This window comes from Anarhichas minor, unplaced genomic scaffold, assembly GCF_050575085.1.
Source record: "Anarhichas minor isolate MPS153535 unplaced genomic scaffold, ASM5057508v1 ptg000017l, whole genome shotgun sequence".
Classification (NCBI taxonomy): domain Eukaryota; kingdom Metazoa; phylum Chordata; class Actinopteri; order Perciformes; family Anarhichadidae; genus Anarhichas; species Anarhichas minor.
Window position 1 is genome coordinate 3415142 of NW_027466463.1, and position 124859 is coordinate 3540000.

The window sequence follows — 124859 nt, forward strand, 5'->3', positions numbered from 1 at the left end:
GGATTGCTGCTATGCATCAATCTGTCAGGCCAATAAAATTACCAAATTGGGTAGGGCGTGTTTGTTTGATACCAATTCCAATTCCAGTCCCTGTAACCGTAGCTGAGCATGATGAACCTGTCCACACGCTTTGCTGTAATTTACCTCCGTGGTCTCTAAGACCGCGAGAACATGAACAGCTGAGTCTGAGTTGTGCAGATCTCTGGGATATTTAGTTCTTGCTTTGCTCACGTGTCATAGATCCTTCTCTTTTGTGGTTGTTTCATTCAGATTACACTGCATGATTTGCATCACAGGTCCTTTGGAAAAGAAGAGAGATCTGCATTTTCACTTCTCTCTGTTTCTCTCCCCCCCTTCCTGGCCTTTGTGTTCAGACAGTCTGTTACTTGATAAAATCACAAGAGGGCTTTCCGTCTCCGTTCTCCCGCCTACTTTTTAATCCTCTGCCGTTTGTCAGGGTTCCCACTGTGTCATGTTCCCCGGCACTGCAGCCTCCTCCTTCTGTTCTCCACCTGCTGGCTGCTCCCAGTGATGTGAGGAACACGCTATGTCTCCTCTGAAGTGCACTCTGGCTCACTCTCCTTTCCCATGTTGTGCACCATGACTTATATATGTGAATTACAGCATAGAGAGATATGCTCTTTCAACTACTGGGGATCTGTCTGTTGATCTCTTTCTATTGCCATGTATGTATGTATATGCGTTGCCTCTCTTGGTTTTCTCCATTTAGATTCTCTCTCATGTCATGTGCTGCACTTCTTCATATGAAACCTCTCGTGCTTTATTTGATGTATCAACGTACAGTAGCCTATACGGGCATGGTGAATGTTAACCAGTGTACCACAACAACACCCAGTGACAAAACTGTGGATTTTCACATTTCACTTGCAAACACATATCTCCTTTTTTAATTATGATGGCTGAGAGTTTTGAACCATAAAGATTTTATATTTTTCTTTTTATAGTAATATTTATATTGCACACATTAAAGATTTGTATAAACGACAAATGCCTTTTCCTGTGTGAACATATTTTAAGATAAAAAGCTGGTCCAACATGTAAAGCTGTAACTCTGATTGAAAGCCATATTGTAGATGTACAATCAGCCCCATCTGGCCAGATACTATAGCCTGGTAGTATACAGGCTGGTTATCCAAATACCACAATATTCAGTTTCAACTTTCTTGAAATGGCAGCCAAGCCACATGAAGGATGTTTTTCAATTGATGCACACAAGTTCTTTAAACCAAAAAGTCAACCTCAGTTGACAACAGGTACCACCTCCTCCTTCTAACACACAGGAAACGTCTTCTCTGACAGGGTTCGCAGTTACATAGCTGGGCACCAAGGAGTTACATCTCAAAGTTTTTATCAAAAGGCAGACTTTTAAATGTTTCAAGTAGAATATAATCCACATTTTTCATGGTCATTATTCAGCTTCTTCAAAACAAAAACTAACGTCTGACAACAATGAGCTAATGACAACACTACTTAGCCAATAGCCAATCAAATTGCAGAAGGACCCTACTTGGCATCAGATTTTTGCTGTGACGGCACTGCAACACCATTTCAAAACTTTCCAGCCGCTACCCTTAAATTGTAGAATATGATGAATAACAGCAGCAAACGAGGATATTTTTTAATGACTCATTACAACTTGCCTCAAATGACCCGTCGCTTCTAGGCTGGACCACAGAGTATCTGACATGTCAGTGACTCACCAATGGAAATAATTCTTTCAGGTCATGGCCGAAAACAAAGTAGTTCATGTTTCTTACTGTGTTAAAAAGGAAAAGTGTTGATACCTGATCCAACCGAACACACAAAAACCATATATATAATATAACCATCTGACAAGCTCTTCTGACACAGAGTTTACTGGCGCTGTAACACTAAATCCTCATCCCACCCCCTACTCCCGCTGCTATCACCGCTGTGCAGAGTGCGTCTGGATCAAATGTGTCCCCAGAGTGTTGCTAATGTTGATTTAATCTCGATTCATGACCTCCCAGCCCTCCCCACCTCACCAGGGTCATGGGAAGGGGTGGTGGTGGAGGCGGGGTCAAAAGTCACAGTGAGAGATCAACGAGGCCCTCACAGATTAAATCAAGCCTTGTCTTCGTAGGACATAGATCACATGGAGGTCAGATTGAGTGAGAGAATGACTCAGTGATTGAGGGAATGAAAATGAATCATCTTCACCCACATCTCTCCATTTCTACACCTGTCTCCTTTCCTCTCACACCTCCCCTTTGAATGAACCCCTCCATATCTCTCTCCCATTCTTTCCCGTCTCTCTCACCATAACGATCGAATAAACCAACACGGTAGCGTGCCACTATTGGAGTGTGCGTGAGAGTGTACATCCCCACATTGTGTCATAATCAGCGCAAACTTGATTTATGACTTCTTTTCCCAGCTGTCTAAATGGTGTCTGACTGATGGGAGCTGTCGCACGCTCATTTTCACACAGCTCTTCATTGTTCTGGCGTTAGCGTGTTCCGGATCATACGTGTCTTTCAGTTCTCGTCTTGACCTGTGAGGGATCTGTTTTGGAGAAACGTATTCATGCACAGATTCAGTCTTTTTTTACAGAATAATGGTATAAATATATTAGCACCCATAGCTTTTACTTCCAGTAAAAATAAGTGTACTAGCCGCTGTGGTAGTGGTTGTGTTAATGGGAATACTAAAAAGTGCTTACTTTACACAGAAGGAAAGACAAATGAATATGTTAGTCTTTATTATTTATTCATTTATTCTTAAAATACTGGCTAAGAACAGTTTAGCTTAAAAGACCCCTTCCATTTTCTAAACTCTTCTTTGTCTCTCCTTTCCTTTCCCCTCCTCTCACGTTTTCCCTCCGTTAGCGAGAAACAAGTGCGACAGGCCCTGCTGAAGGAGCTGTCAGCTATGGCCTCCAACATGACCATCATCCATAGCCTCTGAATGTGTGTGTGCATGTGTGTGAGTGTCCAGCCATGGGTCCAGCCCATCCATTACCAGAGCCAGCAGCAGCGTGTGTGTCTCATTCATAATAGATTCCCTGACCAGTACCTGAGATGTATATCAGCCCCACTATGAAGGGGTCAGGGATTACACCCTGATGGAGACGGAGAGTTGGGGAGAGAGGGAGGGGAAGGACGGACGAGGTGTCGTAAAAGGTTACACTTTTTAACGAACAATATCTGGTGTCTGAGATCTAAAGTCTAACCCGTTTCATATGAAACCAGATTCACTGTTAATACTCCGACGGCCCAGTCGAATTAAAAACATTGTTGAAACAGAAGTTATGTTTAAGGTGTTGGACTATATAGTAACTTGTTACAGTGAATTACAACCATGCAAAATACTGTCTGATTGGCCAACTCCTTCTCACTCAAAATTCATCAAATACCGTCACTTGGCTAGTGGCCCTCAGTGTTTCATACTGTTGCACCGGGCTGTCAGCTGACTCCAATGTAAACCCATCCACCTCATTATTAGACATCATCCGAGGGGAGGTCGGATGGGTCAAACTAACTCAGGACTTTCTTCTAAATCCTGTCCTTAATGACATACATACGTTACAAAACGCGTGACTTGCCCAAGGCCCAACATTGACATGGACTGAAGGAGCCAGGGATTGAACCCGACCACCCGCCCTTCCTCTGAGCCACAGCCGCTAATATCTTTATATAAATAATAGTTGTTAGCTTCTATATTTATGTTTTGAATCCAAAATACAGCTCCTTTATTAAATAACACCAGTTATTGTAAGAAAATGCTATTATTTCACATGACAGACATAGTGGGTTTTATCCAAACAATGACCTTTTCCTAAGCCCAACCAAGTAGTTTTGGTACGTATGTAAACCTGAAAACGAATTAAACCTAGATTAAAAGGTATTGGACGAGTTGGGAGGGAGAATGTGTTGGACTGGGAGGAATGCATCTCAAACACTTGAGACGTGACAGGATGCATTGAGAGCTGGAATGTACCTCCCAAAACACACCTGCCAGTTGGTGGGTTTAGGGTTCAGGGTTAGGAAAATGGAGGAAAAACTGATGGCAATGGTCAACAATTACCTGATCCTCTACAACAGACTTTAACAAGCTTCTGGGACTTGAAATAGTTAATGGATGCATTAAATGGCGATTAAGTGGCGATTGTGGCTAAGTGGAGAGCAGGGCCGTCCTTCAATCAGAGGATCGGCGGTTCGATCTCCGGCTCCACTAGTTGCATGTCGATGTGTCCTTGAGCAAGACACTTAACCCCAAAATGTCTCCTGTAGCTGTGCCTACGGTGTATGAATGTGATAGAATCTGAATTGTAAGTTGCTCTGGATAAAAGCGTCTGCTAAATGACTGTAATGTAATGTAGTGTAAATCACAGCACTCAAAAGAAATGAGCGCTTTGTCTTGCACTGTTTTTGGTGGTAAAGTACTTGGAGCAAACCTGAAGCTTGCAACTGAAGTATTGTCGGATCATGACTCCAGTTCTAGGACTGGCGCTACCTCTAGCTGAGGAAGACGTAGAGCTAAACCTCCAGTGTGAACAGAGGTTGGGCTGAGTTGGACTTGGTCATGAAATGGGAGGAGGGGTTGTCTGTAATTGTGCAGTTAAGAGATGAACAGATGCCTCCCCTGCATTCCATTTTTAACACCTCTATTTACTTTAATGGTCTCTTCTCAACATGTCCAAATCAATTACATAGACTGGCCTGGAACCACGGCCGCTGCATGTGACGCTATGGAAGCACATACACATAAACACACACCTACACACAGTGTTGGAAGTCATTTGTTCTTTCAATGAAATGAGCAAAGTATGCAATTGCAGGGTGAACCGGGGTGCAAAAGCACATGAGTTATGACCGTAGCAACGTGTGCACATGTACATTTACTGCTTCTGTGTGTGTGTGTGTGTGTGTGTGTGTGTGTGTCCGTGTGTGTGTCCACATCTACACATAGTCAGAGAGCAGTGGGAGGAAGCCGGCAGCATCCATAGAATATTTTATTCAGCTAGTTTTTATTTACCTCATCTAGCACTTGGGTGCTGCCAGGCTGCCCAGCTCTGATTGCAACTGTTCTGCCTTTACCCCCGAACACACACACATTTGCACACACTTGCATACACCCGTAAATGTGTTAAAATCACATCAGAGCTGTTGGTCCGCAGCGTCTAAAAGGCAGAGGAAGTAGCAGGACTTGATTTTGGGTCTTAGTGATGCTTTGGATTGGTCAAAGCATCTTGTTCAAAAAGGTCACATCGGTTTACTTCACCTGAGAATAATTTTTCCTTAATACCTTCAAAGTTCAAACACTTAATAGAAGCTTAGAGGCTCACACAGCATGAAGTAGTAGTAGTATGGCCTCAGTCTTGCTTAGAATTCAATATAAATTTGTGTGGATGAGAACGATGCTCGTCCACACAACATGCATTTGTAATCATTTGGCCCATTAAAGCATTCGGCAGTGATGACCCATAGTTCGATGAAACTAACGACCAGCAAGTAAACGCTTATTTTCTTGTTAAATCTGATAATAATTTTGTCCAGAATTGGCAAATAAAAGTGACATTGCCTGTCACAGTTCCCCAGTGTCCAAGGTGACATGTTGCATATTTTGTCCCTAACCCACAAATATTCAGTTTATGACATAAGACAAAAGAAAATGCTCCAATTTGAGAAGCTGGGACTTGATCATGTTCAACGTTTTAGCTTGAAAAATGACTTGAAGGACTAATGGAATATAAAATAGTAGCGAATTAATTTTCTGTCAGTTGACTTATCGAGTTCTTGTTTCCGCTCAATCATCGTCTGTAAAAACGTGTAATGTAGCCATACTTTTCTAGAGGTTACTCAAAGTTAAAGCTTTGGGTTTTGTGTGTACCACTTCATGTCAGTTGGTGCAGCCAAACATCTCAAATTGGTCGAAACAGATAAAGCTTCCGCTCTAATTCTACCTGCTCTGTTTTTGTTTCTTTTAACCTTCTGCTCTGTCTCGTTGGAGAGCAATCCAAAACATGAATGAGAAAGCAAGTCCTTTTCTTGTCTATCACAAAACTGACATGCATACAGCACACACACACACACACACACACACACACATACACACACATACACACACTCACAAAGCTGCGAGTTACACTGGTTTCCTGGCAGGATTTCCTTGACGGACTTGTTGAGTATAAAAATTTCATGAGCTGCTGCTGTAACTTTCATTTTCCTTGATTCACTGTAGACCAACAAGTACACTTAGGCTCAAACACACTACCTCACACACACAGGAACAGCACTGTTGGGATCATTTGGACCACTGCACATCCAAACCGTTCTCTTACAAATGACATCCATGTGCAATAATGATTTACCTTCATGTACCTTCATGTGTTGTGTTCAACATCTTCTTCCCGTGCCAGAAGTAGTGTAGTGAAAAAAAGGTCTGCTGAAAGTTACTCAACTCTATAACCCCTGATTGTGCATTGTATTGGTTTGCTTTAAATACAAATATCCATGCTTTTAATTTGTCGAACATACACTTGTTGCTGACATGGTGTGTGTGTGTGTGTTGCGGTTTGTATAATAGTCTAATTTGTGCAGTGGCGGGCCGTACATTTTATACCTGGGCCTTCAGTGCTGTCCTGCAGCTGAAACACCACCTAATAACCTCATTATGATGCGCGAGCTACGCTTATTTGTTTCTAGGAGTGTAACAATACACGTATTCGTATTAAACCGTTCGGTACGAGGCTTACGAACCGAACAACACATTTGAATTATACTAGTGCATTTGGAAAATGCAGAAGCTTAAATTGTGTGAAATATAATGTTTTCGGTGGACTGCGCTCACGAAGGAGACAACGGGCTTTGTGACCTCTGAACCCGGAACAATAACAAACAAAACAAAAGACAGCTGAGGCCCCGCACTTCTGGAGGCTACGCTAAACTAGCTTAACAAACAATAACTCTGCGCATGACGGTATGCTTCGTAATTAACGGACAATGCATATAGTCCAAATCTATATAATTAAAACAATGACAACAACAAACTCACAAGAACCAGTCACATATATTCATATGACAACAAAGCAACAAATCAATCCAGCAGACCTGCAGCAACACTCATTCTGCTACACACTCAAGGGCCATTCAGATATTAGATGTAAAAAAACAAACGCAGTTAACTTACCAAATGCTGTTTGTTGACAAAGAGTTTAATCCCAACTCACAAATCCGTTTCTCCTCCTTCAGCCATTGAGTGTTAAAAAAACAAAGCTAGGTAAAATGCAAAAAATGTCATAATTTCTTCCATATCTTTCAATTTTAAACTCTTACTACTCTGACTAAGCCTCTGCTTAAGTTTCATTTTCCAATAGTCATGTGCTCGCCTACTGACCAATCACAGCGCACGCTGCACCTCACTGCAGAGCTACACCTGGAAACTGAGCTGCACGTTAATGCTGACGTACTTGTAGGCCAGCTAGCAGGCTCTGACACGTCAAAGAATACGCCCAACATGTCAAACTAAAGATCTGATTGGTTGAAGACTATGACAATCAACAATATCGTCTCCATTCACTTAAACTGCACATGGATGCACTTGAGACTCTGCAGGCCTCAGGCCTCTCTTCTTACCTAGAGACACAGAGGTGAGATCTGATTGGATAAAAGCTCTACTTAAAACAAGCTGCACTGGAAGCAGAGCAACTGAGGAAGACAGTAGCTGTGCAATGAGAAATATTTTTATAAATTATAATACATGTAGTGTATTTAAGAACAATTATTAAATTATAGAATAGCTTTAACTTTGTGATTGTGTTTAGGCCAGCAGAGAAGGCCCTGCAGGCCCTGACGGCCCACCACTGAGTTTGTTTATTGCTCATACTGTGTGTATGCTTTAAATGTGGCCTGCCAGGAGATACAGTACAATAAATCAACAGTCAGCATTTATGTTTTATTTCCTCCGTATATGCACGGTCAATGGTCCCTTCAAATGAAAATGAATAAGTAAGGAGGATTGACTTTACAAATGACTTCAGAAGAGCAGGATATATACTTCATGAAATCATGGGGAAATACATGTGCATATATGTGAACGAGTTCATCATGTCTCTGTCAATGTTTTTTTTTTTGCTACCTTCCATCTTTCTCTGCATCCATTCTCTTTGTCTCTAGATCTCTCTCTTCTCCATCCTCCTCACATTCAGCTGTGAGCTTTCCTCACGCCCCCTTTCGCAATCTCCATTACGACCAACTCCTCCCTCCCTCCATCTCCTCTCCAAGTAACCTCCATTTTCTCAGGCGTCACCTTTGGCATGTCTTGCAGAAAATTAATTTGATTGGGCAGAGTGCTTGCCAGTCAATATTTCCAGCCAGAGAGGGAGAGAGAGAGGGATTGTGGGTAAGCCTCCAGACAGGTGCTGGGCATCTGTCCAGATATTCCTCATTGCCTCCCACTCGTGCATTACTAAACATAAACCATGGAGTATTAGGTCTACAGGATAACATATAGCTCTGGATAATGTTATCTGCACCATTTTCAATGGGTGCCTCTGGACTGTTGTGTGCGAGGAAAAGAAGAGGAGCAAGGGAGACAGAAGGAGAGGAGATGAATGAGCTGAGATGTGAGTGCTGATGTTAGAGGAATGGCTCGTACTGACATCGGACTTTACTACATACCCCCTCCTCCCTCCTTCCCAGTGTTAGTGTGTTACTCCCCATGGCCCAGTGGTGACATGGCATTTAATAGACTCCCCGCTGTGAAACAAACTACCTCAATTAATTCCTCCGACTCGGCCCTGGCCTTTCTCTCACTCTCACACCCTCGGGTGTGTGTGAGTGTGTGATTTAAGCCATCTTTGGTCCAGTCTTTTTGTCTCCCCACTGGCTGTATAAGCTGCATTAAAGGACAGAAGCAGCGCTGCCTCCTCCAACATGATCTACTTTTATTCATTATCTCATTGGCTCCCATTTTAATCGATAAATTCACCCCCCATGGTCTTTTTTATGAAACCATTTCTCCACACTCTTTCTCTCTGCCACCTGAAGTATCCGCTCCATGTTACGTGTCTGTGTGTGTGTGTGTGTGTGTGTGTGTGTGTCAGGTCAGTGTTTTTACTGGGACTACCACTGTGGTGGTGTTTCATTACAGAGAATTATGAGAGCAATCGCCTCCTGGTTTCCATATCAGAAAACAGAGCAGCAGACCAGGCCAGATGTGGACAGAGGCCAGGCCACACTTTAGCACGCACTGATAGCACAATGCTATCACACCCACAGTGATGTGAAGACTCGGGAAGTAAACAGCTGTTTTTTGCTGAGTGAGTTAAGAGGTTGTAGTTGTGTTACAATTAAATATAAAATGTATGAAAATTCAGCAAAAAAATCAATTATTGCCCATGAGAATATGTTACGTTGAGAGAAAATAAGTGCACTTCTCCTGAAGCCATGTGACTCCAATCTCTGAATGTAAGAGACCAGAGGATCAGGCCGGGATGTTGAGGGATGCAGTGACTATAGTGACTGGCTCTGTGCTGTCATAGATTCTTAACAGTTGGTTCATTATTCACTGGCAGCTCCAGCATTTGTCCCTCAGAGGCATCAGAGCAGAATACTCTGCTGTTCAGCGTCTTCGTATTCACACATGAGAACCCAGCTATGGAATGAATATATGTGAAAGCAATATCTGTGAATTAAAAGGACCATTTAAGAGCAAAGACATTCTCACTTCAAACTCGTCAAAAAACATCGCTTGGTCATTGGCCCTAGGCTTAAACAATGAAGTTCCTCTCTAGTGTCTTTTCAAAATAAACTTCCGATGTGGGTTTACTAAGTTTTTAGGTTTATTTACACAATAAAACTACTTGGTAAGGTAAAGGTTGTGGTTTGGATTAAAATAAATACACATATTACGTACCTTACATATGTGGCTTTAGCTAAGTCTGTACGTTACATCACAAAAGTAAATTGAAATAAGCCACACGGGACTTGAACTGTCGTCTCCTGGTGAACGTCTTTGTCTCTGTTTGACCCTTACATCCACCTCAATCTCCTGTCTACTTTCTCGCTCTTTGTACTTCGTCAGTTACTCTGAGCATCTGAGTACATTTTTAATAATACTGAGGTTGAATGCTCAATGTCCCTCTATGCAACACCAATACACTAAGAATGTTTTTAACAGGCTGCATAAGTCTGTGGTTTTTGAGGGCATGTGATTTACCCAATTTATTAGATCGCTATATTATACTTTTAGTTTATTTTCCTTCATGATATGATGGACTAAATGCAGTTTTTTTTACATGTAATAAATATTTGTGTCTGAAACAACTCCTCAAAATAACTTTAGATATTTATTCTTAAATATTTAGCTTTCAAAAAATACCATGAGCTATTTGTGTAAAACTTGAACGCCCTCTCATGATGTAAAAAAAAGAATGAAAAGAAAGACATTCCTAGAATTAGCCGAACCATGACTTTAAAAGTAGCTATGGCCCAGAAGAAGACCCGAGACAACTTTACGTCTTTAAATCTCCTGTTTCATTTTCCTCATGGAGGAAATGAACAAAAACAAAGAAAAGAAAATCGACATGAGTATTCATTTTGAACCTGTAAGCTTTATAAGAGTGTAATGATATGAATATTCTGTTATGTCATGAAATGAAGCTAACTGACTGCTGATGTCAACACGTTTGCTTTGCTTCAGCCAACAACACGTTTCCATGTGACTACTAGGGATCTGCTTCCTGCTCTTGTCTGCTCCACACTGATGATACAGGTTTGCCCATCTCTCCCTCCACCCCTCAGCCTCCTCCTGCTCTGCTTTATCTATTATGCTGCATTAAATCATATCTGCCTTGCGCATTAGGTATATTCCATATCACAATGATTTGGGCCTGCTGCGCACTGTTGCAGTGGTTGGCTTGAGGGAAGTGTACATAAGGTGATGGTGGGGATATCTAATGGTGCAGAATACAAAGAATTATAGTTACTGAATACAATATCATTTTAGATTCCTTTTACTTTTGGCACCCAGACTATTTGACTGCCAGTTTGAAGTGTTTACCTCACGGTTATTGTGCACAATTCACATTCAGAGAAAAATCAATAAGTATGAGTATAAGGAGAAAGTGTCAAACAATGAACTAGAAGCTGGTAAAGAACTCGCTGACAGTTTAACTATTCTTCTAGCCACGTCTCCATATATTCCCTCAGCATGGCGGATGTGTAGACTGCTGCAGCTGTAAATCAGGCAGGTCCAGTTGGGCTGACTGGCAGTATTTCTCCTGCTCTCTCCATGCAGTGATGGCTTCATTAAGGGAAAACTGCCTGCCAGTGCTAGCCTCCGGCGCAAAGCGCTAATCACACAGCTGACATTGGCTTGATCCCGGACAGTGGACCACTCGCCACTGAGATGATGTTTGTGTGTGTGTGTGTGTGTGTGTGTGTGTGTGTGTGTCGTGGGGTGTGCTGTAGGAGAGGCTTGGCTGGCATGTGTGTTGGCACCGAGATGAATATATGTGGGATGAGAAGGCTGTTGGAGTCAGGGAGCTTTCATGTGTTAGTGTGAGACCGATAGATGGACAACATACCGTAATACCTCTGTATACTGATATCAGGAGGAAATGTTCTTTTCTAATGTGTTTGTCCATGAATTCCTCTACATATACTGTATATTAAACATGTTCTGTACATTATGACATTTTCTTAACAGGTATCCTCTTTCACTCTCTTTATCCCAGTCTCTAATTGTAATATGGCACATATGCACACGATTATTAATGAATAATTAGTGTGCTGAAAACATTTGTTCATCACAATATCACATCTTCTGTTGGTGTGTTTTGAATTTTCCCTGAGGCTGTATAGTATGATGCAGTGAAATGCTTAAACCAATATGTTTTTTCTATGGCGAACAGCAATAATCTGTAGGATTTTATTGGTCATAATATGCACATTTCTTCATATTTAACAGCCTGTGAACACCTTTGTATGAAGTCTTCTGTGGCTGTGGAGCAGAGCATGTGAGCGGAGAGCTAGCAAGCTGAGAGCACGAGCGGGAGGATGTTGGATGGAGGGCAGAGAGGATCGCCTTATCTCCAGCTCCATCCCGCTCTAATTGCACCTCGTTACCTACAGCTCACACGAGTTTGAAGCATGTCCCTGCCCATCCCAGAATGCATCCGTGGATTGTTTCCAACTCGTGTGATCCAAACATTCCCAATAACGCCAAAGCGTTGTAAAGTCCAAAAGACAAAATTGATTGAGGAAAATAGGTGGAATCATTAACAAAATACCAGTCCTGTCTCCTAAAAATGACGTTCCCCCAAAACTAAAATGCATTCTCAATTACGTTTGACCATAAACGTATTTTCTCCCTGATTATGTTTGTGTTTGACGTATTACAAATACGTTTCTCATCAACATATCTTTGCCATACTCTAGTCTTTATTATTTTTCTGTGATCTGCCTCGCCTCTACCCCCGCCACCCACAAGTTGTTGACCCGCGGCCTGTTCCGAGGGCTGACAGACCTGACGATTGGGGTGCCTCACGGCGGGGGCGGCTGGAGACCTCGCGTCCGGCGCCAACGGGTGAGCGCCCGCCACTCGGAACCATAAAACCAAGTCCCGGATTTCACCCGGGGGACATTCTGGAGGTATTGTGGCCGGGTGATGTGCCTCGTTGCTGGGGAGGTATGAGCCGAGAGTGGCGGGGTGTTATGGAGGTATATTTTATTTATTTATATCCATCTAACCCTAACCATAACTTCCACTAGGAAGCCACGTCCCCACCCAAACCTAACCCTTAAGAGAGTCACGGTTACTCCCGGATTTTACACGCGGGCCTTTGTGGAGGTATTGTAGCCGCGTAATGTTCCTCGTTGCTCAGCCTGGATGAGCACGTTTCTGCTGGAGACAGGCGGGGTGTTGTGGTAGTATTCTGACCGCGTAATAGGGAGAAGGAGAGGCGGTGGTGGAGAGGGAAAACAATGTTAGTGTTAAAATGTTGATTAGAAACGTATTTGTAATAAGTCAATGTAATAAGTCAAACACAAACGTAATCAGCGAGAAAATACGTTTTTGGTCAAACGTAATTGAGAATGCATTTTAGTTTTGGGGGAACGTAATTTTTAGGAGACAGGGTTGCAAAATACACATGTTTTTATCCAATGAAATATTGTGCTTCAATTCAACTGATTTTGAGATATAAATTAAATCAAATCTGCTAATAGCCAGTTGTAGTTGACATGAGTGCATGTTTGCACTGTTAGCACTGCTAGCCCTATTAGCTGCTAGCCCCCAGCTCAGCCGTCTCCATGTTGACAGCCATGCGGAGGCAATAGATATGTTCTGAAGTTCACTGTGAGCACCTTTAAACTGATGATAGGAACTGGGACAGCCTAAAGCACTAGTGAAGGAATTGGAATTTGTGCAAAAATGTCCCTTGCACCAAAGGTATACAACTGGAATTTATTTTCAAAAGATATCTTGTAGTAGGAGCAAGCAAACACACACACACACACACATCCACAACATGGCTGCTGGTGCCTCATCAGGCTCAGTTCAAAGAGGAGTACGTGTAATCACCGAGAGAGAGATACCTTAACACACAGCAGCCTCAAATGAATAGCTTCAATCCTCGCTCCTCCACTTGAAGTCGAGTAGCATTTCCATTTTAAAATTGCTTCCCGGCCTTTTGTGAATGAATCGAATTACACTGGAAAGCGCTGATTGATTCTTTCTGAACACAATGGTTCTCGTGGTGTAAACCTGGCTTCCTCTTTCTCCAGCGCCTATTGAAGCCAGTCAATGTACCCATTAGAGTAGTTTCACACAGGTTGAATGGGAGGAGGAGAGTGTAAATAAGTGAAGGTATGTGTGTCTGTGTGTGTTTGTATGTGTTTTTGTCTGCTGTTGTTTGCTCACTAAAGCACCTCGACTTTTACTTTTAGGAAAGGAAACGTACACTTACACCTACCCAGTAGAAGTTTCTGTGTTCTGTTCTTCTTCTGTGACGTGAGTCTCTTGTATCATTGCAAGAGAAGCATTTTCTTTTCTAAAAAGAAAAAGAAAAAACGTATTCCATTTGGCTTTAATGGATTTTACAGCCTTTAATACGAAATAAGCTGACATTGAGTGAAGAGCTAGGCATGGTCATGACACACTGGAGGTTAAATAGTCACCCAGCCAAGAGGCTGTTTGAGAATGGCATATTGAACACACAGCCAAGTTCACTCTGGCCAAATCACAGCTGACCACACTCTCAAACACCCGGTCGACCTCTCATGAACACCTCCCATCACACTGAGAGAATCAGAATGTCATTTGTCAGCACACCCTTATTGATAAAAATGACTGAGGAAAAACAACTACAGTGATCTCTCTCTTCTTATGTAGACAAACACTCTTACACACTCTTACACACACACACACACACACACATACGGGTCAAAGGTACAGTTGTATTGCTTTATTGAATGTGTTAATCGATTTTACTGCAGATGTATGTGAAATAAATAATCATACCTCCATCTAGTCATAAAATGACTTTCACACGCACACAGTGTCTTATAGGCAGGTGGGAGTAGAAACAAAAAGGACTAATGGTTTGGATCATAAACATTTAATGGAAGCCAGTGTGTAATCTGGAATGGGTGGAGCTCATGCAGGTGTGTGTCAGAGAGAGATTGTGCCTGTGGCTGACTCAGGTGTGAGCTGGCTTGTTGGGCTGTGCTTCTCTACATGTGTGTGCTTCATTGGGAATGGATAGAAAGAGATGTCCAGAGTGAAACTGAGGTGATTCAAATGTAATATTTGGTATGAGAAACCAGTTGTCATCACGGGATTCACTGGAGGGGAGGGGTGGACGTGTGTAAAAGCCGGCAGTAACAGGAATGAAAAGGTGGAGCGAAATAAAACTAATGAGCTGTGTAGCAGCAGCTAATGATGCCGTCAACCTCGTCACAATCTAACAGAAGTTCATCTGCAACATTTCAGTGCACCACAGACATCCATCAGCCTCCAGACCAACTCATACTGACCTCCAGCTGCTGACAGAAAGCAGCTCAAACTTAAATGCTTATATAGAGCAGCAAATGAAATGAGGTGCTATATGCCAGCGGGATTCAACTCAAATTCACCATTTTCTCATTAAAGGTCCGGATCATCACAACAATGTCTAACTTGCACTATGATTTAGTCCCATAAATATTGAAGTATTAACGTCTGTATGTAGTCAACAACTGACAAATCAACACTTCAAGTAAAATAAGGGATGCATTAAAGATTACATAACAGAAAGCTTTTGAAAAATGTGCATCTTAAAATGAACTACATCATTTTAGAGAAATGAATTTCACTGAATTGTCCTGCAGCTTTAGATTCAGTTCACTCAGGTGTGAAGTGATGTCACCCAAAAACACCACAATATTATATTATTCTCATCTTCTAACAAGATAAATGAGTGAGCAGGGACTTTCTCTGTGGTTATTAAAGCACCTGTTGCTCTACTCCTCTCTGTTAACATCACTGTGGTCAGTGAATCCATGTGTTCTGATTCTGATCATATTGGGCTCATATGTTGTTTATTATCTGTGACTTCATTTCAGATGTGAGAGGGTACGTTGTGCTTTGTCTCTTCCCATTAACGCTTTTAATCATCGCCACGGTCTCTGAACATGTGAGACATACTAGTTTTAAACTGTCTGTGGGAAGAATTAACATGTAAGAGTCTGTCCAGTCGTGGTTAAAGACTCCGGTCTCTCTGAACACTTTTCTTTGTTTGGAGAACTTCATGTGAAATAACTTCTGACTCACGTAATTCTCCTGCTCTTCCTTCACTTTCCTCGTCTCTCCCTCGTGTGAGTACGTCTCACTTGAGTCGGGAAACTTGGTCGGAATACACATATTTGATTGGCTGAGCTGCATCACGTGTTGTGATTTAATACGCATGTAATTGGTCGGTGTGTTTCCTGCACCGCTGAACAAGTGCCGTAAAGGCTGGAAAAGCTGCACCGCTTAAAATAGAAGTGCTCCGTCAGAATTTGAAAATTCTCAATTATCTCTCAGTTTTAGGTCCAGGGTCCGGATACAATTAGTGACCCCTGCTTAAACATGACATTCTTAATTAAACATACTTTTTTATTTGAAATTTTTTTTTTTAAACATTCCTATAATATCCTGTGATTTTTAATATATATCAAGGTCTAATGTCACTATAATGAAATAAAATATCCGCATAGTAACTAATGATATTAGTGTGTTACGATTGTATTTATGCCACGTGACTTTATCCAACTTGATCTCAGTTTACAGTAGCTGTTCTGTAGCAGCTCAATACTCGCCCAATTACATTTTGATCTTGTAATATCAGAACAATATTATGGGGACTGTCTGTGCATCAGTGGTGAATTCACATATCAGCATATGTGAAAACATGAATTTCACACATGCTAGTTTGTAAGAGATACGTGTCGATTAAAAATAGTTTAATAGACACTCATGATTCAAAGATAAAGAGAAAAAATAGAATCCGACATCAGTTCTGCATTGTTACTTTTCATGTACTCTTTTATCTTTTCAGATTGCTAAGTGACATTTTCAATAATAATCCTATTGAAAAGAAAGAACAGTAAATACTTTCAATTTAACAAAGCATGAAAAGTGTCAAAACACGTTTTACACTTGATTATTGCCAACTGCACGAGGATGACTTACACAAGGTTATATATTACACTGTATAAGTGCAATGCACAATACATGTATTATAATATTATGCTATAGTTTGTCATTCAAACCACTTAAGCTAGAAAACTGCTGCTTAAGAGCATTTGTAGTAATGTGTGTGTGTGTGTGTGTGTGTGTGTCAGTGGTGGGCCGTCAGGGCCTTCAAGGCCTTCTTTACTGGCCTAAACAGAATCACAAAGTTGTAGCTATTTTATAATTTAACTGTGAGATTAAACTCTTTGTCAACAAAGAAAGGAGGATGGAGTTAGTCTTAAAGTGAACAGTCAACTGTTTTTACATCTGCAGTAGCTTTAATATGCTTGTTTATATATTATAATTTGTACAACTTGTATTTATGAAGATGGATTTATATGTGGAAGGAACTATTGTTACGTCCAATGTTGCTCTGGGGACATATTTAGCCGGTGCCAGTGTTGCCAACTTGGCGACTTTCTCGCTAAATCTGGCGACTTTCCAAACCCTCATGGAGACTTTTTTTGTCAAACACTACTAGTGACAAATCTAGCGAATTTTTCTGGTGCTGTTGGAGACTTTTCTGGTGTTTTGACTCTGCCCTGAAAGCACGTACTATACGTTCTGCACTGTCGTGAACAAGCAGCGGGTGCTGCCGTGAGCCGCCCCAAAGCACTCACAGGCGGCTAGTCTCCTAGCAGCCTCGCACAGCAGTCCCAGCTGCTGCAGTCAGAGCAGAGAGGAGACGCAGTCTCGGCATATTCATATATCTGCACTCTGCAGTTAATGTATTTATAGGTGTTGAGCTTCATTTTTACACGAAACAGGACAGCAGTGAAGGCCCAGGTATATAACGCACGGCCCGCCACTGGTGTGTGTGTGTGTGTGTGTGTGTGTGTGTGTGTGTGCAACCATGTCATATCTCCTACAAAACTACATTCCCATCCAACTAAACTGCATCCTAAATTACATTTCAAGGGAAGCATCATTTTGTTTAAAATTGAAACAAACCTCGCAACAAAACTACTTGGATATTTCAATGGAGAAAAACAATTTAGATATGTTTAGTAACACGTCATTGGTTGGCTTACAATAAGTATGTTAGTCACGTTATTTCAGTAAAAATAAATGAATGTTAGTTCTGTGTTTGTTTGACTCCTCCCTACGCAGACTTCCACACTCTCATAGAAACAGATTTGTGATACGTCACAAACAAAAGTTATCCGGGAGAAAGTATGTTTCCTTTGTAACACAACTGACAATGCAGCTTTGTTGTCTGAGAGCGTCATTGTTAGGAGACCAGGCCGGTGTGTGTGTGTGTGTGTGTGTGTGTGTATCGAGTGCCACAGTAAGGGAACAGAGAGAGATGCGTGGTACTGGTGTTTCGGACGCGTCTCTCTCTCTCACCCTTCCTCTTACCATTCATTGTCTGCGTGTATAGCACAGTTAGCGTACTCTATATAGTTATGTACTAGTTACTAGCAGATGTTTGCAGTACCGGTGCCTGACTTTTGATCTGAGAGGAGCAGATCATAAAACTCAACCATTCCTCTGAAGCTGCAGAGAGTTGAACAGAGTAATATTTCTACCAAACCCAATGACTCCAAGCTCCTGTCTGTCCTAACAGCTGACAGTGCTCAGTGACAGTTGGAACATAGATTGATTGGTACAGTGAGGACAGTGGGAGCATGTGTTTGCCAATAGAGAGAACGAGCCCGTCTGTATATCCCACATATGTGTGATAAACAATCACCACAGATACATTAGTACATTTAAAGGTGGCCGAATGTCTACTTGAAGGAAATACCATTTCATTTACACGTACTCAACAGGCAAACCCGTCAGGGTTTCACTTTCTTTTCTATTTTGTTAAAATAGTCAGTCGCAATTAATAACTGAATCATATACCTATTCTACATAAACGTTGAAAACAACTATTCAATAATTGACTAACTTTTGTTTTGTTTTTGTTTTTTGTTGTATACAAATATGCAATGATGATTGCTGGGAAATGTATGTTGTCCAATGTCAAGTCTCTATTTTGTCGTGTGACAAGACATGTTACAATGGTGTGTGTGTGTGTGTGTGTGTGTGTGTGTGTGTGTGTGTGCTTCACTTGTGTTCACTGGGGCTTGTCATAATAGCGTGCGCTGTGACCCCTCGTGAATACCGTGTTCTTTTTTTTTCTTTTAGCAATGCATACGTAACTGTATAAACTGTGTTTATTTATTTTATACAAGGCCATCGTATCATGTGGTGCACCGGGTCAGGGGGACAGAGATACCCCCACTAATCAAGCTCAGCATGACCCTCTGAATCACGTCCCGTTTATACTGCAGTATACACAAAGCACCAGAAGGTTTGCTTTCAAAAACATTTCTCATGCAGTGAAAAAGCAACAAGTTCATTCCTTGCTGACTGTTTATTGCCTTCTCAATGTGATGGATCTCATTTTGAAGATGATGGATGAGTATGAAAATACTTTTAATTAGAGTGGTCACTTGTTTTGAAAGAGCATCAAAACAGCTGGTGCACCCCCCCCCCCCCCCCCCCCTCTCCATTCACACTGCTGCCCCTGGGGGCATCACTTACCCTTCTGTTTCATTAGCTGTGGATTTTAATCTTTCTGCCTTTTTTCATATCGGCCAAAAGTAACACCTATTTTGATTCATAAAAGTTGTCAATTAATCAATCAAGAATATATTGTTTTGAATTTGCACCTTCATCTTGGTAGAAGTCTAAATTTAGGAAGGAACTGCAGGTGATGCAAAATAATGTTCCTTTGTATTTATGAAATGCATCCCCTCTAACTCATGCTGGCAGTGATGAAATCAAAAGCTGCCAGTTCAGCTCAACAGAAGCTGCATCTTATATACAATGTGATCAATGGGTAGGCTCCTCAATATTTCTGTAAGATAACAATGGTCCATACTCAGCATATCTATAATACCAGGCCAGTGTGTGATCATGTAGAGTGCCAAGTGAAAAAGCCCTTTTTGTTGTTGTTGTTGCCATGTTGGGGAGCTTAAACAAGAAGGACTTTTCTTAGAGATTAACAGATTTACACTGAATTTTGCAATGAAATTGTTATTTTATGTTTTGTGACATGCGATTATTTTGTATATTTCTTAAACTGTGGAGAAAGATTTCAGGATTGTTTTGTGTTTAGTTGTTTATGTTAAGTGTCTTGTTGTGTTTTAATGTCTCGGGACAATGTTTGAAATAAGTGTTCATGTCTTCAACATGTTGTCCTTTGGATATTTTTGTTTCTTTTTCTGATAATCCATAAATCTACTCAAAAATCAATCAATGAGATTGTTTCCCTCTGCAGCGCACACTTCTACTGAGAAATCTACATCAAGAATGAATTAGGTGTGTGTGGACATATTTTATTCTATTAACTAATATTTAATTGACTTTATTTTTACATTTTTTAGTTAGTTACATTCATTGTCTTTCATAATAGTAATCGTGAGTTATGCCAGTAAAGCCAACTAAAGTGAGAGAGCGAGTCTGAGGAAGGGGCCCTCACATGGAGGATGATGAATTGGACAAGAGGTCGTGTGGATGTTGAGAAATTGAGTTAAGTAATAAGTGAAACATGTTCACTGCTGAATAATTGATTGTCCCCCTGCCCCCCATCCTCCCTGCACTCACTCCCTCATTTGCACTCATACATGCTGATGAAGTGATTTATCTCTGCTTAGCAGTGGAGGGGAGCCCTCCACCACACAGACACACACCTACTGTACTGTACATCCTAATGACAGGGCCCAGCGAAGCTCTTTAAGATTTATGGAGACGAAGAAGTAGTGCAGGAGGAGGAGGAATACTGAGCATGTCATCTTCTGCGTCTGGAACGAGGGACTCTTCTGTCATTTTCTCCTGGTTGTGATCACATTCATATTTGTAATTTTATGTTTAACCTGTTTTACTAGTACATTATGAGTATGTTTTGTTTTTGTTTTATCCTTCTTTCCTTTACATCTCATGTCTATAACTGTATGATCAACACTTCCCTCACCAACACCTCATTCACTCACTCATTAGTCTGTGTGTGGGGATGGGGGGGGGGGGGGTTTACCAGTCTTGTGGGCACATTAATGTGTTTGCACAGTCACCTTCCTTATGGGGACAAATGCTCACGGTTGTGTTTACATAACCCTTGAGGAAATAACATTGACTTACATTCATTTCCTGGAGACTTACCCTAACCGCTACCACCCTAACCCTTAACATAAACCTAACCCTAACCCTTACCTAAACCTTATCATAAACCTGTACCTAACCCTAACCCTTACCTAAACCTTATCATAAACCTGTACCTAACCCTAACCCTTACCTAAACCTTATCATAAACCTGTACCTAACCCTAACCCTTACCTAAACCTTATCATAAACCTGTACCTGACCCTAACCCTTACCTAAACCTTAACATAACCCTTACCTAACCCTAACCCTTACCTAAACCTTATCATAAACCTGTACCTAACCCTTACCTAAACCTTAACATAACCCTTACCTAACCCTAACCCTTACCTAAACCTTATCATAAACCTGTACCTGACCCTAACCCTTACCTAAACCTTAACATAACCCTTACCTAACCCTAACCCTTACCTAAACCTTATCATAAACCTGTACCTGACCCTAACCCTTACCTAAACCTTATCATAAACCTGTACCTAACCCTAACCCTTACCTAAACCTTATCATAAACCTGTACCTAACCCTAACCCTTACCTAAACCTTATCATAAACCTGTACCTGACCCTAACCCTTACCTAAACCTTATCATAAACCTGTACCTAACCCTAACCCTTACCTAAACCTTAACATAACCCTTACCTAACCCTAACCCTTACCTAAACCTTATCATAAACCTGTACCTAACCCTTACCTAAACCTTAACATAACCCTTACCTAACCCTAACCCTTACCTAAACCTTATCATAAACCTGTACCTGACCCTAACCCTTACCTAAACCTTAACATAACCCTTACCTAACCCTAACCCTTACCTAAACCTTATCATAAACCTGTACCTGACCCTAACCCTTACCTAAACCTTATCATAAACCTGTACCTAACCCTAACCCTTACCTAAACCTTATCATAAACCTGTACCTAACCCTAACCCTTACCTAAACCTTATCATAAACCTGTACCTGACCCTAACCCTTACCTAAACCTTATCATAAACCTGTACCTAACCCTAACCCTTACCTAAACCTTAACATAACCCTTACCTAACCCTAACTGTAGTGTAACCCTAACACAGTTCTTGTAATTGGAATAAATGTCAGAGCTGTCAAAACAATACTGCCTGAATTTGTAAGATTTAGAATTAGATGCAATTAAAAGCAATAAGATCGCTTGTGGAAAAAAGCATGTGTGTGTGTGTTTAAGTATGAGGGGTAGAGAGAGATGGGAAGTGCGCTGTCACTGTATTTACGACAGATGATTTGTGTCTGCGTTCATTTCCTCTCCTCCGTTTCTCTGTCATGCAGCACCTCAGAAACAAGTGGTCAAATTAGTTCTAATTAGCCCGTGTGTGTGTGTGTGTGTGTGTGTGTGTGTGTGCTTCCAGCCGATGTAAACTCTCACACACACTCAAGAGGAATACGAACACTTTTAAAACTCCCGCTCTCATGTCTTCTGATAAGAAGCAGAGTAAACTGTACTTTTCAGTGATACGTCTTTGTGTCACATTATGCTCCGTCTTGCTTCTGTTTTCTCTGTGAAGTACGTCTTAATGTGCTTTTATTAAAAGTGCCTTTCATTTGCTCCGGGTGCCACAGTGGCTTCACAGACTTGCGCTTTTATTTAATCTCTTATTCATGATGGTCATGTTCACTCCTTCATCCTCAGCCTGTCCTCACAGTCCATGTCAGTGTGCAGCGGAGGACTTATAGATATATGATAAAATGGAATGGGGAATGAAAGGGCGAAAGGACATCCATGCAAATTCAGCAAGCAAACCCCCCCTCCCCCCTCTTCATATTTAAGAGCCATAACCCATTGCATGGAATATGAATCTGTATGTCTTTGCAGCAGTCCATTCCACCATGTCCATGCCTTACATCTATAAATTTGTGAGGAATATGGGCGCAACGCTGTTACTGAGCAAAAATCTACAAATGCAGGGCCGAGCCTCAGGCTCTTCTGAGGTGTGGCAATGTCAGCTGCATGAGCACTGTATGAAGTAAAAGAGCCGAACTCATCGGCTCTTCACGTGTTTGATGTTAGATGAAATCCGGTTGGACTCAGAGACAAGAAAAAAGGTGTTTATTGAGAGAGCTGTGCGCAGCGTACACAACCTGCTCCAATATACGTCGTTTAGCGACAGCCCTCACTTCCCTGAATCTACAAGGGAGGTGGTGAGTGCAATGAACACATTAGTTTTACAGATACACTACAGGTTGAATTCATATCGATCTTCCCAATTCGTAAACCGCTGTTTTTGAAAAGTTATTTTTATTTTCATCTCACGCTCAGACAGGCTCTGCATTCATACAAAACCAAATTGTGGAAATGAGTGCAGGCTCGTGCAGCGGTGTGGGAGGGCCCGTTAACACCAAGCCACTGCAGGACATTTAACTTCTTTTGTTGATTGGCTACCCCAGCGTGGCCCACATTTAAACGAATGGGAGGACTGGCGTGTTCGCTGCAACGCCTGATTCAGTGTGAATGCAGCCGAAAGGGAACTGAAGAGTGACCAGTAAAAACAATCCCCACCTTCAGAGTGAACAGGAGTCAGAGCCGTAGACTGTAGAAGTGGATGTAGTCATGTTGATGTCACCCATTGGTTTGTGGACTGCTGTTTTGAAGCCTTGAGTTTGGTGATTTTGTCAGAGTGAGCCGAGCACTGAGTGCCGTATTACAAGTATTCCACGTGTGAATGCAGCAGCCCCACTTGACCTGTTGACCTGCACCTGCTCACAGGCTTCCCTCCGTTCAGTCTGTGTTGTGACCCTTTATCCCAGCATCCGCTGACCAAATAGCATCATCATTATTTTCATGTCTTGTTGTGCAGACCAAGCTCTGTTTTCGAAGCACGGCTCATCTCTGCGAGGCGCATGTTGTATACACCCACCTGTGAGAAGCTTTTAATGTGAAGCAGTAGCAGCAGGAAGTTCCATTACAAGTTACAGAAGAACTGAGCGCTCCGGGCTCTCTCTCTAGTCGCTCACACAGCCACACGCAATGAGTAGTTTTTGGGCAAGATGCTGCTTTGGTTCGAGGGAGGAACCGGTCACAAGTTGTCTACCAAGCAGCTTCACAACAGCACAGGTCGGTGCCCGGAAACACATGCTTGAATGTTCTACTTCCTTTAGAAGTTTAATCTGCTGTTACAAACCGCTGTGGCCTTCAGTACGGCTGTCACAGTTTCACGCCACGTGACAGACATTGTATCAACGAGTAACCTGCTCTCAATCTCTCATGCCACAACTTATCAAGCCCCGTGAGGCACAATTACCTTTGTTTCCACGTTTGTATATCTCACAGTGCAGGAAGGACAGTCACTCATTTATTGGAAGATGAACTATTCTTCTTTTCATTTCTCCATCCATCCCCTCATTCACACTAGCCCATGTGTGTGTGTGTGTGTGTGTGTGTGTGTGTGTGTGTGTGTGTGTGTGTGTGTGTGTGTGTATATGCGATGGAGCAAATATGCATCACTTCCTTTTCAAAGCTGCGCCGAACGCCAGCTCCTGTTATTGTTGTTATCAATCATCCTCTAAAGATCGCTGTGGTAACAGTAGCCCGGGTCACCGCATCCCCCCCACCCACCACCACCACCACACCAATGCGATAAGGTTAGGGGGGGGGACACTGCGAAAAAAGTTTAACCAAGCATATTTCCTCTTTTATGACTCCGTATGACCTTTAGGGATATTAACATCTGACATGATGAATCATGAGCTGGTGAGGGAAGAAAAAGGGGAGAGATGGATGAAAAAAGAGAGGAGGGGGGACGGTCTCATTTCTCATTAGAAAGCTGTGATTTGAAGAGATAGAGACTTTTCCCTTACCCCCACGAGCACACACACACACACACACACACACACACACACACACACACACACACACACACACACACACACACACACACAAACTCATGCATATATGAGTATGCTGTACAATATATACCGAGAGACGAGTGTGTGATATTAGTGAGAATGAAAATGAAAAGCCCTTCTCTCCAGCCGCTTCCTGCCCTTGTCAGCACTCCTGAGCCTGGAGTCCTATTAGCCCTGTAGTGATCGGCAGCCCCCCTCCCACCCCCTAACACACACACACACACACAAAGGCTGCACACACTGCAACATGCACACTCAATTAAAGTCTGACCTTCTACCCTCTCTGGGCACTGACGGAGTGTGTTATACTACAGTATCTGTGTGAGCACGCGTCTGACTGTGTGTTTCTCTCTGTCAGCATGTATAGTCAGCTCCACAAGTATTTAGACGGTGACACATTGTTTTTGTTATTTTGGATCTGTACACCAAGTTTGAAGTGCAGACTTTCAGCTTCACTTTACATCAACATTGGGTGTTTCAAATGAGCTGTTAATTGAAGTCATATTTAATACATGGTTGCAATTTCTGTCTTTGGTCTCGAAAAAGTCTTTTTGGCAGTTGGGTCATTGTCCTGCTGCAGTGTAAAGGGCGTCCAATTAGATTTGAGGCACTGAGTTTAACCTGAGCAAATAGGATTGCTCTGTACACCTCACAATTCCTTTTTTTCTGAGCATTAGATTTATTGATTGCTGTTGAGATGCAAAGGTAATTTCAACCGATTTAATAAATTGTTTCTAAAACACATTACTCTCACTAGCTTTAATCCCTCAGTCTTTAAGTAAATGGAACGACATTTAGTTGAGACTGTTTGGAGCATTACAGGGCCGTTCTGGAAGGATTTATTTAACATCAGACTAACGTTAAATGGGCATCATACTCCCGTAACGAGGTCCATGTCTGAAATACGCTTTACTACTGGCTGCCTCTCTATTTTTCCTTCGTTTCCAGTCTCTCAGACCGAGCAGACACGAGCAGGAGTCACCACCCCCCTCTTCTTCAAGTCTTCAGATAAGAAATGACTGAGTTTGGGGGAGTGCAAATAGAAACCCTGCCTCTGGTCTTGTTCACCCCTCAGTGTGATAACAGTCTCTAGAAATCACAAAGGCCATGAGGATGGAGGAGAGATTTCAAGTGGCGCTTAGGGACTAATCTCCGCTCTGAGGGGGGGAGGAGCATGCAGATAAGGCCGGCTGGACTGGAGAAGATCAGTTAAGAAAAAAAACACTTTACAAAGGCCAGCCTTATTCTACTGGCACTGCTGCCTCATGCTGTTACTATTCGTGTCCAGTGGCAGAGTACACGGCCACTTTACTTTCAGACAATTAAAAACCTTGCCAGTGTTTTTCTTCCTCTGCATTCTGGGCCACATGCTGTCACAGGAAACAAAAAGTCCACCGTCAGTTTAACGGTAGAGCAGTGTTTTGTAAAGCAAGACAGGGCAGAACACTGCAGGAGTTAAATCAATTCAAAGTTTTGGTTGTATGTACCAATTTTGTTCACCATTGTGTTTGTCCAGTTCTGAATATGCGGCTGTAGTTTGGGGCCATGGGAGTTACCCTTCCTATGAATATGAATGATAATGGGCAAGCCAAACAAATGTTTAAATGGGGGTCAACCACAAAGTGGGCCCAGTATAATGGACATGTAAACATGTGTTGTACCAGTGGGTTTGAAGAACAGTTTCTGTTTCACTAGGTTTCATGTAAATGTCACTGGGAAACTGAGATCTGGAGTAAACCGAAATAGCATATTTACTGTGATTTAAAAGAAAAATCATCTAAGAAAAAAAACTGTATTTGTGCTCTAATAGTTGAACTGTGAGCTGCTTTGGAAGAACAAAGTAGAATTTGTCCAGTGTGTGATCAAGGGTAATGACATAGTATTTTGCCTTTTCAGTCAATTCATTCATTTATTCCTAAAGCTAAAGCAAAGCATATGGTTGGTCCAAAATGTAAAGACACTAATCTGAGACTCTGAGTCTGTCAGTGGCAACAACAAGCCCTTTTAGTGGACGTACATTGACGGTGAGGAGTTGCCCTGAGCGATTACATTACAGCACGTTTAGCAGCTGCCGGCTGCAGCATGCTCCCTAAATACTGGACCTATTTCAAATAGTGTTGTACCCTTACACAAAAACATGGTCCAGGTTAAAAAATACCAAAGTCACCCTTTATTAATGGTCATGCCATTAAAAGAAATTTAAGATTAGCTGGAATGTACAGTATGTCTACACTCATCAGAGACTTCCGCCCCACATTCTTCTTCTACATCAATAGTACAGCCACTTAAGCATGTGACCCTGAAATTGTCCTCTTTGTGGAGAGAGAAACATGCTGTACCCGACGTCTGCTGGCTCAAGCATTTGCATTATTCAAAACACATTATGCAAGACATTCAGCAGGTGGGAAGCCACCTTCACCCAGAGGAATTCCCGAGTAGACAAGCATTTTAGGATTTCGGTGTGTGTGTGTGTGTGTGTGTGTGATGGGAATACCCATGGGTGGAATGCAAAAGGGCACTCCAGGGCACTTTGGGGCACTCTGTACCCATTAGTCAGGGCAGGCAGACAGGGACATGGCAGCAGTGGAGCACAAGAACAAGTGGACGACGGATGGGGGAGCAGACAGACAGGAAGAGAGATGGAGGGAGGCCAAAAATAGGTCCCCAGGTGTTAAGGCGCCAATGAAATATTTGGGGATTTTTAAAGGGTAACGAAAAGCATACGAACGGGGATGGAAAGAGCTGAAGTGGGCAAACATGGCTGGGTGGTTTGTTTTTCGGTTCCATACAGAATGCGTCTGGGTGCACACACTTGACCTACGGCCCTCAGTGCAACAGAAACGTTGTATTTGCAGTATGAAATATTGCGTACTATGCTGCAGACAAGCAGCGAGCTGCATGCTGGAATTGTGATCTGGGCTGAAGGGGCTTTTTAGGGAATCCCCACCAGGTGGTTCAAGGTTTCCCAGAGGGGGTTTTCAGAGGTGCTTGACTGTGCTCAAGTGGTCCTTCGTAGGTAGACCCAACAAAATGACAAAAAGTTTTATCAAATTGAATTCACTAGCAGTAAAAGCAGAGAAATCAGAAGAATGAGAACGATATTTCTATATTTCAAAACGAAATCAGCGCCAACAAACATGCTCAAAATGTAATCTAATGCCGCATTCTGCTGTATCATGCGGTGTGCTTGCTGAGTGGAGTTTGACATGAATATCAATGAAAATAAAAGGAAACATGCAAGTGAGGAGCAGGGCTGTCAATAAAGCAACGACTTCCTGCTTCCTTCCAGTGGCAGAAGATAGAAGATACTGGCAGAAAGTACTGCATATACAATATGTGTGTAGCTGTTTCATTTTCTTTGTATACATTTTTCAGCAATCAGAAATCTGACCATCTGAATCATTTTAAATCATCCACAATCACATTGTTCCCAACCCTACACATGGGGGCTTTAAACAAGTGAGCAAGTGCACAAATACTTGTGGTGATAGCAAACATTTGAATGCTTCTTGTCTTCATACTATTCAGAAGCCATTCTAGGGAACCATAGTCATGTGAGGTGAAACTGTTCATACGGCCCAGGGAGCTTCCCCAAAGGGATCCTAGAATGCATTTGAACGAATGAAAATAACAAAACAACAAGTACACTGCAGCAGCATACTTTTCTGAGGAGTACAGAATAATTCGGTTTTCATTCAGTTTTCATTCATTCATTCATTCACTGCCCTCTATGGCCCAAATGCCCAGTGTAGTTAGAAAACCAATGCTCTGCAGCCAGACAAGCTCTCTTTCACGTCAAGTGAATGTGTTGTTGTCCGGGTGGAAACAAACTTTTAGACACATAGGGCTTATACACACTCTGCAGTGCCAGACACAGGTTCTGATAACGATAAGGAAAGAACAAGATTTCTTTTCATAAATCAGGGAAAATACCCGGCAGGAAACGGGGAGAGGACAATGAAAAACAGAAGTCTCAATCAGTCCTGCCCTCATTGATCTGATCCTATGTTTCAACATAAATATATCACAAAACAAAGTTATTGCAGAGCGTTCCTCGGAGAAAGGTTTGCCTGTTTGTCGTCCTTGACTTTCGTGGCTTCTGTTCTTTCATTTCCCGTCTTCCTCCCTTCACTCTCCAACCGTTCTCTGGTGTGTGTAATAAAACACTGTGTGTGTGACAGGCTGGCTTTGGGGAGCGGACTAGGGAATGGCATGGAGATTAAATAGGCATCTCACTCCCCCTTTATTACAGGAAACTATAGGGCCATTCTGGAGGAATTGAGCAATGGGTAGATGAAGGGGTGAAGTGTGAGTGTGTGTGTGTGTGTGTGAGGGTGTATGGTGGGGAAGGGGAGTGCGGGGGGTTGCAGGACTTTGGCAAAATTGTATTTTTATTTACTGTGCCAGGTACCTGCCATCTCTTCTGTGATGCAGTAAGAGACCTTTTGCACTATGTGTGTGTGTGTGTGTGTGTGTGTGTGTGTGTGTGTGTGTCCCTGTAAGTGTTTTCCTGTGTGCTGTATGTGCTATTTCCTTTTATTGCATATGCTTTCTTCGCAACATACTGTATGTGCTCGTCTCAACAGAACATGCACCAACAAGCCATTCATTTATGATTCATCAACAACAAATTTAGCGTGTTTCAGTAATTCAGTAATTATTACTTTCGTTTGCAGTCCGTATTGAGTGGAACTCACCCACAACAAGAGCGCATATGTAGGAGTCCTCATGCCGTTGCCTTTAAGCAAAGCAACGGCCTCATCGTTGGAGGCCCAGGTGCTGCACTGTGTCTGCCTGCTGCTCCTAAACAGGAGGATAGCTCTCCTCAAGGGCATCCATAGTGAAGCTTAACTTAATGTAAAGGAAACTTTGCTGTGCACGATTCATGTCCATCACTTCAGGAAGCACTGTGCCCTACTTGTATAGTGAAGCAGAAAGTAAGTTGGTCAGATCGTTGCTTTGTGCTGAAGCTTTTTTTTTTGTATTTTTACCATAGTTGCTTTCTGCAAATTTTGTAGAAAGAAAGGGAAACACTTTATAATAACTACACGCTATGAAGCATTAGTTATGTATGAGTAAACACTTAATTCATCATTTATAACGTATTGTTCCTACATTAACACTCATTATGTAATTCACAACAACAGTTATAAATGTTTTATTATTGATTAATAAGCTCATCTATTATGTGTTTCATGATTGTGTTTTCATACTTTATTAATGATGGATTCCCCATTTGTAAATGAAGTAGTAAATGCTCTCCAGTAGGGCAGAGACTTCAGCCACCAGGAGCTATGAGAACAGACACAACGACACAGAGAAACGAGTGAGAGACGTGTGTTGGCCACATTTATGACCCATAATCTAGTAGACTTTGATTTGTAAGTGTTCATTTTAAATGTGATGTGTGTGTGTGTGTGTGTGCGTGTGTGTGTGTGTGTGAGAGAGAGAGAGAGAGAGAGAGAGAGCAAGACCTGCAGCATTATAACTATTTTTGAAAAATAAAAATAAAAAGATTTAGTATCAAGCTCTAGCTTTCATAATTAAAGACTACTATAATACTCTGTTGTATTTTTCTGTAACTTAGCAACCAATCTACTTCTTGTTTACACGGGCACCCACCCGTGTAATAGTCCGTGATATACGTGAATAGTCCGTGATATACGTCTTCAGACGATAGTATGGACGGAAATCATTTTGCAAATAATGCTGAAAGGCCATGTGGACGGAGATGGTTTTTTGTTTTAAACCCCGGTTTATGTTTGGTGCAGGTATTATTTCCTACTCTCTTTTTCTTGCTCTCAACTAAAATCAATATAATCCAACCCAACCCAGCCCAATCAACATGGCCTTCAGTAAAGAACGAAACAACATTTGGCCATTGATAAATTGATCAGGTCTCAGGTTCCCATGTGGCAGTTCGACTTGGATCCCCTCATTTGCATGCCTATCCCCTCTCTCTTTGCGCCAAGATTGTTAATTGATTAGCATATCCAGCAGCACCCAGCGGGGCAGGCCCATTGATCAAGCACATGGATTGGTGGGAACCACAGGGTGGAACACAGATGCGGGCCAGTACATCCAATTATAGAAGTCTCATCGGGGAGCGAGGGCATCCTTTTCCTCTGCTCTATTCAGCTGCAAAGGGCCTAGCCTCTTGTTAGCTGCCAAGCTATCATTTTCATCTTGTCGTTATCAGATCACTGAGCTGGTAATGGCTATTTAGGTATTGACTCAGTGTGGTTATTGAAATCCCATTGTCATCAAATCATTATGATTGTAGTGGTAGAAAAAAAAATCTCCATTTTATAGATTTACACAGTTGTACGTTATTTGTTATTTGTGATTGTCAACACATTAGCTGAACTCATTTTCTTACCTCAGCTAAAAAGCCCGTACACACCCATGGGGTTATTCGTGCACATGTGTTTTTCAATCACATCCCTTTATTGGGCCTCTTCTCAGGACACTGGGGTCAGGTACACACGGATCTGGACTAACATCTCTAACTCAAACATTTGACGATAAAGCAGAATGTAAGTGGAACAAAGCAGGTGAATGCAGTACAGTCACTCACAAGTCCTTCATTTACTCCTTGATACATATTGGGGTGACAGTATGTGAATTAGAAGTTTACCTTTTTCCATATTTATTAACCACATGATAGAACAGTCCTCCAGATCAGACCCAGGTGCTTTGATCTTCTGTGCTTCAGGAGTTTAGTTTAGGTCTGTGATATTGATGTGTTTTGATTCCTGCATCGATTGTTCATTTGAAAGTCGAAGTGGAATGCTGTCCCTGTCAGTCCCCCCCCCCCCCCCCCCCCCCCCCAAGCTCTTTGTCTCTCTCTGTGTCTCCCCAGTCTCTCCCACTCTCCATCAGTCTCTCTCCGTCCTGTCTCTCTGTCCTGTCTCTTCCTCTGTCTCGCAGACTCTCTCTGCCTCAGACAGAAAGCGTGCAGTGATAGAGGGCCCGTATGAATAATGTAGTGTTGTTATCACTCTGCTCCGGTTCCTTTTACAATGAAACAGTCTTAAATCATCAAACATTTAGCAGGGCTTCTCTCTCCATTAAAGGAAAGAGCTACTAAAGAGGTCTATAGGCCAGCTTCAACCTCAAATCCTCTTGAACTAGAAGCACATAGTGTGACAAAATAACTTTTTCATTTTGCTAATACCTCTGGAGAGAACTTATTTATAGAATTTAGAATTTCCAGAACTTATTTATATTGTTTTATCTATCATTCCCAATAATAATAATAAGGTCCGTGACAAAGCCCAGGCAGATCCTTGGCTCATCTCCGCTGGGTGCTTGTCTAGAATTAAATCTCCCTCGATGATGTCGTGGCCTCGTAATGCCCCTCAACACCATACGTGTAAACTAGTTGCGATGCTTCATCTAACCACCAGGAGGAGCAGTGATTATGGTAGCTGACGTGCTTTACAGTAATTCTGCACATTTTCTGTTCCCCAGTGAGCCTGGAATCAGCTGTTTTGATCGTATTCCATGTGTATGAGGAAATGTGCTTCTAACACAGAGAAAAAGTGCTTGCTATTACTATAAGGTCATGAAAATATTACACTGATATTTTATGCATTAGCTCACGTAAAGTGTAGGTTATAGTCCAAATCTATACAGGTGGGAAATGAATGATATATATCTCTCTCTGAGCACCAAAGCCCGGGGAGAAATGTCCCCAGCTGGTTGCCAGCCAAAGGGCCTCCGGCTGGGAGCAGCAATTTCATAAGGCTCCCACTTTATGGGAACAGGTGACTAAATCACAAATACAAAAAGCCTGACAGTTCAAGAAACACGATCAGTCAAACAATCATGGTTAGAAACGCACTTAGCGTCAAAATATCATTTTCATTTACGGGAACGTGGTTTGTGAGAGATCCCAGCGGCACAGCTTATCTCACTCATTCTTTCCAAATGAAAACACAGATTAGCTACTCCTTGTCCTTATCCACCTTCGATTGAACGTTTGCAATTCAGAGGGCTCGATTTCTCCCCTTGCTCTCTTATTCAACTGTATCAGCATTGCCTCCATTGTTCCCTATCGATACAGCCCCCTGTCCAAGGCCCTCTCATCTGATTCTCATTTGAGCCGGCCACAGCCTCTCTCCACAGCCAGGTTAGACTCATTTAGCCTAATGGTTTTCAGTGGCCATGGCTGATAGTCAATACAGTATGTATGCACGTGTGTGGCAACTCAGCTGATGCTATCCTGTGGTCTGATACCCCTGAGGCTTCTTCACTTATTAAAGAAAAAAATAGAATCCAAATGCAAACAAATAACAGTAGCATTTCAATTTACCTGAGCACACGCACATAGATCCACACAGAATGAGGCCAGTCATTACGGAGATGAGAGCGGTGGCTCATGAGGGCTGATGATATCTGCTTGAGTCCCGAAGGGAAGATGTAGATTGCTAACAGTTATCCAGCTGCCGTTATCTCTGATCATGATACACTTAGGGCCTCGCTGATTCCCACCGCCTCCTCGTAATGAGATCAGAGACATACAGTGTGAGTGTGTCTGTGTGAAAGAAAATAAAGAAGAAGAAACCATTTTTATTGTCATATACACATACACGAAATTTGCCTTCTGCATTTGACCCATCCCTGTATATAGGGAGCAGTGGGCTGCCAATGACAGGCACCCGGGGAGCCGGGGGTTCAGTGTCTTGCTCAGGGACTCTACGACACGTGACACGTCCCAGTCGAGGAACCGTTGACCCTGCGGTTACCAGACAACCCTCTTAACCCAGTGAGCCACGGCCGCCCCCGAAAGCTGTCTATTGTAACAAGTTGTTTATCTGCTATATCATTGAGTCCTTTTTCTTCGACATGGGCGTAACATCGTCCCAGGCTTGGACAAGTTGTTACATAAGTGATGACTGCATATTTGTCTTCATGTCTGCTAGCTGGGCCTTCCTGAGGTCTTCTGGGTAACTATTCAACTATGATGCTGAAAGTATTTACAAATGTGAGAGAAAAAACTGTTCTGGGCTTTACAGCTAAGATACGGGGATCTCACCCGTTTAAATTATATGAAGGCTGAAAGGTAGGCATAATTAAGTGTGTGGCAGTTTTGAGTGACAGGTGGGTGCTGTCTCAGGTCGCCATTTTTGGATTAACTGGGAGGCAGACCTGCACTGCCAAGACGGCAACGGCCGGAGCCCCGTTGAGCTTCACAACGGCTCTTCAGAAACCTGTGGTTGACGTCACGGATACTACGTCTATATTTCATACAATCTGTGGCTCAAACATGCAGGATCACTAAGTTGTACAATATTTTATATTAAAGGCTCTTTCTCTCCCAGCTGTTCATTTACTGGCACTCCTAGCATCTGCCTATGCTAGCAGCCTGCTGTGCAATATGTGTTCATAAGAATGATCCAAAGAAATCTTACTTTGATTCCTTTACACCACTATGCTGTCGGGGGAACAATGTAGCAAATGGCTTTAGAAAATGACACTTTCATCCTGGATGTTTTTAAAATGACTTGTGAAAATAGGAATCAGGAAGAAATGACACTACCTGCCAATCATATTACTTGATTTTTCAAATACTTAAAAAAATATTGTAAGACACTGTACTACAGACGTTTATAGAGAGTGGGCCTGTATGAATATAGTCGCACACACACACACACACACACTCACACTCAAGCATTACCCCTTCATTTTTATGAGTCTGAGCGTGTCTTCTTCCGTCGGGTGTGCCGCCGGTGTTGGTGGCTTTGTGCCGGGGTCTGATTGAATCGGGGACACAGGCCGATTTACATATGTTTGCCATTGTTACGGGGGTTAGTGGATATCATGTAGCAGGCCTAGAGGGAGCTGGCAGCCAGCGGACCTGCGACACACTCTGAATTCTAAGCAGTCCCTGCTCTCCACCAGCCTCCCTGCTCTACTCCTCCATGAACATGATTTCTCTCTCTCACTCGCTCCCTCTTTCTCATTCCCTCACTTGCTGGCTTTCTTGTTCTACAGCTATCCTCGCACGCACACGCACACACACACACACACACACACACACACACACACACAGAGGAGTTGGGTTGTAGAGTGTCCCTGCTTGGCCGGTGAGGGACTGGGAGTGTCGGCCAATCTCTGCTCAGCCGAGTGTTAAATTAGATTCCGTTGCCTCTCTGTCAGTGTTGTGTGTGTGTGTGTGTGGGTGTGTGTGTGTGTGAGCGCGTCTCACACTCATGCATAACTCACTCACAGGGACTGGGTCACTGTCACACACACTGGCATTCATAGTAGGAAAGTACTCTCGGGGTGAAGTCAGCGGGTTGGCTGAGCCGTGTCCGCTCTCATGTTGATGATGATGATCATGATGATGATGCAGAGTTAAAGCGGTGCGTGTGTGTTGGCTAATATTTAGTTAGTCACACTGGAATAATACATATTGTGTTTGTTTCCTCCTTAGCGACCTGTGCTGCTCCGTCTTCCCTGTTTCTTCTCTGCTCTGCGAAGGCAGCTTGCACTTTCCCCCGTAATTAAAGCAAATAGAGAATTAGCGTATATTTAGCAGGGGAGGGTTTAACTTCATGACTGTATTATGCTGCGAACAGATGGAGGCTATTCCACGCTGCACAATATATTATGACAGTATATTTTCAATGTAATGTTATCTAATGATTATATGACCAGTGAGGCGCGCTTAGCTTGGTAATAGATGAGTTGTGTGTGTGTGTGTGTGTGTGTGTGTGTGTGTGTGTGTGTGTGTGTGTGCGCACAGGTAACTGGAACTTTTCCTCCGGCTGCTGTTTCGAGGCCGATTTATTGTGGTCGTCACACTTATAGATAGCGGTGTTGGTGCAACGGTCCTCTCTTGGGAAGGACCCAGTCTTGTGAAATCTGGGTCTAGTGGTGCCCGAATGAAATACTAGTCAGGCTGATGGGAGAACGGACAGCACTACTTAATATACATTATTAAAAGGCCATTGTCAAGGCAAGACAATGAATGAGACAAAGCAGAAAAGAAAGTGAAGGGGAGCTGAAAACTGAGTTTCACCTGTATCGTTTTCAGTTCTTTTTGTTGGTGGTCTAGTTAACTTTGAGCATTTTTCTCCAGAACTTCATAAAGATTGAATTTGGTTCAAGCATTTAGATCACCAGGCCCCTGAAGTCCAGTCCTCACTGGCACTGTTTTACAAATTGTTATTAAGCATTTTCAGTAATCCTTTTCTGCTGAAACACGTGTTTCTATTGCTACATATGTTTCAGTCCACACACTAAGTCTATGTCCTTGGCTAACTGGAGCATACATCTTGTAGAAGGCAAATCAAAATCCCACTAATCTCCTGCTTTCTGCACTTTGTGATGCGCAAGGACATGTGTGACTGTGAGCAGATAAAGCTTCAGCAGCAGTGAGAAATAGGAAAATGGAAAGCCCTGTCACCTCTGAGGTGAAGCTGTTTGACATACTGGAAACTTTCAGACTTCTGCAGCCTCCTATGTGTCCAATGTAGACACAAGAAGACAAGAGGAGAGAGGGAGGCTGCAGCTCTGGTGAACTCAATTGCTGCTGCCGTCTGAGCAGATGAGGGTTGAACATTGTTGAATGCGACTGGGCCAATAAACTATTTCTATGGTTGGACAAAAAACATCAGTTTTCTTCATAACTTTGTATCACATCTCATCGTGTTCATCAGCAGTTGCAGTATGAAACTAACTGTGGTCACATTATACAGTAACTCTGTACAATACCACATATGACCAGCTGTTCATACTTGTAGGTCACATGATGACAAATGAGCCCATTTTGGTTGATGATGATGTCACCGAAGGATTTGGATGAATGCTAAAGAAAAGTCAGTGAGATGATCTTGAATCAAGATTTCAAAAGCAAAAGAGGGAGAGCCACACATTCCATATCTACAAAACACTCATCCACAGCCTTCGGGAGCAATTTGGGGTCCAGTATCTTACCCAAGGACACTTGGACATGGGGTCGGACATTAACTACCGATCTTCTGATTAGAGGACTACCCGCTTCACCTCTGAGCCACGGCCGCCTACAAAGCAGTAGAATAAAAAACCCAGTCACAAGGAAAAGATGTTGGCACTTTGAACAAGGGAAGTAGTATATAAACATAGCACAAAAAGTAAGGAAATTTGTGTTTGGTAGATTATTTCTCTATTGTAACGATGCTTCTTGGCAATGAATCTTATACCGTTGGAAAGCCTGTTTATTTCCCTTTTAAACATTTCCACATTTGTAAGGATCATGCATTTGTGGGATGAGCAGCAGAGCTGAGTATGTGGGTTGCGCCCATGAAAAATGTGCCAAATCTTCTCTGCCAATGCCAAACAGCTTATTCTGCTGTTGACTCTTGTTTGGTCTTGTTTGGTGGATTGGATGATTGAAGTCTGAAGAAACAAGACTTATTGGCAATTTAACAATTTATTCATTTAACAAACAGGAGCCTCAGTAGCGTGTGGAAGAACCATACACAGCCACAACAGCCTGGCACCTCCTCATGCCGGTCACCAGCCTGCTCACACACTGCTGTGGGATGGCATCACATTCTTCAAAAAGCATTTGTCGCAAGTCAGCCAACGTGGTTGTGTTGGTCACTGTGGCACGAACAGCTGATCGCACAAGTGTTCAATGGGGTTGAGGTCAGGACTGCTGACAGACCATTCCTCTCCTCTTGATCGTCAACAGATCAAGAAAGTGACAGAATCCATCCATCCATTTTCCTCCACTTATCCGGGGTCGGGTCGCGGTGGCAGCAGGCCAAGCAGGCTGACCCAGACTTCCCTCTCCCCGGCAACATGTTCCAGCTCATTCTGGGGGATCCCGAGGCGTTCCCAGGCCAGCTGGGAGATATAATCCCTCCAGCGTGTTCTAGGTCTTCCCTGGGGTCTCCTCCCAGTTGGACGTGCCTTGAAAACCTCCAGTGGGAGGCGTCCAGGTCAGAATCCATGGATGAAGGCTTATTAGTTATTGAAAAGAAGGGGAGCTATAATGGTCACAGATTTTCTTTTTGAAATGTCAGAAATGTTTATTTGTAAATTTTGAGTTGTTTGTTTATTATTCTCACTTTAACAAAATAAACAAGTGAGATGGGAACATTTTCGTTTTTCCTTTAGTTGCATATTAATTGTGCACACAGATATTCTCCTAAGAAAGCCAAAACCTCACTTTTACTTTCTTAAATATTCAGGCTTGAGGTTTATTAACATTTGGATTGACTGAGAGCACTGTAGTTGTTCAATAATAAAATGAATCCTCAATCCTCAAAAATACAACTTGCCTAATAATTGTGCACGCAGCGTATATGAAACCAAATCATGATCTTTTTTCTAACTATATCCAAGTAGTTTTGTTGCCTAAACCTCGTTTCACAACGTTATCCACCAACAATTGTGCTTTTAAGCTTTATCGAAGGCTGATATGAAACTGTTGTATCTAGTGTGACCTGGGTGTCCAACTCACACTGCACTGAACAGCTTCCCACTTGGTGGGGCTACACTGACATGGAGTGTCATCGTCAATAGGGATATTTTTATACTAAAGTTGCTGAGTTTCTATATTATTTTGTTTCCCAAGGAATATATTCTTGTCAATGTGTAAAACTTGGGGAACAGCATTTGGACAGTTATGTGATGCTTAGTATTTTTCTTGTTGAAAACTGTACAGAAGTCATTTATATGGCTGAGATCAGATCAGTGTAGTGACCACAGATGTGATGCTAGTCCCATCACATTCTGGCAGCAAAGAGTTGTGTGTGTATTTGCACATTAACCTGTCTTTTCCTAAACATATGATACAAAATCAATCAAACTCCATCATATCAGAGGTGGACCACACTGACTGAACCACGTGGAGTGATGGATGGATTAACAAGAGTTGTTGGACTTAAATTAGAGACTCTATAAAAAAAAGTGACTCATGCTAAAGGAAAGAAGCAGGCTCATTTGTCTTCTCACCTTTTTTTCTTCCTTTCAACTTCTGCACTTCAGGTGATACAACATGTTAAACCTAATGAAAGTGAAATCCAGCTCATCCCACAATGTTACATTTGTTTACTGACAACATCTGTGCAGTATTCTGGGAGAGTGCTCCCTCTCCTTTCCTCCCATCTTTCTTTCTCTCCCTCCATCTACTTCTTTCCCTCTGTCCTCTTTCTTGTCTGATGTCTGCAGTGCACATCAATATTAATCACCCCCTAAAGCAGCAAGTTTCTGGCATGTTTACACAGTCTGGCCAAAAAAGCTGCAGAAGCCAAAAGACTGCAGTCTGCCTGAGAATGTATGTGCTTTCTTATACATTCAACCAAAGAGACCCGGACCCTTTGATGCTGAGGGTTTGTAGGTGGACGTTTGTGTGTCTTTATTTTCTGTCTATGTATGATGTTGTATGACAAGACGTTCTTTTTGGTAGTGATATGGCTTAAAATCTGTGTGTGTGTGTGCGTGTGCGCGTGCGTGTGCGTGTGTGTGTGTTTGAGTGTGTTTGAATGTCCCTGGCTGATCGGCCACAGTGGCTCTCGGCCCCAATCTTCATTAGTTGTCTCTGTCAACCTGGAACAATAAAGCTGTGGTGATGGGAGTGTAGAGGACCCAGCCAGTGCCACACCGGCTGTATCACACACACACTCCCCCCCCCCCCCCACACACACACACACAAATGCAGAATAGTCTGTGGTATTTGTGATAGTAACGGTGTGTCTTCAACTTAAGTGAGTTCTCGGCTTCATTTTGACTCCAGTGCATTCTGTATCACATCTCTGCCAACTCCACCTCTTACTCTAAGATCATCACAATGTATCACACCCTGCACATACACAGATAAACACAGGACGGTGTAGCTCCAGGGGTGTAGGCGGAGGGAGCTCCAGGGGTGTAGGCGGAGGGGGTTCTGAAGCACGTCTGCCCAGCAGAAAGCTTGGGTAATGGTTAGTAGGGGTGGAGGGAAGCCCCAGGCTACTTTGGAAAATAGTTGAAGAGAAGGGAATCAATATTAGACACACTCCTGCTGTGCAAGCATATGTGTGTGTGTGTGTGTGTGAGAGAGAGAGAGAGAGTGAGAGAGTGAGAGAGTGAGAGAACTTTTTAATTACCCTCTGTAATCCTCTCTCACATTGACTCACATTTACGTCCTGCTGTAAATTAGCCTTTTGTTCCCCTCAACATGTTGGCTTCTTCTGCCCTGTTTAAAGTATCACAGGTCGTACCATCCAAAATGTCTTTCCTTCTATCTGAGTCATATATCAGATACTGAATATGGACACACACTGCCGTTAAAAGTGCCTGATGGAGCATTTAGAAAATGAATCTATGTTACTGCTCTCTTCTCGTATGATATACATTTTTCACACACCGGTGCATAGCCGAAATAACTGCTGTCGCTCTTCAACAGGCAGCAAAATATATTGTTCGCCGCCATGGTCGGAGCTAGTTCTCTTATGTGTATTGAGAGGGAACCCTAGTCATGGTTATAACTTTATAACAACAATTAACAACCCACAGCTAACGCTCTTTAACAGGGCAAAACACCACGACACAACAGTTTGTGACACATAAACAATTAGTAACACTAATAATTGTACATTTACAAAATTACACCGCCGAACTGCATGCTGGGTACAGCTCGCTAGCCCGCTAGCACAACAGTCTGCTAACAGCTAGAAGCTCCGTCGCTACATTAAAGAACAGAAAAGAGCGATGCAGGAGGAACAAAGAGAGACCGGAGATGCACCAATACAATGTGTGCCCAAGAGAGGAGCTGTGTCTGCTGGTTGGAGTTTTTTTGGTTTTAAAAAATTCGACGTAGATCAAAAGACGATATATTGTAAAGTTTGTCGAGCCGCTGTTATTGCCTCTGGTGGCAACACTAGCAATTTACTCCATCACCTCAGCCGAAAACATGTGTTGGAATACGAAGAGTGTATGCGATTACGGTCCTCAGATGCTTTTTTGGGTATTGTGGTCAGACACATATGCAACGCTGATTACCATGCAATATGTGTGGTATTTGTTATAAATGTACGTTGGTACATAGAGGGTGATAAGAAGCTGTACATGGAGGGACTTAGGACCCAGGGGAATATAGGTGAAGGAAACAGGGAGTGAAGGAAACAGGAAGTGACGGAAGACACGCCACACAAACAGCTGTTCACCGCTTGCTGGCCGGTTGGCCGGCCGGTTCTTGTGTTAGTTTTCGGCGTTAATTAATTAATGCATTAACGCGAAAAAGAAAAATACCGTGATATACCGTGAAACCGCCAGAAACTTACAAAATACCGTGATACACATTTTTGGTCATACCGCCCAGCACTAAGTCAGAGCTGTGTAGGGCGGATAAAGAATGGAAAGATGCCGTTGTACAGTTAGGGTTCTTCTAAGTCGACATACAGAGATATTGACATATTCTTCAAGCAACCACTGCTGCACATAGCTTCTATTTTGTCAGGTGACTTGTTAGTGTAGTTAGTCCTGTGAGTCACATGAGTTGCTAGTCAGTCAAGTTAACGTCAACCTCGCTCTTTTCCTAACCCTAACTAAGTGGTATTGTTTCCAAAACCTAACTTCTTGTGACTTCTTACGAAAAGTTATTTTGTTATTTGTTGTGCGTTTTCCTACAAATGTTCAGCAGCACAAGCAATCAGTGTGCCTGTGTAAGCCCCTGAAGTGTTTATGCATGAAAAACACTTCAGTTTTAGGAAAACTATGTGGTTTTGGTTAAAAAAAACGAAACTGGTCAGCTCTTCTGGTTTCACACGGGACACAAACTGCGGTCTCCTGGGTTTTTAGACCCAACCCATCCACCACGACCTCCTCCCTACGCAGAGTTTTTGCTCTTTATACTACGTACAACTGTCCTGGCTCACGATTACGTGGATTGCACACCAACTGATTACGTGGGTAATATATGAATTATTGTGCATTACCCATTGTAGGTATAGCTATGAAGTGTATGAGAGTAGCCTGAATTACACGAGCAATTTACGAGTTTGAATCATGGATGTATGAGCTGACTCTTCTTCGGTGATCGGTTTTGTATATGCTATGCCATGCTTTGATATCAGAAGAATTAACATTTCAATAACCATATCTTTTTCAAATTCTATGTCCATCAATGGTGGCTTGACTTGACTGGTAAGTAATGCCATCCCACCATGCGTGTGTGTGTGTGTGTGTGTGTCAGAGAGAGAGAGAGAGAGAGAATTCATTTTTTTGATGCTTTGGCAATACTGTTTCTAAACTTTCATGCCAATGAAGCAAAATTGAATTGAGAGAGAGAGAGAGAGAGAAAGAGAGAGAGAGATAGGGCATCATACATGTACCTAGTGTACATATAGAGTTGGAGTCCATCAGACATCAAGCATTGTGCTCCACTGAGCCAAAGGGAAATAAACTCAATCAGGAAAATATGGAGGATTGAGAGAGAGAGAGAGAGAGAGAGAGAGAGAGAGAGAGAGAGAGAGAGAGGCGGGTGGATGATGCAGAGAGATAGATGGAAGGATGGAGGGAGAGAGGGATGGATAGTATGATTTAGCTGATAGGAGAAATCATTTACCAGTGCAATTTGTCGACAAGGATCTGGGGATGTCTCAGTGTGTCAGCGCTTCAGTCACTTTGATGGATGATGGAAGTTCACTGACTTTAACACTCTCTCTCTCTCACTCTGCCTCTGGCTCTCTCTAACTCTCTTTTTCCCTCAGCCTCTATTCCTCCTCACTCTTTTCTGTCTTAAACCCCAGCAGGGCAAAGCCGTCTCCAAGCCGTGTGAGCATGGCTGCGTGTGTGTGTGTGTGTGTGTGTGTGTGCGTGCTTACATACAGGGAGATGTATCACGCATCAGCTCATGATTTGGGCATATTAAAACAAAAGCTCCAGGTAAAGCACTTTCCCTGCAGCTCCCACTCCACACACCCAGCTGCCATTATTTAACTTGACTGTCTTTGTTCATGGCTCGCTGGTGGTAGGTGTGTGTTAGTGTGTGTGCTTGTCTCCAGTTTGTGTATTGACCAGGTGGGGCCATCTATCAGCTCAGGTCTTTATCGATGCTGCAAGGCAGGGAGGCCTATCGATGAGGCTCCTTGTTTTAGTGAACCAAGACTCGCCCCGGGCCACAGCTCCACCCTGCATGGACTCTGAGATTAACAATAAGAGAAATCAGGGCTAGACCAGTAAAATAGAGAGCCGCTGTAAACACGGACCTTCTGAGTTCTGTTCCAAAAGTCAGAAAGCCTCTACAACATACCAGCATGAAATGTGGTTCGCTCCATTTGTCGAGATAAGGATGGCATTTAAAAAACAACAACAATATCATTGTTTACTTAGTATTTCTGCTGTTAGCTGGCTTTGCCAAACGCCATGAGATGGGACACAACAGGCTGAACAATGGAGACGTTTTTCAGACAGCAGCGATTAAAGCTACAGAGCTGGAAAGACAGAAGAGAGCTTGTGTGGATGCCACGGATAAGAGAGATGGCGATGATGTATAATTCAAAAACTGCTGCACTGGAATGAATTCATGGAAGCTGCAGTTTTTTGAATGCTGAGAAATAAAAACTACATACATGTATGTATAGCACCTGTTCTACCAAAAAGCACTATAGAAAATGTGTGTGAATAATACAATGTACACAGAGCACTCACCCAACATCGCATATTTTCCTTAATTGGTTCCAACATTTTTTTTTTTGCATAATCTTTTAAGGTGACACATTTGAATCCTGAACCAAACTGAACATGACTAAACATGCATTTGTTACTCTCTGACACTTATCCTGTAGACTTCATCAAACTTAGCTGCAATATTTCATTTTCCAACCATTTGTTTTTTATCAGAAAAGCACTTCCAGTCATTTACACCATTACTTAGCAAGGCCATATCTGTTTGTTTGATTTGAAAAAGGAGACGAGGAAAGCAGTATATACTTGTTTTAACACATATTCCGCCGCACACTGAAGAGCACGAGCCATTCAACTATTATTCACATAAGAGGGAACAATATTAACCAGATCATATAAACGACACCATAGACAAATGAACACAGTAGTAACGCTACTGCAGATGTAAAAACACAAAAGCACTTCACTTACCAAAGCTGCTGTTCACTTAAAGACAAAGTCCATCCTCCTTTCTTTGATTACAAAGAGTTCAATGACGCGGTTGTACAGAACATCGGTGCGGTTCAGTTCCAGCCAAAGGTCTTCCTGTGAACGTGTGAGTTGAGTTGTAGATCCACTCGGGTCTCAGCAAAAGTTTTCAAAAGCACCGTAGAAAGAAATACCGTTCGTACAAATCCTTTTCCTGGCTGGGTCAGGGCTGCTAGCTGCGACCCTTTCTTACGATGTCCTTCTTGAGAAATCCGTTTCTCCTCCTTCAGCCATTGAGTGTTAAAAAAACAAAGCTAGGTTAAAAAAAAATAATCTACACTAAGCAATACGCTAAAAATGTCATGTCAATATCATAACTTCTTACATATCTTTCAACTTGAACTGTTACTACTACTAACGTCTGCTAGCTGCTTCAGCGTCACAACAGTCACGCTGGCCCACTGACCAATCACGGTGCACGTTAATGCTGACGTACTTGTAGACTACCTCGGTAGCTCTGGCACGTCAAAGAATACGCCCAACATGTCAAACTAAAGATCTGATTGGTTGAACACTATGACAATCAGTAATATCGTCTCCATTCACTTAAACTGCACATGGATGCACTTGTGAGTCTGCAGGCATCGGGCCTCTCTTCTTACCTAGAGACACAGAGGTGAAATAATAATAATAATAATAAAATGTATTTATAGAGCGCTTTTCACAGACAGAAAATCACAAAGTGCTTAACAGAGCAGAAATTTAAAAGCATAAAAAACACAATGTGACTATAGGGTCAATAAAACACATATTTGAGGAGCAGGTCTAGGACATGGGTTTTGACTCAAACGCCAGCCTAAAAAGGTGGCTTTTTAGCTGTTTTTTAAAAGTATTCATGGAATCTGCGAGGCGTAGAGTCGCAGGCAGAGCATTCCATAGCCTCGGCGCCACTGCCTCAAAGGCTCGGTCACCACGGGTCTTATATCGTGTGCGTGGAACTGGCAGAAGACCTAGAGCGTTTGACCTGAGAGTGCGGGCGGGTGAATATGGGTGAAGTACATCAGCTACATAAGTAGGAGCCTGTAGTAGTAGGAAATCTGATTGGATAAAAGCTCTACTTAATTAAAACAAGCTGCACTGGAAGCAGAGCAACTGAGGAAAACAGGAGCTGTGCAATGAGGAAATAAGATAATGGGAACAATTTTTATAAATTATAATACATGTAGTGTATTTCAGAAAAATAATGAAATCATAAAATAGCTATAACTTTGTGATTCTGTTTAGGCCAGCAGAGAAGGCCTTGCAGGCCCTGACGGCCCACCACTGTTGTGATCACAGACCTCAGCGATGAAATGAATTTGGTGAAATTAGTGTTATCAGATATAAATGAAACTGTGAAAACAAGATCAAGGGGATATGAAGTAGAAGACCGGAGAAGGGTATAGCGAAACTCGAAGATAAACCTTCAAATATTGTCACCTGAAAAGCAAGTGGTTTGTAAAAGGTGATTTAAGAGATCATACCAGTTTGCACAACCTGAGCTGAGATGAAGGGCATTTAATACAAAATAAAAGGCTGAAATTGCCACTAAAGCTTGAAAGGAGCTGTCATGTGTAAATATGTGTGTATTTGTAAGTAGAGTGTTCATATCAGCTGTTAGGACATCACTAAGTGTTTAAAAAAGCATTACTCGCATCCAGATCTAACAAGCACAACAAAGTCCTGTTTCATTATTGATGACTTGACTCGTTTGCTGCTGTAGATTTATATTTTTCTTCATTTGTATGTGAAGTGAGCCTAAGTAAACCCTAAATTGAGCATAACGCTTCTCTGCCTGGGGTGTCGACGATGACTCTCTGCCAGCAACGACGTGGCTACAGTCGCTGAGGCATCGGCAAACTGCTTTATTATGCTCACCACCATCAATCTCCATGCACAAGGATAGCCAACTTCAATACCGCTATTGGAAACAGCTAAGGTCAGACTCTCTGCCCACCTCAAAAAGTTGGTGTGATTGATTTTTAAAAATTTTAAGCCACTTTCCAAAAAGATGTTGAGCAGTGTGGAAGAAAAGCAGGGTGCTAATATGTCAGATGAATTCATCATCAAAATGATTATCTGACAGGCATGTAAATTAGAAGAAGAGCCTGGACCGCGGTGAAAGAGCATCATACCTTAACGGGGAAGAGAGGAGGAATCATTGCATTTTAAGCAGTGAGGACTAAATGTAGAAAAAGCGGAGATGAGAGGGAGAATGTCAACTTCTATTAAAAGCATGGATTTCAATCAGTTAATTGATCTTTCCCATCTCTGTAAGGGATGTATCGCTTTCCTTAGGTCTGTGTGTTTGTCCGTCCCTGTGCTGTTAGAGTGTTTGTGTGGACATCTTTCCACAGAGAAGTTTCCATGTGGGTGAGGTGGTTTCTGTTGTGATCAAACAGACTTCTGTTCTTCAAATGAAGCCAACATTCTTCTCATGTCCCGTACAAAGGACACTCACAATACCACATGTTGTATTCTCATTTGATCTGATTATTTCTTTTGGTGTGTATTGACGGACAGACAGGTAGTTTGATGGTGTTATCTCCCATTCTCGTCACTGTCAGGATTTTGTGACCATACCACGGCTGTTATTCTAACTCAATGAGATACAAGGATTAACTGAGCCCCCTCACTCCTGTCCTGTCACAGCTTCACACTTGGGGCAAAGATCCTGCCATCATACAGAGGGGCCTGATGCAATAATTGAGATAACGGTAAACACTGTCAGACCGTCTGGTGGTGAGTTGTTCATGGGAAAAGAATGGTTCAAGATATTTTGAGAATATTTGAAAAAAAAGAAGGAAAAAACTTGTCTCACTTCATGCATCACCTGTCACAGCTCTGCCCCTTCTCTCCTGTCACTCTATCTCTCACTCACCTCATCAGCTCATTCAGTGCACCTGTTAGTCACACCCACCTCATCAGCTCATCACTCTGCTCACTCTGCTGCACCTACTATTTAGACCCCAGTCTCACACACACTCACTGCCAGAACGTTCTCCGCATTATGCCAGATTTTCCTGCGTTTACCCCCCGACTGGTTTCCCGTTGCCGACCCTGCCTGTTTGGACTTGCCTCTGTACCGGTAAACCACTCAGCCTTCTGTCCCCGACCACGAGATCCTGCCTCTGGTTTCTGTCTGCCTTCTCCCCTGACGGCTTGGTGTTCCACCATGTGGATTTTTACACGTGTGCAGATCCAAGACTGTTTGCCTGTTGTGTCTTCTGCCTTGAATAAAGTTCCGTTCCAACTATTCCGTGTGTCCGTCGTACTGCTTCTGGGTCCTTACCTCACCCGTTACATCACTTCACTAAATAAAATCACAAAAAAGGAGAAGATCAAAGCTGATCAGTTTTCCCACATTCTCAGGCAGGTGGGAGGGATTGTCAAATTGTTTCAGACAATTACAAAAATTGTCTGACACAGCCCTCTGGTGTGTCAGACACTTCCAGATGATCCCCCAAGCACTAAGTTAAGAGATACTGAGGCCCTAACTCAAACCACAGCCTAAGGGGTGTAATAATGGGCAATAATATGGGGCCTCGGAAAAAAGCCCGCGGTAAATCTGCCATTATTTAAATGAAAATGTGGAGATTTAAATAGATTTAATATAAAAATAGATTTAATGTATAACAAAATGTATAATATCGTTTGAAGAAAGTTCAGCTTTTTGTCTCATGATGGTTAGAGGCCGTTTGAGACAGATCAAATTGTGAGAAACATTAGCCTCACTGTCTGCTTATCAAAACCAGCATACAGAAATCCACATTCTGCAATGGTCAGTCTACATTATATATTTACACAATAGATATATTTGACAAGCTACACCACGACTCAGACAACTAAACCAGTCAGACCTTATTAACCAGTTGGTTTGCTTTGTCCCTTCTGTCTGTCCTGTCTATCCATCTATCTTTGTCCATGCAGGGTAACCAAGAGGCCCCAGCTCCCCCTGAAGCCATGGCCCAACCCTTCCCACCGGCCCAGTACCCTCCTCCACCACAGAATGGCATCCCAGCTGAGTACACCACATCCCACGCCCACCCGCCTGCAGATTACACAGGACCAAGCACGGTGGCCGAGCACGCCCTGACATTGTACACGGCGACACACACGCAGAGTGAACAGCCGGGAAACGACAGCAACACCCCCGCCCTCACAGCCAACACAGTAACGGTGAGTCTACAGTTTATATCTTCTTTATTATCTGTATTAACCATGTGGAAAGATGTGGTCCTTTCCCCTGTATTGCAGGAGACCGCCGCTCGTTTCCCTGTCAAAAGAAAAGTCAACATTTGTCACGTGACCTCCATACCTAAAGTTACTGTTAGTAAACGAGTAAATTAGACTGGAGTAAATTAGACTTGTATTTCTATACAATTATTCTTGATCATCGTGGCCACCGGGTCAGATTTCACGCAAAATCAGATGTAGTCATGCAGGTTCACCAGAAAGTCTTTCAGCTCAGATTCCAGCAGGGCCTCCAGCAGCAACCAGCCCACCACCTTCAACCTGTATTCAGAAACTGCGGCAGGAGGAGGAGAGCTCAGCGCTCGTCAGCAGCGTCTCCTCCTCCGGCCAGGAGCAGAGCTTCTCCTCACTGCTCCATTGTTCACAGCTGGGAGGCAACACCGCCACCATGCTGCTAGAGACCCAAGCCATAATGCTGGGTCCACTGGAGGGAAGGCATAAAGAACAAGGACTGCGCATAGCAGACTCTCAGACGCCTGCTGCATTAAAATGAGAGGTTTTCTAAAGAGACTCTGGTGCAACAGCTTTTGTCCAGAGGGACTGCCAAAATGAACACAAAATGAAAGTTCATTGTAGTAACTTTAAGTAATGCCACTTCTGTAGTTATTTCATCCCAAACCACGATCTTTTCCTAAATCTAACCAAGTAGTTTTGTTGCCTAAACCTCCGCTTGTTGTTTCCTGTGAAGATGGAGGTTTATTTTGAAAAGACTGTATTATTATAAGATAGCAGTGTTATTTTGCAGCAGCAAGTTCAGCAGTTTGGTTGAATTTCTCTGTATTCTTGCCCTGCTGTTGGTTAGTAATAATCTTTTTGATGTACAGCAGATGACTGTAGATTTAGATTGTATCCCCCCAGTATTAGAGGGGAAAAGCTGGCCCCTATTTGGTTGCACCTTTAACCACACCGGTTCCAAACTCCTGTGCATGGATCTCATTTGGAACTTGTTTCCTCACCAGTCCCATAGCTTATCTTATTTAGTTCACTTATGACCCTTCATTACTCTAAATACTATTTCTTCATTACCTTGTGAGTCCATCCCTGATGACATCATGTGGTGATGAGACTCTGCATGCTCAAAACCAAGTTTGTGCTGAATCTGACTTCAGAATGCAATGGAATACAGACAGGGACATCTAACATTCACACCGCTATCTTATGATTTAACTTATGTATAATTTAGCCACCAATCCCCGGTGTGCTTTTCTCCTTTGAAGGTTTTAAGGTTTGGAGATAGTTAGCTGAGACAGAGAGTTGTGTCTGTAGTTCTGGGTGGCACGCTGGGAAGCATGCAGGCAACCGAGAGTGAAACCTCTCTCGCTGACTCTAGGACAATCTTTGTGAAGTTCCTTTGACACCACAGTTCACACAACATGAAACCTACATTGAAAATGCATAAAACAAGAAAGAAAATGAGATCCAAATGATATACAGAATGAGGAGAGAAGAGATTTTTATTTTAAGATCAAGCAAGTGTCCAACTGCATCCATGACCTATACATTCACACATATATACGCACATTTTCAGACGCAGCAGGGACAGACGCCACTGACAAATGAGCTCAATTTGAAGCTGCATTTAAGCACAGAACTGCACACAGGCAATGCTAAGGATGTCCACACCATAGTTAACTGCACCACCACTTGTCTCTAGTTGAGGAGCCTTCAAGCTGTCAGGGCCAATAAGAATGGAGCACGCTGGGAAGATATGGGAGCGTACAGACAGTGATGGCAGAGTGGGGGAGTCCAGCGAGAGGAGAAGGCACGGTACAGTCAGCATTACTGGGAGTGTTTTACAGTCGCTGTGGAGAGTTTGTCACAGGCTGTAACTGTTACTGTCAAGAGACATAGTTACTGCAGGATAAAGGATACAGACACTCCACCGTATGCACGTTCACTGTGGCCTAAAAGGCACTTACTACATTTACTGTCATAAAATATGCTGTCAGACCAATATATCAGGTTCATACTGTGTTGTTTTTTTAACTAAAAGACTAATATTAACCCATCAGCGTCTCTTCTGACCTCTGTGGAACAGAACTTCATTTCAATTGTGTTTTCGTCAGAGGTGGAAACAAAGTACATGTATTCAAATATTGTAGTTGGATATTTGTACCTTATTTGTTTAGTTATTTCTTTTCAACAATATGCTTTTTGCTAGATGAAAATGTTCCTATTTACTCCACTGTATTAATGCGTGTTGTGTAGATACCAGTTGCAGCTGGTTAAATATATCATATTGTGAAATCTGATTTGGTAAACTTAAATTAAAGAAAAATGATTGTCTTACATATCCAGTGATGAAATTGTTATCTTTACACTAGAAGTAGTGATTGTGCATCTCATGGCCTTCCTCAGCGGATGGATTTGATCACTTGTCATGGATGGATCTTCAGACATGTACGAACAGGTCGTATATTTGGCAAAATGGTTACCCCTGTCTCTGTCTCGGATATGAAGGTGCTCCCTGATCTTTCTCCAGCCGTCCACTGACTCATGGCGATGACCTTTGACCTCGTGGATGCTGGGAGAGGTTTTGGTCTGGCGTTGACAGATATTTGATCTGTTTCTGTTGCTGATTCGGTCTCCAGGGTCCTTGCTGTTTCACTGACGTAGCGTTCCCCACAGCTGCTAATGTGGTGTCATTCACATTCTTGATGCCAGAGACCACCTTCGAACAGAGACCGGGGTTAAAGATGGAGCCAAGTTTACTTTCTTGTCTCCTTTCAGGTGCTTGTGTGTTTCTGCGTGTGTGTGTGTGTGTGTGTGTCTTGGTCTAATCCCTGGTGAGAGAGGGCTCTGTAGCAGCCTAACCGTGTGTAATCTACCCGTCTGGCAGCACTCCCATCTGATAGCTTCAATTATAGGCTCGGGAAAGGGGCACTGCTGAGCTCAGCAAGTCACACACACACACACACACACACACACACACACAGATATGCACACATGTTCACTCAAAAAACACAGTAATGACACATTTGGGAGATCTAAGTGGGTGTGTAATCAGGTGGAGGAGTTTGAGGCGTTTTGGGCTGCTTCTGTGTGATTCTGTGTAGCTGCCATGAGGGAGGCTTGGTTGGGTAGATTAGTTCTACAGCTTCCCCCCCTCACACACGCGGACTGTACAGCTCAGTACTGTCGCCGTGGTGACAGCGGAGGAAGCTCAGGCTGCTTGTGTATGATAATGTTCATGTAATTATTTCTCCTTCCTGCCTGGCTGCTCACACACTATGGATGGTGGAGGCATGGCGACCATAGAGGAAGAAAGAAGTGCAGAGACGGATTTGAGCTCTTTGAATGTGGCAGAAGAAGGCTTACTGCCTTAAAGCCGTTCCATTCCATACCATGCTAAGCTTAATGAAAGACTACAGCCAGCTTCATGTGTTAACACACACGCTGAATGGGAAATTCCAGTGGAACAAGGATCAACAAGAGAAACTTACTTTATGTAGGGATTTGTGACGCATTGGCTACTCTGAACAGGGTTATTTCACATACTGTGTAATGCTGTGTTCACACCAAATGCAAAGGGGTTTTCTCCACCGTGTTACCGGAGAGGATGAGCAGCCTTACCTCCATGTAGGCACCAACAGACTGTTCAGAGCATCTTGTATGCCAACAATGTTTCTTTCCGCCGTCAACCCCGGCTGAAATAACCGCTATCACTGCTTTACCTGTTGCGGAAGTCCCAGATAAGTTTTTATCGCCTTCGTTTCTGGGTCCATAACATCTTCCAGAGGCGTTTCACCGAGCTGTAGTCCCTGTATCTATTAAGTCACACATTGGCTGAATAAAGCTGGTTTACTCCGGTGGTACGATGCCAAAATAAACAGATTTTGCCATGATTTGATTACAATAAACGGATCAAAAGGATGCTGAAATAACTACATCATGATACTGATTTGTAAAAAGTCTGAATTCATGCTTTGTCAGTTCAGTCCTCCAAACGGCAAACAGCTTTTTAAATGCTTGTTTTCTGTATGGAGTTCTGATTGATCAGGGCTATGCTATGCTAACACTCTAGCTGCTCCTATCACTCAAATAACATAATCTACATTAGGCATACATACTGCAGTTTTAAGCCCGAGCGCCTCCTTTTTTGGGGGCTGTGGAGAAAGTTTAGCATATACCCTCAGAAAAAATGCACTTATCACAAACGAATATGATGTTGCACATCAGGTTTGTACATGCTCCAAACACAAGTCAAACAACAACTCAATTAATTACCAAATATCAAAATCCATATAGCGCCACCTAGTCAACCCGCTCGCCACATTTCTGGCTCTAAAGCTGTGGTATTTTATGCAATACGCAGACACGATACCTCAAAAGAAAGCAGACACTCCACAGATTCTGGACATATACATCAAATCTAGCTACAACAAAGCATCATCGAGATATGAGCCAAAGAACACCAACAACAGAAATCGCTTCATCAAACGATAATTGTAAAATGTCTCTTACCTTTGCTGTTTTTCATCGATATGTTTATTTTCCCGGTAATTCCAGACAGAAATAAATTAGATCTACGTCCTGTGTTACACTAAAATGATTCCGGGCGTTTCTACGTTGCTGTGAGTCGAAGCAGGAAGTCTGAGAATGGCCTTGCGTCACAACCAAGCATGTCTCACAGGACGGCGCACTGCTGATTCTGATTGGCTAACAGTGCTGTCAATCTCATTTTGGTCGATATAGCTAAATTCTATTGGCTCTAAGGCTTCAAATGAGGTGTCAATCACTGAAATCGACCAATGGGTTGCTGAGACAGAGCCCTGTGTACTCACAGGAGGCTGACATCGAGAAAAACTCCAGTACGCAGAGAGACACAGAGAGGACTCAGAGAGGATTCTGGCTTTCAAAATGAAGCCAAACTGCTGTATTTGGATGTATTGAACACCATTAGTGATATACAAGTGAAATATATAGTTTGGTACATGAGAAAATTCAAATGACACGCATGTGCCAAAATGACCATTTTGGAGACCTCGCCTGAACTCTCTGTACTAAAACCTCTCTAAGTTTGTTCTGCTTCACTTTAACAAACTCAGACTTTGCGGAGAGACTGTTCACATATTGTGCTATGATTTGGGAGAGGATTAAACCTGCAGCTGCATCATTCAAAAGAGATAATCATCCTGAAAGTGCTTTTTTATTAGGCACACCTGGAACTTTTCAATTTGTGCTGTGTCCCATCTTCATTTACTCTGAACCAGTAACATATACACTGATATTTACACATCTGAACAAATCTCACAAGCGTTCCCTTTATTATAACACCAAAGTTATTCAAATAGAAGTCCAATTTTTCACTGTTCGGATTGGTGCCCCTGAATGTCTCATGGGTATTATAGAATTTAGAACTTATTGTTATATTTCAAACTGATGGCCACCAAATAAGAAATAGTATTATTACAGTAGTCAATAAGGGAACAATATACTTCCAAAACCACTCCTCCCACTTCACTGCTCTTCAGGGGACCACCTGTTCACTGCACTACTGTATACAATAGATTAGCAAAGATGACTGAGATCACTGTGAAGTTTAACGTTGTCATACTGTTCTTATTGTTTTGTGGTGATGTTTTAAGTTCAGATTAATCAATTAAGTATCAATTGCTAGTGACAATGCAGAACAAAAATATACCTTTTACAAAACAATACACTGACATCAGGTTCACTATGAGGGTTAAATTGATTTTGAATGTCACAGAGAGGCCTGAAAGACCAGACGGGCTGGGGGCATGTATACTGTAAAGTTGTAGTGCTGTTATGGATCATATAATTCAAAGAGGATAAAGGGTGTATGAGTTCAGAGTGAGAACGTTTGTATTAGCCTTTAGTCTGTTAGGGGTGAAGTGTGAGGCTCCACCTCTAGACCTCCCTGTCCTGACTTAGAAGACTAAGAAGGGACTGGTTGTACAAGGGCATGGCAGATGGCAGAAAGGACCTCCTGTAGAGATTGATGATTGTCCATCTAAAAATCTACGAGTCAAAGTAAAATACGGAAATAAATTGAAAATAGTTGTGCCTCAGTGTGTTTTGTGGCACAGAGGTTCAGTGGGTGTTGAAGTGAAGAGGTGGAGGTGCAGGAGGACTGACGGGATAATTACACTTGTGTGCACACCATTCATCTGACCTGCAAAACCCGAGCCCACAGCCATGACTGTGTGCCTGCGTGTGTGTGTCCGTTGGCCGAGGACTGAAACGACTCTGTGCGTCTCTCGCTTTCTCACACACATGGGCAGATTATTACTGCATCCCATTCACTAGAGCGCTCTTTGCCTATTCAGCTTTGTGTTTGTGTTTGTGTGTGTGTGTGTGTGTGTGTTTGTGATGTAATGCCATGCCATTATCCTCACTTGCCTGTCTCTCCATTTTAACGGTTCTCTCTTCAATCAGCACTTAGCCTGCATGCATCTCTGAACCCTTCCTCCCTTACTGCTCTCCATGTTCTCTCTCTCTGTCTCTGTCTCCATCTCTCCCTCTCTCCCTCTCTCCCTCTCTCTTTCTGTCTCCGCTGCTACCTTCAGCACTTCTCTCTCATTGATCGGGCAGGTTTAGCTGACATCATCGTTCCATCTTCATCTCTCTTTTTCATTCTTTCTATCTCCATCCCTCCATCCCCGTGTTGGTCTGATTCATTATGTACATCAACTCTTTCTGCTCTCACTCCTTTTTTGCTCCTCATTGCAAACAACACACAAGCACAGTTTGAACCATATTTTAAACCGTTACGACTTACAGAAAGTTTCAATAACATAATCCACAGAGTCAAGAGGTAGCAGTAAAAAAATGTATTCTATATAAATGTGATACTAAACTTCATACAAACTAAAATAACTGGAAAGGACAGGCCAGACAAACTAACAAAAGAGGGAAGCCACCCATGCAAACTATTCAATGTGCCAACACAAACAAAGCTGCTAATGCAGGACCATAATACCATCAAAGAAGATGAAAAAACTAGATTATAACTAAAAAGGCTGCGTCAGGCTGCTGCTGCTGAATCCAGAGAAAGAAAGAGAGAGAGACGCTGTGTTTTCCTAATGAGGCCAGACTAGACTCGACTCACCTGAAGGATTACAGCACATACACACATTAACAGTATGATGAATTAATAGAGGTATACGTTATGACCAGCAGGAAGCTTCAGATGATGGTTCAGAATAAAGGACATCCCCTGTCCTGCATATCTACTGGCTTTTCAGCGGGAAGTTCTTAACTCGGATACTTTACCATGTAGTAGACTGTGAACACTATGTGATTACTTGATTAGTGCATGAATTTCAACAGGGTAATGTTGTCTCGAATCGAACATGAAATAGTTAGCTGGATAGCTAGCAGCGTTATAGTTACAAATCATTACAGACTGAAATCAACCAAATAATCTGATGGCTTCTGTCCGACAACAGAATATTACTTAGTTTGTATCGCGAGGTGTTCACAGGAGCAACAGCAACCGCTGATGAAACCTCCTTTTCTGCAATTTAGCCAAGATGGCGATCGTTGAAGGGTGATAAGTGTCCAGCCTTCCACGCTCAATGTTTTGATCGTAATGAGTTCACCATCTGGGTACTCAGTGTACTGCATTTTGCCATACTTGTCGCTGTGTATGCACTTATGCACTGGTTCAAGAGTAGGTACAGAAGTATGCAAATTGAGACACAGCTAGTCATCACCTGCAGTGTCATCTTACCCGGGCTGCGTGTCGGGAGCCCGGCCGTCGACAACCATGCCCTGACTGCTCACAGCTCTGCATTGATGTCAGTTCATTTAGGTTAAAACCAGGCTAAACCACAATACTTCAGGGATGAGAGTTCATCATTCATTCATTGTCCATCACTCTCTGTACAAAGCACATGAGCTTCCTTGGCTTTGTCTTTTCTTCCTTCCTCCTTCTCTCTCCCTCTCCCCTCTATGGTGACTGCCTCTAACAGGCTCATATTAAATGGCACCCACCTTCTTGGCATTTGGCAACCAATCAATAAGACAAATCACCATGTGACCTTGCCAATATTGAAGTTAGAAATGTTGGTGGTATATATACCCACAGTTGATTATGTCTGTACATATAAAAATGAATTTGAAAAAACTATGCTTTATCATGAAATTCAATTTAATAACCTCAACACAGTGATGTAAGTGATGAGTCATGCGATTTAAATTGTAGACACTATTTTCTTGACGATAATAAAGATTTGAATTTCAAAACTTCACAATAAGTTCTTGACAAATGCTCAAAAAAATGATGACGTATTTTTTCCACCATGACTGAACAAGAAGAGCCAAACACCAGATTGGAGTCCAGTATTGCTGCTTGCTGCTCTAACAAGTGTATCTCTTGCCTGCCTTAAAAGAGTAAAACCACTAGTTTCAACACATAAAACCATTGACAGCCTTAGTGTGCTCAGTCTTTTGTTTCAGTGGAAGTAGTAGTGGGAGGTCCTCCTCTTTCCACAGAGGCCACTGCTTTGCCCATGGCTGGGTTCTGCCCTATGGAATGCACTGATACATGGAAGTATCAGTGGTAAAGGCTACAAGGGAACTGGGCAACTGAAGTCAGCGTAATGAATAATAAAATCATTTCACAGAGCAAAGCTGACATGAGAGCTGACCTGTCCAAGCTTACAATCCTGTATGAAGAGGTTAAGTCAATATCAAACCAGGCTAACGATGCCTGTGATTCTTCTCCAGGGTTACCCTTTCTCAGGGTATAAAGGTTTCTTTTTTTTGCATCATGGCAATGAGTGTGTGACTTCCCTTTCACTTTGAAATATTCCAATACTTCTCAACTTTACCACTGTTACTGATTCATTTCAATTTGTATTTGACAGTCAGGATATTTTATGTATTGACTGCTGTGTCTTCTGATTGTCTCTGTAAAAAAAATTAAAAAAGGGGAACAAATACATCTCACGACCTGCGGTTCCTACTAAGGCCACCGCTCCAAATCACTACAAGTGCTAGTCCTGGGGCTTATTCCAAATGTACAGCTCCCAGCTATAGTATTGTATAGCTATAGTTGATTGACCCCTGAAATACCCAGAATGCAATATGACATGATGTCACTTCCCTCTATCCATCCATTTGTTCACATCGGTTGTAGTGCGAACAGGTTATGTAGCACAGACGGCCTAAAGCAGACAGCTCCTCGCTATTCATGGAGGATCCCAAAGCGCTCCCAGGCCAGATGGGATATGTAATCCCTCCAGCCTGTTCTGGGTCTCCACAGGGGTGTGGGCATGCTCAGAATAACTCCACAGGGAAGCAGCCCAATCAGATGCCTGGACCACCTTACTTGGCTCCTTGCTAGAGTCGCAGTTCCACCTTAAGTTCTTTCCGGATGTCTGAGCTCCTCACCCTATCTCTAATTCAACTCTGTGAAGGATACTGCTTGTATCGGCAATCATCTCATTGTTTCTGCCATTACCCAAAGTTCATGACTATAAGTGAGGGTTGGAATGTAGATCCGCTGTTAAATCTTGAGCTTTGCCTTCAAGCTCAGCTCCCTCTTGACCCACGACATTCCAGTATAGCTTTGCATTTCTCTCTTTTTTTCCTCTATGCTTTGCACCCATGCTCTTCCTCTCCGAGGCCCATTATAACATATGATCTGGTGTTAACGTGTCACAGGTTGTTTCATGTTGTTTCTTATTCCTCTGCCAGACAGCTTCCTTAATGTCCCAGAGCACATATCATGTCATGAGAGCAGAGAGAGAGAGGGGAGATCTCAGTAATATAAAATGACCTACCATCTAAAGCTACACAGGAAGATCCAGAGCTCTTTTTGATACCCCCTTACACTCGTCCTTCACCCTTCCACACTTTCTTAATATTTCAGTTGTTCTGTCAGTTCCTCTATTAATAGGATCTCTTTTCAATTGTTTTAATGTGAGACATCCAGCTGAACAACCTTGCCTCACACCTGGATCCTCTTTTTTGTATACATGATAGGAGCTAATCTTTGGCACGCTGTGTGTTTCCTTGCAGCAGGCAGAGGAGGTCGTACAGACGGAGGGCTCCCAGCAGCTCCACCTGCAGTCCAGCGATTCGTCGGAGAAGCAGCAGCCCAAGAGGCTACACGTCTCCAACATCCCTTTCCGTTTCCGTGACCCTGACCTCCGGCAAATGTTCGGGGTGAGATGACAACTGCACCACACACACACACACACACACACACACACACACCCTTAGAGCACTGTACCATACTCCTGCTCCTGTACTTTTCAAGAACAAAGTAGCAAATGCTGTCAAATGGAGATAAGTAAAGAAATGCAATATTGCAAAAGAATTGTAAAAGTAAATCATAACAGGAAGGTTAAAGACAAATATGAGCAGATTGCATATCTGTTTACCTTTCTTGTCTCTAATATAGCATTTGGAACTGGCAGTAGGGCCTTCTAGGTTCAATGATAAAGAGTATATGTAAAGTCAATAACAAAGGAAATGCATGATTGAATATGAATTTTTGTCAATTGCCAGTAAATATAGGCATCAATATACATTCATGTGTATTGTGGGCGTTAGCTGCAGTTGTATGGACAATATGTCTTCAACACGATTGAAGACATTCTGATAAGAGTTTTCAAGCAACCTTTTCAGCTACCGGTCTTTAAAGCAGTTTATATTAAAGTCATCTCCATGATTATGGTTGATCAACTCCGACGTTTTCTTCGGACGGCAATTTTTTTGTGAGGCTTCTTGTGTCTGCGAAAGTGGACGGGAAAGGAGAGTGTTTGTTTAATGCAATGCAGTTAGATCAAATAATGAATGATGAATAAATATGAAAGATCAAGACTTTGTTGATTGTGATGATGTAACACGCGCAGAAAGAATATTTTCACTCCTTCCACAGAAAAAAAGATTGGCAAAACAAAAGCATATATAACGCGCTAATATTTTCCTATTGAATGGGTAAACAAAGGTTTACAGCCCCTTCTCAACTCTATTCCTTCACATCTGGCCAGATGTTACATGAGGCATTTTTATTCCTATTGGGTTATTATTGTGATTATTAGTGGAATACTAGGCTCAATAGAAATGCACCTATTGACACACTGGCTACAATGACAGGTGATTGTCTTCACAAGCTGCGTTGGAGACGGAATGCGACATCATGTGGCACCGGGGGCACTCCCATTAAAAACCTCTCTCCTCTTTACATTTCAGTCAGCCAACTCATGAGATATTGAATACTTGTTGGTGATTTCAAAGCATCTGTTATAGAGTTTGTGTTTGGTGTTGAGGCCCTGAACGCATCACTTCCCAAACATCAAGGAGGATGGGGAGTGAGTGTGGTGTATGGACACATCAGGGTAAATCAGACGTAGGGCTCGTGAAATGATATTATGAGCAGCTTTAGCAGCAATTCAGCAACAGCGATGTCAGAGCAGAACTGAGCACGAGACTTTAAATGGAACTTTTTCATACAAACCGTTCTGCATTGAGTAGAATATGTTGGGTTTTGAGTGCAGTAGTGCAAACCTCGCAAGACGTTATCTGTGCACTGTAAGTAATTACATTACAGTCATTTAGCTTTTATCTAAAGCGACTCACAATTCAGAATCTATCACATTCATACACCGTAGGCTACGGGAGCACATTTGGGGTTAAGTGTCTTGCTCAAGGACATCGACATGCGACAAGCAGAGCCGGGGATCGAACCGCCGATCCTCTGATTGACGGACGGCCCTGCTCTCCACTTAGCCACAGTCGCCCCATAATTCACACCTTTACCTCTGTTTGCCCCCTAACCCAAATTAGGATGAGCTTATTAATGTTTCATCTTCAGTGTCTGTCCTTAAGTGGTCCTTGGAGAGTGGGGCAGTGGTGCCGAGCCATGCTCCGGTTCTCTTTACCTGTGCAAAAGAAACATTTAGTGTAAAAGCATAATGCAGGAAATGTACAATGTTTTCATTAATTAAACAAATAATTAACTATCTTCCCGGATATTCCTAATACACGTAAATGCTTGTCCTCGTCTATGGGCAGCATGAAACATGGTCAAAAGCTGACGTGAAAGAACAATTAAAATTTGCCCAATTAAAACAAATTCCTGAAGGCCTCGTTCCATTTTTCCATTATACCCGGGTAAGATAGATGCCCAAGGCCACTTGTTTTGTTTCACAAACTCTAATTCTTCTTCTTCTCCTTCACTGGTTGATTACGACCATATTTAGCCTCTAGCGCCAACTTCTGACCAAACCTCAGAGTTTATCCTCACCAGAGCAGTCGATGGAAATGCGTTTAATTCTTACTTCTTTTTTTGTGACCTTGAAAATTTGCCTGACACTTTCCTGAAAACACAGCTAGTAACGTGCTGCATGGAAACCTCTATATCAGGGGTCTTCAACGTTTTTCAGACCAAGGACCCCCAAACTGATAGAGAGATGGAGCAGGGACCCCCGACTATATACTGTATATTGTATAAAATTGTGTTTTATATTAAATGGGCCTAGTGCCATGTATAAACATACCTCTTTATTATGCATTCAATACTAAGCTATTCAAATAATACACAGGTTCATATATTCATGTTTTTATTTTAAACATGTGCAAGGTACAGTGAGTAGGGTGACCGTGTCACTGCCATTTATAAACACACCTTGTCAGCTGATACCAATGCCAATATCAACATTGTCTGTTAATTGCATGATAATCATGCATACAAGCTATTCACATTGATGTTTTCATTTTAAACATAAATGTGGAAACGAAAATGAGTGATGTCCTATTAGTGCCACTGCCATGCATAAAGATACCTGTTATCTTGCATACAATACTGAACTATTAAAATAATGGAAAGATTCATGTTTAGAGAAAAAAATCTATATATTATGATTATTATTTTTTTAAACAACCAAAAATTTCACGGACCCCCTGCAGTACCCTGTTGAAGACCTCTGCTCTATATGTTGATGTTTGGCTGGGTATACTATGTGTGACAGTGGACACCACTACTTGCTTTCCTTCCCATGCCAGCAGTCTCTTTTAACCATGGCCATGTTAACGGTCTAAACTTAACCAGAACCTAATCATAAAGGTAGCATGGTACCATGCTACTGTAGCACTGACACCCTATTCCCAAACCTGTGTGTGTGTGTGTGCGTGTGCGTGTGTGTGTGTGTGTGTGAGAGAGAGAGAGAGAGAGAGAGAGCCCAAGCTTGTTAAGAGACTGGCTGGGTAAAGTGTTTACTGATGATGAAGTTTACATGCACACAGTAACACACACAGGTACATTACTGAGTATAGATTTACTGACACAACTCTAGCGCTAACATTTCATATAATTGGAGGCTGGAGTTTTCCCCACCCTCCAACACCACCATCCACCTCCCCATTCGTCCAGTGGAGTGGAACATCTGATCCTGCAGTCACCTTGTTCCAGGGGAAAGGGGGGGGGGGGGGAGGGGGACCACACGCCTTCTCCAGCCTCAGAGCTCCTGCTGTGGAGAAAAGAGGAGAGGATGGAATGGCCCATCAGTGGAGACACAATTAATGGGATTCCTCAGTGAGGTTAAAAGGGAGTTTATCCTCATTAGGTGTATACAGGGTGACAGCTCCAGTTATAGGTGCGAGGCATGTGTGTGTGTGTGTACGTGTTCAAGTGTGTGTATTCTTGAAGAAGAAGTCTGACTGTTTTTTCCCCTGACAGTCCCCAGTCACTGAACAGCACAACACTATTTTAATAGTGACGTCATCAGGTAGATGTAGCCCCGTTAAGAGCTCGATCACAAAGACTGGAGATCCAAATCACTGGGCCTCCAGAGAACTGGAGCCAGGAAAACAAGTTAACATTTCTTATTGAATGAAGCTTTATCAAAAAAGCAAAAACAGAGTACATGAAACCAATATTCACAGACAAAGAAATACAAATGACCATCATTCCTATCAGTAACAGTAACATTCTACTTATTAAAGTGTGTTACATAGATGTGCTGCCAATTTAGTCTCATGTCTGAAGAAGCCCCATAAAAAAGTAACAATGGCGGTCCGACTAGATCAGACCTGAAGCATTTCTGTAACACTTAGAAGTCTGATCGAAACATTAACGTGAAAGTATGAGGTCAGAGAACGATATTAAATGCACATATTGTTCACCATATCAAGACCAGAGAAATAAGTTGATGGCTTGATTACCGTCTGTGATGTGCAAAGAAAAAAATACATCTTTAATGAATCACAAAAAAACTATAAATGAGCCATTTAGAAGTTTTTCCATTGGACTTACTCCCATACCGTGGCAACTCAGTTGATGTGCACAATACTACTATAACAGTGGAAAGCTGAAAACTCACTAGAAAAGTTTTGAATCTTATGCTGACTTCACAAGTGACTTCTCAAAGGGCTTTGTCACTTCAGCAGAGCAGTATAGCAGTTTAGATCATTGAGTTTGGTGGTTTCCTGCGAGGATGTTAAATAGATCACATGCACACAGCCACATACAACCTGTTCTCTTTTCTCCCTGTTAATGGTCCAGCTTCAAGGATTAATGATCGTGGGCCGGACAGTGCCATTGCAGTCCAGATTCCATCAAGGCTCCAGTGACACTGTCCTCCATTCACCTAAAATGGGACTTGTGAGCAACTGGCTCAATCTCCCATTACGGTTCTGCAAGACTACCGCCACAATGCAAACAAAGGCAATAGCTAGGGCATTACAGCAAATGGAATTCTGTGTCATTTCAGCAAAAGCTGTAATAGAAAAGCAATACGGGCGCATTAAACAAAGCCATATAAAGAGGTTCAATCAAAGGTGATGCAGCCACAAGCTGGAGGTTTATCTCTGTGAATTACACAATAATACACGGCGATACTCCGTCAAACACCTCTGGAAGTCCAACTCAGGAAGCAGGAATAAAGTGTACGACTGCAACAACGGAGGCACACAAGGCGAAAAGGGTACGGCCTCTGAAAGGAATAAAGCTGGGTTCATTACCCAAGCTTATTTGAGTTTAATTCATAATTAGAACAACACATTTGGAGGGAAATTACTAGGCTGGTGAAGAGGGTTTTAATGGCAGAATGATAATTGGCACTCACAGCCTGAATGATTCAATTCTCTCATTCTCAAGATATCTAGGACTGCACCTCAAATAATTCCCTACACACACTGCACACTTACCTACACAGCCAGGGCTATTTGGATTTCTCTCTCCCTTAACGAGAAGACAATAATCCCAGTATGACCACGTGTCCACGTCTGTGGTGTTTGTTTTGGCCGTTCGCAAATGATATTTTCTTTTCTGATGCATGGGACCAAAATGTCTTCCCATGGATCCAGCTGGCCTGCACTCAGAAGGGCCCTGTTCATTTAGCCCCACACACAGAGTGAAACTTGACAAGCTGATATGCAGGACTGCTGCCGTCCCCTGAGCCTCAGCTGTGTTTAATTAATAAGCAGGCACTTAGTGAGCCAACCGCAAGAGGGTCCTTACTGTCACATTCCCAGAGGTAGGGGTCCTAAATGAGTCATTAGATACTCAGCACAGATAGACGTGCACTCAGTGTGTCTCACACAGACACACTGCTGAGGTAGACCATATGCGTGTGTGTTGGTGTGTATTTGCGGTGAGCACCGGGGGTTGGGTTTTGTGCTAATGGAGTTTTAATGACACCTACTCTTGCCTAATCACCTGTTCTGGAGGTTTTCAGCAGCACAGGTAGCCCAGTGTTCCCAGCAAGGGAATTCTCTTTAATGTCTCCTGTTCATGTCTTCACTCTCATTTGCCTCCCCAATTATTCCATAAGGCTCCACTCTAACCGACTCTGCCTCCGAGGAGGCGAGGTGTAATTATAATCTAAAATCTGCTAATTTACATCAACATATCAGCGTAGCAATGGAGCCATTTTGCAGTGAGTGGGTCGTTAGAGAGCATGAGCTTCGCCATTGTTGTGTCCCCCAGTGGGGCCAGTGTGTTTGTGTTGATTAAGGCAATTAGTGTTTGAAATAGAGAGGGACAGTGACAGAAGTTATTGCCCTGTTTACCATGAAGTCAAGGCACAGCATGTGAGACTGGGAATCTGACGAGGCTCACTCCTACGAGCCCACCATCCGAAAAAAAGGCCCAATGTGTGTATTCTTGAGATCTAACAAATGAGGTGAATTCTTTCCTCTAAAAACACACAAAGACACAACCATGTTTACTTAAAAGTTAGAAACCTGCTTTGTTTCCATCCATTTAGGGGGGGGGGGGGGTAATCTGCTTCATCAGGACTTTGTGAACATGGTTTGATCACTAGTGGCCGGCCAACACACATATAAATCAGATTTTTGACAGTTACTGCCTTACCATTATCATTATTGGGCTTATATATTTATTTTATGCTTTCAGCACTCACAGTTTCATTCTGGAAAACACAGACATCACAGTAGGACGTTGCAGGCTTTTCTAAACAAGCCAGTTTTCCGTGAGTAAAAAAGTACCCTTCATCTGTGAGGGCACCACACTGTGTTTCTAGCTGGCTGAGGCTGATTTACGCTTCTCTGCCTTCCCTGGAAAACTGCTCTAATTTGAACTAATGGACACAACTGACTTCACAGACCAACTACTGGAATAGAGATAGATGAAGGAGAAGAAAGATAGTAGAAAAACTACAGTGATTGGTGGAAAGATACGTACACCACACTATGCCACACTACATACACTACTGAGTACATGATGTACACTACGGTGTACAGTACATATACTACTGCCTACACTACATACACTACAGTGTACACTACATACACTACTGCCTTCACTACATACACTACTGCCTACACTACATACACTACTGCCTACACTACAAACACTACTGCCTACACTACGTACACTACTGCTTACACTACATACACTACGGTGTACAGTACATACACTACTTCCTACACAATGTACACTACGGTGTACAGTACATACACTACTGCCTACACAATGTACACTACAGTGTACAGTACATACACTACTGCTTACAGTACATACACTACAGTGTACAGTACATACACTACTGCCTACACAATGTGCACTACGGTGTACAGTACATACACTACTGCCTACACAATGTACACTACAGTGTATAGTACATACACTACTGCTTACACTACATACACTACAGTGTACAGTACATACACTACTGCCTACACAATGTACACTACGGTGTACAGTACATACACTACATGCACTACGGTGTACAGTACATACACTACTGCTTACACTACATACACTACAGTGTACAGTACATACACAACTGCTTACACTACATACACTACTGTCTATACTACATACACTACTGCTTACACTACATACACTACAGTGTACAGTACATACACTACTGCTTACACTACATACACTACAGTGTACAGTACATACACTACTGCTTACACTACATACACTACTGTATATACTACATACACTACTGCTTACACTACATACACTACAGTGTACAGTACATACACTACATGCACTACGGTGTACAGTACATACACTACTGCTTACACTACATACACTACAGTGTACAGTACATACACTACTGCTTACACTACATACACTACTGTATATACTACATACACTACTGCTTACACTACATACACTACGGTGTACAGTACATACACTACTGTGTAGAGAACATACACTACTGTATATACTACATACACTACTGCTTACACTACATACACTACGGTGTAGAGAACATACACTACTGTATATACTACATACACTACTGCTTACACTACATACACTACGGTGTACAGTACATACACTACTTCCTACACAATGTACACTACGGTGTATAGTACATACACTACTGCTTACACTACATACACTACGGTGTACAGTACATACACTACATGCACTACGGTGTACAGTACATACACTACTGCTTACACTACATACACTACAGTGTACAGTACATACACTACTGCTTACACTACATACACTACTGTATATACTACATACACTACTGCTTACACTACATACACTACTGTCTATACTACATACACTACTGCTTACACTACATACACTACAGTGTACACTACATACACTACTGCTTACACTACATACACTACGGTGTAGAGAACATACACTACTGTCTATACTACATACACTACTGTTGGGAACGTAAAGAATACATATCAGCATATATAACAACTAAATTATTGACATCAATAGAATTATTAATGTCAGTAAGATTATTATCGATTATTAATAATAACGGGGCACGACCCTGTGAACAGGGACCAATAACCAAACTATAAACTAAGTCTCATAATTCTTCACTCACAATGTCAGTAGTCTGAGTACTATTACACATTCAGAGTGAAAGTGAAGGTTTAAGTTCGAGCACAGACCACATATCAGCTATTATCACAATACATGCACAAAGTAATCACAGACAGCTGCTCTTTAAAATATAACAGTTTATTAAGTTCCAATAATAATGATCTTGTCAACTAATATCTAAAACTAACAACAAAACTATACATTCATGAGCACGCTATCTAAAATCAACAAACTGTGGTAGGAGGAAAAGTGTGTGTGTGTGTGTGTGTGTGTGTGTGTGTGTGTGTGTGTGTATGTGTGTGCATTCATGCGTGTGTGGGTGGGGGAGAGGCGAGACAACAGCTCAGACAACGTGTGATGTAATCTAAACGTAGCTACGTCACGTGGAACTACACTCAAAAATGGAGTCTGCACGTGACCACGCTCGCGAGACTACAAAATGGCGATAGACAATAGAGAGATCGCGTTATCTGCATTAGCTTCACACTATATGTGTGTGTGTGTTAGTAAAAGAAGAGAGAAAGCAAACAAAACAAAATAAATCCTTGATGTACTGTACACCGTAGTGTACGTAGTGAAGGTAGTGTATGGTGTGCAGTTCAAACAAACACTGATCTTTCATCCAGGAGGCCGTTGTTCGTTCCCCATGTGAAACGAGAAGTAAATGTTGATTGTTTTTGTCCCATTACTGCTACAGTACTTCTACACCATACACTATGCCTTACACTACACTGCACCATACACTACGTACACAATTTACACTATCCGTATACTACACGGTATATTACGTCGTACACTACACTGTACAATCGACCAAGTGCAGTTACGGCAGTTCCCCGCGGTGTCGCTGCAGTGATCAACTGGGAGTACCGCCTACACTGAGGGGATACTATCTGCCACAGAAGAGAGAAAAGGACCTGGTACCAAAAGTGAGTCGAGTAGAGTCTGTGAGGCGACTGTGGCTAAGTGGAGAGCAGGGTCGTCCTTCAATCAGAGGATCGGCGGTTCGATCCCTGGCTCCCTAAAATTGCTCCCGTAGCTGTGCCTGAATGAGTTAACCTGGTGGCAGGTGGCAACTTAGACCCTGTCTATCAGTGTGTGAATGGGTAAATGATGACACGTAGTGTGAAAGCGCTTTGAGTGGTAGGGAAGACTAGAATAGCGCTATACAAGTACAGACCATTTACCATTTAGTCATGTGATGCGGTGGAAAAGAGGCATTTATAAAGTAATGAGCTAAATATACTACAAGAGTAACTTTCCTGCTATAACTTTGCCCTGTTTTTTATAGACAGTCACACGTGAGTGTGATCACACCATAGAAGACAAAAAACAGTGAACAAACTCCATACCACTATATCACCTCCTTGTTTCTTGTTCATCCACTCATTGATCAAGACTATTGAATTTATGCTAACCACTGTGTGTGTGTGTGTGTGTGTGTATGTGTGTGTGTGTGTTGGCCTGCCTTACTGCTGGCATGGCTGACAGGGTAATTAGTTCTAATGAAATAACGCAGCCATTGTGGACAACAATTAAGGGTAGCTTTCATCCCTCTCATTAGGCTGAGTGGAGGAGCACTTTCATTTGCTCCGATTCTTAATGATCAGATCTGAAGGACACACCCACTGATTGAATGAATCCTCACACACATGGATGCACCTACACATGTTCGTACATGGCCACACTGGAGACATTTTAATTCATATATCTTTTTTAAAATTGGTTAAATATTTATACAAACCTTTAAAAAAGAGGCGAAGTCCAGATATGATTTTTAATAAGCAAAACATAACAAATCAGGAAATTAACATCCAAATATCATCCCAGCATACACTCATACGTATATACTTGAGAAAGACGGCAAAAATACATAAATAAATAAAATGAAAAAAAAAAAACATATGGGGGAGAAATTTACAATTACAGAAAGTGCTTACTGAGCAAATCAAGCTCAATCTACTCCAATACAGGTTATTGTTGGCCATACATAACCAAAATATGTATTAAGGGAAAACCACCATAATGTCTAGGAGACAAGGTTGGTTTATTAGGTTTATTATGTAGTTTAAACCTACAGACCTGAATTAAACCCTATATGCATGAATGTTCACTTTCTATTGAGTTTAGTTTTGTGTTGACTTTACGTTAATTTCAAAGCAACTGATTCTTATTAAATTCAGTCTACCCCATTTGTATTCATGGTGGTAGTATCATGTACTTCTGTAGCAGTATTACTGATGCATGAATACATCACATGAATTGTAATATTGTAGCTGGTTGAGTTGGAGCAAAAGTTACCCAGTTTATTCCACAATAATGCATCATCATTTATAAACTATTTTGGACATGTGAAGTAGTGTATCAGCATGTTGCACAAGGTTAATCAGCCAGTGTGCTGCCTCCAGCATGAGGTGATTTATGAGAAGTGAGCAGTTATCTTCCTCTCTTACTGCTGTTGATGACTAGAAACTCTTAGGCCCTGTCCACATTACTCCGTTTCTCCTTGGATGCAGATTTGTCAAATAGAAACGATCTCCGTCCACACAGGAGTTTCAGCATCATTCTCGAGTTGATCTGCGTCCACATGGCAGCCTTCGAAGGCGGACAGCACGTGACCATTAACGTACACTGGGCATGCGCGTGACGGTGTAAACAGGAAGTGGATTGCTTGCTTAGTTAAAAGAAAAAAATACGACAGAGTAATAAAGTAGTCTTTAATAATGAAAGGTTGTATTTGATACTTAAGATCTTCCTCTAAAATCTCCCTCTATAAACTCAAACAGACACAGTTCGTGGAAAGTTTTAGAAGTTTTATTTTTCAGACGTAGTTACAGCGCTGCGGGTCTCTCGCTCTCTCTCTGTCTCCAAATTTACTTTAACATCAACACTTACACATAAACGTTTACTAGATTATGGGTCCATCAATGTGGTCTCTCACTCGTTTCCTCCGTGTTGTTGATGTCTGTTCTCACTAGTAGCTCTGAACATCATGTCCGCCTAGCTAGCTTCTAAGCTAATTTTAACATTACTGCCAATGGAGAAATGCTAACCGCGATTAGCATTACAGCGCTACGGGTCTATCTCTCTCTCTCACATCAAATTTACTTTAAAATCAACACTTACATGTAAACGTTTACTAGATTATGGGTCCATCAATGTGGTCAACACACGTCTCTCACTCTATTCTGCTCTTGCTTCGTGCAGGAAAGCTTAGCAGATCACTAACAGTAGATCCGTGAAATAAAGACCATGGAATCCATAGAAGAGTTTCAAGACTTCAGTGTGAATCTTTCTTATTTGTAAAACTGTGGGAACACAATATGAAATATGGCTTTACAAACTGTCCCTATACACATTACATGAATACAAAACAACAATCCATGATATAGCCAGCATGTAACATGTCCGCCTAGCTAGCTTCTAAGCTAATTGTAACATTACCGCCAATGGAGAAATGCTAACCGCGATTAGCATTTAATACAACACAAATGTTATACTAAACACGCGAATAGAATATATCTACGTACATCTTTTCATGCTTCATAAAGACATACTTACAGACTAAGGTCTCTCAAGGCTACCAAACGGAAGAAGTAAAACGTTAGTGCAGCATGTCTTCTCATTAGAATCTAAAAACAACGAGCTGCTCCATAGGGCTGATGCCGGTCACGCCGCTCGCTAATCACTCCAATAACAACTGCTTCCTCCACAGAAATGCAGACTTTTACAGCACAACATCATGTAGCTGTTGTGCTAGCAGCAACATCATGTAGCTGTTGTGCTAGCAGCAACGCTTGCAATTAGTTATCCATGTTGAAATGAATCGCTGGTAGCCCAGTTTGTTTTCTTCCGGGTACGGGTCACGTGATAGTGAGTGTGACGAATCAGGGACGGAGACGTCATGGTTGCCAAGAACCAATCCAGTAGCGAACACGGGTGTGGGCGTCATTTTTTCTAAGCACATCCGTATCCGACCGTCCACACGCAAACGCAACCCCGGAGTTCTCAAATACCTCCAACCTCGGCGGAGTTTTCAGATTCCTCCGTTTAGGGTGCTCCAAAACTCCGGCGTAGTGTGGCCGCTCAGTGTAAACGTAGCAAATACGGAGTAAAAACGGAGTAATGTGGACATGGCCTAAACCTGCTACAGCAGGAGACATTTTATAATGAAACATGAACCATTATTACAGAAAATGACAATAGCGGCAGTGAAGTGTCAGCCTTTGCCATAACATACAGTAGGCCTACATATGTAGTGTGGTCAGTCACACTCATTCACCCTCATTCATAAAAACATCTCAGTGACTTCTTCAAATGGATTTTTTGCCGTTCACACCCCAACTCGGACCTCTTTTTCTTGATTGATCATTATGTTGTGACACACACACACACACACACACACACACACACACACAGACAGTAACCACACAGCCCTCTACTGAGAGGGGGAGCAGCAGAAAGAAAACCGAGGTGGTTGGGCTCAATGACTCGGGAGAGAGAGCGAGCTCTGATCCGTCCTGCCCTGAACTAAGAAACAGAAAAACATGGCAAAGACAAAAGCCATTCAATCTTGTAGTCATTTAACAATCTTTGATACGCTTTTTTCTTTTTTCACGGCACATATTTTGACTCTGATCAAACTCTGTCTCCTATAAAATGTGGTTGTCATACAACTGAACCACAATCTCAATTATATTTCGAGGGAAATGCATTTTCTTGGGGATTTGGTTAACATTGTATATTAAAACATTGTTGTATTGTTGTAAGGAGACCATGTCTATTTATTCAGCTTTATAGTTCTGCAATGTAAAGGTGTAACATACTGTATGTATATGCAACATGTGTGTTTTGCTGATGGACATCTTCAGGGCTAGAGCTGTGACCTTGCCTTTGCTCTGCTGCCTGCTCCATGTTTATTTATTTATTGAAATAAACTACTTTATTCAAGGTCTAGTTATGAGGAGCACAAGGCTGAGCATTATCATACTGCCTGGCAAGGTTAGTGCTGCTCAACATAGCCATGAGTTCATCCCAGCTGCTCAAACTCAGCTTCTACTGATGGGCTTATTTATTTATCATATTTATTTATACTGAAGCTAAAAATAGTTGCTATATTAATTAATTTGGAAATCAAATACACTACAAATGACGTCATCATTTTCTTGAGGGTATTATTGTGGAAGCAGACGCAGCAGTGTCTGTGCATGCTGCTTTTAGAAACAGAGGAGAAAACTATTCAAAATAAAAAGGACCAACTTAGCATAAAACATACTTTTGGGGATTTTCTTCAAACAAAAAAGAGAATCTTGATTGTAATAATACAGAAATTTTAAAAAACACAAAAAAATCGAAAACCGCAAGCAATTCAAATATTTTAGCAATATTTAAGAGTGATACAGAAACAAAAAAAGAATGAATAGAAAGAGTTACATTCGATTTAATTAGGGAATAGCATAATGGTAGTGGTTAGTAGAACCTCTGCTCCATTCATCTGCTCGTCCAGTCACAGAGACTGAGAGAAAACATTTGGGGGTGGAGCCTCAGACGCCACCAAAGGTTCCACTCCTACTAGCCGCGTGTGATAGGAGGCCCATAAACAGCCTGATATACTGTCCAGTCTAATGCTGTTTGCTTGTTTTCCCATATCTCTGCTGTACATTGGATCCTAGTGAGGCTAAAATAGAGACGTGTCTTCACAGTACCTGCTGGAGCGTTTGCCATTTTTAAAAGCTATAAGGCCAGGTCTCATCTTATTTAAACATGCATTCACCACCAACATCAATGTGCTGGGAGGCGTGGCCACTAGCACCAAGTCACACTCTACAGTAATTAGCCAATTAAAATGAGGCATGGAGCCAATCAAGACCATTAATAGATTAGAACCTCCACCAAATGCCTGGTTAGACTGGTGAGAGAGGGCGTTGGCAGGCAATTACCATGGTGGTCTGCATCATGAGCAGATAAACAAATGTATGGCTCATCATAAGCCTTGATGGGCTAATTCTTTGGCTTCCACCCCCACACCCCCTCAAATATCAACCATTTCCTGTATTAACTGAGAGGGCCTTTGCCTCCACTAAAAACACTCCAGCTCTGCTCTCTTCTTCTTTGAGAGAGGAGAGGAAAGCAAGATGATGGCCATCATTAAGATCAGCGGTGCGTACTGAGGCGTTGCACTGCTATAGCGTCCGCATCCACCACCGTAATGTTCATTAACACCTCATAGCCCTAGTCCCCCCCCCCCCACACACACACACACACTTTATTACCACCACAGAGCAAACACAGCATTAAACGGCATTAAGAGTAAATGGATATTTTATTAATCTCATTGTCGGGTGAAGAGGAGTTTGTTAATTCGGAGCATTGACTGCTTGACCTTTATAGTGTTTTTTATTCTAGAGTAAGAGAGAAGAGCGCAGGTCGCCATGTTCTAATTATTTCCTCCCCCTTCCTTCTTTTCTCCTCGTCCCCTGCCCTCCTTCTCCCTCCCTGTCGTCCACAGCAATTTGGCAAGATTTTAGACGTGGAGATTATTTTTAACGAGCGAGGCTCCAAGGTAAGTGTGCTGCAACCACACATCCATGCACACACTCACACACATAGGGTTCTCCAGCCAGCTATGTTTGTCCCCTGTCCCCTTCTTCTCTTGCAGTCCTCTGCTCCTCTCACTGTCTCCACAGCTCTCTCTCTCCTTCTGTCTAATAGTAATTACCAACCCGAATCAGTGACACTTGCCTGCAGGCAACTTTTACTCCTTACCGGCCTGCCATGCATTGTGACATACAATGAATCGCTCACACTTCTCTTGACGCTGACAGTAGGATTCACACGGTCTGCAAACACATGGCTGTCTCACCTGTTTAGCTTCTGGACCGATGCCGAGAAGTAGGAACACACTGTACATATTCCTCTCCCAGGATAGTTTACATCTATATATCTGTATTGCTCATTTATATCACCAGAAACAGTATTATATTACAACAGTGATTCACCCTCTAGCCATGTCATGAAGCTTTGACTTTTAGAATTTGAAACTATATTTCACAAAAATAACACTATTTGTCCTACTGTCCTTATTTGTGTTTTATATTTATTCATTTACTCTTTCATTTATACACACACTTGTTTTCATTATTTAATGTTTTGTTTTTGTTGTATCATTTGTTACATTTATGATTCGGAGCTTCTTTGGTATGCTCTAAACGACAATCTCATACCAGCAATGATAGACTAAATTATGGTCAGTTATGATAGTTCCCTGTCACCCTAAACTGCTTGAAAAGAGTTCATTCTCAACATATGTTGCATGGAGAAATTTGAGAAAGAAGTATGTTGCCGCTTGTTTGATTACATGGTGCTACAGATATCTCTGAGCAAACCTTTTTACTTATGGCTGCAATCTAATTTCACCATGTTTCCTTTTGATGTGTCATCCATCTATATATGCTGGTGTTTTTCATTTATTGACATACAATATATTTATGATAGACAAAAGTAAGTTGCAATACATTATTTGTATGCAGTAATTATTGGTTATTTATATATATTTGTATTAGTGCTGGGCAAGTTAACGCGTTATTATCGCGTTAACGCATTCATTAATTAACGCCGACAATTATATTTTCGCGCGTTAACGCAGTTTTTTAAAAATTATTAAACAGACATTTTTAACACAAAAACCGGGCAGTGGGCGGTGAACAGCTGTGTTTGTGTGGCGTCACATCCTTCTGCTGGCGCTCTCCCCCCCACCGGGTGACACGCCAGATCCGGAACCCCCCTTCACTCCGTCACTGTCGGTCCCTCCTCTCGCTCTCGCTCTCTCTCGCACGCACGCACGCAATCGTCTCGTTACAGGATCGTGACAATATCAAAATACATATTGTCGTGTTTTTAAATAAACATATAAGCACATGTGAACAAACTGCTCTTAACTGCAACTCTTTATTAGCATAACTTCCTCATGCACGTGACTGCCACGGTACACAATACAGGTTCCATGCTTCACCTACATTCCCCTGGGTCCTAAGTCCCTCCAAGTACAGCTTATTATCACCCTCTATGTACCAACGTACATTTATAACAAATACCACACATATTACACGGTAATCAGCGTTGCATATGTGTCTCACCAAAATACCAAAAAAAGCAAAAAAGAAATGATTCATTTAGATTATTTTTTTCGAGTTTGTGTTTTCTTTGTAATATGTATAATAATCACATCATTTAGTTATCACTACTGAGAATTTAACAAACATAAAAAACATGACGTAGATAGGTTTGCAGTTTTCAAGGTGTATTTTTCAAATTGCATCTCTTACACACATGAAGATAAAGTTATGAACACCGGCTGAATATCTATTATCAGAATCATAACCGTGTTATAACTGCTACTGTGTAAAGGGAATACTGCTGTTAAAAAGAACCTGATGTGTTTAAAGTGTTTGCAAACCAAATGTTATTGCACTTTTGTTCATATAGCAGTACTTTTAAAATAAAAGTGCACAATACACTACTTTTGAATTCATTATTGAACTTTGCGCATAACAATGCAATTAATCGCGATTAATCGCAATTAAAAATTGTAATCGTTGCCCAGCACTAATTTTTATATATTAACACAAGGGTCATAGGATACTTGTGATTTAGCATGCTCATTAAAGGGTAACACAGAGAACAACACTAATTATTACCACATGATAAAGAAAAGAAAGCCGACTCTCTGCATTTAAGCAGCGAACGTATCTATTTGTGGGAACAAAATGTCAAAGGGATTCATTTTTCCCCCACTTCGCACTTTTAAATATATGTTTTATCTGCTCCCTCTCTCAAGGGCAGGCCTATGTGTTATTTATGCCCAGAGAAAGGCAGTGAATCCTGTAAATGCATAAGAGATCAAGTCGTCGCGTGCTGTTCGCACATATTATCTGGCGCAGCAATTACAGGGCAACGACTGGCCCAGGATACGTCAGCTGAAAGGTCTGGCTGCTTGTTCAACAGGTGTGTCTGCCAGGCATATTAGCTGGAGCTCATTCTGTGCCTCCACACTGTAACTCAGCAATGACAGAGCAGGCCAGCAGCAGTGAGAGTAAGGACAAGACTAGGAGAGAACATTTAGAACAGGTTACATAGTGAAATTGATAAAGCATTTCACCAGAACTCTGGAATCTGGTTCCACAAAGAGTTTCAGGGGTGTGATGGAGTTTTGAAACAAGGACGCCTCTATGCAGGAAATAGCATAGTCATTTCCATGACCAGAATCAGTCCCAGTGAGACAATGATCTTTTTTTTATTGGTATCAGCCAATTGAATATGTGTTATCAGAGGTTATCACTGCCATTCCAATGCCTCAGAAGGGCCAAACTGCACCTGCCACATTGTGAAGAGAAGGTGAAACTTAACCTTGTGAATTGAAACAAACAACCTGAGGTTCAGGCCACAAAACCACTTGGTTAGTCAGGGAAAAGATCATGGTTTGTTTTAAAATAACTAGCCTACGTTGATTATGTAACTTAGGCACGTGGTATTAGTTCAGTAATATGTAACTTACGTAACAAAAAATATGATAATGTCAGTCAACATTGACTTTTGCTTTCAAATGGGAAACAAGCAGAAGTGTCTTGAGTCAAAGTCGTGTGTTTGTTCCACCCATGCATCCATCCACCTTGACCTCCTCCCTGCATATAGCTTTGTTGCTCTTTAAACTACGTCACCTGACTTTTGAGCCTCACATAATTACTATGGCCACAAGAGGTCAGCGATCGTATCGGCGATCAACCATGGGCGTAATGATGAATGATAATATCGGTCTTCTGGACCTACTAGTAGGTGTAGGCCCCTTCTAACCCATATCTATGAGGCTGAGAACCACCAACAACACCCACTGGCCATACTGGAGCTGTGATGGCTGACAACAGTCTCTTGTGTTCCTCAACAATTTGCACTGTGGTTGCAAAATAAGATTTGTGTATCTTAGCAACACAGAAAATAACTCTTCCTATTATAATGTCTTCGTCATTATTGGCATACATGCAATCTTTCAATACACCTCTTAATTAAATTGATCAATTTGTGATCCAAATAAAATAACTTACAAACACTGGACTGTCCCTCAAGACAAAAGTGACTTCTTGTGACACACCATGATCATTCCCTCCTAACCAAGTCCTTTTTGTCCCTAAAGCCAAACCTTGAAGGTATTTTACCACCTCATTCTGTAGCCTCTCTGATCATCTTACTGCTTGTGTTTCTTGACACCTTCTGACTTGTTATTGATGTCGCTGTGTTCTGACATCTCATCAATTAACCTGGTGAGTACATCGTTATGGTAACTGTTCGAGCCGATGGCTGGAGCAACAACAAGTAAAAGCTGAGTTGTAATTAACAGTAGTTGTCTTTTAAACACTGTGGTGGCGAATCAGGAGAGAGCAATGGGATTTTTCAGGAGGCAATGAAAAAATGACAAAAAATGCTGTTATGTTCGAAGGACTCATCTTAAAACTATTAAAACACATGCACTTCCGGTTGCCTCGTCTCTAAGTCAATGTGTTTTTTTTTAATGGGTTTTTGGTTAGATGTCTGAAATAATTTCTGTTGTTAACACAAGCTTAAGATATTTTAACATTTTGGTATACAACAATAAATAGCTTTTTACTTCTAATCATTGCATTCACAATTCAAAAATACTAAAAGTGGTGTTTATTTGTGAAGATCATCATGCTGAACAGAACGTGTACGTATCATGATCGTTTGTTTACCACTGAGCTTATTTTCTGCAATAATGAAAAATCCAATGGAAGAATCCCATTATCTTTTTGTGGAGGGAACCAGTGTGGTGCTAACGTCCTGGTTGGCCTGCAGAAATACGTCATCCCTGTAGCACTCTATACTGTACAAATGATGAACATGTCAGTAGGCTATACAAGGAAGAGAACAGCATTTTTGCTTTATGTGTCCACAGGACTAAGTGTGATTAAACAGGTGCCCACGGCTCTAATATGTCTCTTTGCAAGTTCCTGATAAAGTTCAACAACACTGATGGGTAGAATGGAACATTTAACACACAGGCAGTAATCAATGAGAGCAGAGATGATTCTTCAGCTCTCACTCTATACCTCATTGACATAGATAGATGAGTCTTTTGTGGTTTAGGCTTCCGAGGCATGTTTTACCGCATATGGGCTGTTTGACTGAGCGGCATCTCCAGGCCCAGTCTGGGACACAGACAGGGTCTCATGAGCGAGCTGCGTCCCGGGGCTCAGAGAGTCACGGCTGACTGATGCCGTGGAGATTGTAATTGTATGGCACTTATCTGCTCTCCCACAGGGGCCTCTGCAGACCAGCAGAGCACAGCAAACACACACACACACACACACACTCACACAAACATATGCACATCCCAATCTCCATTGTGTATGTGGAGGCTTTCATTCCATCAGCTAAATCAATTAGGTCCAGTTGTTTATGTAAATACATGTGCAGCAGAGTCCGAGATAGAACGGAGAGTAGAAACACACAGACACACACACACACGCAATGATGAGGTGGCTATTTAAGTATAATCAGAGCTCTTGTATGTGGTTTGATGTCCTGTGTCCCCATCTGTCCTCTCTCCTACTCATGTTTGTCTAAGCAGCCTGACGTCTCTCTGGCCTCTGCTTCTAGATCTAGACCTGACCGGCAGCGCTCTCATCTGTGCTTTGTGTCTTTTTCTCCTCTCCTCCTTCCCCCATTTGTTTCATTATTTTATTTCTGGACTTCCTCCCTCTGTCGCTTCTGTTTTTCAAACCCACCTCCCGGCCACTGCAGGGCTTTGGGTTTGTAACATTTGAAACGAGTGCAGATGCTGACCGTGCACGGGAGAAACTAAATGGTACAATCGTAGAGGGACGCAAAATAGAGGTGCCTTCCTTTTCCTGTCTCTTCTTACCTATGTCCCCCCCTCTTCTTTTTTTAATCCTCCCCCGACTCTTTCTTCCTTTTCTGTGCCTGCCTGAAATTTCTTGCAATACCCCCCTTCCTCTCTCCCTCCATCCATTTCCTCTCTCCTGCCTGCTGCACCTTGAACGCTGCATGCTGAGCCCTGATCCGTAAGTGTGTGTGACAAAGAGAAAGACAGACCTATTCAGTGGTGTGTGAGTGTGTTGCCTTGTTCTTGTTTTTTTATACAAATGGTGAATTCTACTTTGCTCATGATGGATTGTGTCATGTGTGTTTGCGTCTGCGGCATGTGCATGGGGTCACAGCGGTTTGCATCTGAGTTAGAAACCCACTTATTGAAAAGAAAGCCTTTCCAAATGGAGATCAATGATCTGCCAGTGAGCCCTCAAAACTTAGTAGCTAGTGTTAAATTTTGATGTCACCATCCTCTGGCATGGCGAGTGAAATCGCCCCCATCTTTCCGTCTGTCGGCTCATTCTTTTTCTGTTTCCATTTGAACTCACCAGGGTTCATCTATTAGATGAATCTTACGGATGTTTGCGATACTAATATGTTTTACTGGATTGATCTTGACAACTATTCACATCTCTTAGACGTGACGCTTATTACTACCACTATGTTTTCCTGTTAACATTGATGAAGAAACATTCATATGGCCTGCTTCCCAATAAAGAATTGTTTGGTGAGGACGGGGTGGATGGTGTGTGTACAAAACACAGCACTTTGACACTAGCGATCAGGGTTCTGAATGTGGTTTGGGTTAGCCAATAAAAGCACTCTGATTCAGGTTAATGAGAAATCATCGTTTGGTTATATGTTAACAAAGTAAACATGTGGTGACTTTTCCCACTTTTATCACGGACCACCATCTTCCTTAAATAACATTAAATGAAGGCCTATACAGGGCCTTAACAAATGTATTGATGCTTTTGTCGTGGTCTGAGTGATATTATATTGCAAGAGGGAATATTGTTGGAAAACAAGACTTGGCAAATTTGTTGATTAATATAGATTCCTCATTAAATTAAGAATAATCTGAATCTGGACGGCATAGCATTCCCTCCAAACATATTTGCTGTTGCAAAATGTATGTATTTATATATTTATATTTAGTTTAATTCAGATTAACATCATTTCTAAGATGCAGAGCTGCATGCAATTCAAAGGAGGTGTGGTAAAAAAGGAGCATTGAGCTCTTATTGTGAAATTATTAATAACTAACCTGTAAAATAAAGTGTGACTAAGTTGTATGTCCAACTCTTGTTGGACATAGATGTTTCCCATCTTAATAAGCCAGAACCAGGGAACACAGCACGCACAACAAGGTAAAAGGAAAACATATAACAATGCAAAATGTTGCAGTCCTCACAGTATTTTGTGGCTCCACATAAACCTTTAAGACAAAGTCAGATTTCAGCCAAACGTAGCCAGATTTCCACCTCAAGCCCAGACATCTTCTCACCTGCAGATCGTCCAGATCTGGCTCACTGGGAAACCCGTGTGCAGCACATTGCTAAACAGGGAGGAGATTTCCAGCTGTGTGTGTATCAGAGCAGACACGATGGATGCAGGTTGTGCTACTGCCATTTTTCTGGATATAAATGACACAAGAACTCCTCCAAAACTGGACATCAAGCATTTTTTAAGACCTTCAATTGAAATATAGTATTTTTACAAACTGAAAAATCTACCCAACCATTCTTGTGTTTAAATGTTGTTTGAATTTTCTTATCTTCTCTGATGTTGTTGAATGTTTTTCAACATCAGATCTTTGACTCATTGCATCTCGCCTCACTTGTTGAAAAGATGAAATAGCAGCATGGCATGGAGAGTGTTGTGATGTGCATTATCCACAGTATGCACGTTTCTTTTCCTGTTTGTGTGTGTGTGGGTGTGTGTTGGTGTGTGTGGGTGTGAGTGTGTATCTGCTCTCACACTAACCTCTATCTGTCTGCTGACAGGTCAACAATGCCACAGCCAGAGTAATGACCAACAAAAAGGTGGCAAACCCCTATACGAACGGTAAGATTTCAGCCTTTTTTCCATCCCTTCTCAGTTCTTTTGTACATCTTCTGATAGCTGCTTTCATTTCATTCTTCTCCTTCTCTTAGTGCTTTCTGTTTTCTCCACTCTCCAGTTTTCTTGCCCATCATCGCATTCCACTGCCAGTATCAGACCTGGCTACATTACAGAGCAACAGATCGTATGGTCGTGTAGAAGGAGTATCATTATGATCCAATTTTACCCATTGAACTTGGACTGTGAAGGGAGAGGAAACCAAAAGCTACAAACGGAAGCCAGGCAGCAGATTCAGATTCATCTAAATGAATAGAGCCAATAAAAAGAGCCAGGAGCCATTGGTAAAGAGCGAGAGAAGGGCCCTTTAGGGTGTGTTTCTATCCTCCATCTCTCTCACAGAGCATCAGTCATGTGGACGGAATGAAAGAGTGGAGGAGGGAGAGAGCAGAAGCAGCAAAGAGGGGGGAGGGGATGGATGAACAGGGGATGGAATTAAATGGCCAGACATGTCAGCACCTCTCTTCCACATGTACACGCTCACACACACACACACACACACACACACACACACACACACACACACACACACACATATTCCGTCCCAACTCATCTCTCTCTCTCTCTCTCTCTCTCTCTCTCTCTCTCTCTCTCTCTCTCTCTCTCTCTCTCTCTCTCTCTCTCACTCAGAGTTCTGGTCAATCTGCTGGTCAGTGGTTGTGCCGACTGTTGCCAAACACTAAAACTATGACTGGATAAAAATAGACAAGAAGAACAGTACACAAGAAGAACAGTACACAATAATCAACATTTCCCATGACTGCACATTTGTATGAGGCAAGGCAATATGATAATAATAAGAGGGAGAGGAGAAGAAGAAGAAGCAACAGAAGAACAAAAAGAAGAAGCAGGAGAAGAAGAAGAAGAAGAAGAAGAAGAAGCAGAAGAAGCAGAAGAAGAAGCAGAAGAAGAAGCAGAAGAAGAAGAAGAAGAAGCAGAAGAAGAAGCAGAAGAAGAAGAAGCAGAAGAAGAAGCAGGAGAATAAGCAGAAGAAGAAGAAGCAGAAGAAGAAGCAGGAGAATAAGCAGAAGAAGAAGAAGCAGAAGAAGAAGAAGCAGGAGAATAAGCAGAAGAAGAAGAAGCAGAAGAAGAAGCAGAAGAAGAAGAAGCAGAAGAAGAAGCAGGAAAATAAGCAGAAGAAGAAGAAGAAGAATAAGAAGCAGAAGAAGAAGAAGCAGAAGAAGAAGAATCCCCAGTTGGTTCCAAATATTTAAAATAAGGCGCCAAACCACCAAAGGATGCACAAAGACAAGATGATACACAATATTTAAATATTTAAAGATACAAGAGCATCTCTTATTATTGTCTCATGAAATTGCATATTGTCTCATGATATTGCATATTAAGATATTAATATCAATATATCATATTAAAATGTTAAAGATAAATAGGGTGAGAAGTGAACTAGAAATATGGTCATATAAATACACATGGACCCGTGGAATAATGGAAACATTTTTGTTTTAATGCAAACAGACTGAACACTGGTGCACCCGACAGTCAATACTGAAATATTTTATGATATAACGATGTGATGCAACATGTCGAAGACAAACAATGTCATGCCTGCAGCAGTAAAGACTAATATTGTCATAGCTTGTATTTCAAAAGAGGAGATAAAATAAAGATGATAGGGTAGTGATTCTGTAGAAACAAGTTCATGCAGCAATACTAACATTCACCCTGTTGTATGTGTGTGTGTCTGTGTGTGTGCGTGTGTGTGTGTGTGTGCGTGCGTGTGTGTGTGTGTGTGTGTCTCCTGTGCAGGCTGGAAGCTGAATCCAGTGGTTGGAGCGGTATATGGCCCTGAATTTTATGCAGGTAAAGAATCACACAGTTGTGAAAAGAAAAATGCATTTCAGAACAAATACTGAACTGTAGAATCCTTATTTATACTGCTCGGTATTCTTTTTTTCATCTTTATTTCCATCACTTTGTCTTCCCGCCGTGTGTTGTGTGAAAGGCACAGATTACAGATTTACATGTTATGTGTGTGCAGTTTGAAGTGGCAGCTTGGTTTCATTTGGTAGAAGTGCTGAGACCGCCCGCTCCCCTTAACCGCTCTACTTTTTGCTCATTAGTCTGAAATCTGTTCGTTCCCAGACAGCTTTACAGCTCTCCTCTAAATAACCACCCTGACAGAGAGAGGCCATCCATCTCTTTTATTTCTCCTTCCCTGTTTCCCTGCTTCTACCTCAATCCCACCATCTATCCTTCCATCCATCCGACCAAACAGCCACCTCAGACGACCTCCAAACCCTCTATCACAGTTCTCCATGGCCCGCTGCCTTTGGGTCTGTCCTGCGTGTGTGTGTGTGTGTGTGTGTATGTCTTTGTGGGGAAGGTTTATGTTGCGATACACACAGACGTGTATATTTACGTGGTCATATGGCATGTCTTCAAAGGTGCAAACAAAACAACGATTGCTCCATCTGTCCACTACTGTATAGCACTAGTTTAACTTCTTATTACATTCATTCTCTATCCTCCTAAACCTAAACTCACTTGCACAGTTAATGACACCTTAACGCTTACCAGGGCCATAGCCAGCGGCCCCACGAGACATGAGCATGAAATTATTTTTTAATTTCAATATACATATTATAAATTAGCATCATATATATTTGCCACCACCGATATTAACAACATTGGCCGGGGGAAGTCACAGAGGTTAGCCAGTCATGGCTATGATGGTCAACACTCCATGTGAATTCATTATGAACTCGATAGTGCAGCCTGTTTCTTATCAGAAAGTTTGCTTAAGACACAAACAGTCCGAGGCCTAAGTCGGTTATAAGTGCTAAACAAAGTCACTGAAACAGCTACACCACTACCATGGACAGCACTACGCGTCCAACAAGCAAGACTATGACAGTTCAGGGGACGTTTCATTCTGCTCCCTCACACATCTGGTATACATATCGACACTGGACAATATTTTAACCGCCTTAAAGCTGGAAGGAAGACAAGTTGATGATATGAATCATATGATTGTGCCCCACTTACGTACACTAAACAGGAGAAAGCACTAGCTGAGCAATAGTGAGATGATAGCTTATTTTTATTGGGGTTATCTGCTTCTAATGTTTGCAGGTTAATTTAAAGGCTGATCTGCTCACTGTGCACACAGGCCAACTTGGCTGATAAACAAGCTTTGTTTAGTGATTATTTACTATTTATTGCATCCATGGGGGGGGGGGGGGGAATTTTTTGTAAACATTCAAATCATTCACGAGCGACAAACGTTGGTCACATTGGTGTGTGAGTAATTTGGGGTTTTACTGGGATCGAACCAGTACACCTGATAAGTGGACGACCCGCTCTACTTCCTGAGCCGGGACACATTGAGTTTTATAGTTTATGTGGCATTATGTCACTCACCTAAACTTTCACTTTCTCGGTCATACTTTCTTTGGAAAGTTCCACAGAAATGGATTTTAATGGATTCATTTGAACCTGAATCGGGCAGAAATGCTTCATATCTAAGGCAATATTTACAGAAATTGTGCAAAATGAGGTCGGTTTGGTGTCTGGGTCAAGCAAAAAACAGGCTTTCGCCCAGGAGACTGCTGTTTGTGTCCTGTGTGAAGCAAGTTCTTTTGTTTTCATTTTGTACTCATCATAAACCAAACCATGATGTTTTTTTTACTAAACCTAACCAAGTAGTTTTGATGCCCAAACCTAACCTGTTTCAACATTTCTTTTATGTTGATCTTTGCATTTGTCCATACTTACTGTAGGTCAACGCTGATGTTATGCACTGGTAAAATTATGGGAAAGTGACAAAGCAAAACATTCTGTGTTTGACTTCCAGCTAAATGTGTTTTAAATGGTAAATGGACTGTACTTGTATTCACCCATTTACACTCATTCATACGTTGATGACAGGCGCTACCAGCTGCCAGCTGCCCATCAGAACTATCTAACCATTCATACACACACCAAATGCATTGTCATGCACTAGAAGAGCCGGGGTTCTACCACTGAGCCACAGTTGAGGCATTCCTATAAAGGAGCCCAGAGAGGGGTAAAGTAAAGGTCTTAACAGTAAAGAACATTTCAGCAAATAAAAAGATGCACGAAAGGAGCTCATGTCAAAGGTGTTCAAATTATTTAAGAACTACCAACAATTCCCCAAATGATTTATCACCAAGAGGCCTTTTTAAGTAAATCACTGAACTTTTTGTTGACCTGTTGCCCGCTGTTGATTGAGGTTCCAAAATTGTCTTTTCTTAAAACAATATTCCAAGTTCAGAAAAGAACACTTTCCTTTGTCATCTCCAGACCAATCCAGACATGCTCAATATGTGTCCTAAAGCTCACTAACATGTACAGTGTTCAGTGAGGTGTAGCTAGGGTCTGCATTATTACACTAAACCTTAACCATTCATCAAACATGTAGATCATCTTTTTGAGGCATTCACAGTGACTCAAATGTTAACTAAGCAGGTTTATTGTAACCACTGCACCAGCTGTGGTCGTCATATGCATAGCAGTATTAGAAAACACACACGAACACATGCTCAGTCTGTCTTGCTAATTCATAGGATGCTAATACATGGAGTGATCTTAAAGTTAGCCAAGCCTAAGCGACACCATATGCCTCCCTTTCTCCCAGGAGGAGGGAGGGATGGACGGAAAAGCAGGAAAACTACACGACAGAAAATGAGGAAAATCAGCCATGCCTGTATCGAGTCTGCCCTCTACATTTTTCTATTTGTTCATACTTTCTTCTCATTATATGAATCTTTCGTGCGGCTCAGGTCTACTGGCATTCACTCACCCATAAATTCACACTGCAGATAATATCCACGCCTTCACCCTGCATGCCTTCCTGCATTCTCTCTCTCAATAAAAATGAAAAAATGAAAGATTCCCACCTGTAAGTGAAAGTGCGTGGGATTGGGATTTCTTCTGGAATAATTATGAGTGCATTTAATCTAGTTTGGGGAGGGAGTAAAGCAGGATGTAAAGGGGGATGTAGGGCGATTAATCACCCTTTATCAGACGGCTTTCCCAGCACCCATCAGCTGAATCGGCCTCCATAAATCCTGGCCAGCTGACAGTGCACTCCATCTCCATTGCCGGGCTCGGTTACAGGTTTATTGTGCGCAAATCCCATTCAGAAGAATGACGGATGACCCCCACATGCATACACGCCCATGCTCACACACTCACATGCAAGAATGTAAGCATAGATGTACAGTGTGTCTGCTGCATTCACGCTCAGGTATGCACCAAAACAAGCAGACACTCATATACACATGGCTACTCTCAGACTTCAACACACACACATTCTATGGATTCTCAATTAAAAGGCGGAGCTATCAAATCACCTATTTCGATTATCAGCCTATAAATTGTGCGTTCTCTGAGGTTATCACTAGCATTGTAATGCTTCAGATGGGCCAAACTTATTGTTGTTGATTGAGACGCAACAACTTTAGGTTTAGGTTAAGGAAAAGATCATAGTTTTGGTTAAGATAAGTACTAGTAAATGTACATAACTAAAAAATGGTAAGTCAGCATGTTGAGTTTTGGTTTCACACAGGACACGAATAGCGCTCTACTGGTCATAGTCCTGTTTGTCCCATCCATCGTCCCCAACGGCCACTCCAGGTGGGCTTTGTCACTGCTCTGATTTGCTTTCATTCATTGATTGCTGTCGGGATGTAAAGAGAATTTCAACAAAGATAACACAGAATGTTTTGAAGATTACCAACCTAAGCTTACAGCGGTGTTAGAATTGTGATACCTGCTGCATGTAGATGTATCTTTACAGTAACCAGTTTACTACAGTGCATGCCAACACATTCTCCGGTTTCCTGCCATAACCGGATTTCTCTGTAAGCTGATTTCTGCTGTGAAGGTTCATTTCTCCTAGAAATTATATTTATATATGAAAAAATGTATAATGCCAAATCCATCATGTTTGAAAATGTAAATTCCGCCTGGATTACGTCAGCATTTGTTTTTGTTCTATTGATGTATATTTACCCTGTGGAACATGTAGGACAGTAGGACTGCAAAGCACAGTACTGTGTAACTGCAGACAGGGGTTGGGGAAAGATTATTGTTTCTGTTGACTCTTTAAGTCAAATGTTTTCTCATGCCTCAGTCTCTGTTGACTTGTCTACCTGATTCCACTCTGCCCGTACACAAGCTACAACCTTAACAGCTGTGAGTACTAACAACAGCCATGCTGGTTGTTTATAATGATTGTCTGGAGGGAGTGGCTTTGGAGGGTAGCCTGAAGGGACTAACTGTCAGTGTTGACGACTTGGTGACTTTCTTACTACATAAAACAAGAAGCCTTACTATTAACATACAATCAATTAAAGATAACAGAAATAAAAGCCTATCTCTACTCGGGGTTCTGCTTTAATAAAGGCCTGTCAGATAAATAAGTGTTCCAGCACAACACAACCAGACATCTACACACACACACACACACACACACACACGGTATGCAACGGTGTGTGCATGTGTGTCTGAGTAAAATAGACTGCATGGGCATGAAGGACAATGAGGAAAATGTAATACTGATTGATTGACTGTGTCCTAGACTGAGTATATGCAAAGCAGGACAAATGTGTGTGTGTGTGTGTGTGTGTGTGTGTGTGTGTGTGTGTGTGTGTGTGTGTGTGTGTGTGTGTGTGTGTGTGTGTGTGTGTGTGTGTGCAGGGCTTGGCAGAGCACCTCTCCCTAGAACACAACAAATAAGATTAAAATACAAAATGCAAGCAAGGAAGTAACAAGGCAAGCAGCTCGGGCCTTTTTAACATATGCGGAAAAATTTGCAAGTTGGAAGGGCGACATCAGATCAACTCCAGGCTTTGTCATATTGGCACACCGTCATTGGTCCAAGGCCAGCCGAGATCACTGTCAGCTATAGACCCTGCCTTTTCAAACTGGTGTTTTAAAAGCAAGCAACCCAGCTTCAGTTTTCTTGTCAGGGTGCCGTGTCAAAATGCGCTTGTTACATGCATAGTGTATTTTCAAAATAAACTTCCTTCTTCACAGGAAGTTAGGTTTAAGTAACAAAACCGCTTACTTAAGTTTAGGAAAATAGCGTGGTTGACATTGAGTTAAAGGACTAATGACTCAAAATGTCAATGTTTACTTTTTGCTTGTGAAACAAACAGCTTCCTTCTGGACCGACGTCCTGTGTTTGTACTACGTCAGTTGCTCTGAGCGAGGCATCATGATTCAGGTGTGTTTACACTGGAGTTAGTTGAAAGCCGGTGTCAGATGCCAAGGAGTGCCTGATCCATTTGACGTATTGGAAAATGATACCGGATTTATACGTATTGATACTTAAATGGAATCTGTCTTCCCATAGACGTTCACAGTAGCATTGAGAAATTCTGTAAATGTTACGATGGATATGTAATCAATATCTATCAAATGAGATAGCAGTATGTTTTGAACAAAAGACCGATGATCAGTTCAGCCCCAGCTTGAATGTAAATACTATAAAAGCAGCAGATTCTCAGTGCAGTTAAAGTTGATATTGTTTAGTTTTGCTTGAATACTACAGAATGTTCGAGCCTCGTCCCATCCGAATGAATCAGATGTGTCATTTGAAATCCCTTCAACTCTGGATGAGTGTGATCTTTATGGAAAACCGTTCCTGTAAAATGCCTTTAATTTCGCTTCCCTCATCAACAGTAAGGGCTGCTTTTCAACAGGCTCTGCATCCATTTCTGAAGTTCCTCAACTTTTATTGCCACTCATTCTGCCACTCCAGCTGATGTCATCATTGTCCGATTTTAGTGTATGTACTCACTGAAAATGAATGTAATTCACTTTAATATCTCTCAACCTCTCAATCTCTCAATTTTTCAGAGGATTGATATGAAGTCCAATTAGCGAGACCCACAATGATAAAGCCGTGTGTTGTGTCACTGTCCTGGTATTGAGATGTGACGCAATAAACACAGTGGCGCCCTTAAAAGCACACACGCACACACATACACGTCACATATTACTAAATCACATATATTAGAGTCACTTTTTTTAAATAACACAAATTAATAACCATGCTTTTGTTCTAATCGTAACTGACCCCAGCTCGCATCACCAGTAATTGTCATACGCTGCATTAACAGAGGTCTTGTCAGACGCATGTGTGTGCGTTTGCGGCCCGGGTAGTATTTCATGCATGTGTGTATCAGTGGATGTTGTTGTTTGTTTGTTTTATGGGCCTGCTGGCTGTCAGGTGGAGGCCCTGCCATGATTCATGGGTTATTACAGCACTGCTGTAGCGTGCACAAGCCATAGCTCATCATCAGATTGCACTCATATACGTCACACCACCACCAACATGCACATACACATGTCCTCATGCTCACTCATATGCATATACACACAATCAGCCAACTGCTGGCACACACACACACACACACACACACACACACACACACACACACACACACAAAGAGGAATGAATATATGGATGCCTGATATTAAGAAAGAGAGGGAAGGTAGGGGCAACTTGGGGAAATTGATCTTTTGCTCAGAATATATCACCAATGGACTGTGTGCTGGCTGTGTGGCATATTAATGCTGTCTGAGTAGTTAGAGTAGGAAGAGGCAGACACAGCAGAGGGCAGAGGATCTCCATCACCCAACAGTGAGAGAGAGACAGATGGATTGGGGAGGGGGGAGAGAGAGTGTTTCTGTCCCTGAGCACTTACAGTGGAGCATGTTGTGTTTTTCTCTGCTGCTGCAGACAGTAGGTGTAGTCATCCATATCCAGGGCCTCTCAGGTCATCAATGGAGAAGGTTCTATACTCTCCTCTTGTACATTGTCTGTTACGTAGACGTAAGTGTCTATGGGCAAGATGCTTTGCTACTTTTGAGTCTTTCTAAATAAAAATGATCTATCTGTGCAATAGCAGCTAGCTAGGTATCAGTCAAGTATTCTAGCAGACAACTAATGCTAGCAGATTGTAAACAGTCTTAAATACCCAGTTGGACCTTAAACCAGGCGGCAACTTCCAGTTCCGAAGAGTGAAGCCAATAAGGAAGTCTTAAACCTTGCATTCTCTCTGCTGTCCACCAGGGGGCGACTCCTCTGGTTGTATAGAAGTCTATGAGAAAATGACTCTACTTCTCTCTTGATTTATTACCTCAGTAAACATTGTAAACATGAGTTTATGGTCTCAATCTCTAGTTTCAAGTCTTCTTCAATGAATTCTTCATGATGTTCATTTAGTACATTATGGTCCATTTAGAGTCAAACAGACCATTAAGCAGGGGATGCTTTAGGGCGGGGCTACACGGTGATTGACAGGTCTCTATCAGAGCCACTCCTCGCCATTCCAAATATGGTAACTTCTGTTCACTGGTTGCAAAAAGCCAAGATGACGATGGCCAAATCGACAAACTCGAGGCTTCAATACATTAGTCAACAAACCACTGGATGACATCACCATGACTTTCAACTTCTTAAATATAGTCCATGCTTTAAACACATCTCAATGTTCAACTTGGTCTCCTACAAAATGACGTTCCTATACAACTAAACTGCATTCTTCTGTTTGAAGGGAACTCTGTTTTCCCAGATTATGCTTGCAGTTTCAAACACATGAAACATGTGAATTGAAACTAAACAAAATCGCAACAAAACTAATTGTCTCTTAAAAAACATTCAGGGTTTGGCTTAAGTTAAGTACGTTTGTCACATGATTCAAGCTACAGACGTAATTCAAATAAATCAACATTGACTTGTTTCACAGCACTCTCCTGGGTGCTGTGTTTGTTTGACCCATCCCAACCCAAAGGTCAGATCACGTTAAAGGCACCACATGAAACCAATGTTTAATCTCTTTTACAAAACCAGTGTGGGCATTCATTCAGGTAATCTAGTTTCAAACAGCACAGAAAACAACTCTGAAGACTTCTAATTTAGTAATCCATCACCGTGATGGATTATACACCTTCACTGTGAACAGGAGCAGTTACGTTTTGCATAATTGCAACGGAATACTAATATCAGGCCATTTTATTTTGAAAGGAATTCATGTCTCCATACAGAAGACTTTACATTCTCTGCTTCTCTTCCTGCATTTCTGCACCTCGCTCTCTAAAATAACATTGTAATCAATATCAACCATTCTCTCTTGGGATGTTAGTGCTGTGTTAATACATTCAGATTAAAAGCATGATACCAGCTCTAGCCTGTATCGTCACATGGGGATTAAATCACAATCATCCACAGCTACCTATTTAAAAAAACGCCCTTTTAAACACCAGGAGTAATACAGGAGCATGTATTATTTCAGAATATTCATCTTGAAGAAGAAAGAAAAATGAAATGTGACTCAGCATAGGAAGGCAGGAATGATGTCAACAATGATTCTGTGTCCATGTTAGAATATCAACATATGAGTATGAGAGTGTTGAATTGTGTGATACATAACGTAAAAGTTGTAGCATCATTTCTACAACTGATGCAGCATACAAGTAACCGCTTTTGTCTGGAGATGTGAATGTCTGTTTAGTGTGGCAAATGTCATAGAGGTAAGGAAGTGTTCTTCAGACTGATGCGTCAGTAATAAATAGGTATGAAAGTTAGATCAAGACAGATAGGTATACAAACACTGAAACAGACAGACTGGCCTGTCCATGGCCTTAGGTTTATGTCGTCCAAAAGTGCGTCTTGTCTGTTGTCCGTTCTCTTCCACATTCTCTACCTTCACAATGAGCCCATTGAAACAAGGCAGCATGTTAGCACAACATGGAAAGTCAATCAAGAATCAATGGGTGAGACTCTGGAGTCAGAAACATGACTTAGGGCAACAATCACACTCCCGCTATAATAATTAGGTGAATTCAATTAAAATAAAATACATTTTATTCCAACTCAACATGAGTACTTTTAGTCAAATGAGCTAATACAATTTTATGAAACCAGGGCCCTCTTTGTCAGAACTCTACACGCAAAAACCAAAAACATATGCACAAAATATAAAATATTGTTCATCGCTTACAAAAACAAACCCTTCATTGAAAACTTTACACACAAACACTAAATAAAGACATCCTTTCATATAACAACTGTAAACTGATGTGTTGATTATAAAACACTTATCATTTCCATTAGAACCATCACAAATGAAATATGCTTATTCTCAATACTCATATTTATAACTGTGTCAGACACTTTAACTGAAGATGATATGAACATATTACGGTATTGTACTGTAAACTACACACCATGAGCTAACCTGAATCCTATTTACTGTTCAAGCTCTGATTTCTAAGTGAACTCATTGATTACAGGTGTTCTCACAGGTGCATTCTGGGTGCAGGTGAATGTGTAAGGGTTACAGATACTAGAACCCAAAAGCACAACTCGGAGACAAGATTCAGGTATAGATTTCTTTACTTGGTAAAAGCAGGGTCAACACCGGGAGGTCAGTCCAAAAGGCAAACAAATCCAACAAGGGGCAGGCAAAAATCCAAGGTCGAGAAAACAGGCAGACAGGGTCAGAACAGGCAGAACATAATAGTACGATATATACTGTATATAACACTGGAGAGCTTGGCAGAGACACACAAGACAATCTGGCAGGGAACAAGTGCAAGTGAGGGGACCTAAATAGTGAGGGCTAATGAGGGAATGGGCTGCAGGTGAGATGGGTGTGGAGGACCAGGTGAGGGGAATGAGAGATGATCGGGTGTGAATGGTAGGATCTGAAATGACAGGAGAGTTAGTAAAATAAGCACAGGATGAAAACAAACTAATATGAAGGGGAAGTCGTGACAGAATGATAATTGAGTGTCGGTATTTCAATGGCAGTGTAGCAAACAACACACACAGGCTTTTAGTTTTTATTGATATTGCTAATGTAGACAACTTTGTGTGGTTATTTTACAAAAAGTTTGTTTTAAAATGTCAAACTTAGTGTAAAGCAGACAATGTGCTTGTGCTTCAGCATACCTGATCAATAAAGTCTTCTGATTATACATTTCAAATTCAAAATGCCACATATTTCAAAGACAATCTAATTGGGTTATCTAAATAAGTAGACATAATAAGAATGAGTAAAGAAAGGGTGAAACTTTATATTAGGTGTCTGATCAAAATATTCGGGGGAGCGGGGGGGGGGACTTGTCGCCTCAGCGTTTTTAAAATCACACATGTGTCGTATTACTTTAATTTGCATGTCTTTCTTCTTTTGCTGCACACTACTAAAGACATGTACGCCCAGAATCCAGGGAGCTAATCTAAGCTTTACCATGTTAGAGGAGGTTGAACTGCCCATGTACACAGACCACTGTGGATAATTAGAGATCAGCCAGGCCACGCCGTCTGTGTGTACATATAAGGTCTGTGTGCGCACAAGTGTTAGCGTGTGTGTGTGTGTGTGTGTGTGAAGGCCTTGCTCCCCTGTTGACTGAAGGTTGAACAGGGAGCTTCAGCTAAACCAGCTCACATCACATCACCATGCCACCCCGTGCCTGTAGGGGTGACCCTTGTGTGTGTGTGTGTGTGTGTGTGTGTGTGCGTGATGAAGGATGGCCTTAGGCTGAATCTGCCTCTCTAAACAATACAGGCCATCTGCTTTGTGTCCCTGCTGCCAAACACTGAGCTGAACCTCTACGCAGGACCCAGTGCATCTTTTACTGTCTCTGCCAGCTCACCTCTCTCCCTCACAGAAACACCTCCTCTTGTCCCCTCCATCCTTTTTGATATTTTGCTCCGTCCTGTCAGAAGAACATATTAGAATGTGCTTTGGTTGCACATGTGATCGAGTTTCTAATAGAGACCAGGATTAAAACGCATTGCTTTTGTCTGACTCAGCACAGGAAGTCTCACTTTTTTATTTCTCGTAATGTCCAAATTGACGTCCATGTTCATATGTTTGATGTAAAGTGGCCTGTGAGCTGTTGTATTTATTAAACAAAATTCACCATCAAATGAAAACAAATAATTTAAAAAGTGGAATGTTGTAAAGCAAATACTGATGTGTGCAGCAATCAGCAATTTTCCAGACAAAGACATTTGATTATGTGAAGGTCTAACTGAAGCCCATACATCAGGTTTAGTGTAGTTATGTAGTCTGGATCAGTCTGCAGATCCATGCTGATGTATTTGGCCAATAATTACTTTTCTTCTACAAAACAGAGGATTTCACCAGGTGAAATAATTCAAATGTGGTCTGGGACAATTTTACTCATCAAACCCTGCATTACTGGTTTAACCATGCCTTAAGAACTGGTAACCCACTAAAAGCCATGGATTAGATGGATTGTAGCTTCCGAGCACCGCAGAAGGCAGACACATCGTACAGACAGAGGGAGGAATGTGTTTCATATTAATATGAACTCCGGAGATTACAGTCAAGCCACGACAGTGTGTTGCCCTTTAGAAAGATTCCAGTGTGAGGGGCAGACTTCTTTTCTTTTATACATTTTAGTGTAATATAGTGACGCAGCACCTTCTAAATCCACATCGTCCACACCCTTATTTCAGATATTTTGCATTAAGGTTTCTTTTTCTGGATCAATCTCGTGATATTCTCAGTTTTTTTATTCTCAACAAATCCCATGAGCAGACTCAAAGGACAATGAATGTATCTACAAACAGTGGTTCTGAACCTGTGATCTTAAAAGACCCTTTTCTATCATTGAGTAAACGCATGACCCCTGACGAAGTCATATCATATTTCTTATTATATTTAATACATATAACAATAACAGTACAGAACATCTAATAAAGTGTACAATTAAACTAAATTGTCAATTGAATGTCTGCAGAATGGAGCTTTTAATATAATTCTTTGTTTTATATATTTTTATTTTATTTTATTTAATACATTTTTGACAAATTCACAGTTTTCTTCTCCCTGATGCTGGCCATTTCTCTATTTGCTCGTTGGTTGTTTTAGCTGCATGCTTTATAACTCAAGGCTGTTCAGCAGAGGGGGAAGGCTCACAATAGTTGGTGTTCAGGTCTTCACAGGCCCTTATGCTGTTTGTATCTTAATAATAGTAATAATCCAAACTTTAAATAGAACAATGCAACCCCCAGGTTGGGAACCAGTGTATTAACAAGTATTGTGTGTGTACCCAAAACCTGATACATCTATTTCTCTGTTCCATGGAGCGCTATTAGTGTCCACACTGTTCCAAATAATAGGTAGCTGAAAGTCATCCCCATAGAAATGCACTATATCCTCTTGGTTTGTTTTGCCGGCGCTGAACCTGCACAAATAAGAAAAAAGGAAGTCTAAGGCCCTGTCCACACTACTCCGTTTCTCCTTGGATGCAGATTTGTCAAATAGAAACGATCTCCGTCCACACGGGAGTTTCAGCATCATTCTCGAGTTGATCTGCGTCCAGACGGCAGCCTTCGAAGGCGGACAGCACGTGACCATTAACTACACTGGGCATGCGCGTGACGGTGTAAACAGGAAGTGGATTGCTTGCTTAGTTAAAAAAAAAAAAAATACGACAGAGTAATAAAGTAGTTTTTAATAATGAAAGGTTGTATTTGATACTTAAGATCTTCCTCTAAAATCTCCCTCTATAAACTCAAACAGACACAGTTCGTGGAAAGTTTTAGAAGTTTTATTTTTCAGACGTAGTTACAGCGCTGCGGGTCTCTCGCTCTCTCTCTGTCTCCAAATTTACTTTAACATCAACACTTACACATAAACGTTTACTAGATTATGGGTCCATCAATGTGGTCTCTCACTCGTTTCCTACATGTTGTTGATGTCTGTTCTCACTAGTAGCTCTGAACGTCATGTCCGCCTAGCTAGCTTCTAAGCTAATTTTAACATTACCGCCAATGGAGAAATGCTAACCGCGATTAGCATTTAATACAACACAAATGTTATACTAAACACGCGAATATAATATATCTACGTACATCTTTTCATGCTTCATAAAGACATACTTACAGACTAAGGTCTCTCAAGGCTACCAAACGGAAGAAGTAAAACGTTAGTGCAGCGTGTCTTCTCATTAGAATCTAAAAACAACGAGCTGCTCCATAGGGCTGATGACGGTCACGCCGCTCGCTAATCACTCCAATAACAGCTGCTACCTCCACAGAAATGCAGACTTTTACTGCACAACAGCTGCTAGCTGCTGCTAGCTGTTGTGCTAGCAGCAACATCATGTAGCTGTTGTGCTAGCAGCAACGCTTGCAATTAGCTATCCATGTTGAAATGAATCGCTGGTAGCCCAGTTTGTTTTCTTCCGGGTACGGGTCACGTGATAGTGAGTGTGACGAATCAGGGACGGAGACGTCATGGTTGCCAATAACCAATCCAGTAGCGAACACGGGTGTGGGCGTATTTTTTTCTAAGCACATCCGTATCCGACCGTCCACACGCAAACGCAACCCCGGAGTTCTCAAACACCTCCAACCTCGGCGGAGTTTTCAGATTCCTCCGTTTAGGGTGCTCCAAAACTCCGGCGTAGTGTGGCCGCTCAGTGTAAATGTAGCAAATACGGAGTAAAAACGGAGTAATGTGGACAGGGCCTAAGAGCACACGCAAAGGGTGAAATGCACCCATCACTGTGCTGCCAAGACAAAAGTGTCTCCTGTGCCATTTGCATGTCTTTAAATTAGGTCACATGCAGACGTTTGGTGCAAAATTGGCTCCTCTCTATGTCAAGAGTCTCAGTGCAAAAACAGTCCAATTCACAAAGATCAAAGCTAACAGCAACACATAGTTACAGTTAAATGAATCTTTTGGAATTTAGAAAGGTTGGTGGTACCTGAAGCACATTTATAAGGCTGCACTCTGTTCAAAATGTATTTTGGGATGCAGTGAGAGGATTCAATGTCATTGAATCCTAAAGCTCCCTACATGTCATTTTCAAAAAATAAAATAAAAGATTAACAAAGAATAAGGTTATTATACAAATGAATAAAGTATTTCTATCTTACCCAAATCCTTTGCTGATATTTTTCCCTTTCCTCTCTCTTAATTGCCTTTGGAAAGTTCAGATGGAACAAGCCCGTCCTGAAAAGACCTCCGACACTCACTCCCCACAACTGACCCATTTGCCGTAGTTTGCCACATAGATAATTACAATCAGCGAAAGAGAAGAGAAAATTGCGCTCAGTCGCAAAACTTTATGGGCATGTTTGCGCTGTAATATCTTTAGCGCAAAATATTTTGTGAATCGGACCTTGATGGGCCTTTCAGACACAAAGGCACCGCTGTGCTCTGTATCTTATTGTGCTCTCTCTCTCTCTCTCTCTCTCTCTCTCTCTCTCTCTCTCTCTCTCTCTGTCTGGATGTCTCTCTCTCTCTCAGTCACAGGGTTTCCTTACCCCAGTACAGGATCAGCTGTGGCCTACAGAGGGGCCCATTTGAGAGGGAGGGGTCGCGCCGTCTACAACACATTCCGTGCTGCACCTCCTCCTCCACCCATCCCTGCCTATGGAGCGTGAGTGCCTGCTCACACACACACACACACACACACACACACACACACACACACACACACACACACACACACACACACACACACACACACACACACACACACATTCAACTGAAACAAACACACATAATCAAATAAACACTGTATGACACTTCTCCAAGACTAAAAACATGCTACTGCACAAATGGAATTCACAGCTACAGTTACTCAAACACAGACGCTAACATGCACGGGCGCTCACACACTAACACACAAATAAATACATACTCACACATACACACATGCAGTAGCAGAAGAATGGTGAGTGGAAAACAAAAAGGCTGCCTCCTAATAGAGCGGAAAATTGCTCTTTGATTCCAGAATGGCCGAATTTGTCTCTCTTTTTTCTAATGTGTCATTCTTTATTCGGCTGTGAATGGACTGCAATGACCTGCCCTGCACACTTCAATAGGCCCGTTCTAGAGACCTGGTGAATGTGAAGGGGAGACATGGAGAGAGGGAGAGAGAGAATAGACGTCTGAGAGAGTGTGTTGGGTTGAAAGGAAAAAAATGAGAACAAGAGAAAATGCAGATGGAGACAGAGAGCGTGAAGGCGGCAGGCAGAGAGGAGAATAATGGATGAAGGATGCCGTTTGACCACATGGAACTACTGAATTAGTCATTTACTGTGTGGTGGGAACAATAATTAGTTTTCTTTGATTTAACAGTTTAAGCTACTTTTAATGTTTTATTGAGAAAAACAAAGAAGGAAAGCATCGGAAATGAACGGAAATACATTGTGCTGCTTGGTTTGGATGTAAAGTAGCTTCAAACTGAGTGACATGTAGCGCTTGTCTGGTTACAGCTAATTATTAGTTCCTGGTATATGATCGTTATGAGACCTGCATGGTTTCTGCATCACTGTAACTGCTCCTGTCCACCCAGGCGTCCACTGGGACGTCTGGGTGGACAATCGCACAACATCCAAAATTCAATGTCTGTTTATGCTCGTTCAGAAAGGCCTCTGCAGAGTGCATGAGCTACAAGGGGCTTTTACGCTTCAAAATATCATGTGAAGCAGTAATAAGCGTTGTAGCGAGTATACTAAACATAAATAACTCCTAAATGACTGTTTGAAGAACCAGGGGAAAAGGGACGCAAGCGGGGGTCATTCGTCTGCACACTGCATCGAGACACTTGTTTCTACATTTGTTACCAACTGGGAAGTCATTTGCATACTGAAGAGTACAGCTTTCCCCAAAAAAGAGCTAGCTTTGTGCTTAGTTACAAATGCTTTGGGTAGTTCCTCTCTATCTCAGAACGTACTAGAAATAACTGAAGCTTTACTTCTGAATAATTCAAACCAACAGCGAAGATAAATTCTTCATTGTTCTACCCCATGACCTACTTCTCTCTCTCTGGAAAAGAAGCACAATTACAAGAGGAAAAGAAAACAGAGCTAGTGATTCTTGTGCAGGAGGTGAAATAACACCATGTTCAGCGCGCACATCTTCTTCCCACAGATGTTGTACTTGTATAAAAACATGCACACGTGTAGGACTCTGATGTACACTGACCATTGAAGTACGCATGTGTCCGCTGTCTATGTCCTTGTTCGTAGACTACATCAGGGATCCTAGATCCCAACTGAATTACCTGCACATTGCATTTTAGCAGATGTGAAATTCCACCAACATAATGTCAGAACAGACAGAACATTCATATTGTACTTGTCTTTAGTTCAAGTTACCATAAGGAACTTTTAACTGGTTATGAATCAGTGTCAGTGTGAACGAGACCATTAGAGAGAAGATTGTCTTTTTGTACATAGTTATTCTTAATGCTTGCATTTGGTGCCACCGTGTCGGATACAGCACAAAATCAGAAATAATCGTGCAGGTTCACCACAAACTGCCTCAGCTCAGACTACAAGGAGGAGAGCTCAGCGCCCGAGAGCAGCGTCTCCTCCTCCTCCAGGAGCAGAGCTTCTCCTCGCTGCTCTGCTGGGAGCCAACACTGACACCACGCTGCTGGAGACCGAGGCTGTATTGCTGGGCCCGCTGGAGGGAAGGGAGGCACGGGGGAACCAGAACCAGGACTGAGCGGGGCAGATTGTTAGAATCTGGTGCTGAAAAATGAGAGGTTTTCTAACGGGAGTCGGGTGCTCGTAAACACTGCTGCTTTTGTCCACAGGGACCGTCAAAATGAAAGTTCCTTGTAGTAACTTTTAGAGATCCTTAACTAAAATGCCATACCAAGCTCAGTTTACTTCAATGCTAAAATAAATAAAAATAAAAATGTCTCATGTGTGACATCTTCTATCAACAGTGTGGTCTACCAGGACGGCTTTTATGGAGCGGAAATATATGTAAGTCAAAATCTATTAATATGTATTTTGATTTATACCCAAGGAGTCTTTCACTATGATCAGTCAAGAAAATAATGTGTCTTCAGCATTTAATTCAATGCTTCAACGTCACTCAGTTGTACTGTACCTGGATGTTGGTTTGAGGTGGTATTGAAGTCCTCTGTCTCTCCTCAGGGAGGGTATGCAGCTTACAGATATGCCCAGCCAGCTGGTACTGCTGCAGCTGCATACAGTGACAGGTATGTTGGCAGCCTGCTTCCTTCTGAGGGTCACGATAAGGTACTCTCTTTACACTGCATTGTAAATAATCATGATCATACCGGCCTAAAAAACACACGTTTTAATGGACGATGGCTCAGTTGAAAGAAATGTTATAATAGTAATGTATTACATAATTATATATACATATATGCTGTTATAATCTCAGAACGGGTTGAGCTGCGCATATATTTATGAAACAACAACACAGAGTCCGAACCAAGGCGGCAGACTTTATTACTTCTTTCAACCTTGACAGAGGCAGCTGAGACCAGATCCACTCCTTGTGTTAGACGAGTACTTTGCATTATCCTTTATTCTTCATGCCTCCGGTTCGAAAAGTTCTTTAGAATAGAAGAAGTTGTCGAAATAGTAGGGATAACAGAAATGCTAGAAATGAGTGTTCACTGGACGATGTGGTGTTTCCATGTATTATTCTCCAGTCATGATTAACCAATTAAATATGACCTCCTGGAGTCCTGTTTTAACCCCAACATGGACATATAGATGTTACTGATAGAAACTGACTATAGAAAATGTATTGCTCTTTGTTGTAAACTCAATACTTTGTTCATGTTGGGATCCACAATGATGAGGGAATTTGTCCAGCGATCTGATTGGTCAGTAGTCGAGCTGTTGACAAGTTTTGATCTGGTCCTCTGAACTTGACCTGCTCAGCACATGTTACCATGGTGATCTACCTCAGTTAACAGTGAGCCAGCTTTGTCATCCTGGAAAGCCTGAGATAAGACAGCTGGCTGGGCCATTCATGTTGCCTTGTGATACGGGCCACAGGAGTAGATGCTCTCACACTGTATGCAGCCCAACAAACTCCACAGAAGCTCACCTGGACAGATGATGAGTAGAACTAAAGAGGATTTAACATGGTGCCACGGGGCTGTGGAGCAGTCTATGTGAGGCAGGAGAGAGCAGTTTGATCCATTCCATCTTTCAATTGTCATTCCCCTTGGAGCTGTCTGTCCCTGAAACTCCCGAGCCTGGTACCTCCCTGCCCAGAGCTGCTGCTCAGCTGCAGTCTGCTGTGATTCCTCCAGATCAAAAGTGATATGTGTTTTTAGAAAAACATGTGTGTGTGTGTGTGTGTGTGTGCATGTTGTGTGCACCCGCTTCCACTGCTGTCTACAGTAGGTGTGTGTGTGTGCATGACGGTGCTTGGGGAGCTAATCTTAGGGAGATTGAGCATGTCAGGGCCGATAAGAAACAGCCACAGCAGGAGCCTGTAGGCCTCCGATAATGTAAGATTTATCAGAGGCAGGGAGCGAGCGGTGCACTCGGGAGGATTATGAACAAGGCAGAGAGGAGCGGAGCAGATGAGGGGGCACGTCTCTCTCTTCACCAGACTTATTTCACTCCCTTTCTTTTTCTCCTCTTTCTCATCGTTATTCACCCTCTCTCCGTGGCTGTAGTATATCGCCCCCCCCGTCTCAGATCTGTGTCCTCCTCATGCTCATGTGCTCTCCAGATTTAAAGGGAAGCCCAGGCGTTGAGGTGGAGGTGAGGCAGAGTTGAGGGGAGATGGGGCAGAGGCTGGGGTGTGGTGGAGGAGTTCATTGTGGGATAAGAGGGGCCTTTTACAGACGGGACTGGGGACTGAGAGACCCTGCTTCTATTCTGTCTGCACACACACACACATTAGGCTGCCACTGGCTATACTTGAGACCAGGTAAGAAGAGGCAAAATGCAATCAGGATTGACCATGAAATTCTCCTCGTCATCTTCCATCTGCTCTCACTGACACAAGCCTTTAACAGCCACAGCCTGGAGACTCTGCGTCGGTAGGGGTTCACCTGTTCACTGTAACAAAATGGTACTATTTTACTGTTTGTATCTATACCATGAAAAGTCATGCTGCAATAGCACTGTAATCATGGAAATCATGGACATGTATTTGTGTTTATTTAGGAACATATGTCATATACCCTTTCACAGGAAAGAGGGATTCCATAAATCTGTTAGATTGGACAGAGACTGATCAAACACTGATAGCGATTAATCAGCTAATTAATCATTAATGCAGCCCTAGACACTACCCCTACTTCCTCCCTTCCTCCCTTCCTCCCTTCCTCCTCCCATGTACACTCCACTACTATTCTTTCCTTAGGTCTCCCTCTGTAACACATAGTCTCACACATAGCAGTGCACTCTTATCTTTGCCCTCCAGACCTACGTTAGCTTCCCTTTACTCTTCGAGGAGAATAAACAAACTAGACAGGAAGAGAGGAATATAAATAAAGCGGTCTGGTGGCATCAGAGAAAGAGGGATGAAGGGGGGGAATGAGAGAGGAGAGGAGCGTTGAGGGAGGGGATTAGTTCCAAGCCAGTGCTGGTGAAAAGACTGGAATATAAGCCCCAGGAGACAGACAGAGATACAGGGGGAGATGGCAGTCAGGGGGCACAGAGAGGGGAGGAGGAGAGAAGGAGGTGAAGAAGAAGATGGCATAGAAGGGGGGAAGGTATGGGAAACCAAATGTGCTATATCTCTCTCAAAAATGATTTCCTTCTTTCTTTTAGGTTCCTGCTTCTAGATATGTTTTCTCTGTACTGTCCTATATTTGCTTTTCCTCCCCCTATGCCGTCCGTCTCTGTTTCCACACCACGAAAGATGATTTTTCTCATGTTTCTCTTTATTTATAATCTCATTTCTCCCTCCCTTCAGCCATCTACTCCTCTTATCACTCTGCCCATTTATTTTCTTATCTTTCTCTCTCTTTTTTCCTTCTCCAGCTGACGTTACTTTTATTGCAATCCCTCCCCATCATCTGGAAGATAAAACACTTGTCCCCTTTTTCTCATAAATTGAAACGGGTAAAACAAATCATTGCAATCACACACTCTCACCTTTACAACGTACATTTATAGGGACACATCGATTGCTTTTTCATCCCATAGGCCTGTTCTTAGCATGAGTGAGAGGAGGAAATGATTATAGATCTCTCCTCCGGACCCCAGTTAAAATCGACGACCCAATACCTTATGTGTCTCATGCATACTCATTGTGGTTGGTTGGCACTCCCTATCCATTATCAAACCTATTCAATCAAAGCCAACATGCACAAGGTTTATGCCTGGTGGTTGGAGTTGGGGAAGGAGGAAACAATTAACAGAGTATTTCCCAACTGATTAAATTCCCTTTTGATTTGTACTGGTTCAAAGAATCCATATGGTTTTATGTTTGGAGAATAAGTCAAAATGAATCTACTGCCTCATATACGGAAACTTCCTCCAGAGATGCCGAGCTTAACCTACACTAACTGTTAGGAGATAAATACAGGATTACATACATGAAGACTAAGAGATGGAAATAAAATATAGAATCGCTAAAAATATCAATGAGCTTGTTTAAATAAATGTAGCATTAGAACTAATTTCACAATGTTTGGATTGTAATCACTCCACCCAGAACTGTTTCTGGAACTGTTTAACCACATGGAGGTGGGTGTGGATGCATGATCCTCGACACCAGCTTGGATCTATAGCCTTTATTATTTAATTCAATGTTAAGCTTCCCTGGTGCATATTCCTTTTATAAAAAGATGGAATTACCACAAACTGTTTGACACACATCACATGGGGTGGGTGCTATTACAGCAGAGGGATGAATGGTATATATGGGGCTAATTCTAATAATGCTGTCATGAGTAGTCTGCTGGTGTGGTGTCCGCTGTGTGTACCTGAAGGGTTCTTAAAGGTAACAAGTGAGCACACACACACACACAATTCAAAGATAGTGGGAGAACCAGAGGTCAAAAAGAGCCCACAGCTCTAATCTGCCCACAAGGTGCTCTAGCACAGCCGTTCCCAAACACTGGAGATTTTATTTGGGCCGCCAAATAACATTGCACAATTTCTTCCATAGTCTTTTATTTATGATGTATGTCCGCAGTGAACCTTTGAGCCACAGGAGGGAACCGAAATGTTTGTATTGTTCTGGAAATTGTAGGCTGCTTATAACATTGAATCTAATATGAAGAAAAGTTATATTCTGTTTGTTTTGCTGATCAGATGAAAAAAACTCCGCCTTTTAAACATACTGTATATCTTTTCGACATGGCTGGTTCACCTATTCGAGGTCATTATCTGAGTTAGGAATTATCTAAATACCCTGGAGGTTTCTGGGGGTCGCCAGATGGTAGTTCTTTACATTACATCGCCTGTAACAGTGATATATTTAGATTTTTCTCACACTTCCCTGTTGTCTCCCTTCTGTCTGTCTGTGGGAGGAAAAATAATTATTGCTGAAAGTTCTATTTACTACAACAAGCAGGCTAAGAAACCGCGGCGTGACGTGTTCTCTCCATCTGTCTGTCTACTGATCTTTCGGTACCGGACTGCTCCCACGCAAGCACTCCTTAATTAAGCCATACTCATTTCCCCATTTCACAGAACAAGCGCCCACTTGCTTAGCTGTGGGGCTTACAGTAATCACATACCCAAATGTATAGACACCAAAAAGCATCAAATCACTTGCCAGCATATACATGTGGGGCTAAGGAGGTGCAGACATTTTATGAGACACCAACCTGATTATTCAGGGGGGTCGCGACTGGAAAAGATTGAGAGCTGCTGTCCTGGAGGGATACTGTCATCCTTGATTAATGCAGGCCCTGATGTTTGCAATATATCCAAAGATTGTGTTTAGCTTCATCTGTCTGGTGAACATCTTGGAGAAGCTGTCAGACTTACGGTTTTCTACTCAATTGTCACAGTAAACACTGTTTGTGCCTGTTTTCTCCTCTATAGTTATGGCAGAGTCTATGCAACAGCAGACCCATATCACCATACGATTGGTCCTGCAGCCACATACAGTGTGGGCACTATGGTGAGTCTGTTCCCTGTTTCCTAGCTGCTGACTTAATGTATGTGCTATCATGATGAACAGCTACAGCATCCTCACTCTGTTGTCTCTGATACCTCACTGTATGACACACCTGCACACATGGATGTTTATTTTACAAAACTATTCATATGAACTGAATTACTAACAGTAAATAAATAACTTGATCAAATAATTTGCTGACAGGCTTTGTTAATAATCTAGAAAGATCTTTGCAAAATGTTTACTCTTCGCCTTGTTCCTGTGAGTTGTGTTTCCCTCTGAGAGACCCATTCTAATGTTGTATGTGCGTCTTTGCCACTTCAGTCAATGAAAAAGGGACATTTTCTTATTCTCAGAGTCCCCATTCAATTTCATTGGCTGAAAGCTCCTTGCTTGAAATCCAATCGAGACTGAGGATTCCTCCCCACTGAAAACATTCTCTTCAAATTTTGCAAGGGGGAGAGTCGAATGGTTAATGTTTGTTTTTAGCTAGCTTTGCAGCTAACATCAAAGATGAAAAAAAAGTCTTTCCAAAGAAAGAAATAGAGCACCCCAGAAGATGGGGAGAAACTGAGAGCACAATTTGTTTTCTTTCGTGGGTGTGGGCAGGGACTTCCTCCAAAGATTAACGACCATCTAGTAAATGCTTCGACGTGCCGTGGGAGATTAAAGTAGGAGAGAAAGATAGAGCACAAAAGGAGGAAAAGTAGGAGAAGGAGAATTAAAGTTCTTGGTAGCAAACCGGCTGCAGCCGGAGCAGCTGCTCGGTGCAGCGTCTTGGACAGATGAGATGAGGGTTGATGCTGAGTGCTGACGTGCTTGTGATGATGGAGATCGAAAGCGCCACCACCTCCCCTATGTGTCCCCCAAACTGCCCCCATTCCTCCCTAGTGCAGCTGCTAGCTAAAAGCCTTCATTAATTACGACATTTTTTTCCTCTTCATTTACTTAAATAAAACAGTGGCCTCTGTTTTTCTCAGAGTTCTTCTCTTTTGTCTTCAAATTACTCCTCCCTTTTCCCCCACTCTCCCATATCCAAACCCCTCACTACCAATGTTTATTCCTAATTCTCAATAAAATAAAGACATAACACTCCATTGATCTTAAACTTTGTCATGCCTCACATTCTGAACTTAAGCCCCAAACAAGGTAAGGTAATAATGATGTGACTGATAAAGGCAGAATTATTGGTTGGAGAACACTTTTTCTTTAGATGAGAATCATCATCGATCTTCATCCGACAACCATGTATAGTCACAAATATTGTGGAAAGTTGTAATTGTAATATATCCATTCTCGTCTGCTATTAGGTTGGTCTGAACAGAGAACATGGAGAGAGATACAGACACAATTTTCCCTCAGTTTCTATTTCACTACACATTGGGAAACAGAATGAGGAAACCATGGTGGTTTTGTCTGTAAAAAGGTTGTTCTGATACCAATAACAGCACAGTAGATGCCTCTGATGGAGCCTGAAATGCTGGATCAGGTATCGGCGAGTATGCGAGTTTATGCACCAATCTGATATAATATTATCGTATGGTTTATCAGGTTACACTACACAGGAACAACACATCACCAACTCTGTGCAACTCTCAAGAAGGGTGAGAAGGAAGCGAGATGGCTCACTCGTTAGCTACTTACATCATCAGCTCTGGAAAAAAAGATGGCTGCGTCTGAAATGGATGATGGAAGTAGCTAACGAGTGAGCCGTCTCACTTCTTTCTCATCTCTGTTGAGAGTGAAACACGGCATGTACAGTGTCCATTAAGCAGGTGCTAGTGGAGAGTGTAACGTTGGCCAGAGCTAGCAAAATGTCAGAAATTTGGCAATATTTTACACTGGAAAATCCCACCAGTTAAAGGGCAACATGTTTTTAACACACTGGTATTGGATCGGTATCGTCTGATACGCAAGTTCAGGTATCGGATCGGTATCGTATGGAAAATATTGTATCGGAACATCTAGAATAAAATGTCTTTGCTTTTATTCCTGGTTGATCTACTGTGTATACAGTAAAAGACAAGCCAGGATGGCTCAAGGAACAATTATGTATTGTTATTATTTGGTTGTGGATTCACAGCTTGTTAAATAGCAATGACGGTTGTCTCGTGTTCGTCTCACCTCAGATGTGTTTGGCCACTTCTTGTACAAACAGACTTTCTGGCCACAGATGACAGCAACTGTTAGTGATTCAGTCACTTACTTGTGGTCATTTTGTTGTCTTTGTTCACTGCTGGGTTGAATGCTATCAAGAATCAAAATGAAAAACGAACTTAGAAATCCACACTCAAGTACATGCAACAAGCACAGACACACAATCCCATTCTTTCCACAACTACCTTGTGCACAAAATTTCCTCAATTAAACAAGAGACAAGTGGAAAAAGGGAGGAGCGTTTCTTTGGAGGAAAGAGAGAAGTTCATTTTAATATTAATAATACAAAGGTTCTACGTTGAATACTGATTGGAGCTTTTTCATCTTTGATGTTGCAGGCTAGCCTTTACAGAGGAGGGTGCAGTCGCTTCACTCCCTACTAGAAAAGAGAGAGGCACGTCCCCTTTCCTTCCCCGCAAAACAGACACAAAAACAGCAACAAATGAAATGACTTAATAACCATCTTCACCCTCTTCATGGAAAACCAAAAACAAAATGCTTCCAGGTGGCACATGTGACCCTGAAACTCCAGAATCACTCTGAAGTTGCTTCCCTATTGTACACATTGTCATTTATTGATGTAATGTACTTATTTTGGAAAAGAACATTTTGTTACTCTGTGTTGACTTAAATGTATTTGTATTGCCATGTGTGCAGTGGTATAAAAAAAGACAACATTCAATGTAGACAAAGGAGGGAAAGAGTAGAAATGGGAAGCTTTTAGTCTCCCTCCGTCTCACTCTCTTCCTCTACAAAATATTGGTCCGCAACTGCGCTAGTTTTAATCCCATTTAATTTCTCTACCTTCATTGTTTCAATTAGTCATTTTCCCCTTATACATTAAAAGCACTAATGTTCAGCAATTACAGTTTGAGCAACACATTTCAGATTGGGTTTATTAAGTAAATGATACGGCCATTCCACCCCCTCAGAGAACTGGCTCCAATCTAACTGGAGCTGAGTTTCAGACCGGCTTAATGGGATTTAGAGCTGCTCAGCCCAAAGGGGGTGAAACTGCAACAAATCGCTACCAGGAAGTGATGCATTATGAAACCCAGAAGGTGAGAGGAAGAGCGTGATGTATTACTGAATCTCAATGCAGGAGGAAGTGATGTATTAGCAGGGTGTGAAGCAAGAGCTATGACAGCCATTGCAAAAATAGGACGCAGTGTGTTAGAGCCCATTGATCGTTGGCACAGGGCCAGAGGCAGGAGGTATCCCATTACTGCTGAATGGCTTTAAAGGAGAAAACCACATTATTTCTGTTTCATGTCTGGTCACGTCCTGCTCACGCTAAGCAATAATCCCACAGTTGCTCAATATGCATATGGAGGAATACTGACAAGTATGTTTGACCCCTTAGTGAACAGATGGGAGGGTGTGATCCTCTTGCATTTAGTTAATACTTGCAAACACATTTTAATACCATCTCAAAGCTACATTTGTCGCATTTAGCCAGCATAGTTATGCAGGTTAAGTTCAATATTTCCTATTAATATTAACACTTTGCTACCAATATATAAAGCTCTGGTTTGATCTACACTATTCTGATGATCAAACTGAAGTGCATTTCCTTTCAGTGGACATGGAAGCTGTAATAACAGTGGCTATGATCAGTTACGTTTATATCACATTGATCAAATACATTTGTCTTTTTGATAGTTCAGTAAGTTGACTTACAATAACCTCGACACATATGTCCGTCAAAACGTTTCTGTCACAGTTTTTCTCTTGGATGTAGCTAGGTGGGAAGTCGAGAATTAGATTCAACACAGGAAATTTGAACAAATGTGCCATTACTGTGCGTTGTCTCCCCACGCATGTTGACCAGCTCATCAATTACCTCTGAAAACAAAAGACATGTTTACTAAGATACTTGCACGTGTCTGGTGTTCAGGACCCGCTCCCCCCCCCCGACCCAACCCATCGAGATCCTTGCCCCGAACTGATAATAACTGGTATAGGCTGGTTTAGGCTGCCCATTTAAAGTGATCATTTTGGGCCATTTTATACATTTGAAACTAAGATAATACATTTTTACATTTTAAAATGAAGGGTATGAGGAAATATAATTTAAATGGTTATTTTTTGCTTATTTTCAAAATATTGATTGTTATTTTCATTTTATTTAATAGCCTATATTTATCATCCAACACCAGCGATCCAACCAACATGTTCTTTGGTTTAGCCAGAACAGAACCCGGAAATTAAATATAATCAAAATACCATCCGCCAATTTACTTTTTTGCAGGTCACCTGGCGGGTACCTGTGAGCACACAAGTTGATTCTGTTAGCACGGAGAGCGATTTGAGTGTTTGGGTATAGAGTGGCTGAAATGGAAACTCTAGCGCAGCTTAGTATCAATTCCTCCCTGTCTCCAGGCATGCGTCTTCTCTCTGACAGACAACAATCTGTGATGTTCCCCTTCACCCACAACAAAACGGCCTCAGACCATATTATTGGATGTCAAGTAAAAGAAGGAAATATAGGATCCTTAATGCAAACACAAGATCTCTCAATTTGATTAGTTTTCAGTGGGATGAGTTGTCACCCAGACCTCTAATTCAAGACCAATAAAAGAGAAAGAAGCAGCAAAAAGAGCAGTGAAGCCAGAGGAGAGATGCTCAGGTCAGTCATTGCAGTTAAAAGTCTTTAGTATCAGCTGCAGTCTGGACTAGTTTTCCTCTCGTTCTCTGCCGGGAGATTGACTCTCAAGGTGACCCCCCTCCCAGGTATAGTGTGTTTTAATGAGGTTGTCAGGCTGGTGTAGAGAAGCAGCTTGATAAGTCTGCTCAACCTAATAACCTCCAACCTGCATCAAAACCCCAGCTAACCGTAATGTAACCGGTCGGGAAGGGTTTTACAACCCTGGCTCAGTACAGGATGATGAAGACAGATTACGATATTTGTTTTGTAATTTGATGGATGCATTTCATGTTTTCAATATAATCTTGGAAGTAGAATAGAACAACGTGTGCCGCTGAAATCCACATGACACGAGGATAAATCTGTAATGACAGGGATTTTAAGAATTGATAAATGAGATCATGGGCCAGAAAAGGTTGCAATGCCCATTTAAAAGCTAATAGCAACGCCCCCCCAACCCGTGGTAGCAGGACTGCATTGTCACGGAAAAGTAGCACCACCCTCCGCTCCCCATATTTAAACTGTCAGCTCTGTCAGTACTGATGCTGATGTTACCACTGATAATACTGTTAATGATAGTAGTTTTTTCTGGGCACAGAATGCAGGTAACATTTGACTGGAGAAGTTTTTTTGCTACTTGGTACAGGGTTTTCAGTCGATACCTTACCGATAGCCAGCCCTTGGCATATTTCACAATAGAATTTCCAAGTCCTGATTGCTTGTGATCGCAAATAGTGCAAGTGGCTCGTTTCACAAATGGTTGTCAGTCGCAAATTGTAGATAAGTTAGCGAGTTGTACATTCCTCTACATGGAACACAAGTATGATGGTTATTTTGATAAGCAAAAGCGGTCAAAATGAACGCAAGAGGAAATTATCTTGTGTTGCAAGTTAGTTGCAAGTTTAGTAAAACAGGCCCACAGCTGTCCAAAGAAAGCTCTGTTAATCTGAGTTGGTGTGAAATATATTTAACGGGATTCAAAATGGGAGTCTGCTTATCTAAACATTGATCTGTAGCAGCGCCAGTGGCCAGAAACTCCACAGTGTGGCATTAACAGCATCAAATCGACACCGTCACTTATTCACGTTATCGTTAGTTAACTAGCTGTTGATGTGGCGTGTGACTCAGTGTGAGTTATCTTTGTTGTAGTTCAAACAATATTTCCATTACTCAACATATTTTTTGCCCAGTTGACTGTTAACTGCAAATAAGAGCAAATACTAAGTAGCATTCAGATGGGACATTTAGAAGAGTGTGAACAGAGATCAGTTTATTAATGTCACTACTGTACAGTGATACTACAGCAAACATACATGTCAGTCATGTTGATGTGCTGTGTGTGACTGAAAAAAACAGGAACAGCGAGGTCAAAATGAATAAATAATTATAATCTTTCATAATCATTTTTAAAATGTCAATTTACCGGGAGGAAATTCTGATGTGTTATTGGACACTTACAAAACTCAGAAGTGAATCTTTAACATGAGGCTGATATCAGCCAGATGAATGGTCTCAACGTGTACACACTCAAACATGCTTAGGAGACATACGCTAAGAGCAGCACAGGCAACTCTCCCTAATACACCCAAGCATTCAGTTACACACCAATCTCACTCGCTCTCATCCAGTCACTCACACACACACACACACACACACACACACACAAACTCCCCCACCAGTAAATAGCATCTGTGCCTGCTGTGTCTGATGGGATCGTAAAGAGGGGAGTCAGTAGCGCAGGAAGAAAGGGGAGCGAGAAGAGAAGCAGCAACCGAGGCAATTTACCCCACAGATTAGAGATAAGAGAGTTCAGTCAATAAGCACTGATCTCATTTGAAGATATACCAGACTGGCTAGACTCACACACACACACACACACACACACACACACACACACACACACACACACACACACACACACACACACACTAGTTGGTCTATTGCTATTACTGTTGTGTCTGTCTGCAGACTGTCTTTTCTAGCATTCTCTTGTTGTTTTCAACCAGGATAAGACCGTTGTTACAGTAAATATGGATTGGACAAATCTCCCTGTCGCTGCCTCGCCACAAGTCTTCTTTTTTTGTCTCTCCACAGACAAAATGTGGCCTTAATCTAACATGGCTGCGGCTTCTTAAGACAAGCCCCTGCACTCTGTACAACTTTGCTGCTCTTCGTTTCCCCTCATTGTGTAGAAGCTACTGTGCATTAGAGTCAATGCTACTTTGTGGTTCTGTTTGCCACAACAGTATGATGTGCAGACCTATTACAAAGAAAGGATCTTTTTCTTACTCAACAGATCCCATTAGAAGACCAAAACCAACATTGAATCAATCCTACTGCTTAAAATATCTGCTTCCTCTGAAAAGCTACATTGTTGCATCAACCGAGTGACGTTTTCCTTCGTCACTATAAACACACACATACACATATTTTTCACTCAATCACGCATACACCATCCTGCTGCCACAAATATTCCCCAGAGAAAGAAATGTGGATTAATCCGCCGCTGAAAATAGTCCTAAAGGAATGCTTTGTTTCAGTGACCAGCTGTTTCAGGACATTGCTTTGGAATCAAAGGCAGCGCCACAGAAAGGGGCAGTTAGGGAAGTCAGAAAGTATTTTGGTTTGGACAAATTCAAATGATATATTATAATATTTAGGAATATGCATTACTAAAACAATATAACAACATGATGAGGGCCTAAATGGGAGCAGCAAAGCAAGTTTAGATCATTCTTCATTTGAAATTTGAAGCTTTTCCAGATGTGCACTCTTACACACAGAACATGTGTTCTATAGAGCAGAATGCATTCTTTCAGTGGTGATGGGATATTGACTGCTTTTCATAACCATTAAAATATTAGTATATATATACAAATATTAGTGTCTTCTTTTATCCATCGCTCCTCCGTGCACTTTACAATTTTAAAATGTATGTTTGTCTTCAGGTTGTGGAAGTCATTTGCCAGTATTTGTGTATCATAGAAAGAATTGTAATAGCGTAGTATTTATTAGTCTATTATTTAGATTCATATTAACAATATGTTCTTATCCTACAGAAGAAGAAAATATATATCAAACGAGAAAAAGAATGTTCTTACTTTTGTATAGTTATACATCAATGGTTAGGGGTCAGACAACGGCAACATTTTATATGACAAGAAAAGGCTTTTTCCTCTGTTTCTGTTTGATGTCTTTCTGTGTCTGTGGTCACATTACTGTGTGAGGCGTGTTTTGTTAGGCCGTAGGCCTACTGTCGATAGCAATGTGTACTAAATAACCTCTACGTCTCCCTGCTCTCGGGCCAGACACTTTATGTTTTCATCTGCTGCCCTTCTGTTTGTCAGAGCTCGTTTCAGTTGGGGAAATGGAGAGCACAAGTTTAAAAGAGTCAGTCTGTTTCTTGGTTTTATGACATCTCTAAAGCACCGAGCCTGTGCTGAGGGATGAAGCAGCCGGCCAAAAACAACTGTCTTCAAGGTTGCCATCAATGTGAAACAAAGTTAGAGAACTGAGGTTTCTCTCTTTCTTCAGTCCTTCCAAAAACAAGTCAAAAGCCTTCAAAAAGATACAGCCTAAAAACTACTTCACACTAAACTAAACCACCCTCTTTAAGTGGACCTGAAGCATCATGTAGCATCATTATCTTCTGTTTCCATGTTCCACAGAGCAGGAGCCCACTGTTCCCTCAGTGTTGTAGTTTTCTGGGGGTTGTCAGAATTTTCAGCTGTGACTTTAAGGCAGCTTTTTACGTCTGATTATTTTTGTTATTATTGAACACAAACCATCATCTTCTTTCTCACATTACCAGGTAGTTTTGTTGCCTAAACCTAACCCAATCACGTGGCATTGTGTGATGAGAGGCTGCATGAAACATATTCATGAAACATATTTTTGGTTGAGAAACGTCCATATAACCCTGTCTCCTACTGAAGGATGTTCCCATTCTCAATCACTTGTTGCTTGTCTTCAATATTTGGTAGCACTTTATAATAACTACACACTATGAAGCATTAGTTAAGTATGAGTAAACACTTAATTCATCATTTATAAAGCATTGTTCTACATTAATAATTCATTAGTATGCAGTTCATAACAACAGTTGTAAATGTTTTATTCTTGATTAATAAGCTTGTCTATTATGTGCTTCATGATTGTGTTTTCGTACTTTATAAATGATGGATTCCCCATTTGTAAATGAAGTATTATATATTTTACAAACCAATTATTAAGGAGTTGTAGATGATTAATAAGATCATTTATAAAGTGTAAGTAAATGATTAATAACTTATTTAGGGACCCCACCCGTTTACCTCTCAATGGTTTCACGCCCTCTTGAACTCTCTCTTCAAAGTTCTTTTCAACTTTCCCTTAAGGTACTTGTCGACTATCGGTCTCGTGCCGGTATTTAGCCTTAGATGGAGTTTACCACCCACTTTGGGCTGCATTCCCAAACAACCCGACTCCGAGAAGACCGGACCCCGGCGCGACGGGGGCCGTTACCGGCCTCACACCGTCCATGGGATGAGCCTCGATCAGAAGGACTCAGGCCCCCGAGCGACACCAGGCAAGCGGTCTTCCACATGTCCCCAATCCGCCCGTCGGACAGGGATTCGGCGCTGGGCTCTTCCCTCTTCGCTCGCCGCTACTGAGGGAATCCTTGTTAGTTCCTTTTCCTCCGCTTAGTAATATGCTTAAATTCAGCGGGTTGTCTCGTCTGATCTGAGGTCGTAGTCGAATGAGTTTGTCGCCCGGAGACGACGGCGTGGCTCCCTCCTGGCGGAGGAAGGCTCACATTCTCAATTCCGGGTACCCCGCCGCGGCAGAGGAGGGTCCCGGCCGTGACCCGCCAGACCCCCGAAGGCACCCCTCAGTCCCCCACCAGAACGCCGCGTCGGACTTACGCACAAAGGGACGCGGGCAGCACGGAGACAGAAGTCCACCGGCAGCCGCACCCACGACGGGCGCCCCACCCCGGCCCCCGCGAAGGGGCCGGCGAAGGAGGGAAAAAGGAAACACCGACGGAGGGAGAGGCGAGCTCGACAAGGGCCCCCGCACCGCACCGGGCATCCCGAAGTCTGTACTTAGGGGGACGAAGGCAACTGGTGCCTGCGACTGCCCCAACCGCGGTGACGCGAGCGTCTCCGATTGATTACAAAACGACCCTCAGACAGGCGTAGCCCCGGGAGGAACCCGGGGCCGCAAGGTGCGTTCGAAGTGTCGATGATCAATGTGTCCTGCAATTCACATTAGTTCTCGCAGCTAGCTGCGTTCTTCATCGACGCACGAGCCGAGTGATCCACCGCTAAGAGTTGTAGCCTACTTGGTTCTTGGTTTTTTGAAAAGGCCAGGTTTCGAAGACAAGGATTTAGAAGGGGATAACAAAACCCCCGGGCGCTCCATCCCGTTACAGCCGAGGCCAGAACGGGGGAGGAGACATTGAACCCCCCGTGCTCCCTCCGAAGGAGGGAGGAGAGTTGGGTACCCGGAGGCGCAGGACGGACGGCCAGGTTGAAGCCGCCGCGCCGCACTGTTTGGAGGTTCCGATGAGCAGGCGCATCTCGTTGACGCCGGGTGCGCATCCCCAGCCATCCCCGCCCAAGCGCACTCCGTCGGCAGGTCCGTCATTCCTCGGAACAGGCCGGCGAAGCAACAAATTGTGGTTGACGGGGGAGAGAAGAGGCTACGCAGTCCGACCGAGAAGGCCCAGACTAGGAGGTTCAAACGCGAGCCTCGGAGGAGGTGTTACCCCCCTCCTAAGCAGACAAGCATATGGAGTCTTGCTCAGTCCCCGCGGACCGGCACATCGGTAATGATCCTTCCGCAGGTTCACCTACGGAAACCTTGTTACGACTTTTACTTCCTCTAGATCAGGGGTGTCAAACTCATTTTCACTCCGGGCCACATCAGCATCATAGTTTCCCTCAAAGGGCCGGTTGTAACTCTAAGACTGTATAAATGTAACGACTCCCTAACATATTGTTAACTAACTCTCTGCATTTGATTATTGTTTATTCAAGTGTAAAAATATTGTACATGCAGTTATATAAATGTAAAATGATATTTAAGCACATTTCTGTTATTATAAATAAATAATAAATCATTTTAATTTAGGGTTAAGAAACCCACATTACTCTATCAAAGATCAAACTTTTAAAGAAAATAACAAAGACAAATATCATCAAACACAAGTTATTACATTAACTTTGTTCAAAGCTATGTTTGTCACCTCTCTGCATCACTAATGTCCCCGTCGTCGTCCCGTGCATGGCAGCTACATCCAAGAGCTCCTCACTGAGATCAGGTCTTATAAACATGGATAGATGCTCTGTGTCCGTGTTGTCTGTGCTTTCATCAACAGCTAATGAAGAAGACGAGTACCTGCTCGTCTCTTCGGCTAGCTGTGTTGTTAGATTGCTGCTAGTTTCTGAACTCGGTCTGCGATGGTGTTTCTTCACAAACTGACATTTGTAAAAGTCTGTATCTGGTCGGAGCTCACCTGCTCACATACCTTTAGCAGCACTGGGCTGTAGCTTCTGTAAATATATTCTGCTGTGATTGCAGTCTGCCTTTTAATTCCTGGACAATTTGATGTTTTTCTTGGAGGCTAAATTTAGCTCCGTGTTTGGTGTCAAAATTCCGACATGAATTGTATCCTTCATCACCGACACGCATCATAACACAGAAGACAGACCCGTTTGTTCTCCTTCAAGCACAAACATGTATTCACTTTCCCATCTTTCATTACATTTTCTTCCCTCTGCCTCAATTGTTCTCTTCGTGGACATTTTGGGATTATTTGTCGATCTTTTTCAACTCAATCACTTGTTGGAAAACCTCTTTACGGGCTGTTCCCTCTCCTGTCCACCTGTTGTGATAGTTTTAATGTCGGTACACAGACAACATGCTGTCTCATAATTTCAACTTTCTATCTCATAATTTCGACCATGGGGATACTTTTGTTTTCAAGTCTAACTATTTTTTTTCCAAAATAAAAAATAAAATATTTTTTTTTTTTTGCTGGTGGATTCGCGGGCCACATAAAATGACGTGGCGGGCCGGATTCGGCCCGCGGGCCTTGAGTTTGACACGTGTGCTCTAGATAGTCAAGTTTGATCGTCTTCTCAGCGCTCCGCCAGGGCCGTTTCCGACTCCGGCGGGGCCGATCCGAGGACCTCACTAAACCATCCAATCGGTAGTAGCGACGGGCGGTGTGTACAAAGGGCAGGGATTTAATCAACGCAAGCTTATGACCCGCACTTACTGGGAATTCCTCGTTCATGGGAAATAATTGCAATCCCCAATCCCTATCACGAGTGGGGTTCATCGGGTTACCCACGCCTCTCAGCGAAGGGTAGACACACGCTGATCCACTCAGTGTGGCGCGCGTGCAGCCCCGGACATCTGCCTGTGTTTTGAGGCACTGCTGGCCTTTCAATGCCATTTATAAATGCTTTGTAAGTCACTTTAGATGAGGTCACACAAAATACTTAATAAATGCTTTATAAGGCATAAATAGTCTTCACTTTAGATGAGGTCACATAAAACACTTTACTAACGAGAAGTAACTACCTTAATAAATCATGAATTAATCATAAATGCAGTATTAATATGCGTTTATAAAGCATATATTAACATAGTCCCTAACCATTATATATAAATGCATGAATAATGTACATCTAAATAAGTTATTAATCATTTACTAACACTTTATCAATGATCTTATTAATCATCTACAACTCCTTAATAATTGGTTTGTAAAATATATAATACTTAATTTACAAATGGGGAATCCATCATTTATAAAGTATGAAAACACAATAATGAAGCACATAATAGACGGGCTTATTAATCAAGAATAAAACATTTACAACTGTTGTTATGAACTGCATACTAATGAATTATTAATGTAGGAACAATGCTTTATAAATGATGAATTAAGTGTTTACTCATACTTAACTAATGCTTCATAGTGTGTAGTTATTATAAAGTGCTACCCAATATTTTTGTCTTTGTTGATTAAGCAAATGGAGCTGCTGTCAAACTTGATCTGACAATAAAGTACTATCATCACCATCATCATAATCATCTTCATTAGGTTGAGAGGGGAACTTGTTTTCTCCCGGGATATGGTCACAAAATTAAACAAAACTGCAACAAAAGTACTTGGTTGGGTTAAGTAAAAACACCATGGTTTGTCTTCAAATACTTGGTTATGTTATTCAAGTTACAGACAAATTGAAATAGGTCATCAATGCCTTTTAATTTCTCAGTGGTCCCCCGGTCCACCTTGGCCTCCTCCTTACATGGACTGCTGAGGACTATAATTAGGAATGTTTTGTTATAAGACAAACATAATCCAGGAGAAGATATGTCTCCCTCAAAACGTAATTGACAAAGCAGTTTTTTGTATGGGAAGGTCATTTTTTGGAGACTAGGCTGAAATATATGTTGTATCAGTGTTGATTGCATCTTTGTAGTCCAGTCAGTGTACCTCCAGAGGCAGTCTGGGTTGTAAATGACCAGGGCTCCGGCAGCAAGCTACAAAGACTTTCCTCTGTGGGATTGTGGGTGACAGAGCCCGAGTCAAAAGACTTATGAACAGAGCGGGCTTCTACTATCAAAGGAGCCACAGGGGAGCCAATTTAAAGGCCACATATTTTTCATGAAGCCATAGAAGGACTCATCACAGCAATGTTCTGAGCAGAAGCAGAGATGAGGTGCAGATGTGAGAAGAACCACATCAGCAATGCTCTGCAGCTGTTCACCACAGACTCTATTCTTTCCCTTTGGATAGCTTTTAAACATTTGTGCTCTCCTTTTCTTTCACAGTTATGGGTTTACATGTCAAGTTGTTTTTTGAGAAACAAATAACCAAACAAACGCTCTGTAGTTGTAGTTTAAACACGTGCTGTGTGGGATATTTCTCTGTTGTTGTTGTTTTGTTTTTTATCTGATATGCACATGTATCTAATCTGTCATTATTTGATGAGTGGAGTATTTGCTAAATCATTTAAAAAGTTTCTGTTAAGTTTTTTTTCTGTAATTGTTTTTTCTCCTTTTCTGTGATATAGTCTACTCATGGGGAAAATCTAATGAATATGTACTGGGCTGCATATATCTGTTGGGTATAAAACGATTTAGCTGCTGGCCCAGCGTCAGTGAATGCAGCACTTGATTTATATTTATGTTTCATTGTGTCTATAAAGCAAACATATATATATATATATATACATATATATGTATATGTATATATATGTATGTGATATTTAACTGTTTATTCTCAAATCTCAATATACTTTGTCTTTAAAGATACATCTGTCAGGTTCTGTTCTTTCCTCAGCCTCTGGCTTTTGAACCATGACTGATGAGCCGCCTCATCTCTCCCCTCTAAAGCTCTTTCCCTCCATCATTCCTTCTGTGAGGAGTGAGAGCTGACGAGGTGGTGTCAAATGTCACGCACATGTACACACCTCAACCCACGGACAGGCGGGTGTAGAGAAGCGAGGGGAGGCCCGTAGGTGTCTTTGTGGAGTTGGAGGGGAGGGTACAGTGGAGCTTGGGGTGGGGGGGGGGGGGGCTTCTCAACTCATTAACTTCTGAGGGAGGTGTTTGCCAAAAGTGATTAGTGTGTTTGTTAGCTCTGAGCAGCTCTCAGCGAGGCTCTCCTCTTCATCTCCTCTGTGCACCTCAGCCCCCAGACCTGCCCCTCCGCTCAGCCCCTTGCTGCTTTCTTTCTCCTTCTCTTTCTCTCCAGAGGGGCAAAACCCAGCAACTACAAAGTTATGCTGAAGTTTAAGTCGGCCTCTTTCTGTTCTCCCCCAGACACACTCCCCCCCACACACCTCCCTCTTTTGCCTCAACAACTCATCTCAAAGAATTAAAGAGGTTCTGTCAAGACGAGAGCCTCCCAGGACACAGCCAGCCTCCCTCTCTCCCCCACTCCTCCCCTCCTTTTCTCTCTTCCCGCTGTTGCTGGAGTCTGATGTACTTTGCTGCTCGTTCTCTCACTGTGGAACAATCAGGACAATGATAGTGTTCACTTGATCCTGCAATGCCTCTCTGTTAGTCAACAGTAATACTTACAGACACTGTTTACACCAGGGGTGTCAAACTCATCTTCACTCTGGGCCACATCAGCATCACGGTCGCCCTCAAAGGGCCGGTTGTAAATGTAAGACGGTGTAAATGTAACTACTCCTAACATATTGGTAAATAACTGTCTCTGCATTTGATTATTGTTTATTCAAGTGTAAAAATATTGTACATGCAGTTATATAAATGTAAAAATATATTTAAGCACATTTCTGTTATTATAACTTAAATCCTTTTAATTTAGGGTTAAGAAACCCACATTACTTTATCAAAGATCAAACTATTAAAGAAAATAGCAAACACAAATATCAAACACAAGTTAGTACAATAACTTTGTTCAATGCTTAATTAAAATCCTTTCAAGGGTGCGTTTGTACAATCCCACGTGAAGTATTTCATGTGTTTTAAAGCCAGTTTAAAGTAGTCTTCAATGTACTCACAATACATTTATATGTCAAGTGTACAGTAACCAGCCAAAGAGCTGCTTCTGTGACTGTGTTTAAGTATCTCATCATTATGAGTTTCTATCTCAGAATTATGACTTTCTATCTCATAATTTCGACTTTCTATCTCATAATTTCGACTATGGGGATATTGTTATTATCAAATCCAACTTAATTTTTTATTTTTTCATCTGGTGGCCACATAAAATGACGTGGCGGGCCGTATGTTTGACACCCCTGGTTTACACCATTGACAGTTACTTCTGGATCTGAAGTTTTAGTTGATATTATTTTTCATTTTGTTTTAAATGTCTTCAACAACCTGCCTGACCACTGCTAACCCATGTTATGCAGAATTGGAAAACAATAATAATGAATAAATCTAATAATAATAATGAAAGTCATTAGAATTTCTATAGAAAAAGATTACAAAGTGTGGAAAGATACCAAACATAACAGGCTGTTTGAACTGAAGGGAAGTGTGTATAAAATGATGCACAAGACAGCCATAAAACATATAAAGTCTTCATTTGGATTATTTTACTTTACTTAAAAGTCACCCGACTGTTAGTCTAAAATATCTAATTCATTGGGTTTAACGGCTTCTCTTCACTAATTAATAACATTTTCTAAACGAGCCAAATAAATCTCATAGCCAATAAATCTTTATTTCCACAGAGAGATTCTCGGCTGCTTCTAAGCGTTAGAACATGTAAACAGAGATTATATGTGTGATACTGTCAAACAGTGTGGAAAAGGTCTCAAATGTAAACAGGTGCAACCCTGTCTCCTCATGATGTGTTGCTTCCCCCTTTAATCTGCATCACAGATTATATCATAGTCATGGAGGAGAGGACAAAGACACATAAGTGTAAGTGAGAAAAAAACAGAAAGTCCCTGTGTGTCTGATAAAGAGTAACTTGATGTGAATTTCCACTTTCCTTAAAACATTGACTCTAATAAATAATTTCTGCACACCATAAAAATTCTAATCATAGCCTGGATTATCAGATTATCAATAAATGAAGGTAATAAATTCATTCACTGCTGCCACTGCTTCATGGTTTTTCAGTGTCTGAGCAGTGAAGGCCATTTACACACTGTGGCTTGACTGATGTGCACACAGGACCAATACCGACTGCAGCTTTTCCATTCATTTGTCAAACGGTCCAGCTGTGCTGTCGTCATCAGAAACTGACGGCGGTTCAGAGGGAAGGATGTCCCATCCCTCCAGACATGTCTTCCCTCGCTCGCTCTCCATGTGTCCTCAGTGTAGTCAAGGAAAAGACACAAAAGTCATCATGTCCTGGGGCAATGCTGATTTTTTTTTAACCATCTTTTCCTAACCTTAAGAGCGTTGAGTTACAAACAAACGAACAAAGCCATGATAATGTTAATCCATCAAGGATATTGTAGCAAAATCAATGAAATATATATACAGTGAACATTTAGCAGATACCTTCAGAAGGTGTTGAAACTTTGCATATGCATTGATTCAAAATGTTTCCCCTTTAATTGGATAGAAATCAAAATCTGAGCGTGATTACCTCAAATTCATTCCTTCAAAACATATTTTCTGTTGGGAATGAGTTAGATGTACACAGAAGTATTGTCTGTGTAACAGGATTGCATCAAATAGATGCATCATTTCACTGCATTACATTATCACAGAGGAGATGAACCAAACTGATCTCACTGTCAACAACTGGACAAAGAAATGAGCCTGAGCTCCTGTGACACCCTGCTGCTGACTGATGAAGGTGGTCAACCTTTGTCCTGATCCCAGCTGTACATCACTGCTGGTATTCATACAGTCCTCTTATGATGCTGTTTCACAAAGAAATCTGATTCCTCAACAGAAATCAATCTTTATTGCTCACTGATTGAATACTATTTGCTCAGTGAAGACTACATCTGATTGATAATAACGGTGCAGCTGCATATAGAATGACCCTTCCACTGTTGTTTACTTGTCTTTAGGAAAAGAAACAGTATTTTGTTGTTTTAAACTGTAGCAAATACCACAATGTCCTATTTACACTGACTTGCTTGTTTTCTCTTTTTTAGTAAATAAAAGAAAGACTAGAGGGATGAGTACAGATGGACATCAACTAAAAAAAGAGAAGAACAACACGGACACAGAAGGACACTTAAAAAAAAGATCGACTAAAACAAAAAGATCCCATTTGTAAAGGAGCCCTTCTATCAAGAGTGACAGTCTGAGAGGACGGACGGGGGATGTTTGTGGGCCTGCTCCGAGGCCAGGGCCTGAACCATTGAACCTGTAGTCCTTGGGGGAGGGGGCCTGCTGGCCCTGACCCCTGAAAAACAAGCCTTGCTGAGTGGAAGAGACCAATTAGAGAAGTCACCATAAAACATTTTATTTTTGTAAACTTTTTTAAGTTTATGATTTCCAAAAAGAGCAAACATAATGTACGTATATACATATTATATATTATATGTGTGTAATATAGTAAGTATGTTTAAAAAAAAGAACTTATGTGTCTTTGCAGTTTAGATGAGGGAGGTGAGGAGATGCCAGCCCCCCCCAAGTCTTCTGATTATCTCCACCCTCACCCTGTGCTAGATGGAGCAGGGGTGTTGTGGAGGGTGCAGACTTGTTTGTGTGTGTGTGTGTGTGTGTGTGTGTGTGTGTGTGTGTGTGTGTGTGTGTGTGTGTCTGTGTGTGTGTGTGTGTGTGTGTCTGTTGAGGGGGGGGGGGTAGCTGGTCCAGCAGACATGTCACTATGTGATTGCTATGGGAATATGGAGCAGTCTTCAGATAATAAAACGCTTTTTGGAGCCTGTCTTCCACTAATGGACTGCAGTAGTGTAGTTGTTACTTTGGCTAGTTTTGTCAAGCAGTTTGCATTTTGTAGATTCCAAAAAAATACGAATGATGAATATGTCTCCCTACATTAGTCTGTGCAAATGGATGTACAGAAGGAGATGCACAACACGATTATTTGATGAGTATCAGCTCAGCTGGAGAGCTGAGAGGTCTGCTGGAGGCCTGGCTGCCCCCTGACATCGCTACCAAACATGTCATTGTGGTGTTGTGGTTTGAGGTGGCTGTGCTGTGTAGTGAATTGCTTTTGTACATCGTGTTGGTTAGGACAGGCCAGGGCAGGGGTGGGTGGCACAGGAAGTCTTGAGGGAGGGTACACATTAGAAACACAGGAGCCGTCTCTGAAGCGTCGCAGGAAAGTCTCCCATCCATCGTTGAACACAGCCGTCGGCTTCCACCACCGAGAGGGATGGTGGGATGAGATGGGTTGGGGGGGGGGGGTCAAAAAAAGTGTCACAAACAAGCAAAAGTTTTACTAAGAGTCTCTTTAAACCTTTCTATTTATATGGATCTCTACTTTAGTGACATCCTTCTATATTTAAACGTTGTACTAATAACATGCTGTCAGGCATGGTCGGAGAGTCAGTTGTAGCCATTTACTAATGTTGTATTTATTGTATTACCAGTAAGGAGAAAAAACATTTATATATGAATATAGATATATCTATTTGTGATCTGCAACTCTTGGACATAAGTTTGCCTTTGATTTTCAACTTCCATGCAGGATTCAATGCACTGTCGATGTATGATGAGGTTTCTACTTGTGTGATGTTTTATTCTGTTGACATTCGTTTCTTTCCCTTCAGTTCAGCTACTGAATGTATCTTCAAAAACTCTTAAACCTTTTAGGTAGATGTTGTTGTTTTATATATACTTCAAAAGAAAAACATACAGTACTCTGTAAATGATATACATGTGTAAATTATATAGCAAAATGTTTCTGATAATATGCTGGACTTCTTCTTCTTCTGCTCACCCAGATAGACTGTAATGCAATGGCCAACAAATAGAAAGAGTAAGGAAGAAAAGCAGAGATGAGGGAAGCATTTAAAAGGAACACCAGTACCCTGCAGCCAGTGGGAGAGGCAGAAATGTGTAATCATTACAGGATCAGCCAGGCTTTTCAAATTTGATAAGAACAAGGAGACGGGGAGCTTCCCGTCCTGTGTGAGAGGGAAAGACAGACGGAGGAGGGAAAGATTAAAATAACTTTTTTGAAATATAGATTTTTCTCCCATTTTTTCCTTCTGCTTGTCTGTTCTGTCTCCCTTTGTCTTTCTCCCTTGAAACTTAACGTTATCAAGGTGCTGGGGGCAAGTGCTATGTGGGGGGTGAGGAAGAAGAAGAGGAGGGGGGGGGGCATTGGAGGGAGAGGGTACAGTCTCCTCTGAGGTACATGGGGTGGACGAAATAACAGAAACTTCCATGAATGTTGACTTCATGTTGATTCAGAAGGGGTTCATACTACTTCTATTTGTATTATTAACAATGATCATGAAAAACGGGGAAAGCATTGTATATGTTTTTATTGTTATTCATCACTTTAATTAATATATAACAAATTCTATCTGCACTTGAGGCCTTTATACACCGTGTGCGTGACAAATAAATAACACAGAAAGGCAAAATACTCTTGCTAATATTATATGTCTAGGGCTTTTATTGTGAAAGGCAACAATGGATTGAGTGGATCTGGTCTGCTGCCTTTGTCAAGGTTGAAAGAGTAATAAAGTTTGTTGTCTTGATTCGGACTATGGGGCCTCCGTGTTGCTATTATTCACAACTCAACCTGTTTGAGCGACAGCTCCGTAAAATCGACCTCTTTCGGAAAAACGTACTTTTTGCTTTTTCGCTGCATCGTATTTGTGCTCTGTGTAACAGTACGCACGACTAAAACAACAGTTTGAAAAAATACAATAGATGTGTGAGTTAATCGCATGAAAAAAACGTCCCTGGTGTGTAAAGGCCTTTAGTGGTGTACTCGGTGTACCTCACATGAGCTGCTCTCACCCAATCAGCATCAATCAGCATAATGATCAATGAAATGCTTGATTTGTGACATGTCCTCATCTCAGGGCTTGTTTGTTTTTTTACCAATGAAACAAGATCATTCTTGGTGTACTAATCGTTATTTACAACATATCAATAGATGTTTTTAATTTATCCTTTTTTTAACAACCTGCCTTTGCAGCTGTGATTCAGTTAATGTGATGTTGAAGAAGCTTTGTGTTTCCATTATTTTGTCCACCTCCTGTACGGCACAGAGTGTAATGGTGAAAGTGGAGTGATCAGAGGTCCTCCTGGGTTGATGGCCGACATTCTGGAGGCCTTGAATTTAGAAAAAAAAAAAGAAGAATGCTCAATCTCCTCCTCTTCGTCGTCCTCCTCCTCCTCCTCCTCCC

The 124859-nt window shown here is 42.0% G+C and overlaps 1 protein-coding gene and 1 non-coding gene across 3 annotated transcripts; one reads left to right on the forward strand and one right to left on the reverse strand.

Moving 5' to 3' along the window:
- The first annotated feature begins 47801 nt into the window (after positions 1-47801).
- Positions 47802-106882, forward strand: rbfox3a (RNA binding fox-1 homolog 3a). 2 transcript variants are annotated; one of them, XM_076093007.1, is made up of 11 exons: positions 47802-48056; positions 58122-58268; positions 72896-72949; positions 78199-78291; positions 80292-80352; positions 82174-82227; positions 96696-96828; positions 99133-99172; positions 99347-99411; positions 104192-104270; positions 106763-106882. In XM_076093007.1, the coding sequence occupies exons 1-11, from the start codon at positions 47802-47804 to the stop codon at positions 106805-106807; spliced, it is 1026 nt and encodes a 341-aa protein (XP_075949122.1). In that variant the 3' UTR covers positions 106808-106882. The 2 variants fall into 2 exon arrangements, with proteins under 2 accessions (XP_075949122.1, XP_075949121.1); XM_076093006.1 differs by having other exon boundaries at positions 47841-48056; positions 58125-58268.
- A 7349-nt stretch (positions 106883-114231) lies between these two features.
- On the reverse strand, positions 114232-114385 carry LOC142952176 (5.8S ribosomal RNA). The gene has a single exon (XR_012954660.1). It is a non-coding gene; the product is annotated as a 5.8S ribosomal RNA (ribosomal RNA).
- Positions 114386-124859: the final 10474 nt, after the last annotated feature.

Excerpts from the sequence above, each read along its gene's own strand:
- rbfox3a (XM_076093007.1), top strand. The coding sequence starts at position 47,802 with ATGCAGGGTAACCAAGAGGCCCCAGCTCCCCCTGAAGCCATGGCCCAA. Across the intron at positions 48,057-58,121 it reads TCACAGCCAACACAGTAACG|CAGGCAGAGGAGGTCGTACA; the intron begins GTGAGTCTACAG and ends GTTTCCTTGCAG. Across the intron at positions 96,829-99,132 it reads CCCATCCCTGCCTATGGAGC|TGTGGTCTACCAGGACGGCT; the intron begins GTGAGTGCCTGC and ends TTCTATCAACAG.